The sequence below is a fragment of the Panicum virgatum genome, chromosome 1N, assembly GCF_016808335.1.
Source record: "Panicum virgatum strain AP13 chromosome 1N, P.virgatum_v5, whole genome shotgun sequence".
Lineage (NCBI taxonomy): Eukaryota > Viridiplantae > Streptophyta > Magnoliopsida > Poales > Poaceae > Panicum > Panicum virgatum.
The window spans coordinates 30,396,569-30,540,747 of record NC_053145.1 but is presented as its reverse complement, the minus strand read 5'-3'; the positions used below and the strand labels follow the sequence as shown (position 1 = coordinate 30,540,747).

The following is a 144,179-nucleotide window of genomic DNA, read 5'->3' as shown; positions in this document are numbered from 1 at the left end:
TCAGCTGAACAACACATCAGCACACAACAATTCAACAAAGCAGCAAACTTCAAAAGAAGACAACCCAGCCATGCATCTAATCAAGCAATGCTTCATTCAATAGAAATTCTTGTTCTCCATCAGGTGGTCCTCCGGAATCTTCACCATCCTCCATTGTATATTCTGAATCTGATACACCATGCTGGTCACCTGGTGCATCTACCTCCATCATCTCCTGATCACTGTCATTCAGTTCAGCAATATCCTGAGTAGCATTTGCCCTCCTTGGACGCTTCTTCCTAGCATAAGTGTGGCTAACAGCAGCAGCAGAACGAGCAGCAGCCGCCCTTTTCAGGCCACGGCCCTGGAGACCTTCAGTTGCACCAATAGCTTCATCCATCTGCCCCCAAGTCAGCACGTTGCCATCCCCATCTGCTGCTGCTCCTGTGTGAACTGGATCAGAATTTACATCAACCCATTCACTCTCCCAATTAAATTCTTCAAGAATCAGAGGGTTGGATTTCTTTGCTTTGGAGCCAAGTTCTCTAATTTTTTGAAATCTATTTGACATCTTCCGATTGTAGCTAACATACACCAGCTTGCTCAACCTTTTGTGCTCTAATCTGTTCCTCTTTTTGGTATGGACCTGAACAAATAGACAATGCAAAATCAGATTAGTGTCCAAGGAATATAGCCACCAAACTCCAATTGGTTTGTACTAGTACAGTGGTAGTTACATGAGAAAATGTGCTCCAATTACGTTCACATCCAGAAGCAGAACAACAAAGGCTCACAATTCTTTTTGCTAAACTTTGGAGCTCATATGCTAGGCCACCATATGATCCCCACCACAAAACTGCAAGGCAAATACAATTTAAGGTAAGGAGCTACAAAGCAGATCAAGAGGCAGGGATTGAAGGGAAGGAACTTACTAGGATTCTTGTTATCTCTCTCTCTTATTGCCATTGGCTTTGAGAAGCAATCACCTTCAGACCTCTCATAATCATCAGCTTGCTTACTAATCTTGCACTGTTCATCATCATCCGACACCATCTTCCAAAAAACATCATTGAACATGAACCTTAGCCTTGTAGCTTGCCTCCTGTCCTTATCCCTTATGGCAAAGAACTTGCCTGGATTCAAGAATAGGGCTGCACCATACAACTTTTGCTCCATTTGGTTTTCCCACCTCCTGTCATAGCAGTCCATTACTTGTTTAAGTAAAGTGTTATTGGCTTCCAAGTCCTCCTTGATTGTGCTCTTTGCCACTTCCATTGCTGCCATAATCTCAGGGGCTGCTGGTGTCTCATCTCCATCTGCTATCCTTAGAGCAATGAGAAGGGGCTGTGAAGCTTTTAGGCAATTTTGCACTTTTGTCCAAAATGGTGCTGAAAGGACAATTCTCTCACATTGCTGTCCTTCAGCAGATTTGGACCAGGCGCTGCTACTCTATTGGGGACTAACAAACAAAGCCTTCAAACCTTTTCTCTTTTGAAACATACTTGCCAAAGTGAGATATGATGTAGCAAAGCGAGTCACAGCAGGTCTGACAAGATCTCCATCTATTTTCTTTCTCATAAACTCAAGAAGCCTTCCATGCTTGTACAGAAATCTAGACAATTTCTTTGCCATATTGATAGTTGTGTTGAATTCCTTTATCTGCCCAATGTCATGCATCATCAAATTCAAGCAATGTGCTGCACAAGGTGTCCAAAACAAATGAGGGATCCTCTCCATTAGAATCCTTCCCGCTGCCTTGAAATTGGCTCCATTGTCTGTGACTATCTGCACAACATATTCCTTTCCAACCTTATCAATTTGCTTTTCCAATAAATCTGCTAACATTTGTGCATCGGCTACTTCACTTGAAGCGTCCACTGAGCCTAGGAAGAAGGTCCCTGCTGGGCTGTTGGCAAGAAAGTTGATGAGATGACGCCGGCTTGTGTCAGTCCAACCATCGGACATGATCGTGCAACCATATTCCTTCCAAGCCTCCTCATGCTTCTTCCTCAATTCCATTGTTCGCTGCACAGCCCTTTCAAGCAGCTCCTCCCTAATTTCACGAAATGTTGGTGCACGATACCCAGGACCATATTGCCCAATGGACTCAACCATAATCTCAAAGCTTCTTGAATTGATGACATTGAAAGCTATGGCATTCTCATAAAAGAAATCAGCGACATGATCATCAACAATTTCTTTGGCCTCCTTAGATTTCTTTGTGCAGTGCTCAAGAGTAGGTTGTGAAGTACCATATTTATGCCTTTTTGCTACTACTTCCTCTGGTGTATCGCAAAGCATTGAACTTATTGACTTGGAGTACTTTTGTGTTTGTGGTTTTACTAGACCAGAAACCATAAAAGAAGTGATTGCAGCTTGAGAAACTTTCAGCTTTGCTGCCTTTGCTTGCTTAAGCCTTGTCCCAGAACTTGGTACTGCTACTTGGTCAACAGCTTCACCCTCCTCTGCACCTTGTTCTTGTTCTTGTTCACCTTCACCTTCACCTTCACCTTCATCCACTTGCACAATCACACTTCTTGCATTCTTTTTCAGGTAAATGCTCATCTCTTTGGAGATCAACTCTGGTGCTTTTGGACATTTTATTGTATCACCATAGCCCCCAGCAAGGTGCTGCTTGAACCTTTTGATTCCAGCAGGAACAACCTTCTTGCAGAATATGCATTGCACCATCTCCTTCAGAGGATCTGGCCAGAACCCATATTTCCATCCAGGGTCTCTAGATTTTGCTTTCCTCTTAGGATCTTTAGCCATCTCCGCAAGATTTGGTGGCAGTTCAGCTATGGCCTTCTCTACTATGGATTGACCATCTGGAGCAGCTGAGGAGGCAGTTTCAGCAGCGGAGGAACCTGTGGCACCTGCTTCATTGGCCACGGCTTCATTCTGTGGCGGCGGCGGCGGCATTATCACTTGCACCTGCCTTTGCCGCTGTGCATCAAAATCTGCAGAGCAATGAGCCAAGCAGAGCAAGAGCAATGAGCCAAGAGCATAGCACGAGCAATGAGCCAAGAGCAGAGCAAGAGCAAAGCAGAGCCAAGAGCAAAGCAAGAGCAAGAGCAACGAGCCAAGAGCCAAGAGCAGAGCAAGAGCAAGAGCAACTTACCATCGGAGGAGGAGCTCATCTTCAGACGCCGGCGTGCGGCGGCCAGGCGACGTGACGCAGGCGGTCAGGTGGCCTCCTTGTCGTGGGCGAGCTGGGTGTCAACGGCCTCGCACTCGACGTCCCAGATGGTGCAGGTGGTGTCAATGGAGGAGGTGCCGATGCGGCGCAGGTCGGCGTCGTTCCAGTCGAAGGAGGTGAGCGGGCCGCAGTAGTCGCTGTTGCGGTTGCCGTTGAGCTCGCAGCGGAGCCCGATGCCCGGCTGCGGGGCGCCGTTGCAGCGGACGGAGCCGGAGTTGTTGGCGGAGGTGGCGTCGCCGTCAGCGTCGTCGGCGGAGGGGATGCGCCAGATGCGGAGGTGGTCGAGCTGGCGGTCGCGTGACCCGGGCGGCGTGAAATAGGTGGTCGGGCAGCGGCGTGATGCGAGCGGCGGCGGCGGCACGACGCAGGCGACCGCGGCGGCGTGACGCAGGCGGCGGTGGCGGCTCGACTGGAGCGCTCGAGCGGAGGATTATGTGGTGCTTGCGTGGTGCAAGTTATATAGTTAACCTAACCCTAATGGCTAATGGGCCTAATTGAGCCCAGTACAGGCGGCGGGCTGGAGTGCTGGTCTGCTGGACATCTTTTGGTTTTGGCCTGATCGTCCAAGTAGCTAGTCGGACGACTAATCGCGATTAGGCGACGATTAGTCGGACGATCAGACATCTGATTGACAAAAGCTAGTCGTTTCACTTATCGAAGCCAGCTGAGCGATAAGGTCGACTAATCGCGACTAATCGCGATTAGCCGGACGACTGTATAACATGGTTCCTTGGCGACACTTTTCAGCATCCTACGTCATGCAAGGTGCATTCGTGGCATTCACAATTATCGGCACATTGTAGAAGAAATAAGAAATTGCTAACGAAGAACTTGAGACAGAAACAAGAATCTGTTCCAGCTGGCAAGCAAAGCAATGGACATAGGAAGCATATGGATATTCATCCCGTATCTGTCTCTGCACGTTATTAAACTCTCCTCTCATGTTTGATTGTCCATGATAGCCCTGCCCTCGTATCCTGGAAATGGATAAACCATGCCGAGCAAGAAAACCAACCAAATTCCCCTTGATTGTGGTTGGTGTAGTATCTTTGACCCTCTCAAGACCGAGAAATCTTTCTATGACCTTCCCTCGCATATCCACAAATCCGGATGACAGAAATTATACTGAGTTCAAATAGCACATAGCAACAGAATAGCATATAGAAAAAGCTATAAATGTAAAGGTAAAAGCAGCAACTAACCTCAAAATTATGCCCATATGCTCTTTGCTTGTAATGTCATGAGTATCATCGATAAGTAAGGAGAAACGACTATCTCCAATGTCTTCCAGAATCACCTGGATGACCTCTTCTGCACAGGCTTTTACAAGGTCCTTCTGAAACCCTCGAGAAGCCAATTCACTGCGACGATCAGGATCCATCTCATCAAACGCACGCCTCACCTTCTCATCGAAGCCTTTGTACCAATCTACCATCTCCAGAAAATGACCCTTGTCCCATGTGTAAGATGGATCGAGGTGATAAAAGGGTATACCTTGCCTTAAGAGATATCTTGCACAGTCCAAAGAAGTACGCAAACAGACTCCAAAAGGGTTTCCACTCTCCGAACAATCAGAAGCGAGTGCAGGCGACACACTTCGCCTTTGACTGTTAAAACCTTTGTGGTGATGCCTTGCCCTATTGATGGCGCCCGTTGTTGCACCAACTTCGTCCCCAATTCCTGGGGTAAACTTTATCCGAGGTTCTGGAATAATGCCCCCAACACTTTCACGATTCCTTTTGGGCACAGGCTGGTAGTACCGCTTCATTTCCGAAAACTAATCTGGGAGCATTAATAATTCAGAATCCGCCTAAGATTCAATCATAAGACAGTAAAACTACGCCACAAAACATATACTAGTTTTAATCTAAAAAATGACAATTCCCAGTGGTGAAGAGTAGAGAACTCACAGGCAATGTGCTGGCAACGGAGCCGGATTCCCGGTGCTGCCAACACGCCGCTGCTCGCCGCAGCGATTACCGGAGCCCGGAACCGCGCCTTCCGGAGCTGGATCGACCGATGCTCTGCGCCACGGTATGGGGTGGCCGCCGCGACGGCTGATCGGCTGGAATAGCCTAGCCGGAGGCCGGAGCAATCCCCGCCCCGCCCCCGCCAGCGCCCGGTCGGTCGCGGAAAATGCCGCTGCCGACTAGGGTTTTCCCGCTCAAAGTCGCGAAACCAGAGTGGCCGCGCCCAAAGTGGAGTGGAGACGACAATCTTATTCACGGCCACCACTCACCAGATGAGCCTGCTAAACAGAATTCGGGCCTCTTGTGCTAGTATATAGATTTGTATTTTTTTTCTTATGGGACTTGCTGATTGTTTGTCCTCAACGTTCAAGCCTCAAAACGATCGTTGAGTTCCTTAAAAAGGATTATAGACGGGTATAAATAAATTACTGGTAATCATGTCTCGAACTGAAGAACGCATGGTGAATCAAAAAATCTTGTGACTGAAGATGAGAATTTACCTTTGCAAAATGTGGCCATGAATTATTTTTGTCCACGTATTGTTAGAAACATTAAAAGAATATTGTAATTATGTAAAGTAACAGATGTCTTCCCATGATTATTTCTTACTAGCAATATGCCCGTGTGTTGCAACGGAGACGGCAAACATCCATGATGTTATATAACACGTTTGGCATAGCTAAAGATCCACACGTGTCCATAGCGGTGACTCAAAAGACAAACACATGACTACCGGCATTTTTACTCTAGGGTTGAGCATCTGAACTTTGATTTAGGAAAAAACATAACTCTAAGAGCTCGTGTTCATGTGGGTTTCTTCAATTTCATCCATCATCTATTACCATGCATTTCTTCAGTTTCATCTATCACCTATTATCATGCATTATTCAATCTCAGATTTTTGTTAGGACGTGCCAACATATATATAATTTGGTACATTGCAAACAGGTGACTAGCCAGATTGGTTAGCTAACCTCAGTATCACTCCTCAGGCCCTGGGTTCGACTCCTGGTGTGAGTGAATTTCAGGCTAAGGTTAAAAAAAGGGTTAGTTGGATCCATGCCACTACAATTTCTTGAAGTTGGATTTCATGTTGAAATTCATGCCATTGAGTGGCATGATTTTGAACATGAAACCCAAATTCACGGAGTTGTGGTGGCATGAATCGAATTTTCCCTTAAAAAAAGCCCCTCGTCCGCCTACACGCCAAAGCACATAGGTTACGGTAGTGTTTGGATGTTGGCATTAGTTGTTTGGATGCTCATAGATATCGACCCTTGGAATCGGACAACAAGGCCACGAGATATTTGTCCACGCTTGCCGGAGCCCGCCTACAATACCGAGCCCTCCCGCTCTGAATTTGGCTGAATCGAGTCTTTCCCCGACTCGAGCAAGTCGACGGCGTCGGACAACAATGCCACAGGATATTTGTCCACGCTTGCAGGAGCCCGCCTACAATACCGACCCTACCGCTCTGAATTTTGCTGAATCGAGTCTTTCCCCGACTGAAGCAAGCCGACGGCGGCCCGCGCTGTAGGTTCCTTCCTCCCCTCCCTCCTCGTCCTTTGGCATCTTCGGCCATCCTTCCTGTCCTCTCGCGGTGCTGCAGGTTCCCTCAATCTCCTCCCTCCTCCTCATCCTCTGCTGGAGGCGGTGCGTTCCCTCCCTACCCACCTGCTCCCCTCCCCAGATCTCGCCGCCCCTGGCTGCTCGACGCTGGCATAGGCCTTTTGATGGAGGCCTAGTAGGCGGCGTGGTGCTGCGATGTGCTGGCCACGGCACGGGGCCAGGGCAAGCAGGAGAGCAGACGGGGCGCCAGAGAGGGTATGGGGCGCGAGCTGCAAGGGAACAGCCATAGGATTTCAAGGATTTCTAGCGCAGCACACATAGAAAGCCTAATCCTATGCTCTGTGTTGTTTTTTCAGGTTGCTTCTCTCGTTTTGGTTGCTTTTCAGGCCAATTGAAGGTATATGATCCCTACTAATTGATGTGTTTTCATTGAATCAAATGCTATGATTTTTTCTTGTATGCCATGGTATTTGTGTGCCTGTGTTAGAACTTTTTTCTTACAAATGATACATGTGAATTATAGTTATACCATGTCAGATCATAATTTGGTTTCTTCTATAATGGAAAAAAATAAAAGAAAAAAGAAGAGAAGGATTGTGTTGACAGAACTATATTTTGAGTCAGTTTGTCTTGGGTTGCATATCTTAGTGAGCAAGGGAGACCAAGGGAGCTAGGGTGCTTTAGTGATGATGAGATCAGGCACAATATTAGGAAGTATTTGCTCAAAGAAATGTATGATGGATCTGAAGTTACATGCTATGATAACTTGCGATTGACAAAAAGCAACTTTCATGACCTGTGCATCATATTGCGTGAGAAGTGTGGCATTCGTGGCAGTGTATATGTTAGTGTTGAAGAAAAGGTTGCTATGTTCTTGCTAGTAGTTGGACATGGTTTAAAAATGAGATTGTTGTGTGGCTCTTACAAGCGGTCTTTAGAGACTATTAGTAGGCATTTTAATGATGTTTGTGGTGTATGATATGCAGGGCAACAAGGCAGCAGCTTGTTACAAGACCAAAGTAGTGAAGAATTGGGATGCAATCTGCACCATTGTTGACATTTCTTAACGTCGCTACTAGGAGGGGTTAATTCCCAGCAACGCCACCAGAAATGCCGGTGGGCATTCCACAGTATCGTCACTATGAACGGGTTAGGTTCATAGCAACAACGCCATGAAACGTTGTGCGTTATGTCTTTAACGATTACAGAAGGATCCGCAAGTGCACGGATATACCGTTGTAGCATTTCACCCGGAAGTATTTAGGGTATCGTTATTTATATTTTCCAAGGGATGGAGAACTTGTGTAAAGATATTTACTAGTTACATAACCATAACATTATGAGATAAGATGCAGACTGCTGATCATATAGGGGTAAGTGATAAATAAGGATAATCAGGGGTAATGTGACACACAGAACAACCAACTCTCATGAATAAAGACTAAACGAATACAACCAAGGTTAGCGGGAGCATAGGTAACAGATCCTAGTATACTATTCATGTTAGCAGGTAAGTTATGTTACCACATGTTTAGAACTGCAGGTGCCGGGAAATTAGGGATATCGGGGAGAATGACCCGCACTAGAGAACATCCAGTCCCGTTTCAACTTTACATGAACTCCTACACGATACCCGAACGTCGGGGAGTACGCTAACCGAGAAGCAGCTTCCCGGCGGACCAACAGGGCTGTCACCAGGGTTTTTTTCCTGACCGGTAGAATGAAGCCGCAGCCGTCCGGTTCCGGTAAACCGGACCGATTTGACTCGTAACCGGAAAAAACCGGCCAAATTCAAATTCCAAACCAAAAACAACAGTTCAACCGGTTGCCACTGGTTAGCCGCCCAGTTAGGCCAGTAAACCGCTCCGGTTTGAGCGGTAAACGGGGATTTGAACAAAAAAACTGACGGTTTTAAAGTGGTTCCTGTGACACCCTAGGTGTCTGCATAGTAGAACTGTATTTATTTTATGCATCATGTGCTTAATTGCTTGAACAAGGGTCTTATTTAAAAAAATAATAAGGTTAATTGTGTAAATATGATTTGATGCAAGGACCTTCCTATAATTTAATTTGAATAAGATGGGTGAATATTGCTTTTGTGGAGGGTTTCTTTGTAAAATTCAGTGTAATCATTACATTGCAGGAAATTTTACTTTTCAGTCTGAAATTTAAGGTGAATTTGCTTTGGAAAAGATGAAAGTCCATTAAATTCAAAATCCTTTCTATGTTTTCAAAATAACCTTTCCACCTTTGGTCAAATCAAATTTTGCACAACATCAAAGTTGTAGATCTTGAAAAGTTGAACAATTTTCATGTTGGGCACTTTTTCATTTGAGCCCTAGTTTAGGTGTTATTTTTGTTTTATAGTAGGACCCCTAAACTTTTCTGAAATTACAAACAGGTCCAGCTGTCATCTTCCTCCTCTCTCCCTCTCTGCTTCCTCTGCCGCCGGCGCAGAGCGGCGCCGCCCGCCGCCGAGGGAGGGCCACAGGCCACCTCCTGTTGCTCACCGCCACACGCGGCACCCCCGCAACCCCCTGGACCCACTCCACCCGCGCTGGAGCCCCCTTTCCCTCGCCACGCTACCCCGGTCGTGCTCCGCGTCCGCCACCTCGCCGCTCCCCTTCTCTTTCGCGCTTCAGCACCAGGGGAACCCCCGCATTCCAATCCCCTTGCTCTCTCGCCAGTTCCCCGCCCCAAACCCCCAGAACGCCGCCACCGCCCACCCGAACGTCGACGAGCTCGAGCTCACCGTTGCCCCGCTTCTGCACGGCCGCTCCGCCCGCGCAGACCCCACCTTCAACTCCACCTCGCTCTCGCGCAGCTCCCCGGCCACTCCTCTTCCACCCTCGACCGCCGGATCATCCTCGCCGCCGATCCCCTACGCCGACCGCCACTGCTCGCCGTTGACGAGCCCCCTCCTGACCATCTCCCACCGAGCCAGGGCCCCAAAAGGTGCGGCTCCTCATCATTCTTCCTCACCTTTTCCTCAATGCCGGTGCCGAACTTCACCGGAATCCGAGCCGAAACGGCGGCTCTGTTCTTGTTTCCCGGCGAAGGACCTATTCATAATTTAGAAACTTGATTCCAGGGGTCCAAGTGTAAAAATGACATGAACTCTAGAATTCAAATCAGTGAACTTTGAAAATGCCTAGAAATTTGTAGAAAAATCAGAAAAATATAAATCTAAATGTTTTGGAATCCCTGTTACAAGACCTACAAGTTTTGTTACATATACATCTTCAGTTTTGGTCTGCATGTTAATCCAAGAAAAAAAATAGGCTTTAATTGTTCTAGGATTTGTACTCAGTAACTTCATGTGGTTTTTGGCTAGAATGTGTCTTGCAGTGTTACTAGTACCTGGTAAAAATTTGAATCCTTTTTTATATCTTTAACTAGGTCAAAGTTTCAAGATTCCTAGATCTACTAGTTTTGCTAATGTATTTATGCTGGTAGAAATATTAAAGTTCTATGTTTGAAACTTTTTTCCATGCATGCATGTCACTAAATCCTTGCTGTTGCGCAAGTTTGAGAAATTTTTGATCTGTTTAGCTATATATTTGATTTAATTCTTGTCAAGTAGGCTTTAATTATAATAAATAGTTTCCTTGCTTAGAAAAATCTGAGAATATTTGTGGAACTCTATTTTGGTCATATGTTCATGTCTGTAAAATTTAGGATCCAGAAACGTTATAGAACTTTCTGTACTAATTAGTTTTACCATATGTGGTTTAATTTTGTCAAAATTATTACGTCTGTTGTAAGCGTAGATAAATTCTAAAAATATTACAGTAGCTGTTTTAGCTCTGTATCGATATCCTGTTAAATTTATAGGCTCTGATTTGCTCTAGTTTAGTCTGTAGAAATTAATCTTGTTCTAGGTGCTGTCTGAGTAAGTATTTTATTATGAATAATTAGCTTCATGAAATGGTATGAAATTTTGAGGATAGATTGCTCTCTGTACTTCCTATATGAAGTAATTTTGCTGAATTTAAATACTAGTTGTGTACTGAGTTGCTTAATTCTTAGCAAACCATGATTTACATGCTATGGGAACCAACTAAAACTTTGTGAAGATAGTCAAGTTGTCTTGTGAGATTAATCATGTTATTTTATGTAGCAAGAAATGTTAAATAACTACTCTATAAATAATTACCCATATGCTAAGTTATGTTTACTAATTGTTAGACTGCAACTTTATCGCAAAGTATGTATGTTTGTAATACCGTTTCTTGTATCACATATAGATACGACTGTTCTAGCGGACGGGACGTACAAGCTGATCCCGGAGTTCGAAGGAGGTGATCAAGAAGCGCAGGTGAACGCCGCTACACTAATTGAAGACCCGGACCAAAGTCCGGAAGAGCCCAAGGCTAATCTAGCCAGTGACTACCGCGAAGACAAGCCCCGGACATAAACCCAGTATTTCAAATTATGCACTTTATATACTACTTACTTGTGCATTTACAGTTCTTAGGATTTGAATTGAAACCCTAGATGCATGATCCTAGGAACCTATGTACTGAACACTAGACTTGAGTTCGAGTAATTGCTATGCTTATAGGACCGGTAAAATTCGAGTGATTGCCTGTCACTCGCGAGCTTAATAGGAGTTGCTTGTTTTCTTTTATCTGCAATCACTATAAGGACGTCGGACGGGGTCATGTTCGATATCATGACCTTGGGTGAGACCCCGTCTGTGTTGATGAAATCTGCTAAGGTCGCGATGTGTGATAGCGGTGGTTAAGTGTTTGAACGTACTAGCCACATGCCGTAAATATGGTACGCGGTAAGCCTAGTAGCTGATCGGACCGGTGAGTGGATATACCTTTCACTCTCTCTTAGAGATAGGTTTTTATTTATGTTTATGTTGCGCAACACCACGGGTGCAGGGTGGAAGTTGGTGCCCTGTAGTCGGGGAGAGTGACCCTATCCACAAGCCGGAATGAAAGGTCAACAGTTGTTTGGGAACGACCCGACGGTGTTCCAAATGTGTGTGTTAGGTTTACCTTGCAAGGTTGGAAATCCGATTTGAATCGTCTGTCTCTTGCGGATATTGAGACTACTTGATCCCTTTGCCACACAGAGTAATAAAGAGTAATGTTATTATGATCAATCTTGATGTTTGACTAAAGTTCTACCATGGTTGATTAGAATTAGTTGCTTACATAGAATGGTTAATCAACTAGAATATTGAAAGGTAAAATGTGAAATTAAGGACCTACTCTTTGTTGCTTTTCAGCAAAAGGAAAACCAGAGCCTTACAGAACCCTACATAGTCTAGCTAAGTAGACTAAGTATATCCGTTGACGGTTAAGTCTTGCTGAGTATTAGTATACTCAGCCTTGCTGTTGAATCTTGTATCAGGTATGAGTTTTGAGGACCAGACCGCTAGTCTGACTTGGCCCTGCTCTTTGCCCTATGGCTGGTCCGTAGAGTGGGATCCGTCTCCGGCCGGCAATGACCCCGATGAGTGATACCTTGCTTGGGCTAGCTTGGTATCCTTTTGCAACGTGTTGTAGCCGTCGTGTTTTCTTTCCGCTGCTTAAACTCTGAACTTTAAACTTATGTCTTGTATAACATTTTACTGAGTTTGGACCTGTAATAATACTTTGAACTTGTTGTAATAACTACTATGCCTGTGTTGTAAGATATCTCTGGACTCGCCTTCGTGCGGGGTATGCTTGTTCGATCCGAGATCTGGTGGTTGTATCGGGACGTTACCCGACAGACCAAGAATTGTTCCGTTTGAAGTGTGTTTGAGTCGGTGTTGCCTTTATGGTGATGGCCAGTGCACTTGAGCCGGGATAATTCAGGTGGTTCTGGACTAATAAATAAAAATTTTGGCATGAGCTATGCACATATTAATGTAAAAGACCACACCAAAACAACAATTTATAATCATGCATACAAACACAATAGTAATAAGCGGTGAAATTTTGATATTTGGGACTACGTTCGCAGGCCTCACGCGATAAGGGTCTCAGTTCGCAATCCTTTCGAAATAAGGGATCGAGGCTGCGAAGTCTTTCAAAACTAGGGATTTTCGCTATTTTTTGAGTTTCTTGACATTTTGGCAATTCTTTTTCTTCTCCAGCCTTGGTGAAAAGACCCAACTACCCTTCTTATCCTCTTCCTCCCATGTCCCAAACCCACATTCTTCATCGTCTCCATCCGAGCCGGTGCCCGCTCAGCCCCTCCTCTCCGGCGACCGGCGCCGCCTGCCCAGCCCCGCGCCGCTCTAATCCCTCCCCGCCGCGCCCCTCGTGAAGCCCCTCCCTCCCCACTTCCAGCGCGGCGCCCCAACGAGCTCGAGAGCCGGGACTCCCGCGAGCTCGAGACCTGGCACCTACGGTGAGCTCGTGGGGTCGCAGGTGACCGGGCAGAGGGTCGAGGTGGAGCGCGGTGGAGAGGGATGACGGGGACGAGCAGTTGGGGTCGACGAGGTGGAGCGGCAAGAGGAGGACGTCGATGCAGACGCGGCGACCTTGAGCGGAGGCGAGGGGCAGGGAGGAGCGGGTGGCGCCGGTGGCCGGAGGCTGGGCGGCGGCACTTGGATAAGAAAGAGAGCAGAAGAATGAAGAAAGAGGATGAACAGAGAGAAGGAGCGCTCGCTTCCTTCTGATCCAGCCAGCGCTTGGATAAGGTAAGGGTATTTGGGTCTTTTCACCAAAGCTGGAGAAGAAAAAGAATTGCCAAAATGTCAAGAAACTCGAAAAATAGTGAAAATCCCTAGTTTTGAAAGACTTCGTAGCCTTGATCCCTTATTTCGAAAGGCTTGCGAACTGAGACCCTTATCGCGTGAGGCCTGCGAACTTAGTCCCAAATATCAAAATTTCTCTAATAAGTGTGCATACAAATACCATAGTCATATTCGTGCATACACTAATACACATCAATAAAAGTTCAACGTACGAATGGGAAGACCCCCATTTGAGACACGATTTGGTATTCGGCGGTGGACATCACATTCAAACCTCACACTCTAATCAGCTCAGCCTTGTAGTGTTGCCAAGTTTGGCCCATCCACACCGATGTTGTCTCCCATTCCTGAACAAACATAGTGTAAAAATCAGGGTCTTCCCATTCGTACACCTATCTCGTCGGTGGCTGCATGCTGATGTCAGGTATGGGATAGTGAAAAGACTGCGAGGTATCGCTGTAGGAGGAAGAAGAGTACTGTGGAGTGTCGTAGTCCGTCGGTCCAACCGTTCTCCTCTGCGATTGCGGTGCTCCATGGTCGGGGTACTGAGTAGCATGTGTGAATTGAGTCTCCCCTGCAATCAACCATATATCATAATTAGTAGTCAGTCAGAAACATGTGTGCATATGTAGGTGCAATGTATACCTGTGAAACGAACACCACCAGCACCACCACCACCACCACCACCACTATCTTCACCATCATCAGCCGAGCTGCTATCCTTAGTCTTCTGATATGGTGGACTACGCTCACCATCGCCATCATCAGTGTCGGTGTCGCTGCTCACTGGTTTTGCTGCTGCTTTGCCTTTTCCTTTTTGACGCTTCGGGTCACCCTTCGTAGGCCCCTTCTGGAACTTCCTCTTCCCTAGGTGAGTGTCACCCACATGTTTACATGCCCAATCGTTGATGCAATCATCCCCCGTAGCCTCACGTAGATCTGAGAGGTTTATTTGATCCCTGACAATATGGGACGGGAGAGGGACGTCTCCATCATCATCATCCTCGTCCAGAACTGGAGCCCGGTTAGATCTACCATATGAAAGCTCATAGGTGTCATTCCAATGAAAGAAAACTTACCCCACTTCTGTGTCTCCCTGACCGCGTTGACAAAGTATGGATTGTCAGCCTGTCTTCCAGGTACTCCCGCAATATGGAAAAACTTTGACCAAGCTTTACCAATAGCTTCATTTGCATTCCTACCCTTCTGCGTCTAGGAGCCTGTATCAATCCTTGGTTGCGTCATTCCTCTTCTCCCACCGGATGCCAAGTTATAGTCCTCCACCGCAGGACTCTCCCTCTGTGAAGTTGCCCTTCGAAACATCCTCTGCATAGGATTTCCCTCGTCGAACCACTACCCCCTCCATGCTCGTATGCACATCCTCTCTGTTCCACCCCCCGTCGGTACTCTGCTTCGGCTCTCGATAGGTCCATGGCATGCTGCAGCTGAGCCTCCTCATCTTCTTCTTCACCGGGATTATTTCCCTCCGCTGCAACCTTCTGCCGTCTCAACCTCTCTCGAGCCTGGTCAGCAGTTGCCTTCTTAGCCCTCTCAATGTCACGCTGAAAGTAGTCCCGCACATTCCTGCAATGGACCACCTCCGCCCCGCACCCAGCCAAATGTTGTTTCAATCTAGTCGCAGCACCTCCTCCTTTCTATGCACGACAATAGTTGCATCGCCATCCGGGATAAAGATTTTCACCATGTTCCCATGCAATATCTTTATCTCTGCCTGACATTGTCTATCTGCATAAATGGACAACAAAAACATATCAATCACATAAATAAAATCCTAAATACACCTAAGTCATACACCTAAATCTTACCTAAATCCTAAAACAAATCATCTAATATTCTAAATCAACTCATAGGGTAAAAAAAATCGAGTTCATACCTTGTAGCGGCTAACCGCCTCTCCAGGCCGGTAAACCGGCGGCGCGCGCGGTTTACCGGTGGGGGGAGGTAGATCCGCTGCCGGGCAGCCTTACCGGAGCTACCGCCCGGCTAGCCGCGGTTTCTGGGCGGCTAGCCGGCTGTGAGCGCCGGTCGCGGCGTGGGGGCAGTGGAGGGGTCGCGGCGTGGGGGCGGGCAGGGTTCTGGGGGGGCGGCGTGACGTTCTAGGGTCTTTATGAAGGTCGCCGGCGCATTCGGGCCAAACTGGGCCTTAATGGGCCGGCCCATTTTTTTCTTTTTCTTTTTTGGTTTAACTTCACATGCCCGCAAAGTATACTAAATTAACGAATATTGCAAAAAATTTGACACCATTAGATTCGTCACAACTTGAAGTATTTTTAGGAATTTTTTGGGATTTTTTCATTTTTTTAATTCAAATTCGAAGTTTTGAATTGGGCCGGTTTGAAACCGGCCGGTACCGGAACCGGTAACCCTGGCTGTCATCATCTGCGGTCTACCCCAGTCAAACCGTGGAGCACCGTCATATTCGAGGGATCCCGTATGCCGGGCACCATGCCCGCATATGAGGTCACTACCTTAGCAGCCCCGGGTCCCCCACCCTTCGGATGGACAGGTAAGATGCTAAGGCAAGCCCGAAAGCACAACGAACCGATATCCTTACCCAGATCATCTGGTCTAAGCAAGCAACTAGTATAACTTGACGAAGAAGAGAACATGACAAAGCTAGATAAGAACATAGCAAGATAACCATGAATGAACTCTGTATGAATAGCATAACGATAGTCAGAATGCAAAGCCATACCAGAGGCCGAGGATTGCCCGCCAACCCCGAGACGTCTGGATTCACTAAGGAATTGAAGAACTAGCCTAGCTCCACTACCCTAAGGAGTACTAGTCACAAGAGAGTGTGAGAGAGAGGCTTTCAAGTGGTGTGAGTGAGAGAGAGTGTGTAGGGTCAAGAACACCGACTAGAGGGGGGTGAATAGGCGGTTTAAAACTAAAAACACCAACCCTAGAGAAATTTAATTAGTAACAAAATAAAACCCTATGTCGTGCTACTACTATCTCTAGTTTGGGTTTGCAACCTAGGGTGACAAGATACAATTCAAGCTCTAGTAAAGTAAATAGCTCAAAGTAAAAGCAAGAATTGAAATAAGCAAGAGAAGTAACCGAGCTTGACACAAGATTTTATCCCGTGGTGTCGATGACTTGCCGGTCACCCCTAATCCACGTTGAGGTGGATTCCAAGAATCAACCGCTCCTCTATCAAGAACTCTCTTGATCTTGAGGCGGCTTGAATCAAGAAACCGCTCCACACCTCGATTCCACTAGAGTTGTTTTTCACCACTCCGGTGAGATGAGCATAAGACCTCTCACAACCGAAATCGGGGCACCTCAACAATCTCCTTGGAGGTGATCCACGAAATCCACTTCTCCAAGTCGTCTAGGGAGCGGCAACTCCCAAGAGTAACAAGTCGATGACGCTTGCTTGAAGATTCCTAAGTGCCACAAAGCTCAAACACTTGATGCAAAGCACTAGGATGCTCTCACACTCTCAAAAATGCAATCTCTAAGAAAGTGTGTGTGAGAGAGGGATGGCTCAGCTCTAATGTATCAAGAAAGTGTTACAAATGGCCAAGAGAGCCTCCTAATGGTCGGGCATTGGGTATATATAGACATTCCCTCAAAAACTAGCCGTTACACTCTTTTCTGCGAAATCGCAGACCGTCCGCGGTTCAAAAACCGGACTGTCCGCCCTTATAAACCAGTGAGTCAGAGTGCATTGATTGTGTGTGTCAAAACTAGCTGTTGGAGCCCTGGCGGACCGTCCGCGCCCTAGGGGCCGACCGTCCGCGGTTATAAGTTCTTCACCACCAGAGACGAAAAATGCCTCTGGTACATTTTGAAAATGACCGGCGGACCGTCCGCACCCCAGGGGCGGACCGTCCGCCGTTCAACCTTGAGATCCACCAAAGACCAAAACATCTCTGGTACAAACTGTTAAATAGCCAGCGGACCGTCCGCGCCCCAGGGGCGGACCGTCCGCTGTTCAGACTATCATCCCAACTAGAGATGCAGCGTCTCTGGTACAATTTTGAGTTAGAGGGGCGGACCGTCTGCTCCCCAGGGGCGGACCGTCTGCCCTTCATTTTTCAGCCCCACCAGAGGCAAACAGCCTCTCTGGTACAAGTCTCGAATGTATGGCGGACCGTTTGCCCCTCTGGGCCGGACTGTCCGCCCTTAGGCAGTCATCACTCAAAACTTGTTCTCTTTTTCAAGTTTTTCAAAATGATGTTAGCCCTCATGCATGGATCTAGACATTTTGAGCAAAATGGCACTAAAGACCCGTCAAACACGAGTACACGACCCCTCTTGATAGTACGACTATCTATCCAACAAACCCGGTCACTTTTCATCCACTAATCGCCTCGTGACCAGTAAAATGCAAAAGCCCTATTTGATACCTTTGCCTTGAGCCTGAGCTTTGCACATCATCTCCAAAACTCCATACGATCACAATCAAATCCTTTTCAACCGTGGATCAACCTATGCTCATTATCTCAAATGAAATCGTTAATCCACAAACCGTTGTCATTAATTATCAAAACACGAATTAGAGGCCTAGATGCTTTCAATCTCCCCCTTTTTGGTAATTGATGACAACACTAATTTTGTAATGATAAAAAGAGTTCAAGTCAACTTTATACACAAGGCATAAGGTAGACTTGGAATTGACCTTTGGAAGAACTTACTCATTTTTCTTGAAAATTTCAGAATTGATATGAATAAATTCACCTAAGTTCGATGAGTAGAGAGAACACCCCCTTGATATGTGCATATAATTTTGAGATGAAATCCAAGAGCACATATATATGAAATTTGAAAATTTTGACGGAGTTACCCCTATAAGTGGAAATCGAGACAATACAACATACAAGATATATATGATATGAACTTTAACAAGATTAGCACAACCTCAACAAGCCACAAGATGAATATAAACCATAAGAGTATTACAAGCCAACATAGTTCATCACAGATTACAAACCAAACCAAAACCTCAAAACACAAAGTTCATGCGAGACAATAGATCATAAACATGCAATGCAATAGAGTTCAACACAAATAAAACGTGAGTAGCAAGCGGAAGCAAATCAAATAGAATATCCATGCGAAGTCCATGAGCTCCCCCTAGATCCATGCATCACTCCAAGGTCCATCTCCCCCTTTGGCATCAATTGCCAAGAAGGTCAATTCATCGGCGGCGGAGGAGGTGGGTAGAACGGCTGATGCGGGTAGAACTCCGGATGCGGCACTGGAGCCGGGAAGACCGAGTAGAAGTGGTCTGAGAAACCTGTGAAAACTGTTCTGAAGGTGTCAAACCTCTGCTCAAGCTGCTGCTGCCTCTGCTCAAGCTACTGGAACTGCTCAGACGATGGTATATCCTCAAAGCGGGAATCCAGAGCTGCTATATCTGAGTGGAGACTCTCCTGAACCCCCTGCATCTGAGCCATCATTGGGTGGAACATGGTTTCATTGAACTGTAGAGTCATCTGCACCTGCATGTTCTGAAAGCCCAAGTTTATCTGATTTTGCATCTGAGTCGCCAAGCTCTCTATCTGACTAGACATGCCCTGCTGCATGGATGCAAAGTATGGGTCGAAGTACCCAGCTGGAGGAGCCCACTGTGGCTGCACTGGAGGTTGTGGAGGTGGCATAGCATGCTGTGCTGCAGCTGCTCCCATGTTAGCATCATCATCACTATCATCATCACTATCCTGATCATGCTCATGTCCTCTCTCATCCATATCATCACCTGGGAAGGGAGTCAAGGGGCTCAAGAGAAAAATAGTGTCATTCTTGAATGGCCTGAATGGAGTGTGCTTGCACTCACAGATCCCTCTGAAACTTGTCTTGGCCTTGATAATAGACATGATGTATGGAGCAAAATACAAGTTCATCTCAAGGTTAAGTCTCAGATCTGCCAGCTGATCCATGATAAGAGTAATGATATTTATTCTATTTCCATTCATCACATGAGAGATCACATTCCAGTAAAGACCTCTAATCTTGTCCTTGTTGCCACTCTTAGGTATAAATGTGACTCTAGCAATCTTGTTAATCACTGCAGGATGATGCCTAAGACCCTGAGTACCTCCAAAGACTCTAGCAATCCCCATATTTGCAGGCTCATAGTATATAGGATAATCATTTTCATCTAGTGGGTTCTCCAACACAATGTTGATACTTTTCTCATTCGTAATAAAATCATAATCCAACTGATTTGCAGCAGCAAACTGAGCAAAGCTAGCATAGTATGTTGTCTTACCAGTTGTCCACCAAATTCTTTTATCTTCCATGCTAATCTCTAGAGTGGCATAAAACTGGCTAATGACAGTCTCATTCCAAACACATTTATGCTGAAGGAAATTTGCTAACCCCATAGCCTCAAATCTATCAACTAGTGCAGACATGACATGCTGTGATCTCATATATGCTAGGTCTATGGTCTGATGTTTGAATACAGTTTTCTTAACTAGATGACCAAAATAAGCATCTTGTTGTACCTCAGCTCTGAAGTAGAGAATGTTGATGTCTCGAGGTACGTTGAGCTAATTCACTGATCTTGCATTTGCATATGACTCAGCTGTCCGCTGTCTGCTAGGAAGATCTAGCCCTATCAGATCAGTGACATCATCCTCATCACCCTCAGCATTTTCCTCCTACGAGTCATCCCCAACGCCCCCAACGGACGATGCAGCAGCCAAGTCACTGGGGTTGGAGCATAATCCACATCATTTGAGTCATCACTGTCTCTTTGCCTTTTTTAGGACACTGCCTTTTGATCTTGGAAGCAGTGGCCTTCTGGATCTTCCGAGGTGGCCTGAAATCAAGAATTAATCCATAAGAACAATTATTCAGGCAATAGAATCAATCCACATTGAAACATGTCAATTAGCACCAAGTCTGACAAAACTAACACTAGTGGACAGTCCTCACTTCTGAACATGGACCGTCCGCGGTTCATGGAACAACAAGGGCGAACCGTCCGCGGTCAGCAGGCGGACCGTCCGCGACCCATCTGTTCTGCGCAGAACCACAAAAATCGCTCAAACTTTGATTCAACCACAATTTGAGTTCTAGATCAAATCTACCAACCAAATTTTAACCATAGTATCTCCTCATCACTAGGAACAAGATCCCTCAAATATTTTCATGAATCCATGGTCCAAAAACAGATCGGAGCACCCAAACCCTACTCTCTTTAATGATGAAATCCAAGAACATAAAGAGATGAATCATTGAAATACCGAGAGGACATGATGGAGAATCTTGAAAAGGGTCCGGGGATGCGCTCGGACCGTCCGGGAACCACGACAAATGTCCTCCCCCTTGAAGCTTCCTCCCACGTGCTTGAGAGAGAAAGGAGGGAGCTTTAGGGTGGATATGGTCGGTTTGGTGGGGAAGGAGAAAAGGACACTCCCTTATAAGTCAAGTCAGGACGACCCCATCTTTTTGCGCACGGGCGGACCGTCCATAGTCCATGGACGGACCGTCCGCTGGTGCACTCAGAAACTTGGGCAACTGTCCCCAAGCGGACTGTCCGCAGTTGTTCTGCTGACACTGCAGCTGACCGTCCGCGGACCAATGGCGGATAGTTCGCAATACATTTCTGCGGCTGGAGACCTTTCTGCAGAGCCTCTGGTGAACAATTTTTGTGAACGGAGGACCGTCCGCCTCTTACCCGCGGACCGTCCGCGCTTCCAAAATTCAGACTGACTAGAATTCTGCCAACTTTCACAAATCCAACTTTGAATTGGGATCATTGCTCATATAAAATTCAAAAAATATCAAAACTAGCATGAATACCTTCCAAAGACTCATATGAGTGAGTATCAATAAGAAATAAAAATAAATCGAGTAAAATTAAGAAAACTCATAAATGGCTCAAAAATACCCCAAAATTTAGAAAATTGAAACAAAGGATGCATAGAAGAACCATATGCCACATGTGCTAGTTTTCAAGCCACATTTGAGAAGTCAATGATGTTTAGTTCATTTCTCAACTTGCAAAACCGAGATTCATCCAATGGCTTGGTGAATATATCTGCTAATTGATCATCCATGCCAATTCCATCAATCTTGATATCACCCTTGTTCACATGATCTCCAAGAAAATGATGACGGATATCAATATGCTTGGTTCTTGAATGTTGCACCGGATTAGTTGCAATTTTCACGGCGCTTTCATTACAACATAATAAGAGAATCTCATCAAACTTCACACCAAAATCAAGAAGAGTTTGCTTCATCCATAATAGTTGTGCACAACAACTTTCGGCCGAAATATATTCCGCTTCGGCAGTTGAAAGAGCCACGGAATTTTGCTTCTTTGAAGACCAAGAAACAAGAGATCTTCCAAGAAATTGACAACCACCGGAAGTGCTTTTCCTATCAACCTTGCACCCGGCATAATCCGAATCCGAAAATCCAACCAAGTTAAAATGAGCACCCTTGGGATACCATAAACCAATATTTGGAGTGAATTTCAAGTATCTCAAGATTCTTTTAACGGCGGTCAAATGACATTCTCTAGGTGCGGCTTGAAATGGTGCTCACATGTAAACACTAAACATGATGTCGGGCATAGATGCGGTCAAATAAAGCAAACTACCAATCATAGAATGATAAAGCTTTTCGTCAACCGGGTTACCTCCCTCATCTAGGTCGAGATGCTCATTGGTGGCCATAGGAGTCTTGATTGGTTTTGCATCTTCCATACTAAATTTTTTCAAGATATCCTTCACATATTTAGATTGACACACAAAGATACCTTCCTTAAGTTGCTTGATTTGAAGTCCAAGAAAGAAACTCAATTCACCAATCATGGACATCTCAAACTCCCTAGACATCATTTCACCAAATTCCTCACAAAAACTTGAGTTAGTTGAACCAAAGATAATATCATCAATATAAATTTGACAAACAAACAAATCCTTACCAATAGCTTCAGTGAACAAAGTAGTGTCAACCTTACCAATTTGGAAGCCCTTAGAAATAAGAAAATACATCAATCTTTCATACCAAGCCCTTGGAGCTTGCTTAAGGCCATAAAGAGTTTTTGAGAGCTTATATACATGATTTGGTTTCTTGGGATCTTCAAAACCAGGAGGTTGTTCAACAAATACAAGTTCACTAATATTGCCATTCAAGAAAGCACTTTTTAAATCCATTTGATAAAGTTTTATGTTGTGAGAGCAAGCATATGCTAATAAAATTCTAATAGCTTCTAATCTAGCAAAAGTTTCACCCAAATCCAAACCTTCGACTTGAATGAAGCCTTGAGCCACCAATCTTGCCTTGTTTCTCACAACCATTTCATCTTCATTTTGCTTGTTTCTAAAGACCTATTTAGTGCCAATGACATTATAATTCTTGGGGCTCTCAACTAGATCCCAAACTTGATTCCGGGTGAAATTATTTAATTCTTCATGCATAGCATTCACCCAATCCGGATCCCTCAAAGCTTCATTACACGGTTAGGTTCAAGAAAAGATACAAAATAATAATGTTCACAAAATAAAGCAATGCGAGATCGAGTTTGGACACCCTTACTAATATCACCCATGATTTGATCCACGGGATGATCCTTTGCAAGACAATGATGAATCCTTTGAGGAACAATGGGCTCTTGAGTTGATGTGGAAGGTGAAGTAGTAGAACCCACTTGATCTTGTACTTGAGAATCATCATTGCTTGAATCTTGTATCAATTGGTTGTGCTTGATTATTTGAGATAGAAGTGGAAGGATTTACTCTAATAGAGATAGAAGGACCATCTTCATCTTCATCTTCTTCTCTTGGTCTAACATCACCAATTGACATAGTTTTCATTGTATTTCTCAAGCCACCACTTCTCACATCATCAAGATTTTGTTGTTCATAATGAGACACATTGGTTTCATCAAACTCCACATCATATGCATCTTCAACAATGCCATGAGTTTTGTTGTAGACCCGATAACCCTTGCTACAAGATGAATACCCAAGAAGAAAACCATCATCACATTTGCTTTGGAACTTTGATAACCGAGTTCCCTTCTTGAGAATATAGCACTTGCACCCGAACACTCTAAAATATGAGATATTTGGTTTCCTTCCAATAAGCAATTCATATGGGGTCTTGTTATGAAATCTATGGCAATATAATCAATTTGAAGCATAACAAGTCGTGTTGATTGCTTCGGCCCAAAAACTATCCGAAACATTGTACTCGGAGAGCATTGATCTCGCCATATCAATCAAAGTTCTATTTTTCCTCTCAACAAGACTATTTTGTTCCGGAGTGTACTTGGTTGAGAATTCATGCTTGATTCCTTTCTCATCACACCATTCCTTAACTCTTGTGTTTCTAAATTTACTTTCATTGTCACTCCTCACTTTCTTCACTTTGAGCTCAAATTCATTCTCGGGCCTTGTTATGAATTTCTTGAATATGTCATATGTATCGGCCTTGTCATGAAGAAAGAAAACTCATGTATATCTTGAATAATCATCTACTATCGCAAGACAATAACAATTCCCTCCAATGCTTGTATATGTAGTAGGTCCAAATAAATCCATATGCAACAATTCCAATAGTCTCTCGGTTGACATAACACTTTTGGTGGGATGAGCATTTGCAACTTGCTTTCCGGCTTGACATGCACTACACAACTTATCTTTTTCAAATTTCACATTTTTCAAGCCAACTACTAAATCATGCATCAAGAGTCAGTTGAGTTGTTTCATGCCTACATGACCAAGTCTTCTATGCCATAACCAACCCAAAGATGATTGAAAGAACAAGCAAGTAGACAAATTTGCCTCTCTAGTAGCAAAATCCACAAGATATACATCCTCATGTCTAAACCCCATGAAGATATGATCATTTCCATCCAAACTAGTCACTACAACGTCATCTTTAGTGAAGCTAATCTTATAACCAAAATCACAAAGTTGAATGACCGACAAGAGATTGAACTTTAGAGAATCAACTAGCAAAACTTTTGAGAGAGAATGATCACTTGAGATAGGAATTGTACCAACTCCTTTGACCTTGCCTCGGCTATTGTCACCAAAGATGATGTCACTATAGCCAACCACATTATTATCAAGAGAGGAAAACATCATTTGATCTCCAGTCATGTGTTGAGTGCAACCACTATCAAGCACCCAATGTCTTCCTCCGGCCTTGTAATTCACCTATAAAAGCGAAGTAACTCTTTTAGGTACCCAAATTTTCTTGGGTCCTTGGATGTTAGTGACCAAGTTTTAGGCACCCAAATGGCATTCTTTTTAGCACCATATATAGGTAACCCAACATATTTTGCACTGACACAACCCTTAGAATCTTTCATGAGAACATAGCTAGAATCAAAGGATACGGCTTTGTTGTTGGTGCAATTCTTCTCATTATGGCCCATCTTTTTGCACTTTTCACAATATGGCCGTCCATCTTTCTTCACAAATACGGTCTTGATTTCATAAAAGGCCTTCTTTCCTTTCTTTGGAATATATCCAAGACCTTGCCTATTCAAGGTAAACTTTTGGCTTGACCAACAATAATTGAATTTTGCTCTACTATCATAGCACTTGCTCAAGTCATTTGTCAAACAAATCACCTCCTTCTTCAATTTCTCATTCTCCAAGATAAGTGACTCATCACAAGAAGATTTATCACTTGTGCTACATGAGGGGTTAGTGGAACTAGATATACAACAAGATTTGCAAGTTTCACTACTAGCTCCCATGCTCAACTTAGCCTTGTCCTTGTGATCAAGCAAGGTGTTGTGAGCTTCCTTAAGCTTCTCATGAGTTTCCTTAAGATTCTCATGAGAGATCTTTAGCTCCTCATAGGAAGCTTGGAGTGAACCATATTTCAACTCCAAGTCCTTCAACTTTGTCATTTCCTTGATCACAAGTTCACCGGCATCGTTGAGCATGTCTACAAGATCATCATATGAAAATTCTTCAAGATCATCATCTTGTAATACCTTTGCACCACCCTTTGCCATAAGACAATGTGACGTGGATAAGAGTGATGGCGCCTCCTTGATGGCGATCCCAGCAACTCCCTTGGATGGTTTGTCATCATCATCATCATCATCGGAGCTTGCATCGGAATCCCACTCAACAAAATAGGCTTGACCATTTTTCTTCTTCTTGATGAACTTCTTCTTTTTCTTCTCATCATTTTTCTTGTCTTTCTTGTTCTTGTTTGGACAATTTATGATGATACGACCCACTCTACCATATTAGAAGTAAGTCTTGTCAACAAAAGGATTTTTCGTTGATGATTGTCCTCTCTTGCCAAAGTTCTTATTGCTCGTCATTCTATTGAACCTCTTGACAAAGGGAGTCATCTCCTCATCCGATTCTTCTTCTTGACAACCACTTTCTTCTTCATTGTTGCTATCTTGAGCCTTGAAAGCCACACTTTTCTTTTTCTCATCAATTTCTCCACCATGAACTTCATCTTGAGATTTCTTGAACATGCCATGGGTAAGCACTTCTCTCAAAATTTGTGTGAGAGTAGCGGTCTTCACATTTGACCTCACAAGCAAGGTCACAATGGTGTCATATCTTTCCGGAAGACTTCTAAGAAACTTATGATTAAAATCCGCATCCGGTACCTCAAATCCAAGCCCCTTAAGCTCATTTACAATATCATTTAGCCGATTGAACATCTCGGCTACACTCTCATTCTTCTTCATGGCAAATTCACTAAACTTTCCCTTGAGCACATATAATTTGGCCTCATTTAAACTTGATGTGCCCTCATGAATTTCCATAAGCTTCTTCCATATCTCATTTGCATTTGTGAGACTTTTGACTCTGTTAAATTCACTCACATCAAGAGCACTAAAGAGCACATTTACCCCTTGATCATTTAGCACCTCATTTTCCTCATCTAGGGGGGTCAAATTCTTTGTGTCTAGGATGACATATCCATCATTCATAACTCTTCATAACTTTCTACTCATAGCCTTAAGATTAGCCGACATCCTAGTCTTTCAATAATCATAATTATTTTCATCAAAGAAAGGTGGCTTCCCAACATAAATACCATTATCACTAGTCATTGTTCTACTCCAAGATGGTTAAATCCGCAATTTAAGGAGTACTTAGCTCTGGTACCACTTGTAGAATCAAGAACACCGACTAGAGGGGGGTGAATATGCGGTTTAAAACTAAAAACACCAACACTAGAGAAATTTAATTAGTAACAAAAGAAAACCCTATGTCGTGCTACTACTATCTCTAGTTTGGGTTTGCAACCTAGGGTGACAAGATACAATTCAAGCTCTAGTAAAGTAAATAGCTCAAAGTAAAAGCAAGAATTGAAATGAGCAAGAGAAGTAACCAAGCTTGACACAAGATTTTATCCCGTGGTGTCGATGACTTGCCGGTCACCCCTAATCCACGTTGAGCTGGATTCCAAGAATCAACCGCTCCTCTATCAAGAACTCTCTTGATCTTGAGCCGGCTTGACTCAAGGAACCGCTCCACACCTCGATTCCACTAGAGTTGCTCTTCACCACTCCAGTGAGGAGAGCACAAGACCTCTCACAATTGAAATCGGGGCACCTCAACAATCTCCTTGGAGGTGATCCACGAAATCCACTTCTCCAAGCCGTCTAGGGAGCGGCAACTCCCAAGAGTAACAAGTCGATGACGCTTGCTTGAAGATTCCTAAGTGCCACAAAGCTCAAACACTTGATGCAAAGCACTAGGATGTTCTCACACTCTCAAAAATGCAATCTCTAAGAAAATGTGTGTGAGAGAGGGATGGCTCAGCTCTAATGTATCAAGAAAGTGTTCCAAATGGCCAAGAGAGCCTCCCAATGGCCGGGCATTGGGTATATATAAACATCCCCTCAAAAACTAGTCGTTACACTCTTTTCTGCAAAATCGCGAACCGTCCGCGGTTCAAAAACTGGACTGTCCGCCCTTATAAACCAGTGAGTCATAGTGCAATGATTGTGTGTGTCAGAACTAGCCGTTGGAGCCCTGGCGGACGGTCCGCGCCCTAGGGGCGGACCGTCCGCGGTTATAAGTTCTTCACCACCAGAGACGAAAAACATCTCTGGTACATTTTGAAAATGACCGGCGGACCGTCCGCACCCCAGGGGCGGACCGTCCACCGTTCAACCTTAAGATCCACCAGAGACCAAAACGTCTCTGGTACAAACTGTTAAATAGACGGCGGACCATCCGCGCCCCAGGTGCGGACTGTCCACCGTTCAGACTATCATCCCAACTAGAGATGCAACATCTCTAGTACAATTTTGAGTTAGAGGGGCAGACCGTCCGCTCCCCAAGGGCAGACCTTCCGCCCTTCATTTTTCAGCTCCACCAGAGGCAAACAACCTCTCTGGTACAAGTCTCGAATGTATGGCGGACCGTCCGCCCCTCTGGGCCGGACTGTCCGCCCTTAGGCAGTCAGCACTCAAAACTTGTTCTCTTTTTCAAGTTTTTCAAAACGACGTTATCCCTCATGCATGCATCTAGACATTTTGAGAAAATGGCACTAAAGACCCGTCAAGCACGAGTACACGACCCCTCTTGATAGTACGGCTGTCTATCCAACAAACCCGATCACTTTTCATCCACTAATCGCCTTGTGACCGGTAAAATGCAAAAACCCAATTTGATACCTTTGCCTTGAGCCCGAGCTTTGGACATCATCACCAAAACTCCATACGATCACAATCAAATCCTTTTCAACCGTGGATCAACCTATGCTCATTATCTCAAATGAAATTGTTAATACACAAGCAGTTGTCATTAGTTACCAAAACACGAATTAGAGGCCTAGATGCTTTCAGAGTGGTGGGAGGCCTCTTATATAGTGCTTGAGGTTGGTTCCTGCCAATTCTTTACATGGAAACATTCCTAACCGACCAAAATGCACCTGGCCGGCCCCACCTTGGCGCCCCTGGCCACCACCTTTCTTCGTGTGACTGCTTGGTGGACCCTCGTGTCAGGTTGTCGGTGCCGGGGTCTAGTTGGTCATTTTTGTCTGTCAGGTGGGCCTCTTTTGCTTATGTTACACAGGACGCGATCTTCTGTGACTTCGTCTGCGTTTTTTTCGTGTTTTCTTATTATTCCGGACTTGTGCTCCTGAAAACATAAATCTTCGAAAACAACTATGGAGTTAGGTTAGTGATACAAATATGTGAGTAAGAGGTATGATTTTTTTTCTTTTAAGTATAGTTGACGGTCATATTTTGCACTTAACGACCGTCAACAACCATTTACTCAACTGATCATTCCAATGGTCAAGGTGCCAGGACAGGTGTTGAGGATGCTCAAGATTCACCTGAACAAGATAGTGATGCATCCCCAGGTTTGCCCCCAAAGAGGCAGCAAACTGGTGATGCAATTTTTTGCATGCTTGGGGATATGAAAACCTCGTTCAATGATGCTTTGAAGCAGTGGCGGAGCCACCAGTATGGCGTGCCATGGCAGTCGCCATACCTGGGCGGCGACCAACCCTAGATGAACCTGCACTGCTGCGCCATGGAGGAAGCCTGTCGTCCGTTCGTTAGACTGAGGAAGAAGAAGGCAACGATTCATTTTTGGGCCTTTAACCAGTTGGGCTGGCTTCAGCCCAACACAATGCCTGAAGACCAATCATCACATTGCAGAGTGCAGACTCAGGTTCAGTACTGCTCAAGTTTGATGGACAAACCATCGGAGGCGACGGCCGACGGCGAGCCCTCGATATTCTTTTCTGCCTCCGTTCATCGGCTCCTCACCAGTCTAGTCGCTTGTTTCCTCTCCTCTCCTCGCCCAAACACTCGGATAGCAGAGCCGAGCAGGGCTAGCAGCCAGCGCCGCAGCGCGTGGTGGAGCCGGATGGGGAGCCAGCTAATCCTCCTCAAGACCCTAATTCTGATGATGCTGCAGTTGATGGTAACCGTCGGCGACGCCCAATTTCGAATAGCAGCAGGATTGGGAAAAGGTTAAAAGGTGAGAGTTGGATTATGGGATTGGACAATCCATTAATTAAATCCTACTTGCATATGTTGCTATACCATATTTGCAAATTTTGATAAATACTTCATTCAATGTTTTCAGTTGTAAGCATGAAGAGATTTTTCAGCGCGGTTTCTGGGCAAGAACGGACCAATGCTACGGTAGAAGGGGGAGATGGCAATGAAATTGAAGAGCCTATAGAAGAAGCTCAAACTGAGAATGCACCGCAAGCACAAGGTATACAAATAGAAGAAGGTGATGATTTAATTAAAGAGTTCAACCAAGATCATATTATTTCTGATCCAGGGCTACGTATTCCAATTCAAAGATTCCTTCCCAACATTAGAGATCAGGTGAAGCGAGCTTATTTGTTGACTAGGTTCATGCCCGTACATTGCTACGGGGCTAATATTATAATTAGATAAAATAACACCAATTTAATATGAAAAGATATAAAGTGAACCTACATGACACACTTATATTTGTTAGGAGACCACTCTGAACAATTGTTACAGCAAAAATATAGAAAAAAAACTATCACTTATCAGTAACAAACCTGATATCAGAGAATTATTATAAGCATCATTCCACAACTCACCATGACTCCCAATAGATTGACTACCACAAGCATCTACGCGGGGTTCAGTTGAACACCTATAGAAATCTTGTAATTCTCTAGAAGCATCTCAAAGCATGGTGGCAAGCTTTCAATCTAAAAACACATAATGCTCTAGGCATCCCGGCATCAGTTTCTTTATGGAGTCCTACATGCATGGTTGAGAATATGGTTACTACCAGCCTGTTATACCCATAGGCTCTTCAACCATATCAACTTTTTTGCATATTGTCTATAAGTAACATGAAGCAAAAAGCAGATATATAATGCAAAGGGCAACCTCTTTTCTATAAGCCAAAAGAATACATGAAGCAATCGTATAACACATAAGTTCAGATGGAGTCAAATACATAGGAGTATCAGTTACAGGCTTACAGCAGGATAAAAGGACAGTATGCATTTGAGATGATGTGCAACAGCGGCATGCTAATGTGACATGATACAAAAAAAACTACTCTCTACATGCATCGTTTGAGGCCCAATCAATCAATATATTGCAATCCATATCTGAGTTGTCTCATATTTCATACAGTAACAGCAAACTTCATAATAAAGAGGCAAGAAAGAAACACACACATGGTAGTAGGAACATCGAACCAAACATTCAGTTGCTAAGGAGAGTAGACCTGCATTGGCACGCCCCCACAATCCTCCCTGCACCATCACAGTTGCAGGTGCCTGGGCAAGTGCCGGCTATTTCTCACCTTCTCAATCCACTCCTTTCAACAAAACAAACTGAACAAGGACAAAAGAAGGGATGGCAGAAAAGTATAATTCTTACATCTATTTGTGTGTGCCTTGTTCATAGAAATTTCACAAGCATGCAAGATTTGAAACATTGTTTGATTTTATAAAATTCTTAGGACCTTGAAGTAGGTAGTGAACTGAAACTAATATGTGATCGACTTAGGCATAAATAAAGTAAATAAACAAAAAAATTTAAAGGTAGCACAACTGACATGAAGGGATAGTTTACCAACTTAAGTTTCTGGGTTTGCTGCTTCCAAGAGTACTACATTATTCAGAGTACTTTAAAGGACGACAACATTATCAGATTGTAATGTATGGAGAAAAATCCCCTATTGTATTCTGCCTGGTGTACTTCAAAGGATGACATTAACCAGTTGACATGAATAAGTGGGAATAATTGACTACGAACCACAGATTTGTTTACTAATGAAAAAGTAAAAGTGCATAGTTTAGCCGAGGCTCTTCTGTGCATCAAAAAATCATAATTAAGGTGTTTTCTGTTATGGTCTGTTAGGAGCAGTGGAGGAAACATCATGATTTGAAAAAGAAAGGAAAGACCATAACCATTATGCATATGTTACCGGAAGATTCGTTAGAAATTACAGAACCTGATGTTTACATAGAAAATTATATAAACCGGGAGTTTGCATCAGATTTTATGCAGAGCAGACGAGGTGTCTAACAACCAAACTGAAACGAGACATTCCTTCTGAAAGTGTGCTGAGGCTTCTTGAAATTTCATCCAACATCATACATTCATGTTGATGTAGTTCAATTGCATTTAGCTAATGAAAAGATAGGCTTAATTGTTATGGGAACCTACCTGTTAGGTATTGCAAGAATGTCCTCGGGGTTGACCAAGATGCATCTGTGTTGTCGATGTTGACGTAGGGTTGCAGGGAGTTCACGAACTTACAGGCAGAGAAGTGGAAGCGCCCTGATGGATGGATGGATGGATGGATGGATGGATGGATCATGGATGGGGGCGATGGGCGCGTTGCCGATTTGTTACCAGAGATGGGTCCACGTGGATCCCGTTCGAGCGGGGGAGGGCCGGAGGGGGTAACACCGACCTATTGCTGGCTGGAGTTGGTTCGCGTGGATCCTTGTTCCTGCAGTTCACATGCCACCGAAGGTCTGCCGACCAGACCGAGGCTATTGGGGTGGAGCACCCACAGCTCGATCGCCGGCTCCGGGCGCGCACCCTCCTCCCAGCCACCTACTTCAGCTCGTCCGTTGGCAGCAGGGTCGTGAGTGGTGGAGGTAGAAGGAGGCAGAGGCATTTGAAGCTGCGGTGGGAGGCGCGTTGGAACGCCTAGGGAAGGTGGCGGCGGGCGCGATAAGACCGCGGCGGCTTGGGGGAGGCGTGAACAACGGTGGACTTGGCGCATGTGGATGGCGGCGCGCAGCAGACCGGCCTCCTCGCGCGGGCGGATGGGGACCCTTTTTGCGGCGGCGAATAGGGGCATCCATTGCGGTGGAGGACGGCTGTGGACGGGTGGGTAGACGGCAACAGGGAATCCGTGCTCGGGCTGGAGGCATGCCCGTCCTCCTGCTCGCCATTGTCGCCACCAGGGACCCGCCTCCACTCGCGGCGGCAGGACAACGGCGTGACGGGGACGGCACAAAGGCGCCGGCGCAAATCTGCTCGTGGGATGCGGCAACGCGAGGGGGAGGTTGTCACTTGAGAGAGAGAGGCGGGCAATGGGAGGGTTGGAGGCTCGCATCGCACGCGCGATGATCGGACGGTGCAGATGATCGCACGGCAGAGCCACACCAAAAAATTTTCTCCCAATCGTTCTTTTTAGTAGTAGATAGAAAAGAGATAGAGATACAGAAGAGAAGAGTCCAACACAGCTTAAAAGCCATACTTTTTCTCGTAGACTTTGTGGATCGAATGAACTATAGATCTTTTCAAGAATCATGGTTTGCCAAGTATGATTGGTTAGAATAAAGTGTGGCGAAAGATGCTGCTTATTGCTTTTTTTTTCTCGAATACGCAGGAGAGCTGCGTATCTTTATATTAAGAAGAAGAAAAAGGTCCAAATACAAAAGGAACCACTCCCCCCTTGGACCAGAGAGGGAAGTAGGAGTTACATCACTTCTAAGACTATTACAAGCAAAATAAGGGGCAGGACCTGACCACACATAGTAACACAACTAACACTGTTAATAGGATGCTCTCCCTAATCCCAGGGCAGCAAGGCCCTTAGCACCACAAGCAATCCAGGAATGCGAATAATCTTTGAAGGCTTGTAGAGCAACTTGAACACTTGGAGCCGATCCATCAAAAATGCAAGAATTTCTATGCTTCCATAGAGTCCAGGCTCCAAGAATAACCAGGGAATTGAAACCTTTTCTATTCTGTTTTGGTACCTTTCTCCAAGATTTTCTCCACCACTCAGCAAAGGATTTGGCTTGTCGAGTGGGCACCAAGGAGGATAGGTCCATAGGTTGGAGAATGCCTAACCAGAATTGCCGGGCGAACACGCAGGAGGTGAGGATGTGCTGTGCTGTTTCATCCTCCTGATCACAGAGAGGGCAGCGGACTGGATAGGGGAGCCCCCGTTTTTGGAGCCAATCAGCTGTCCAACAGCGATTGCGAATAGCCAACCAAACGAAGATCTTGCATTTGTTGGGAGCCCATGATTTCCACAAATATTTCCATGGTTCAAACTGAATGGAACCAATGAAGAAAGCTCTATATGCAGATTGCGAGGAGAAAGTACCTGAGGTTTCAAACTTCCAGTGATGCTGGTCTACAGAATTGTTTAACTGAAAATCAGTTAGGGCATCCCACAGTTCCAAATACTCCACAAGTCCACGCAAGCTTAGCGCCCCCCCCTGATATCAGATATCCAAGAATGATCAACCAAAGCCTCGGCCACTGTTCTTGCTTTTCTTACCCGTGCTGGAATAGCCTGAAAAACAGATGGTGCAAGGTCCTCAAGTCTGGTTCCCTGCAGCCAACGATCAGTCCAAAAAAGAGTGTTTTCTCCATTGCCCACAATAGTTACTACTGATATAGCAAACAGTGCAGTAGTATTAGGATGGACTGGTATTTCAAGGCCAGCCCAAGGGCGATTTGGGTTGGTCTTTTCAAACCAAATCCAACGCATTTGGAGTGCCCACCCCATGACTTCAAGATTGAGAATGCCCAGTCCACCCAGGTCGAGTGGTCTCATAACTTTCTCCCAAGAAACTAGACAGCAACCTCCATTTGTCTCCTTCCGTCCTTTCCAAAGAAAGCCTCTTCTTATCTTATCTATTGCCCGGATAAACCATTTAGGGACCTTGAGAGCAATCAGCAAGTAGACTGGGATGGCAGTGAGAACAAATCGGACAAGTACCGCTCGACCAGCAAGGTTTATGAGGGGGGCCTTCCATCTAGGGAGTTTATTTGCTATTTTTTCAATCCAGGCTAAGAGATCACCTCTTCTTAGTTTCTTGTTGGAGATAGGTAAACCGAGATAGGTTGTTGGAAAGGAAGAAGTTGTGCAATGTAAAGACTGGCTGACCAATTCCACAATATCACCATCACACTGAATAGGGATGACACAGCTCTTTTGGAGGTTGGTCTGCAGTCCAGATGCCTCACCAAAAATCTGTAACAAGTCTTTTGTTAGTTGCAAATCTTCTGCTTCGGGGAGAATGAATAATGCCACATCATCAGCATACAAGAGATAGGCGCTGCCCAGAAGAATGAAGGGGGCATAGTAGACCTTCTGATTCAGCCTTTGTAAACAAACTATTCAGCGCATCCATTACCAAAATGAAAAGCAAGGGAGAAAGGGGATCTCCCTGTCGAAGCCCTCATTGGTGAAAGATGAAATCCCCTGGTTCACTATTTAGCATCACTTGAGTTGAGGCTGAGCGGAGCAGGTTATAGAGAAGACTGCGCCAAGTCGCACCGAAGCCTAGGTGAGAGAGTATTTCAAGAAGAAAACTCCAAGATACTGAATCAAAGGCTTCAGAAATATCGAGTTTCAAGAATAGGCTGGATATCTTGCGACGGTGCAAAACTTTGATGGTTTGTTGTACTAGCATAAAATTGTCATGTATGCATCTTCCTTGTATGAATGCACTTTGATTAGTTGCAACCATGCTGTTCAGATGGGGGGCTAGGCGATTTGCCTTGAGTTTTGTTACCAGTTTTGCAAAACTGTGCACAAGATTGATAGGCCGATAGTCTTTGACTTCCAATGCATCTACCTTCTTGGGAATTAGAGTGATGAATGCAGAGTTGAGCAGTTCCAATTTCCTCGAATCTCCCTGCTGTAGACTCCATATGGCTGCCATAAAATCCATCTTGATTATAGGCCAGCAGGATTTGTAAAATTGTCCCGTGTAGCCATCTGGGTCTGGTGCTCTATCAGCTGGGAGGGATCTTATTGTTGCCCAAACCTCCTCCTCTGAAAAAGGTAGGTCAAGCTTTCTTTTTAAGGAACAACCCTTCCGATGGTCAATTTGGTCATGATGCTTTCACAAACTTAGGATTCAATACTTGGAAGAATGCATATAAGGCCCTCCCTTGTTGGTAGTGTTGATAGTCACCACAATGATGCAAGAAATGCATGTGCTGATTTTAAGAATCAAAGGGCAGGTGTAGATAGTAAGTTGCAGACTTATGGCAAAGACTCTGAAAAAAGATATAAAATTCGTCTGGCTACCGCTTTAGATTCTACAAAATATCTCATTAAGCAAGGTCTTTCTTTTCATGGACACGATGAATCTTCTTCATCATTAAATAAGGGCAATTATCTAGAGATGATTGATTCATATAAAGAGAAGAATGAAGATGTGAGGACTGCATTTGATGAGTTGTCTCCATAAAATGCTCAAATGCTTTCTCCAGATATCCAAAAGGACCTTGTGAAAGCTTGTGCACAGGAGGTTAGTAAAGTTATTATGGGAGAGATTGGGGATCGTCATTTCTCTGTCCTTATTGATGAATCACGTGAGATCTCAATCAGAGAGCAAATGGTTGTGGTTGTAAGGTAACTAGTTGATTTTTCTCCTTCTCAGAATATCATATTTTTTGTTGCATTAAATAATCACTATTATTTTTTATTTGTTATGCAGGCTTGTAAATAGTAAGGGAAATATTGTAGAGAGATTTTTGGGCCTAAAGCATGTTAAGGAAACATCGTCAGAGGCATTGAAGAAAGATTTTGTCGAGATGCTGGGTAGTCATAAGCTACCAATTGCTAGGATCCGAGGACAGGGATATGATGGAGCATCCAATATGAGAGGTGAATTTAATGGTTTGCATAAACTAATTCGTGATGACAATCCATATGCATTTTATATTCATTGCTTTTCACACCAGTTGCAATTGGTAGTGGTTGCTGTTAGTGAATGTTGCGCAGCCATTAAGGGTTTTTTTACTATGTCAATTTGATTGTAACAAATGTTGGTGCCTCCTACAAGAGAAAGGATTTATTAACAGAAAAGCATCATGATAATATTCTAGATAGATTGGACAGTGGAGAGATACTTTCAGGGAGAGGTCAGCATCAAATGACTAGCTTGGTTAGACCTGGAGACACTAGATGGGGCTCTCACTTTAATACATTACTTCGTATTGAGTCAACGTGGGATGCTATTCTACCAGTGTTGATTTTTGTTAATAAAGAAAAACGGTAGGCAAACAATGCTGGAGGTTTACACATCATGGAAAGTTTTAACTTTGTGTTCATTATGAAGATGATGCTCAAATTATTTCGCATTACAAATGAGTTGTCACAGTGCTTGCAAAGGAGAGATCAAAATATTGTTCAAGCCATGTCATTGCTTGTTGATGTGAAAGCACGATTGGTTGATTTGAGGAGTAACGGTTGGGAGGAATTATTTGCTGAAGTTCAAGCATTTTGTGATGCAAAGAAAATTGAAATACCATCTATGGATGCACCAAGACCAAGATGGGGCCGTTCAAGGCAAGAAAAAGAGATAATGGTCCTGAAGAGCATCATTATCGTGTGGACACCTTTTATGCTGTTGTAGATGCTATTAACACGGAGATGAATCATCGATTCAATGAAGTTTATTCTAATTTACTTTTATGCTTTACCTGTCTTGATCCAAGGGACTCTTTCTCTAAGTTCAATGTGGACAAGCTTGTCAAATTGGCAAGGATCTATGATGCTGACTTCTCCGGTGATGATGTTTCGAATATAAAGGATCAACTTCAAACCTTTATTGTTCATGTTAGAAGTGTTGATGACTTTACTGGTTGCCATGATTTTGGTGTTGGAAATATGCCCTAGAGGCAATCATATTTCCTTGTATTCATGGTTAATAAAGTGTACCTTGAATATTCATGGATGACAACTTATATTGATTAATGCTTATGTGAAGTATTTGTGAAACTCTATACTTGTATGAATATTCTAAAATGTTCCTAGTCGGAGTTCATGTGAGGACACACATGAATATTAGACTAGCACATGTATTAGTTGATTGACTACGTTTCACAAGTCATTGACATGGGGATGTCAAACTAATAATGTGGGCTCATGTGAGACATGAGACTGAACTGACCCAACACGAGATGATGACTTCTCATTACACAATATGTACGCTGTGTCCTAAGACCTGAGATCGTCGTATGTACTCAAGATGTGAACCGACTTACTTAGGAGCTATTAAACGTTGCACCGTAACAGGGTAGTCATAAAGGTGGCTTTCGGGTCTGTCAAGAAGCATGCCGTGAGATATAGTCGGTCAAGATGGGATTTGCCCCTCTCTACAAGAGAGAGATATCTCTGGGCCCCTCGAGTGATTCGGATCAGGAAATGCATGGCCATGCTGGGGTTAAGAGTTAACCAAGTATTCCGAATCACAGGATCGAGAAAGAGTGGTCGGCTTCAAGCAAGACCAAAAATCATGAGGCAAAGGGAACAGTATGTATAAAATTGTGACGGCTTGACAAATATGATTCGCGCGTGCTTAGGAGTTGACACGTCTTGCTAGAGACCGCTATCAACTATTGGCCAGTAGGAGTACTGGGCCATGTCTATTCACGCGTGAGCCCATAGAGTCACACACTTAAGGGCCAGAAGCCTAATGAGGATGAGATCCAAATTAGACTGGGCTTAGATGCACTAAGGTGGGGCCCATGGAAGCCCACCTAAGGGGCACCCAAAGGAGCTATAAATACAGAAGGGGGGCAATGTTCATGTGAACAGTACCACCACTGCTACAGTAACCCTAGCCGCCCCCTCCTCCCTACTACGCTTCCTCGTGCATCTAGCCCTAGTTCGTTCTCGCGGATCTAGCAATCCAGAGTGCGAAGCTTCTTCCCGTACGTGTGGACTTCGTGGAGGTGCTGCGCTTGCTGCACAAGGACGAGCCGTTCGTGAGGAGGTTCACACAACTGCACTGCCGGCTTCCATCTACACTACACCGACGCGCTACAGAAGTTCCGCAACCGCGCGTCTAGTGGTAATCCCGTGATCTATAACTGTCGTGATCTATAACTGCTGTAATCTTGGTTTATGTGGTAGAAATTTTTTGTTTTTGCTACCCCATATTCCTACATTGGTATCAGAGCCAGTGTTGTCTCATTATAGATTTGGATATGTGCATATGGAGCTATGCGTAGTTTCAGATCGATCTATGACCTAGTTTCGTAAACTAGCTGCGAAGGTTATGCAACGACATACTCCTACCGGTCGTTTTTCCGCCATCGAAGTTAAGTGATGCACATAAACCCGGTCGCTGCAGTTGGAGATCAATGTGATTGGTCGAATTGAAACTTAGGGCATAAGCCAGATGCATGAAATGCATAGGACAGTAGATTGGATCTACTGCGAATTCCGTTTTGTTGCAAAAGCGTGTTTTACAGTAAAATAGTCATAACTTTTGCATACGAACTCGGATTTAGGCAAATTTTATATCGATTTGTATCTACAGAAAAAAGTTAGACTTGGTTTAGAACACCATCGCTATTTTCGCGAAATTTAGATTTGTGAAATTCGGCCCAGAAGATAGAGTTTTCGGCATTTTAAGTTCGGACGTCAGAATCGCATAACAATGTTTTGCAGGTTTTGTGATCGGTATGGCCCCTATGTGTATGTGATGCATGTGTGTAATTGTTTCATGACCTGTGTGTCGTGATTATGACAATTCGGCCGGAGCCATATGAATTGTTGCATTTGATGTACTGGCCTGCGTGCCAACCTGTGATGATCCAAGTCATGAATGTAATTTTATTTACTAGCTATTAGGTGTAATAGCAAGTTTTAGTTCTTGGAGTTTTCATCACATGAAGGATGGTGCACATGTATAAGGAGATGGAGATCAACATGGTGAACAAGTTCCATGAAGATAGAGATCTACATGGCGAACAAGTTCTATGGAAATGGAGATCACCATAAGAACAAGGGCAATACTGATTCACAATTATGTGCTTGTTGTTCTTGATGTTTTACTACTATGTGCGTCATAGTAGAAGTAGAACGATCCCTCACAAATTTCGAGCTATCATGCCCTACCAACTAAACCTTGCACTGTCCCATGTCTTGTATGATTGGTGGTGGGTCTATGAAATTGGGGCACCACTGGTTTTCCTTGACTAGACAGGTTGTATCGGATACATGCACGCATAAAGGGTTGGTTAGCTTGACAATGTCATCTTAACGGTTAAGGACCTTGGGGCATAAAGGTTGGGAGCGAGACATGGAGATGTCACCCAACAACAAGAGTCATATGTGATATGATTAGCAAAGAGATGCTTACCGATCTATCTAGTCTTCTAGCGGTGATGCTAAAGCTCACTAGTCGACTTGATAGTTGTGGGTCTTGAATACGTTTGTCTTAGTATTTTGCATTATTATTTTGTTGTAGATCATGGTCCGCAATAACACCCAATCCTTTTCATTGCGTTCGGTCCTTGAGAAGGACAAACTGAATGGGACTAACTATGTGGATTGGATCCGCAACCTGAGAATTGTTCTCAGGGCAGAGAAAAAGAAAGATGTTCTAGATACCCCATTACCAGAAGAGCCTGCTGATGATTCACCTGCTGAGGAAAAGACTGCTTACAGAAAGGCTTGTGACAACAACCTTGAAATAAGCTGCCTTATGCTCGCTTGCATGGAACCTGACATACAGATGTAGTTCGAGACAAACCATGAGGCACACGATATGATCGTGACGCTTTAGGACATGTTTCAAACTCAGGCCAGGACTGAAAGGTTCAATGTGTCCAAGGCCTTTGTCGAGAGCAAGCTGGCAGAAGGCACTGCAGTGGGTCCGCATGTAATCAAAATGGTTGGTTACACACAGAGGTTGGAGAAGCTGGGCTTCCCACTTGGCCAAGAATTGGCCACTGATTTCATTCTCGCCTCTTTACCGCCAAGCTATGGGAACTTCATCTCAAACTACCATATGCATGGGGCTGAAAAGGGCCTGACTGAACTGTGTGGCATGCTCAAGACAGCAGAGAGTGACATCAAGAAGAGCACAAGCGGCAGCCATGTGATGACTATCCAGAACAAGCCTGCTTTCAAGAAGAAAGGTTCTTCTTGGAAGAAGAAGGGCAAGGCTAAGATTGCGAACCCTAAGCCAAATCCTGCACCCAAGGCTAAACCTGGACCAGCTGCAGATAATGAGTGCTTTCATTGTCATGAGAAGGGACACTGGAAGAGGAATTGCAAGCTGTACCTCGCCTCGTTGAAGAACCGTTCTTCCACCTCAGGTATGCTTGTTATTCATATTACAGAAATATTCCTCGCTGATTCTTATGTTAATTCTTGGGTATTTGATACAGGATCGGTTGTTCACATATGCAATTCGATGCAGGGACTAACAAAGAGTAGAAGCGTTGGAAGAGGAGAAGTTGACTTCCGCGACGGCAATAATGTAAGAGTTGCTGCTGTGGCCGTTGGGACGATGCAACTTCACCTACTGTCAGGATTTGTCTTGGAGCTTAGTAATTGTTATTTTGTTCCTAGTTTGAGTCGAAACATTCTGTCTCCTTCATATTTGATGAAGGATGGTTATTCTTTTGCGAGTGAAAATAATGGTTGTGCTATCTCTAAGAATAATATGTTTGTGGCTTTTGCGTCCATTGTGAATGGGCTATTTGTTTTAAATCTTGATGATTCACCTATCTGTAATATTAATGCTAAAAGGTGTCGGCTTGCTGATTTGAATCCTACCTACATGTGGCATTGTCGTCTCGGTCATATATGCGAGAAACGCATGAAGAAGCTCCATTCAGATGGACTTCTAACTTCGTTTGATTTTGAGTCATACAGACATGCGAAGCTTGTTTGCTAAGCAAGATGACCAGGACGCCATTCACATATTTTCCAGAGAGAGCATCAGACTTACAGGAACTCATACATACTGATGTATGTGGACCAATGAGCTCGATTGCTAGAGGTGGATTCCAATACTTCATAACTTTCACTGATGACTTGAGTAGATATGGCTATGTCTACTTGATGAAGCATAAGTCTGAAACTTTTGAAAAGTTCAAAGAATTTCGGAGTGAAGTTGAAAATCAGTGTGGCAAGAAAATTAAAGCTTTACGATCTGATCGTGGAGGTGAATATCTGAGCCATGAGTTTAGCAATCATCTAAAGAGTTGCGGAATTGTTCCACAACTTACGCCGCCTGGAACACCTCAGAGAAATAGTGTGTCTGAGTGACGTAATCGAACTCTGTTGGACATGGTTCGATCAATGATGAGCCAGTCGGATCTACCGTTATCGTTTTGGGGTTACGCTCTAGAAACAGCAGCTTTCACATTAAATAGGGTGCCATCAAAATCCATAGATAAAACACCATATGAGATATGAACTGGCAAGACCCCCAGTTTGTCTTTTCTAAAGATTTCGGGTTATGAAGCATTTGTCAAACGACTCCAGTCTGACAAGTTTGCACCCAAATCGGATAAGTGCATATTCGTGGGATACCCAAAGGAGACCTTAGGGTATTACTTCTACAATCTATCTGTGGGCAAAGTGTTTGTCACTCAGAACGGAGTTTTCCTAGAGAAAGAGTTTCTCAAAGGAGAGAAAAGTGGAAGAATGGTGCAACTCGAAGAAGTTCGAGATGAGCCAATAGGACAAGACTCTACAAGTGATGCTAATGTAGCTGAACAAGTTGAGATGCCTATGGCAACAGAAGCACCTCCGCAACCACGAAGGTCAGCAAGGCTCCGCGCAGTGCGGGAATTATTATTGTTAGACAATGATGAGCCTGCAACATATGCAGAGGCGATGGCAGACCGTGACTCTGAGAAATAGCAAGATGCCATGAAATCCGAAATAGAATCCATGAAGGAAAATCAAGTTTGGAACTTGATAGACCCGCCTGATGGTGTGAGAACCATCGAATGCAAATGGATCTATAAGAAGAAGAAAGATATAGATGGAAATGTTCACATCTATAAAGCTCGACTTGTCGCAAAAGGTTTTCGACAAGTTCAAGGAGTTGACTACGACGAGACTTTCTCGCCCGTGGCGATGCTTAAATCTGTTCGGATTATTATAGCTATTGCTGCATATTTCGATTATGAAATATGGCAGATGGATGTCAAAACAGCTTTCCTTAATGGAAATCTGACCGAGGACGTGTATATGATGCAGCCCGAGGGTTTTGTCGATCCGACCAATGCTGGAAAGATATGCAAGCTTCAAAAAATCCATTTATGGATTAAAGCAAGCATCTCGGAGTTGGAATATTTATTTTGATGAAGTAGTCAAAGGGTTTGGCTTCATTTAAAATGAAGAAGAAGCTTGTGTTTATAAGAAGGAAAGTGGGAGCTATGTTACATTTCTAATCTTGTATGTAGATGACATACTGCTGATTGGAAATAATATTCCTATGCTTGAGTCCATAAAGACTTCATTGAAAAATAGTTTTTCGATGAAGGATTTAGGAGAAGCAACATACATACTGGGCATCAAGATCTATAGAGATAGATCAAGGAGGCTTATAGGATTAAGCCAGGATACTTATATTGACAAAGTGTTGAAACGATTCAGCATGGAAGAGGCGAAGAAAGGGTTCTTGCCTATGTCACATGGCATACATCTTAGCAAGAGTCAGTGTCCTACGACAACTGATGAGTGGGATCGCATGAGCAAAGTTCCATATGCTTCGGCAATTGGATCTATTATGTATGCAATGATAAGTACCCGTCCAGATGTTTCTTATGCTCTAAGCGTTACAAGCAGATACCAGTCTGATCCAGGTGAGAGTCACTGGACAGCTGTGAAGAACATTCTTAAGTACTTAAGAAGAACAAAGAATGTGTTTTTGGTCTATGGAGGTGAGGAAGAGCTCGTTGTAACGGGTTACACCGACGCTAGCTTCCAAACTGACAAAGATGATTCAAAGTCCCAATCAGGTTACGTGTTCACAATAAATGATGGTGCTGTTAGCTGTAAGAGTTCCAAGCAGGAGACGGTGGCCGATTCTACGACAGAGGCCGAGTACATCGCATCTTCGGAAGCTGCGAAGGAAGGTGTTTGGATAAGGAAGTTCCTTATTAAGCTTGGTGTGTTCCCTAATGCCTCTAGCCCGCTGGATCTCTACTGTGACAACAGTGGAGCCATTGCACAAGCCAAGGAGCCAAGGAATCACTAGAAGAGCAAACACATTATGCGGCGATTTCATCTCATTCGAGAGTTCATCGATCGGGGTGAGATCAAGATATGCAAAATACACACGGACCTAAACATTTCAGATCCGTTGACAAAACCCCTTCCACAGCCCAAGCATGAGAGGCACACAAGAGCAATGGGTATTAGATACATTCTGGATTGACTCTAGTGCAAGTAGAAGACTGTTGGAAATATGCCCTAGAGGCAATCATATTTCCTTATATTCATGGTTAATAAAGTGTACCTTGAATATTCATGGATGACAACTTATATTGATTAATGCTTATGTGAAGTATTTGTGAAACTCTATACTTGTATGAATATTCTAAAATGTTCCTAGTCAGAGTTCATGTGAGGACACACATGAATATTAGACTAGCACATGTATTAGTTGATTGACTACGTTTCACAAGTCATTGACATGGGGATGTCAAACTAATAATGTGGGCTCATGTGAGACATGAGACTGAACTGACCCAACACGAGATGATGACTTCTCATTACACAATATGTACGTTGTGTCCTAAGACCTGAGATCATCGTATGTACTCAAGATGTGAACCGACTTACTTAGGAGCCATCAACCGCTGCACCATAACAGGGTAGTCATAAAGGTGGCTTTCGGGTCTGTCAAGAAGCATGCCGTGAGACATAGTCGGTCAAGATGGGATTTGCCCCTCTCTACAAGAGAGAGATATCTCTGGGCCCCTCGAGTGATTCGGATCAGGAAATGCATGGCCATGCTGGGGTTAAGAGTTAACCAAGTATTCCGAATCACAGCATCGAGAAAGAGTGGTCGGCTTCAAGCAAGACCAAATATCGTGAGGCAAAGGGAACATCATGTATAAAATTGTGACGACTCGACAAATATGATTCGCGCGTGCTTAGGAGTTGACATGTCTTGCTAGAGACCGATATCAACTATTGGCCAGTAGGAGTACTGGGCCATGCCTAATGAGGATGAGATCCAAATTGGACTGGGCTTAGATGCACTAATGGGCTTCAATTGGCCCATTAGGGGATGCCTAAGGTGGGGCCCGTGGAAGCCCATCTAAGGGGCGCCCAAAGGAGCTATAAATACAGAAGGGGGCAATGTTCATGTGAACAGTACCACCACCGCTACAGTAACCCTAGCCGCCCCCTCCTCCCTGCTACGCTTCCTCGTGCATCTAGCCCTAGTTCGTTCTCGCGGATCTAGCAATCCAGAGTGTGAAGCTTCTTCCCGTACGTGTGGACTTCGTGGAGATGCTGCGCTTGCTGCACAAGGACGAGCCGTTCGTGAGGAGGTTCACGCAACTGCACTGCCAGCTTCCATTTGCACTACACCGACGCGCTATAGAAGTTCCACAACCGCGCGTCTAGTGGTAATCCCATGATCTATAACTGCAGTAATCCTGGTTTATGTGGTAGAAAATTTTTGTTTTTGCTACCCCATATTCCTACATTTGGGAGTCTGGCAGTGAAGATGGTTGAAACTGAAAGACATATGATGTTTCCATTGGTCTATCATCTAATTGAGCTAGCACTGCTCCTTCCAGTTGCAACAGCATCCGTGGAAAGAGTCGTTTCGGTTATGAAAATTATAAAAACTGAACGACACAATAAGATGGATGATGACTGGCTCAATGATTTAATGATATGGTACAACGAGACGGAGATATTTAAAGGACTTGATGATGAAACAATCATGAGGCACTTTTCAAGCCTTGAAAAATCGAAGGATGAATCTTTCTCGGACAGCTCGCCGCACTTAGTGCTTATACAATATGTTCATCTAATCGTCTACTTACCAATGCCTAATATTTTCATACAATTGTGACTCATGAGCTAATATATAGTAAATTTATGCAAGTTTGATGGTTATGTTTTTTCTATACAAATGAGTAGAGCTAGGTTCGCCAGAGGTAGTTTTTAATCCTGGCTCCGCCACTGCTTTGAAATCCAGTGAGCCATTACCACTGCCCCAAGTAACTCCTCCTGGTGATATTCTTGCTGCACTTCAAATGATACCAGATTTGGATAGATGTGCCATGCTGAAATCTTATGGAAAGCCGATCCTTAATGAGCACTTGTTCCAAGCGCTTATGGAACTCCCCATGGACATGAGGAAGGAATGGATCTTGATGTTGAATGAGAAAAATTCCAACCGAGCGCAGTCCTGCATGGTTGTTATGTAATGCCTAGAATTGCTATCCTAATTAGGTGCTTCCTCTTATGTAATGTCTTTTGTGAGTGTAGCACTTTTTAATATGTTGTAATCCGTTGTTGGTGCTAGTAACAGACTTGGAAGCTATTGATGTCGTGTTATTGCCTATATATTGATGCTGTGATATTGTTGCATCTACTATTTTTTACAATTTTTTTACCACATTTTTCATGGTATTCATACTGTTTTCATAATTATCCAGAATATTATTCCTTTTTTCTATTTATTTTGAAAACTATATTTTCAAACATGTACAACATGGTATAATGTTCAAACTCTTCAAAAGTAACAATTCATAAGTTTGCACATCCAAACAGGAATTGGAATTGGCTACTACCATTTGATTCCAACTAGCAATTACATAGATATCCAAACAGCAGCTTTGGCATTGAAGGCTATTTCCATTTCCACTTAGCTTTGGCATTCCTCCACCAATGCAATTCCCTCCCCTCAATACCAATATCCAAACGAAGCCTTAGATTGTATTGAAGAGCTAGGTTGTTGATGATTAAACACCTTCCTTCGATCATTACTATGTGCATGTGCAGGACCCTGTCCAGAGTCTTGAAAATTAAAATGCAAACATCTCTATTGTTTCAGAGACCTGAAAGTTAAAATGCAAACATCTCTACTTTTCCAAGTTTATTGGATCATGCCATTGCCATTATAAATTCATAACTTTTGATATACCCTATTACAATTTGTATACTCTGACCGTGTCATTCCATCAATCTGCCTAACATGCAGGTTCCATGCGTCATCTTCTTTCTCTTTCTTTCTTCCCCAACCAACCTTGCGGCCGTGGGTCCTGTTGCTTCTCCTCGAGGTCTACCACCCCAAGAACCGCAACCTGCTCCACCTCTCCGTAGACCATCTGCGGAGCTCGTCAAGGCCGTCATGCGCATGGCCACCGCCTGTGACACCCCAGGTGTTTAATTAGCTAAATCAGGGTCATTAGCACCAAATCATGCATCCTTAACCAAGAAACGTTGAAATAGATGTGTGTATATGTGTATATGTGCATAGGACAGAAACCTTAAATAATTTTTAACCCAATGCAAGTATGCATATGAAATTGAATAGGCATCTCACTAACGTCAGGACAAACCAAAGTTTAGTTGAAGTCAAAAGGAGAAAATGAATTTTTGCACATGAAATGACGAGTCTTTCAAACACAGTTTTCAAACATTTAAACTGTCCTTCAAACTTTAAACAAATATGCTTTAAAAATAATTTATAAAATATAGCTCAAATGAATTTTTGCCTAAAACCAAAATTGTAGGGTTTTAAATGATGAACGACTTTCGTATTCAAAGTTTTTCAAGTTGCTATACAATCATTGAAGAAAATTTTGAATTCAAACTTGAATAGGGCAATAATATACATTCCTCAAGAATTTAAATTTAACTCTTTAACTAGGCTTCAAATGAGTTTGTGCCTGAAATGAAAGTTGTAGGATTTTGAATTTTGAACAACTTTCATATTCAAACTTTTTCGAGCTTCCATTGAAAATTTTGAGAAAAATTCAGTCAAACTCGTTGACTCTTTCTCCCTCCTCTCTGTTCCCTTCCATGGTTCCTAAACAGAGCCGAGCAGGGCATCATTACCCCTGCCGCCCCGCCTGCCGCAGCTCGCTACGCCGTCGCTGCGGCCACTGCCTGGCCATGAGTACCCGCCCCTGCTAACCTTCCCTCCCATCCTGTCACCGCTGCATCACGTCTCCCTCCTCGCTGCGCCCCTGACCCGGCTTCAATGCCGCTCCGCGACGCCGCCGTAGCGACAAGCGAGCCCGGCCGCGCGCCCTCCCGAGCCCCTGTCTGCTGCCAGCCTTCAACGCCGAGTGCACGCCACCGTCCCCGAGCTGTCCCATCACCTTTGCCACGTCTTCGCCATGCTTGAGCATCCCCGGCGCACCGCGCGCAGCTCGGTCGGCCACCGAGGCAAGCGCCGCGCCCTCACCCCAAGCCCCTCGCCCTGCAGCGCCTCCCCTCAACCATTTACTCGCGCAGCAGCTGCGTACTCCTCCCCTCTCCACTCTCCTTCCCTCCCAAACCCAGCTGGCCCTGCACGCGCGCGCCTAGAGCCGCCGCCGCCAGTCATTGCCGACACCGAGCACCACCCCATCGCGGAGCCCCCTTCCCCGCCTTACTCGCCTCCAATGGACCCTCTAGCTAGCTTCACCTCGCCTCCATGAAGCTCCCCGACCCCTCCACAGCCCCCCAAGCCACTGGACCGCCGCTGCCGCCGCTCCCTGTGCGCCGCCGGTGCGCCTGCTCCGGCCACCCCGAGCCCAACCGAGAGCGTCCCAAGGTTCCTCTCGCCCTCCTCGTGCTGTTCCCCCTCCCCTCCCTCGCCGCCGGCGACAAGAATCACCGAATTCTGGCCGGCCAAGCCGCCTCCCCTGCTCAACTCAGGCCAGGGGCCATTCTGAAATTTATTTTAATCTTCCAGGGGCACAACTGCAAAGTTTCATTTTCTTTTTCTTTTGTTTTCAAAAATAGCAAACTTGTAAAATTGATATAAATTCGTAGAAAAATCATAAAAATGCAATCTCAATTGATCTGAATTCCTTGTTACTAGATCTACAACTTTTATTACATGCACTTTTTCATTTGTTCACTGGTTTTTGTTCTATATTAAATACAAATGTATTAGTCCTTTATTTAGATCTCAAGTTCTAGCCATGATCTGTAGGTTATTTTTGGATAGATTGTTGTAGACTGTAAGTGTAGGACTCTGTAAAATTTTGAGGTCCATTTGACACTCCAAACTATAGGTTTATTTAAATTTTGCTTTATGTCTTGATTAAATAGTTTTGTTTGTACTAGCTGGTTAACTTTGTTTCATGAGCTGAAACTTTTACAATACCTTTAAATTGATGTTTATTTACTGTACAAAAATTTTGAGAATTTTTAGATAAGTGGAACCACTCTAACTAATTAATAGCATGGATATTTACACTAAATCAAGTAAAATAGTTCCTATGCATGTAAAAATCTAATATTTTTACTAGAGCTATTATTTGAGTACTGTATCATTCTGGAAATATTTGAACCTCTAGAACTCAGTAGAACTAGCTGTGAAAATTAATTTTGTTCCATGTAGCTCTATTTTATTACATTTTTCATGCCTAGTGTACTACTCCTTTAAATATGAAAAATTTACAGTAGGCTAATAATAGGATTATAAACACTTAGTTAAATTTTCAGTACTAGTAATTATCTGGTTTGATCTATACAAATGAATCTTGTTTCTAGCCGTGGCTGTGTAAAATAATTATCATGTTTTTTTTCTGCTACATGAAACTTGCTAAAATTCTTACAGTAGGATGTTAATTAAGTTTCTTACCATGTGTGGAAATTTCATGACCAGAGGATGTAATTAACTACACTTTCACTTTATACCTAGCTTGAACATGTTATATGACTAGGAATGAATTAGTAGCGTTTTGGAAAATTACCCTAGTTTTTTTATGAACTAAATCACGATAATTAATACTCTATAAATGATTGCCCAATATTTGGTAGATGAGTTTCTTTACAACTTAACTTAGGTTACTTAGGTTATAATCCTACAGTGGATTAATATAAGTTTTGTTACCATCACAACAACTCATGCATATGCATTCATGTAGATTCGACTACTCTTGCTGACGGTACGTACGAGCTAGTGCCGGAGTCCGAGAATGAGCAGCGTGAAACTCAAGTGAATCTAACTGAAGCCACTGAACACCCGAACCAAGTTTCGGAAGAGCCCAAGGCTAGCTACGCTCAGGAAGGCAAGCCCCGAGCGTGACCTATTACTTTCAACTCTATGCAACTTATTGTTTCTATATACTTGTGCATTTAAGTTTACAGGAGTTGATTGAAACCTTAGTTGCATGATCTTAGGTACCTATGTTTGAACACTAGTTGGTTTAGGTCGCTAGTTAGCTATGCTAATGATTCGGGAGAAGTCGAGTGATTTCCTGTCACTCGCGAGCTCATAGGAGTTGAATGTCTACTACATGCCGCAATCATAAGGTCCATGGGCGGGGCTATGGTACTTATTGATGCCCCGTCTGTTTAGTGAAAAATATTAAGGCCGCAGTGTGTGGTAGTGGTGGTTAAGCATTTGAACGTACTAACCAAATGCCGAGAAATATGGTAATCGGTAAGTTTAAGTACCTGATCGGCCCGGGGAGTGGACTTTTCTCTCACCCTCTTTGAATGTTGTTTCTCAGGCGGCCACATGCGGGTGCAAGCGTGGTCACGACCCGGCGTCGACCGTGGCGTGGGGCTCTTGTAGTCGAAGGGGGTGACCCTGATCCACGAGCCGGAAAGAAAGGGGAAATGTTGTGTGGGGACTCAGTTCCCATGCGTGTGTTTAGGTCTGCCTGGCCAGGTTAACAAATTCGATTCGAATCGTCTGCCTCTCACGGATATTGGGACTGCTTAACCCTTTTGCCACATAGAGTAAGAAGTGGAACAATGAGGATGATGAATATGGTTGAATGATGAAAAATAATTGTTTTTCACCATGTATGCTATTGGATAGATGCTCACTTAGAATGGTCAATTGAACTAGAATTTTGAAGCTAAAATTTGAAATTAAGGAATTACGCTTAGTTGCTTTTCGGCGAAACAAACCTCTCCAGCCAAAAACCTTACATGTCTAGGTAGTGGGCTAAGTATACCCATAGTCGGGTAAGCCTTGCTGGGTATTAGTATACTCAGCCTTGCTTGTGGCTCAACTTTGTTTTCAGGTGGTACGTTTGAAGATCAGATAGCTAGCTTGACTTGGCCATGTACTTTACCTCCTGGTTGGTCGGTGGAGTGGGATACGACTCCGGCCAACGATGACAATACCGAGTGATGTCATGTACGGGCTTCATCAAGACATCTTGTATCGTCGTTTAGAACTCGCTTTATTTCTGCTGCAGTTAAACTCTGAACTACTTTCAGTTTGAATTTCAAGTATTTTCTGAGATTTCAAGCTTGGTTTGTAATAATTATGTTAAGACTCTGTAATGTAAGAATTTATAAAATGTTGTACTCTCTGGACTCACCTTCGTGTGAGTTTCATGTAAGCTTTGGGTTTCGATCGAAGCATAAGTGGATTCTTCGGGATTTTACCCGACAGCACTGCCGGATTACTCCGTTTGAAATGCGTGTTAGCCGGAATTACCTTTAAGGTGATGGTTAGCGCACTTGAGCCGGATTAATTCGGGCGGTTCTGCCACACCGCCGTCCATGTGTTCGGGAAGTCGCTACCTTGCAGCATCGTCGCCGCCAGCAGGATCACACTACCGTTGGGGGACGTGATCTTCTTGCAGGAGGAGCAAGAGTCGGCCGCTGGTAGTCCTTGTAGTCTGATGCGCCCTATACCTCGTGCCACAAATGGGAGGGAGATTGGATGGTGAGTAGGGCTGCGGAGGGGCGAACCCGAGCAGAACAGAGATCTGTTTGCGTTTCAGAGCAGAGGGCCCACGTGTAAGTGTCTACCGACGTACCAAAAAGTCAAATACCGTAGAATGGGTCTGCGTTTTAGAAATATGTAGAGATGTTCGAGTTATTTGGTTCGGTCTTGCATACGAGTTATTTGGTTATATTACCGTACAATTTGACACGATGAATCTTGTGGAGCACGACACGCTAAGCCATGTGAGCTTTGCTTATCTCCGGTGCAGATCCTACTCTTTATGTTTGGGGCGTGCCAGTCAATTTGACATGCAATTGACAAGGTAGAGAAATTTAATTAGTAATTAACAGGATTGGGTTGGTTTTTCAAATAGTTCTATAAAATTGATATCAGACATGTACTGCGATACACAGCAGGATTATCGGCTATAGAGCCGATATAACAGCTAGAATTAAGAGTAAGCTCAATCATAAAGAAATGCATCTAGGTTATCAAACTCAATTTACCATCACCATTAGTCCGATCGGACCTAATCGAGACAACGCTGACAGCCAGGGCGATAAACTTATTCTTATTTTATAATTGTGATCGTCCAAGGTAGCCGACTGACAAGTCAAGCCATGACAGGTCTTCAATAAATTCTCAGCCGAACGGGCCACCGACCTTTCTAAAAGTTTCCCATCGGCAGATCGGCTCAATTCTCCTCGCCAGAGTTATAATTACAAAATTTTAGCATCAACATGTTCTAAAGTATAATATGTTTTAGTTTTATCGTTACTCAAACTTCTCTAACTTAACCAAGTTTATAGAAAATTTACCTTTAAATTCTAGTCAATACAAGCACTATCAAAACATATTTTATGATGAATTTAATAAAATTATTTTGAGTTGTAGATGTTGATGTATTTTTTCTATAAATTTAGTCAGAGATAGAAAATTTTGACTTAAGCAAAAAAAATAATACATCTTCTACTTCAAAATAGAAGGAATACTAATTTCCATAATTTTTTTGTGATCACCTAAATTAGGAGTTCTAATAGTACTTCTTTAATCTTTTCAAATTCTTAAACAACTGGACTTCTTAGAAAAATTGCAGTCTCTAAAGCAAGTCATTTTAGCTGCGTACGGTTATACAAACATCTCAAGCACGTGCATACTTACATTTTTTTTGTACAAAACACAATACACACATGCACACTCACCTCTATGAATAACCGCACGCAACACTACCCTTATAAGCATTTCCGAAAGATTGAACCGTCAAATCCTCGAGATTGACCAAATCAATACACATACATGCTCACACCTATATGAACATCAACTATGGTAGGCTAGATACATACTCCCTCCATCCGGAAATGATCTACACATGAGTGTTTTAGAGTAGTCCTAAATTGATCTTCACATGAGTAGTAGTCATGCATGTATTGGGTGTCTCTTCAAATCCCATAGCATCCATTGGCCTATTCATGTATTAACTGCTGCCCCTTGGTATTTGCGAAGACCTTCATGTGTAGATCATTTCTGGACGGAGGGAATAGTTATTAAGATTGACACAAATTCACCCTAGATGTCTTAATTGTCATTAGTCTTAATTGTCATTAGTCATATCGTGTGATGTCCTCTTGATTTCACCGTACGTTGTTGCATTGCATACCTTCGTAGAACCAGAAATTTGCAGTGCAAGTAGGCTAGAGAGCAAATAAATATGAAAAAATTATAGGTGTTAAACCATACGATGTACATGGATATTCAAATTCCCACTTAAGTTGTTTCTCAATTCTTTTTTAATATGCAGTTGATGTGGAATTGCTTGGAAGTTCAAGGGTTCAAAATACTGATGTAACTCTAAAATTGTTCATGCAATGCAAGTCTCCTGCATAAGGATATATAATATATATGATAGGGCATCATGGTTCAAAATAGCTGGCTATAGCCTCGGTTATCTTCCACTATAGCTGTTTGAGAAGGGTGCTGCTATTTGCTTTCATGCATCATTTAGCCGTCATAGCTCCATTTAGCCAACTATTAGCAGCATAAATGGCTCATCCCGCTATTTTCTACGATGGCAGGCATAAATATTTGGGCAGAGGCAAAGGGGTGGCCAGTGAATTATGCAGATCTTATGCTTGATAGTTAAAAAGAAAACTAGACGGCAGGAGGGAGACACCTCCTCAGCTTTCCACTAAGAAGAAGCCGAACACTTCTGATCTAGAAAACCCTCAAACCTCATACCACGGACAATGCTTCATACAGTGGCTTCCACTTTTGTACCAGCAGCATCCAAGTCTACATGAGGTAGTAAAGGTTTTTTTTTAAAAAAAAAACAGCTCCATGAATCCGTTCCTATGGAGAGTCAAACCCGAGCCTGGTAGGTGCTAGTCAGATGCTCTAAAGTCTAAAGTGTCTAATCTCTAGGCTAGAGATCCTTCGCTCTATTGTCTATGCGGATGAGGTAAGTATTGCGCACTATTGTCTATGTGGATGAGGTAAGTATTGCACGTCTCAAAGTTGTTGGCCGAATGCACATGCATTTTTTTTTTGAACGAATGCACATGCATTAGAATCTTTTAGTACTATTTCTATTCATCTTTCAAAATATTAGTTTGTTGGGAGATTGAAAAGCTGGGCAATGAAGAACAAAATTCCTGCTGCTCTCAAAAAACTAGAATTAAAAAGGACAACTATTAATCATTTACCTAGATACAAAGGTCGATGGTGAAAAATGTCTGCTACTAATGTTCTTTAAAACTGCCAGCCCTCCTTTTTGGTTCACGGAATTAACTAAAATATTAAATTGAACCTTGTTTAGATATAAAATTCAAAATTTCAAAACTAACTTGCGGCACATGCATGAAGTATTAAATCTAGACAAAATAAAAACTAATTGCATAGTTTGCTTGTAAATTACGAGTCGAATTTAATGAGCCTAATTAGATCATAATTAGACAATAAATTGCTACAGCAAAATTACAATAAATATATACTAATAACAGATTAATTAGTCTTAATAAATTCATTTTGTAGTTTACAGACGAGTTCTGTAATTAGTTTTATGATTAGTCTAAGTTTAATAATTCAAATGTGCAAATATTCCATTTCAAAAACTTTACACGGGACAAGATCTTGGTGGCTATATCCAACCTTGTGTGACAGATTTTAGTTTAGAGAAATCATTATTTGTATAATTCGTTACCAAGCATAAAATCAAATTGAGTTATTCTATTTTATCACAGAACATGCATTTTTATGTCTCAATATGCGATTGGTTTGCTAGGTTGCCACGACACAATTGATTTCTCCCCGTTCTTAAATATATGACACCATTGATTTTTTTTCATTTGACTATTCGTCTTTTTTACAAATATTTATGTAAATAGTCAAATCTTCAAGTTAGATTCAAGAGACTCTTGATAATAGACGTAAAGATACTCATTTCACTTCATTTAACTAACTGATTAATTAAATAATGTTGGTCAAAGTTGAAAAAAATCAACGGTGTCATATAAAAAAGAACGGAGGGAGTACAGTTGTGGTATGGTAGTATTTACACGAGGTACTCATGGGTGTGGAACGGTTTGAACTTGACAAATATGGCGCTGACTTCAATTTTGTTTCAAAACGCGTTTTAGAAAAAAAAATGCCTGAAAGCTGAAAACTATTGTTCTTGCTGGACTTCAAAAGTCAAACCTCCTCCATTGCCACTGGGATCTGGAATCCTCTCCCCCGTAACCAAACGGGAGTCCTTCCGAAACAGCCGACCACCCTCACAGACGCCAGCCACAGTTCCCACCCAACCCGAATCGATTCGAATCACCGCGGACCAAACCCTAGCTCTCTACCACCCCACCCCAGCCATGGCGCCGCCGGCGGCGGCGGGGCCCGGCGACGACGGTCTCCGAAAGCTGGAGTACCTCTCCCTCGTCTCGAAGGTATGCTCCGAGCTCGAGACCCACATCGGCGTCGGCGACAAGGTCCTGGCCGAGTTCATCACGGAACTCGGCCGCGACTCCGCCACCGTCACCGAGTTCGACGCCCGGCTCAAGGAGAAGGGCGCCGACTTCCCCGACTACTTCGTCCGCACGCTCCTCACCATCATCCAAGCCATTCTCCCGCCTTCCTCCTCCAACCCTAGCTCCGCCGCCGTCGCCGCGGGCCCCGCCGGCGCAGAGGCGTCCAAGTTCCCCGGGCTCGCCCGCCCCGACGACCCCGACCACGCTCGCAACCTCCGCCTCGAGCTCGAGCGGGACGCCGATGCGGCCGCCCCTGCCCCCACCAGGGACGACCGTGACCGCCGCCGCGATGGGAGAGGCCGTGACCGGGACTACGACCGCGGCGGCCGTGGCCGGGACTATGACCGCGGCGGCCGTGACCATGACCGTGACCGCGGTGGCCGGGACCACCGTGACCAGGACCGTGATCGCAGCGGCAGGGACAGGGATCGAGGCCGTGACCATGAGTATGCCCGTGACAGGGACCGGGACCGTGGCCGAGACCGTGATGGGGATCGGTATCGGGACCGAGACAGCGGAAGGGACAGAGACATGGAGAGGGATAGAGAGAGAGATCGTGGGAGGAGCAGGAGGTATGAAGAAGAGGAGGAAGAGGACAGAGGTGTTGGGGGAAGGGGGAGGGAGGTTGCTGCTTCGAATCCCAGTGGCGAGCCAGAGCTCTACCAGGTTTACCGAGGGAGGGTGACCCGGGTAATGGACACCGGGTGCTTTGTCAGGCTTGAGGATGTGCGCAGTGGCCGCGAGGGACTTGTGCATGTCTCACAGATGGCGAGCAGGCGGGTGGCAAATGCGAAGGAGTTAGTGAAGCGTGACCAGGAGGTGTATGTCAAGGTAGTATCAGTGAAGGGGCAGAAGTTGAGTTTGTCGATGCGGGATGTGGATCAGGATACAGGGAAGGACCTCCTGCCAATGCAGCGTGGTGCTGATGATGCGCCAAGGGCGAACCCATCTGGTGGCGTTGGTGGTGCCATGGGTTCTGGCAAGAGGTTGGGTCTGTCGGGCATTGTGATCACGGAGGAGGATGAGGCCGCGCCAACATCACGGCGGCCGCTCAAGCGTATGAGCTCTCCGGAGAGATGGGAGGCAAAGCAGCTGATTGCTTCTGGTGTTCTGGATGTGAGGGATTACCCAATGTTTGATGAGGATGGGGATGGCATGATGTACCAGGAGGAAGGTGCAGAGGAAGAGCTTGAGATCGAGCTTAATGAGGATGAACCAGCATTCTTGCAGGGACAGAGCAGATTTTCAATTGATATGTCGCCTGTAAAGATATTCAAGAATCCTGAGGGTTCACTGAGCCGAGCAGCGGCCCTGCAGACTGCCCTCATAAAGGAGCGTCGTGAGGTCCGAGAGCAGGAGCAGAGAGCCATGTTGGATTCGATCCCCAAGGATCTGAATCGACCATGGGAGGACCCTATGCCTGATACAGGTGAGCGGCACCTTGCACAGGAGCTGAGAGGTGTTGGCCTTTCAGCTTATGACATGCCAGAGTGGAAAAAGGAGGCATATGGAAAGGCTTTAACTTTTGGGCAAAGGTCAAAGCTTTCATTACAAGAGCAGAGGCAGTCTCTTCCTATCTACAAGTTGAAGAAGGAGCTTATTCAAGCTGTACATGACAATCAAGTTCTGGTTGTTATTGGAGAGACAGGTTCTGGGAAGACAACTCAGGTGACACAATATTTGGCTGAGGCAGGTTATACCACCAGGGGTAAAATTGGGTGCACTCAGCCTCGGAGGGTTGCTGCAATGTCTGTTGCAAAGAGAGTGGCAGAGGAATTTGGGTGCCGGTTGGGAGAGGAAGTTGGCTATGCCATCCGTTTTGAGGACTGTACTGGGCCAGACACAGTGATAAAATACATGACTGATGGTATGCTTCTGCGTGAGATTCTTGTTGATGAGAACCTTTCCCAATATTCTGTTATCATGCTCGATGAAGCCCATGAGAGGACAATCCACACAGATGTGCTCTTTGGTTTGCTGAAACAACTTATTAAGCGCAGATCTGACATGAGGCTTATTGTTACCTCAGCCACCCTTGATGCTGAGAAGTTCTCAGGATATTTCTTTAATTGTAACATCTTCACAATTCCTGGAAGAACATTCCCAGTGGAGATACTCTACACAAAACAACCTGAGAGCGATTACTTGGATGCAGCATTGATTACTGTTCTGCAGATTCATTTGACAGAGCCAGAAGGAGACATCCTTCTTTTCTTGACAGGACAAGAGGAGATTGACCATGCCTGCCTATGTCTGTATGAGAGGATGAAGGGGTTAGGCAAGGATGTTCCAGAGCTCATAATTTTGCCTGTGTATAGTGCCCTTCCTAGTGAGATGCAATCAAAGATCTTTGACCCAGCTCCACCTGGCAAGAGGAAAGTTGTTGTGGCCACCAATATTGCTGAGGCTTCTTTGACAATCGATGGCATATACTATGTTGTGGATCCTGGTTTTGCCAAGATCAATGTGTACAATTCGAAACAGGGGCTTGACTCATTGGTTATCACTCCAATCTCGCAAGCATCTGCGAAACAGAGAGCTGGGCGCGCTGGGCGTACTGGACCTGGCAAGTGTTATCGTCTATACACTGAAAGTGCCTACCGTAATGAAATGCCCCCCACGACCATTCCAGAAATTCAGAGGATCAACTTGGGGTCTACAGTACTTAATATGAAGGCAATGGGTATAAATGACCTATTATCCTTTGATTTTATGGACCCCCCAGCACCTCAAGCACTGATTTCTGCCATGGAACAGTTGTATAGCCTTGGTGCTCTTGATGAAGAGGGCCTTCTAACCAAACTGGGGAGGAAAATGGCAGAATTCCCATTGGACCCACCACTTTCGAAGATGCTACTAGCCAGTGTTGACCTTGGGTGCAGTGATGAGATACTGACTATCATAGCAATGATTCAAACAGGGAACATATTCTACAGGCCACGAGAAAAACAGGCTCAAGCTGATCAAAAAAGGGCTAAATTTTTCCAGCCAGAGGGGGATCATCTTACTCTTCTTGCTGTATACGAGGCTTGGAAGGCAAAAAACTTTTCTGGTCCCTGGTGTTTTGAGAACTTTGTTCAATCAAGATCATTGAGGAGAGCACAGGATGTGAGGAAGCAACTTCTCACTATCATGGACAGGTAAATGCTAATTTTCAGTTGTTTTAACTAGATTAGAAGCTTGTAGCATCTGCATTAGCTAAAGCACATTCTTGCCTTTTTCCTTGTATCTGTTCCTTGAATGTTTCCTTCTGCTCTTGGATATATTCAACTTGTTTTTGCCTAGACTGATTTACGTCATACTTCCACAGCAAGCTTCGATTGACTAGACTATTTTCACAATTTGCCTGCTTAAATATGTCAACCTTTTCCTTTCCTGAATAAAATATTTTTTTAATCAGATATGGTTGGGCAGAGTGCCATACTGCGAGTAGTCATCAACCTTGCATTCAATATAATTTAGCTGTGTACAATACAAAATCCATCTAGTGTACTAATGCATATACAGAAACATTATGCAATAACTACTGATGATAGGGCAGTGGCAGGGGTCAACTAATTTGTACGAGTCTTGTTTCTGGAATATTAGACTAGATGCTCAAAATTAGACATGCAACTTTGTTGTAAAATATGAAAAGCTTGGCCAATGTATCGTGATAACTTATTAGATAGCATGTGTACATTGAGCCAGTGTCGTGGAATGCTATTTTGTTGTTTGGATCCTATGGTAGAAGCAATGGATCTTTCTGTACATCATATTCATCTCTCCGGATGCTTATAATTCTTGTTTGCACTGCAGTTGTTGTAGTTAGATCTATTTGTTGTTACCTTTTCTTTTACGAGATTGTATGCTAAACTACGTTGCTGTTGTCTGTGCAGATATAAACTTGATGTTGTCTCTGCTGGGAAAAACTTCACAAAGATAAGGAAAGCGATTACCGCTGGCTTCTTTTTCCATGCTGCAAGGAAGGATCCCCAGGAGGGATACAGAACCTTGGTTGAAAACCAGCCAGTGTACATCCACCCCAGCAGCGCTTTGTTCCAGAGGCAGCCAGACTGGGTCATCTATCACGAGCTCGTGATGACGACCAAGGAGTACATGAGGGAGGTGACTGTGATTGATCCTAAATGGCTGGTTGAGCTTGCGCCAAGGTTTTACAAGGGTGCAGACCCCACCAAGATGAGCAAAAGGAAAAGGCAGGAGAGAATTGAACCCCTGTACGATAGATACCACGAGCCCAACTCTTGGCGCCTTAGCAAGCGCAGAGCTTGATTGTAACTGTAACGGTGTACTGTATGTTCTTTATCGCTGGTGGATCAGATTCAAGCTGACAATTTTGTTAGAACTGTAAATATTTTTTTCCCGTGCGTCTTTGTAGGGCAAATGAATTGGCAGTAATGTAGCAGAAGTTAGTGGTGCTATCGTACTAACGGTCTACTGATGAAGTGGTTCAGTTTTGTTCTCTTGTCTACATAAAATGGACAAGCAAGCTTGTGTGTTTGTGGAGTGTGGTGTGGAACATATACGCCTCGCCGTTTCCAAGTTGGCCTTCCATAATTCAAGTTATTAGTAGTGTTTGGCTGAAGTGACTGCCACAAATCTCTACAAAACCTCTCTTCACCTCACCTCAGCAGACAGCTGACAACGAAGTGCATTTGTGAAAATTGCAGGCACGCGGCGATGTTGCGTGATCTTTCAGTAATTTGAATTCAAAACAACTAGACACCACAGAATTCACAAAAAAGTTTCATTGGGTCAGAGATTACAACCATTGTGTTAATTGGTCTCTAACTCCAAGGAGTCTTAAAGGGTCACAATTTCACAAACAGTTATGAACTTTAGTCAGAGTCTGGGTCTCCATCAACAATATCTGGCAATGAGTCATCTGACTCTGAATCAACGCCAGACTCCGAGCCAAACAATTCTGCAAAGCTGGTTGAACGGCCCCCTGGTGCTTGATGGAAGCCTGAAGCAGCAACTGGAACGTCTGAAACTTCATCTGAAGTTCCCAGCTTGCTAGATGGAGCATCGACAGCTGGGCTTTTGTTCTCAAGATGACTAACCTGATCAGTGCGCCTCTGCCCAGGAAATGAGGGTATGACATGCTTCTGTGAATCAGAATTTGTTGTGTACACTGGAGCCGAGACAGCATTGGAACTTGAAGAATTATCCACTGTGTTTGGCTTGACAATTTCGCCTGCCGCCGCATCAACCATATTGACATCACTCTTGCTGGAGGCTAGAACATCTTGTGCTGCAACCGTGATTCTGGGTGGGTTGATTTTTGGATCTTCTGCTATGGGATTCAGTTGATTTCCATCAGACAACATTGTACCAGCTTTACTTGTTCCTGCGGCACTATCATTCACTGGAGCCTCTGCTGGTTCATCGTCCTTGGTGGATGCCAACCAATCATCGTACATGTCTTCAACCTCCATAGCTTGAGGCTGATTTCTGTATGCTGAAATCTGGTATGTTCCACCGCCAAAAACTGTCTTTCCTTGTGCGCTGTAATTGAGCCCAGAGCCTACAGGAACTGCTTTTTCTAGAGAAAGGGCTCGAGGGTGCGTAAGGACATCCAAAGCCAGCAAAGCTCGTGAACAGAAGTCTGCAAGCTTAGTGCCTATCTCTAACTTCCCTGTAACAAACCAAAGATACGAATTATTACATATTTGGGGTGGATTTTTTTAAGGCCCAGATCCAAACCAATCACTGCCACTCGCACAAAATATGTAACTAAGAGTAAGGCAAATTAATCTCATGGTCCAACATAAATACCATTACTAATTGTTTTTGTATAAGTCATGCCGGCAAATTACTAGGTCGATTTTTTGTCAGCTAATACTTTTTCAGTGCCATACCCATTGCAGCCAAACCTTTGATTCAACTAACTAGATGTTAATTTTGAACTAACACCCCATCCAAAATCCACTAAATAACATGCTAAAAGACACTTCATCCGATCACAAATACAAGTGCATCTCGGTTTATCCCAAGTAAACTTTATAGATTTGACCACAAATATGTAAAAACTAGTGTAGATCGACTATATAAGGTCGACATTAATAGATTTAGATTCATTATCAAATAAGCTTTTCTATGTAAGATAATATACTTATGTGGATATTTGCAGTCAAATTGACAGACTGAAAATATTGTCTGAATGAACTCACATTTGTATTCATAGGAACTATTACCTTTCATGAAGAGTTTGATTCCTTTGGCTAAATAAGGAGGACGTGCATATGGAGAAGAAAGAAAAGATGCTAGCAGGGCCTTCAATGAAGCAAGTTGGAGGTCTAATATGCTTGCCCCCCCAAATGTGGATGGTTTTTGCTCATAACTCCCTCCTGTGTCACAAGCATTTATAGCCACATTAATTAGGAGCAAATCTACTTCTGGCCTCCAGCGATCCGTCTGCAATGAACCTCCCTGCTCCAGGTGATAAGTCACAATGTTATTGTTACATGTCACAAAAACATATAATCTGAATTTACACACTAACTAGTAACTAGGTATGGCAATTAAAATAACACAATACATGCAGGTTGCATAACCAATTCACATAACATGATTGTGTTTTTCTTCCTATTCACCATGAAAATCAAAGTTTCAATACTCCTTTCATTTTATAATTTGTCTCTAGATTTTATTCATAAAAAAATGGTTGTAGGTATTGTTTCAGTTATGGTCTGAAAAATAAGTATCTATGAGCACCATGAATGAAGTCTGTATGTCTAGGATATTAGATCATACAGTACAATGTGGTACCACTTCAAAAACAACTTCGACCATTTAATCATTAAACTTTGCAAAATATATTATCTGTAGTCCAATTTGGTTCATTGCTTGTGTTATGGTTGTAGGACCGGGATTAGAAGTCACAGGATAGAGGTTTGCTGTTCACGCGGTACTGCAGTGCATGCATAGTGTTTGGATTAGTTGTGTCGTGGTGTGCAAACCCACAGCCGGGTGGCGTAGTTAGGACTGGGCATTTTTTCACCGAAAACCGATCACCGAACCGGACCGAAACCGAACCGAACCGAAATGTCGGTTTTCGGTTTATTCGGTTCGGTGTCGGTTTTAATTTTTAGCAATTTCGGAGGTCGGCTTCGGCTTCGGTTTGGGACTTCCACCGAACCGAATCAGCCGAACTACCGAATAGCGCGCCCAGCAACGCAGCGGACGAGCACTGACGAGCGCGTGGCTGCGCGAGCGAGCAGCAGGCACGCTGGCGTGCGGCGGCTGGCCAGCAGCTGGCGGGCGAGCTGGGCGCGTGACGCGTGCGGGCCAGCGGCAAGCGCGCAGCAGGCACAAAGCACATGGGTAGTAGAGTAGCGGAGTAGGCAGTAGCCCAGCGTAGCAGCTAGCACTAGCAGGCTTGGTCCAAGCCAGTGGCAGGACTGCAGGAGTGTGGCAGGTGGGGCACCACGAGCAAGCAAGTGCACGTGCAATGAGGGCAACAAGCAAGTGCCTGTTTGAGTATTGTTCGGTGCTGTTCGGTGCCACCGAACACCGAACCGAAGAAACCATTAACTTCGGTGTCGGTTTTTAAGATTTTGAAGCACCGATCGGTTTTTAATTGCTGAGAACCGAATTTTTGCAAGACCGAGAAACCCGAACCGAACTGCACCGAAAAACCGAATGCCCACCCCTAGGCGTAGTGCACCCGCCTAAGCCCAGAAGGTGAATACTAAGGGGTTAGCTAGGATTACCCCAATCTCGGTGGAAGAACACGATGAACACAGAGGGTTTAGAGTGGTTCGGGCCACCGGAGCGTAATACCCTACGTCCACTGTGTGTTGTATTGCCTGTGCTCTCAAGAGGTTGAGAGCGGGATTGTTCGGAGTGAATCCGAGCTTGTGTTGTGTCTACCTTGGTGTTCGCTGAGTCTTTTCTTGGCCTTAGCTCAGTCTATGTGTATATCGTGTCTGTGTGAACCTGTGTTCTAGCGGGCGTGCTCTCCCTTTTATATGTCCAAGGGGAGCACGTACACTGAGCGGGGCCCCGACAGGTGGGCCCGGCGATGTATTATAAATTACACTCTGGCCTTCAATGCCTCAGATCCGGAGATCTTGTCGTCGGCTTTCGTGCGTAGCTTCTGACCAGGGATGGTCTTGAGCTGTCCTGTCGGAGTAGAGTCTAGCCTCTGCAGCCGCGCGTCGAGGTCATGATGAAGCGCCGAACTACTGACTCAGTCCACTGTAGCAGCGTGCACTGTTGCTCCGGTCAGTAGCTGGTCATCATGACTCGTCGCCCATGCTGAGTCTTTAATGCTTGCCTTGGTAACTGACGAGCCGCCTCGGTAACTGGCGATCCACAGTGTGGACTGACAAAAACTGCCCCATGCCCAGCGGCAGCAGAGCACGCCTCAACCACTCGCACTTAATGCGGGTGGGTGAGGGAGCTTTCAGCGGAAGGCTTGCGCCCGCGTCTGCGTGACACGTGGCGGCTCCGGACCCCTCCCGAGCAGCTAGTTGAGCCGAGAGCTCACGGGGGTCCGGATAGGCACGTGGAGGTCCCGGACCCATCTGCGGGAGTCCGGATGGCACGTGGAGGTCCCGGACCCACCTGCGGGGGTCCGGGTCCGCAGCCACAGGTACTGAGCATTTCCACTTCTGGGATATGTTGGTGACACCGGACCCGTCCCCGAGCGGGAAGCGGGTCCGGGACCGTTGGTCCGGTGAGATGGAGTCGGACTCCAGGGGTCCGGCTGCTCAGCTCCTTAGGGCGTAGTTACGGATAACTACGCGAGTCTTGGCACAGTAGGAGTGGGTACCCCAGCTGCAGGGTACCGACAGAGGCCCCCAGGCCCGCCTCGGGAGAGGCAACGAACCCGTAGGTGGGGCCACTACTGTGAGCAACTTGGCTGCTTCTGGCGCCCAGCAGTGCGCGCCGCAAGGGTCTTGTCCTACGTCGTCCATCCTTTGGGTCACCTGCTGCATCATCACGTTTGGACCTGCACATGACTCAAGGTAGATGCTTAGTAGCGTGCCCACGGGTCCCAAATCCTGTTGGCTGTAATCCTTTGAGATAGACAGTTAGGTTCAGTAAACGGAGCTCAAGGGGCCGGCCTTTAGGTTAAGAGAAAGTCCGAACCTCCAAGTTCCCAGTCCTAGGTACTACGACACTCATTCAAGGAGGTGGTGCGTGCAGGCTTAGGGTACGGAACCAGGCTAAGCGGCTACACGGCTCCGGACCTCTCCGGAGAATGAGTGCGCTTCCCTAAACCTGCAGGTTCCCAGAGGTCCGAACCCCTCTCTTCCATAAGGGGTCTCGAGCTAAGTCACTAACAAGCCAACTCAATTCGGACCACAATCACCGCACAAGAGTAAGAAGCCACGTGGGGGTTAGCGCAAACAGAATGCGTAAATTGAAATTGGAATGTAACATCCTTAGAGGCGAACTGAGAATAAACTTTTCTTTTATAACTAGATGTACATGAGATGTGCGATGTAAGCCAGAACACGGGTTTATGAGGCCGGAGCTGTCCGGACATCCGGGCCCCCAGTCTTAGGTACTACAGTACTCGCCCTAGGGAGGTAGAGCATGCAGGCTTAGGGTACGGAACCAGGCTAAGCGGCTACACGGCTCCGGACCTCCCCGGAGGGTGAGTATGCTTCCCTGAACCTGGTTTGCAGAGGTCCGGACCCCTCCACGGGGGAGGCTCACCGGACTGGACCACACGGAAGTACTACCTAGTTACAAAGGAAAAGGTTTATTCCCTGCTGGGCCTCTAAGGGTAGGACTTACAGAGATGTAGAGTCGGGGGTGCGACCGGAGTCGGCTTAACGTTGGAGAGAGCCACCAGAGTCGGCTTAGTGCGACCGGAGTGGGCTTTCCGCCGGAGCGGACTTGGTGCGACCGGAGTCGGCTTTCCGCCGGAGCGGGCTTGGTGCGACCGGAGTCGGCTTTCGAAGTTGAAGTTGGAGTTACCAAAGTTTGTGGAGTCGGTTTCGATTGACGTGTTTGGTAAAGGGAATGACCCTAGATACTCAGTATTTGAAATGTGTGTCCCGGCTCCAACACTATTCTAGAAATGAAAAAAACTATAATAATAGATGAATTAGAAAACTCAACTGTTCTTTGTGATTCGGTACCGCAATAATTCTCGCTAAGAAGAATGCCCATGTTGGTAAAAGAACAATCTTCTCCTTTAATCATAAATGGAAAGTCGATTAATCTTCCAATATGCTAGTTTCAACAACTCTCGTTCTTTACACTTCTTCTTGGCTGCTTGGCCTGTAGTAGGGATCTGGTTCACTGCTTTAGGTATTAGTACTATGCCACTCAGCCATCTCTCCCCGTTCCAAATCGAAAGGTCCCCCGACTCCCCCCCCCCCCCTCCCCCCCCCCCCGGATCAGAATCACTTTCTTCCCTCCTACGCTTCCTTGACTCGGGCGCTTATCCCCTATTACCAATTGCAGCAGACTTGGACTAAAGGAATTGCTTGAAGTGAAGACCAGTGAACAAAAGGCTTTACACAAAAGAATGTTCAGGAAAGGAATGCCCTCAGGGAAGAAAGAGGAAAGTAGCATAGCAGAGAAAAGAATATCTGTTCTCAGTCTAAGTAAGCCCGTCCTAGCAATAGTGGCTCAAGCTGGTCTCGATCTCGAACTCAAACTGATGCCTAGCTGCCTCCATCTCCGCTTCCTGAACCTTCTCCAACAATGCCGAGGGCTTGAGACCTTCTACCCTTTCAATTCCAACAGAGTCTATTTCCAAACTGTTGATCAGGATCAGCATTTGTCAATAGTATATTGTAGTGTTTTGGAAGCAGTTCTGACTCCACTAATGTAACCGTTTTCGTACCATGTTTTTCACCTAGGGCCTACGCTTTTTGAGTCAAGTTATGAGAAAGAATGGATTTGAATGAAATTTTTCATTAAAAAAATAAACGAATGAAGAATATTGATCCCTCTTATCTGATAAGCACTCAAAGCATTTGAACTGCTCAATGAACAATAAATAAAGAGCTAAGGTAAAAAAGTATATGTGTTACTAATAGTATAGTATAGTATAGTAAACCAATTTCTTTTTTAGTTTGCTTTCAGCTGAACATGATGAACATTTCCGCCGGAGCGGGCTTCCTCACAAGAGTGAGGTTTGCTGCGAGCTTGGATTTGTTGATCCGCCGCTCGCAGCTTGTGAGGGGGCCCCTGACGGGCGCCCTGACTCTCGCCGACGTGCAGCGCGCGCCGCCACCGATGGTGGCTGCTCCACGGGCACGGTTGCCCATGGCGCAGGAAGGCGAGAGGCGCGTGGCGCGGATGACGCCACACCCTCCGTCATCTCCACGTCGTCGTCGTGGTGGGAGTGCTCAACCATCCGAACCATGGAGATGAGCTAAAACTAGCGAAAGCCTCACCTACCTGGCGCGCCAAATGTCGTGGTGATATATTTGATATTGTACACAGCGGAGCCTTAAATGCTACAGATCCGAAGATCTTCGTCGTCGGCTTCCGTGTGTAGCTTCTGACCAGGGATAGTCTTGAGCTGTCTTGTCGGAGTAGAGTCTAGCCTCTGGAGCCGCGCGTTGAGGTCATGATGAAGCGCCGAACTACTGACTCAGTCCGCTGTAGCAGCGTGCACTATTGCTCCAGTTAGTAGCTGATCATCATGACTCGTCGCCCACGTGCGCGGCGCTAAGACACTGCTGCATGCCTCGGTAACAAACGAGCCGCCTCGGTAACTGGCGATCCACAGTGTGGACTAACAAAAGCTGCCCCGTGCCCAGCGGCAGCAGAGCACGCCTCAACCACTCGCACTTAATGCGGGTGGGTGAGGGAGTTTCCAGCGGAAGGCTTGCGCCCGCGCCCGCGTCTGCGTGACACGTGGTGGCTCCGGACCCCTCCCGAGCAGCTAGCTGAGCCGAGAGCTCACGGGGGTCTGGATAGGCACGTGGACATCCCGGACCCATCTGCGGGGGTCCGGATGGCACGTGGAGGTCCCGGACCCACCTGCGGGGGCCGGGTCCGCGGCCACAGGTGCTGAGCATTTCCACCTCTGGGACACGGGGTGACACCGGACCTGTCCCCGAGCGGGTCCGGGACCGTTGGTCCGGTGATATGGAGTCGGACCCCAGGGGTCCGGCTGCTCAGCTCCTTAGGGCGTAGTTACAAATGTTGTGGTTTGTGGAGACCCACAGCCGGGTGGCGTAGTGCACGCGCCTAATCCCAGAGGGCGAACACTCGGGGAGGCGCTAAGCGATTCGGCAGGTCTACCTAGGGAGCAAGAACACAAGAACACTCGAGGATTTAGAGTGGTTCGGGCCGCCGGAGCGTAATACCCTACATCCACTGTGAATTGTATCGCTCTTACATATGAATGAATCTATCATCTGCCCAGACTGGGTACTGGCCTCTGCCGGGACTCCTTCAGCCCCCCCCCCCCAATCTCTAACGGCGTCTCCCTTTTATAGCTCAAGGGGACGCGTACACAGGCGTTGAGACCCCGACAGGTGGGCCCAACGCGGATGTATAGTATACTGCGCAGAAGGCATTAATGGTGCTACAGTGGTTGAGAATCTCTCCCCAGATACACTTCATCGCCCTGTGGACTCTCTGACTGAGTGGATTCTCCTGTCCCGTCGGCGAGGCGTCCGTTGAGGTAGTGTAGGTTGCGGCGTAGACTGTTGGGTCTACCGCGTAGGCGTCATGATGGGCGAAGGCGAGCCGTCGGGTCCAACTGGCGTAGCAGACTGACATGCGTGGGCAGCGCCAACGGCTGCACTGTGTGCCTTGGTAACACGCGATCAACAGTGCAGCCTGGCAAAAGTCGTCTTGGGCTCTGCTGTGGCAGAGCACACTTACGTCTCCCGTATTGAATGCGGTAGGTGGGCGAGTCTTCCCGAGGAAGCTTCGCGGCCGCGCGCGTGCCTGCGCCTGCGGACATGTGACGGCTCCGGACCTGCCCCAGGCGGGGTGTCTGTTCCCTCCCCGCTGAGGGGTCCGGATAGTATATGGGGGTCCGGGACCCCATGGGAGGTCCGAAGCCCCCGACTGTTTTGGCTGAGCGCTCCCTTCTCCGGGACACGCGGCGTCACCGGACCCTTCCCTAGCAAGGAATGGGTCTGGGGCCGCTGACCGGGTGAGAAGAGCTTCGGACCGCGGGGGTCCGGCTGCTCAGGCCGTCAGCGCGTAGTCAAGGATAACTACGAGGCTCTCGCTTAGACACAGCAAGAGGGGGTACCCTAGTCCAGAGGTACCTACAATGGCCCCTGGGCCCACCTCGGGGGAGGTACGAATCCGCAGGTGGGGCAATTATCGTGACATGTTCCGACGCAACCTGGTTGCGTTGGCGTGCTCATGTCGAGAGCGGGTGCTCCGGACCCACTGGAGGCCAGAGCACCTGTTGCTAGGTTCAGGTACTAGAGCACTCTCCACAGCGCGGTGAAGGTGTAGGCTTAGGGTACGGAACCAAGTTAAGCGGCTACATGGACCTCGGATCGCCCAGGGAGCGAGCACCACTTCCCCGGACCCGGCTCCTGGCGGACCGTAGCGACCGGAGTGGACTTGAGCTGTCGCCACTGATCCAACGAGATTCGTCACTGGACCTTGTGGTAGGGCATAGGAAACCACGCCTTATACTAGAAAGGAGTCCGGACCTCTAGGCATGGCAGCCTCGGATGCTAGGGGGCTCGTAACAGGGCAGTGAAGTGCGTAGGCTTAGGGTACATTACCAGGCTAAGCGGCTACGCAGAATTTCTCCACCCCAGGATACAAGCACTTCTTCCCCGGAGCAGGTCCCTAGGAGTTCGGGCCGCCTTCCAGCTAGAAGGGGTATCCCAGCCTGACCACAAGCCAGCAAATCAATGTGGATCGTTAGCAACCAAGGAAAGACTCCGTATGGGAGAAGGAAACAGTCAAGCCGAAACGGATGAGTGCAATTAAGCTAATGTAAAGATAAGACTGAGAAAGCAAATCTCATTTATTACTTGATTCATATGGTTAGCGTGGTGTACATCAGAGGTCGGGATTACGAGGGCGGACCTCTACCGCTCTGGACCACACGCTGGTGTCGCCTGTTTGCGCGACGAAGCCAGAGGTCGGGTTTACAAGGGCGGACCTTTACCGCTCTGGACCGCACGTAGGCACCACGTCATTACAAAGGAGGAGCTCTTAATCTTTTCTAGGGGCAACCTACAGCCGCCGTCCCGTAAGGCATGTACGATCCTAGCCGGAGTGGAATCGCCACCTTGGGGGTTCCTCTTAGTCGTCGGAGGCAAAGGCGACCTGGGCGTGCCTGTACAGCATCATCCAGCATCACCTCGGGAGCTTGCAGGGCTCTTCCCAGCACAAGAACTGTCCCATGCTCAGATAGCATGGGAACAAATTCTTTGGCTTTGAATGGGAGTGGCCCAGCTGTCGCCGGCTGCCGTCGGAAGCCAGCCCAGTGGCTGCTCACAGTGAGTTGGAGCCGGCTTCACACTCTGGCGCAGCGGAAGGACGGGTGCTCGTTTGGACGAGCACGGAGCGTGGAGAAGGGCGGTCGTTCGCCGGCTTCCCCCCGGCGCTGACATAGGGCCCCCGCACCTCGTGGCAGTGGTCGAGGCCTGTCTGCAGCAGCACCGAGAGAGGCTTGAGCCAGGCGAGGGAGAAAGCGACCGTCATCTTTGCCGAGTCACAGCCATCGGCTTCAGGCTCCATCTTGAGAGGAAACCTTGAGCCGACGCCGTGCCGCCGCAGGGAAACCCCGGTGGTTGCTTGAGAGAAAACCTTGAGCCGACGCTGGGGTGTCGTAGGGTGACGCACGGCAGGCGTCGCCGCTGCGCGCCACCGCGCCTGCTCTGAGGTGTCGTAGTGGCGATGCACAGCAGGCGCCGCTGCCGTGCGCCGCCGCACCGAGGGCACTGCCGCCTCGGTGCCAGGGCATGCGGCGTAGGTGACGCCATGCCTTTCTTCATCTTCTCATCGTCGTTGCAGAGGATGAGCTCAACCTCAGAAGCCTAGAGGTGAGCGGAGATCTGGCCTACGCCTGTGCGCTCCCCACGGACGGCGCCAAATGTTGTGGTTTGTGGAGACCCACAGCCGGGTGGCGTAGTGCACCCGCCTAATCCCAGAGGGTGAGCACTCGGGGAGGCGGTAAGCGATTCGGCAGGTCTACCTAGGGAGCAATAACACAAGAACACTCGAGGATTTAGAGTGGTTCGGGCCGCCGGAGCATAATACCCTACATCCACTGTGAGTTGTATCGCTCTTGCATATAAATGAATCTATCCTCTGCCCAGACTGGGTACTGGCCTCTGCCGGGACTCCTTCGGCCCCCCAATCTCTAACGAGCGTCTCCCTTTTATAGCTCAAGGGGATGCGTACACAGACGTTGAGACCCCGACAGGTGGGCCCAACACGGATGTATAGTATATTGCGCAGAAGGCATTAATGGTGCTACAGTGGTTGAGAATCTCTCCCCGGATACGCTTCATCGCCCTGTGGACTCTCTGACTGAGGAGTGGATTCTCTTGTCCCGTCGGCGAGACGTCCGTTGAGATAGTGTAGGTTGCGGCGTAGACTGTTGGGTCTACTGCGTAGGCGTCATGATGGGCGAAGGTGAGCCGTCGGGTCCAACTGGCGTAGCAGACTGACATGTGTGGGCGGCGCCAACGGCTGCACTGTGTGCCTTGGTAACGCGCGATCAACAGTGCAGCCTGGCAAAAGTTGCCTTGGGCTCTGCTGTGGCAGAGCGCACTTACGTCTCCCGTATTGAATGCGGTAGGCGGGCGAGTCTTCCCGAGGAAGCTTCGCGGCCGCGCGCGTGACTGCGCCTGCGGACACGTGGCGGCTCCGGACCTGCCCCAGGCGGGGTGTCTGTTCCCTCCCCGCTGAGGGGTCCGGATAGTATATGGGGTCCGGGACCTCGTGGGAGGTCCGGGGCCCCCGGCTGTTTTGGCTGAGCGCTCCCTTCTCCGGGACACGCGGTGTCACCGGACCCTTCCCTTGCAAGGAATGGGTCTGGGGCCGCTGACCGGGTGAGAAGGGCTTCGGACCGCGGGGGTCCGGCTGCTCAGGCCGTCGGCGCGTAGTCAAGGATAACTACGAGGCTCTCGCTTAGACACAGCAAGAGAGGGTACCCTAGTCCAGAGGTACCGACAAGTTGGTTTGTTAGGATAGAGATAAGTTAGATTTATATAGTTAGGACATTTGCTTAGGGGTCAAGTTAGGCGTCTCTATAAAAGAGAGACCCGTGACCCGTGTATCAGTTCAGGTCAAGCAAGAATATAAACACTAAATAGTTCAGAGCCTCCAAGGGAGGGCGAACTGGTTATCTTGCCCTAGTTCTATCTTCCATATCAGCTTGAAATTTTCAATAAGGTGTATAAATGGTTTGAACTTTCTTTAAAAAAAAAGTATTTGCAATGACCTTGGCCAAGTCATTTCTTGCAATAATATGAGAACAAGGATTCAAACAACGACAAATATCTGGTAACAGGAAAATTAAGGCATGAAGCAATAATTGGATGACGAAATAGAGGTTAGATTTAAGCATACCACATTCAGAAGAATTTCCAATGTTTCTAGTGCAGCTATTTTGACTGAAAGTGGGGTTGATATTCTAACATCTCCTGTAGTTTCATGGGTCATTGCCTTCGATGCAATTGGTACAGAAGAACCTTTTCTTTTCCTTGGGCTGATTGCTGCCTTCTCTGAACCTGAGACAAATGAGTTTTGTACTTGTGGTTCTTGCTTCCTCTTCTTCGAATAAATTTTTGATGATGATTCATTTGTCACTTTTGATGGATTTGTGTTGATTATAGTCATGTCACTTCCACCATCATCATTCAGATCAGCAATTGCATTGCTGACTGTTACCTCAAGCAGGTGCAGCAATGTCCCTGATGAAAAAAAGATCATTTGTATAAGATCAGTTGCAACAGGAAATTCACAAGAAAAAAAAACAAAACCAAAGATGTGTAGCAAACAAATGGTATCTCAATCATTCCCAAAAGAAAAGCATAGTGTATGTGCCCTGATGGAGTGTCAATGTAAAGTTAAGTATTTAAAGTTCAGGAGTTACAAGAAAGGTTAAACACTATCAAACAATTGGGACCTATATACAAGATATACACTGTCCACCCTAAACAATGCTTAAAGAAAAACGCTCTTGAGCATGCTACATACATCATATTCAATGCATTATAGACATTCCAACATAACAAGTAGAAGTCATTACAGATTTTTTGTTAAAACAACGTGCTGAAGATATTCCAAGATTATTCATCTCCAATATACAAAAATCTTTAAGGAATTTTTTTTGTTATTAATGTTGCTAATTTTTTTAAAAAGGCATTCAAGTAGAATTGTAGCCTGAGATGCTATAATAGTATTATTATGACAAAAGCTAAATTAACTGAACAAATTATAATAAATTGTACTATGTTCAAATCTAAAATCATATAACTGTAATGGAATAAGCAAGAAATAAAGAATGACGTACCAACGCCCATGGAGGTCAGTAACAGCTGCAAAATACTGTAAGCTTTTGTCCTCAAACTAGGTAACTTTGCTATTTTGAAGTACTCTGTTACAAGCCGTATGATACTAGCACCATGTGGTAAAAGTTGGCTGCAGGATGATAGTCTAAATTAGTCCTTCTATATCTTAGCTTAGAATTGAACAAAAATTGAAAAGAGAAATTCTAGATGTCTCAATTTTGTTCCAGAATTAGTCACAATTAAATAGTCTATAATGCTTCCCATATGATATTTCTTTCAGTACCTCGCTAGACCAAGTTAAGAAATGTAGATGGTCTATGCTTTTCAAGAGACAATGCCAAGTTACCTTCGCATTCCTTTAATAGTTGCACTGAGCAAATCCAAGAAAGTCGAATGCAATGATGGAAGCTCAAAACAAATAAGCTCTTGATGCAATGAAGTTGTTGAAGGGAGCAGCTTTTTATGCAGTGATCCATCAACTAACAGCACTCTTCGAATCAAAGCCACCAAAGCACGCGTTGGAACATTGACCTTTTTGCCAATAAAAAGAGATGAATTTAGAATAAAATTGCGTCTCTCACCAGCAGGTTATGAGCAACATTAGGTAATATACTGAAATGTGCTGATTTTGACCAACCTGAACTGGATAATAACTAGTCAGCATCACACTGCAGCAATGCATAAGAGCTGAAATGGTAGGAACAGTACAGACATGAAATTTCTTCGTGATGTGTACATTGGCTCCAGATCTTACTTGATCTCCCAATGTTGGTGGAGGATCAGCTCCAGGTGGAACTAGTAGCAACATAATATCATGGCCATTCTTTTCTGTAGCAGTAAAATGGTTATACATTACCTGAAATGGTAGGACTGAAGCATGATTAGCAGCAAGCTGTTATGTCTTACCTTCTTCAAGCCCTACCAATGCTTCATTCAAAAGATTGTTTACCACAATCAATATCCTCCGAATCATCAGTGACCAACTGTCCTCAGATACTCGGATAGAAGGTAACAATGCTAAGGTTCTTGCAAATTTCTGGGGGATTGGAACTATGGGTCAGGGCTGGGTATTCTATAACACGAAACAAGAAAACAAAAGGATAAATTAAGTAAAGCTCAAGGCTCCTCTCACATCAGATGGTTTTATATTGACTTCTGTACTCATAACCGTTGCTACAATGGCAGATTCAACCTGAAATTTGCAAATGTAAGTAAACTGTAAGAATAGAACAGTTAGGGTGATAGAAATAGTATTATAAACATACAACATCATGTGTATTCTATACACCCTAGCAATTAGTGAACTTTAGAAAAATCTGCATCATACATTAGTCTCCTTACAAATATTCTATAACTAGAACTCAGCAGCTATCACTAATGGAAAACTTGTGCGGAACTGCTGTGTTTTATATCTGTAACTACAATATTAGTTAAATAGCAACTAGCTTAAGGAAATATCTAGAGCTCCAATAGCAGTTCAATTCTGCAATCCATAGACTCGGAAGATCATCAACAGACTTGCATCAAATTCCAACTTCTATAATCCTACAGTCCTATCAAGGAGCAAAATCAAAATGTTATGAACAGCTAAACTTTTTTCTTTTTAAGCAACTCTGGAAGAACAATCCTTTTTTCCCTGGGCACCAAGATATATTTACCCATAATAGGAAATTAGAACATAAAAATAAGACATACTTTATTGTAGTGCCGATTTACAGATGATGGGTACAATTTAATAACTGCCCTCAGCAAATCAGTTGCTTCGTCCTGCAAAAATAGATATAATTAAAGATATTCCCCTTGAGGTTCAAGGCAAATATATAAGCATAAGAATGAAAATAGTAGAACTTACAGCTACTAGACCATTTTCATTTAAAAGCCGCAGCACCGGTTCAACAACTCTTCCAGCAAAGGCTGATGCCTCTTTCTTTAAGTTCAAAAACTTCGCCAATCTAATCAGAATCATGTTGCTTTCAGTGTAAACAAACAAAACATACAGAACAAAATGCAAAGAATAAAATAACATTTTTTAGCATTCCTTAATAAAACCTGTAATACTGAAGCGGCCAAGCTACAAAGCCAATATAAATTAGAATTCAGATAGATTGGAATTGCAGAGTCTATTGCAAACATAGAACTTGAAGTTGGGAACTGTACTTAAGATACAAGCCATGTAAAATTTGCCTTACTGCAGAATAGTCACAGGAGCCACTTTCTAATTCAAGTCAGTTAGCTACGTCAGAACTAATTATATGGCGTATTAGAAAACTACTAAACAAAGCAATAGAAGGCAAATTTAAATTGTTCCGAATCATATAAAATGAAGCGGAAAATCCACCTGAATGCATTATGTCTGAGTAATAAAGAAACAGAAAAGGTAAAGAAGTTCCATTTAGACATCAGAGCCACTTACAAATACCCTGTGAACACATCGTAACTTTAACAAGTGGTGGTTAGTTTGATAAATTCATAACTTAATCCATTTAATCATGTAATGTTTAAACATAGACAATCCAAAATTACACTTGGCAGCTTAAAGGACATTAATCTTCCATAACTTACCTGACAAATAAATCAGACATGGAAGTACAAGAAATAACAGTTACAAGTTGCAAGTTAGATGGTTCCTGCTACAAGGAAAAGAGAATCAGTATAAAAATAATGTGTGCAAGACTGAAGATTCACATATATAAGATGTTTAACGAGAACGACGACGAGATTAAATCCTGGGATGTGTAACACCAAAATTTTCCTACTTTTCATATGTTGGCCACTTAGCTGGCCTAATCAGCGATTATGCACAAGAAGCTGCCCTAAAACCATCTTTAGAACAAATAAAGGTGGCTGGTACTATATAAAGTTACAGCTGAAATACAAAATGGTAAAAAAGGTAAAATCAAGAGAATATTGCTGTAAATTTTACTGTTTGATTAAAACTATTCATTCTAGATACTAAATGAGATGGATGGAATTACATGATGAAGATGAATTTTAGTTCAAAAACTGATTTTGCTGTGTTTGTGGACATTAAAATAGTGGTATTTTAACATAAATTAGCATTCCAATAGATCATCAATTTACAAAGAAGGGTGTAGTAAATACATGGAGTTTAAATGGATTGATCCTTCATCAAAAGATACTAGACAGACCATGATTAGACAGTTGTGAACTTATAGTAGAAAGAAAATGTTTAACTGGCATGTTTTGGTGTAGATTTTTCTTTTGTCGGTGCTTTGTCTTATTCTCAACTTCAAAAACATAATATGTATTCGAAAATAAGCAAAGACATAAGAAATTAGCAACATGTACATATCAAAATTCAAAAGTGTTCTGAAAAATAAAAGGCAAGACTCTACAAAAGACAAATTAGTTAGGCCTAAGCTATAGTAAATTCAGTATGAGCATTATTTGCAAGAAGTGCTACAAGAGAGAAACATGAGCTTTTTCATAGCTACAGTCAATCTCAAGATTCTATGGTTAATAGTTTTATTCCTGAAGCACTTGAATAACCAAGTACAACATCAATAAACTCCTGCCAAGGTAAACTATGTTTGGAATTTACTAATTCAGACTGAATGAAGGACATCAAAGAGAAAGTTTTCATACTCCATAGCACAATGTGTAGTTCAGCAAAATATAACTGAAAAATTGCCGTTCACTTTCGATAACTGCCAAAGACACTAGTATCAATTTCATGGCTATACTCCAACTAAAATTTAAGAAAGCATTTGTGAGATGCTAAATACATCTTCAACTAAATAGTGGCATTACCCAGAATCTGAAACAGAAAGGAATGTTAAAAAAAAACAAGCATACAAACTTCTGGCTTCTGGGGACACAAGTCATAAATGTGCGCATACGTTCTACATAAATTGCACCAAAATACATGCATTACCTGCAAGTTACTCAGAATCTTTTCGTACCAATTGGAGTACGATTCTGCAAAGCGCTCATTGCTGCACTCTTGGAAAGTCATGCCAAGAAAGCAAGTACCCAACCAGCAACTGTATGCCTAAAGAATTTTCAAAAACAAAGGTAAGCATATTCGCAAAAGTTCTCTGATTCATTTTTCTTTTACAATAAAGCATAGGCATCAAGGGCATGACTATGGATCAACTGTTTTTCAGACTCAAGAAATAAATAGTAAAATAGCTTTTGCAAACTATGTACATATAGTTCTTTCACAATTGACCATGTGGTAGGCACAGGGAGGGTGATGACATGTTACAGGTTGATGGCCACAACGTTGAGGACTAGCAGATGACATGGATGAAGGAGATGATAGATGCACACAATGTGAGAGTGCACAACTGTGGTTTAGCATGATCAAAATAGCAGAGGGCTAAGATGAAATGTCTCACATAGATGCATTACCCGTTGTGGGATAGAGAAATTAGAAACTGGTACTCTTGTACTGAGTATAGATAGATAAACTAAACATAATAGCACTTTTAAAGGATGTAGAAAAAATTTCAGCAAATCACTTGTTCAATAATTTAACAGACAAAGTGACCAACACAGTGAGGTACTGATGATCCATAAGATGATGCCGAAGCAGAATTTTTTGTTCTAAAAATATCACATTTCAATTAAAATACACTGATTCGGAACTACTTCAGTAAACTGCAGCCGGAGTCATTCTCATTGGTGTCCTTCAATCTTAAATGGAAGAGCAGAGGGACCCTTGAATTTGCTTCGCATACAAAGTTATTCAAACTTAATTCCACCTGAATCTGCAATAATCTATGTCATCGAAATTTAAACTACTCCCCTCACATGGTCACACCTTCCAAATGAACTGTTCTATATTACATAAAAAAAAGTTACCACACAGTACGCTGGATCCTTGGAAAAAGGGGAAGATTTCGCCCCAAAATGTACAAATTTCTCAACACAGAGGTCAGATGGAACATAAAGACCATACCGAGTCGCTCTCCACCAGCGCTACGGCACGCTCGACCCAGGAATCCACGGCGGCACGCCACGCCACGGCGAGCTTGGGGTCCTCCGGGGCGCAGTCCGGGAGGCTCTCCGTGAGCAGACCGTGCGTGCGCACCGCGCCGAGGACGGAGGCGAGCTCCACCGGCGGGAGCTCGGTGCCGCCCGGCTGCGGCAGCCGCTCGGCAACCAGCGCGCGGAGCAGCCGCGGCTTCAGCCATGGGTCGTTGACACCGGCCAGGAAGCCGCCACTCGCGCCGGCCATCGGGGGGCCTGGTATGGTGGATTTGGGCCGGCGGCCGGAGCGGAGGGAGAACGGCGGCCGCTTACCGGTCCGCGATGTCGAGTGTGGGGAAAGAGGGGTTTAGGGTTTAAGGGCATCCGTTCTCTTTTCCTTTTTTAAAAAAAAATATCTATTTTTCCTCCCTCAACTATAGCAAAATTTTGATTTTCATCCTAAACTAAAAAACCAGGTATAGAGTTCCTCCTAACTATCAAAATTATTTGTTTTATCTCTCTTAGCGGTTTTACATTATTTTTTCTTAGATTTTTCTCCCTTCTTTCCTTTTTCACTCACTTAAGGTAGCAAATGTGATTAAAAAATTATGACAATTGGCATAGTAGTAGAGGAGAGTACAAAGAACCTAATTTTGCAATAAATTTTAAAACTAAAGAATTTGAAGTTTAAAATTTAAAGATAGAAAGAATTCAAACTTCATTGAATTTTTAAGACATCAAGATGAGCTCCAACTTTGACAAATTTGATATTTGTGACACATTTTAGAGGTAAAGTAGTAGAGAATTTTTGTGAGTATATATAGAAAAATTTGAAGTTTATTACAAAGGGTCAAATTTGAACCAAATTTTATCTATTTAATTTATTTTCACACAATTTAAAATCTACTCAAGAATTTGCATATCTATAAATCAAAAACGCAACTGCTTGAGTAGATTTTATATTTTGTCAAAATAAAATTTGACCTTTCCTAAGACACTTAAAATTTTGCTATAGAACCTATGCACACAAAAATTCTCTAACGATGCACTTCTAATATGTATCAAATAGTTCAAATTTTATCAAAGATGGAGCTCGTCTTGAATTTTCATAATTTTAAATTTCATTTTTCAGTTTCAACTTCAAAAACTTGTGAAATTGGGTTCCTTATACCCTCATCTATTCTATGCCAATTTTATGATTTTATCCACGTTTGTTTTTCCTGCCTCAATTGAGTAGAAAAAGAGATAAGAACAAAAACTCTATGAAAAAAATGTAAGAATCACTTGTAAAACTGTCAAGGGAGGTAAACAAACGGTTTTGATAATTGTGGGAGACTAGATACCTAGTTTTGTAGTTGGCATGGCGCGGGGTAGCCGGGCAGGGCTATCGAGTTTTTTTTCAAATAAAGTGCACAAGGGGTCTATAAACTTGTTAGAGGGTATCATTTAGATCTACAAACTCTGAAAGTGCATTGTTGTGTTCGTCAACTTGTAAGTTGTGTCACTTAGTAGATACACAAACTTCGAAAATCACTATACCACAGCCCAGAAATCCCGTTAGACGTGTGTCGGCAAAAGTAGAAGAATAGCGATGAACTATCAGTTGGTAAAGCTTTGTAACGGTCCATCAGTCGGTAATAGCATGTATTCATCGAACCGTCTATCGGCATATATGCAGTGAGTCAAATGGGCCAAATACACTCCCACAGGCCCAACCGTCCGTTGGCATATATGCATATGCATATATCTGAATGGTTGTTATTTGCATATAGTGATTTTTCTGGGCCTTCAATATGCATATATCTGAATGGTTGTTATTTGCCCTTTTATGCTTGATAACATGTGCAAACAGGCTGAATCCCATAATGTGGGATGCATATATGGTCGATGAAGCTTTTATGACAAGTTGGGGAAGAAAAATTAATTATTTCTATTGTGTTCCCTCCTAATGGATCTTTTTTTTTCTCAGGCACAGGTTGAACAGTTCCTTTTCATCTCAATGTATTTTATTAACCATGTAGGAAGTATCTGCTGGTATTCCTTTCTTTTTGTCATTTTATCGAAATGTATAGATGAGGTTAAAGACTATAGCTGAACAGAGATATCCTACATGCTACTGTAAGTTTAAAAGGGTCATCTTATTATCCTGTTAGCCTACTAAAATTGAATTCTCAGCCTTCTTGAAAGTTTGTACATACTACAACAAAGGCGTTTTGTTCTGTTTATTTGAGGTGCAATCAAGTGTGCTTGCTTTGTGCACTTCTGAGGCTTCAAGAAAATTTAGGAGAGCAAATACACTTAATTTACACCATATAGATGATATCTATCCTACCTGGGGTTTCTTTCATTTTATTCTTGCGATCAGTTTGCATAATTTTCACATAGATGACAGAATTATTTCTCATGACTTATTCATATAATGTGTGTTGTGCATACCTTTGGATCTTAACTAAAAATCGGCATGCTTGTGCTGGATTTCAGGCAGTGTCGGGAGATGCTAGATAACTTGCTTGATGATGTCAACGTCAAGCCGCTCAAAGTACTCATGGAAGTTGTGTTTTGTTCTGACCTTCCTAGAGATAAAAGAATGATCTAGAAGATCATGTGTTAAAAGGATGAAGTGCTCAGCTTTGTTACTGGTATTTAGATTTTTGGGTTGTGTCTATAGGCTTGGTCTTCTCTGCAGTCAAGTCTTTTGGGGTTCTTGAGCTGTGGTAAGCACCATAGCTGATATGGTTGTCTACTTCTCGTACCTCCTAGCTAGTATGGAACCCTTGTTATATGCAGTTCTGGAAAAATATTGGACAACTAATATTTGTATGGATGATCAATGTCAATGTTTATATGCTTCTATTGAATCTATATCCATATTCTTATGTTCGATGTATCTCAAGATGAAAGTTCATGCACATTTTTTTAATCCATATAAACTATCTCGTCAAGCCATTGGTCGCTAAAAACTCCACGTAGCGTCAAATGATCAGTCGGTAAAGAGATGTCAGTCGATATAAGTTATACTAATGCCACTTACAACGATAGATACATGGTGTCGGCATACATCTATACAGACTGATGGTCCGTCGGTACAACAGCTTTTACCGACCAACCATCAGTCGATGTATCAGGGCTGTGGTATAGTGAATCTAGGTCCACAAATCCGAAAGTGCACTTTTGAGTCAATTGTCACTTAAGTCCACAAACTATGAAAGTAAATTTTTAGATCCATAAACTTGTAATTTATGTCACCTAGGTCCGTACTCTATCGCTTGTACGCATAGCACTAACATGATATGTTAACTAGGTACATCCCTTTCATCTCTCTCCCTCCCTCAGTCTTGTATTTTAGGTACATCCCTTTCATCTCTCTCCCTCCCTCAATCTTGTATTTTATCGAGAATGTTGTGGACGAGGTAGGAGTATGTCTCCATTTTGTTCGTAAGAATGTCCACTAGAGGAGTTGTTGTTGATGCTATCCTAACGAAACGTGTCATCGCTGCTATGATGACTCTTCTCAGCAGTAATCTCGAAGGCCATCTTCCCAGCCATACTAGGCTCATTGTGGTCATCAAGCAACTCCATGTGTTCCTTCATTGCTTCATCCATGAGCAATCGTGTGGCCATGGATGCACCAACAAACATTGACCCGATGTCATCACAGCTCCTCTCCACTTATGTTACGGACGGTTCTAAAAAAATCTCTCCTCTTATATTATGGGCAGTTCTAAAACAATGTTATAGGTTTTAATCATACGGAGACCTCAGTCTCAGAACTATCCAATGGTCGTCTGCGACCCCTTGATCCCCAATCTATGTCCATAACCTCCAAAATAAGTCATCCATCCTCTCCTCTGCCTCCCTATAACCTTGGATTCGAAATTATGGCTCGAATTTCACCCTTCTTGCAAAACTCCAGAGACCCACTGCACCATGCTGATTCTTATTAGTGCCACATCAGTGCATGAAGGCTAGGTGAAGGTGTATGAACATATGTGATACAAATTACAAATTTATAGACATAGGAATGTACTTTCAAAGTTTTGAACATAAGTGACATAAATTACATGTTTATGCACTCACACTTTAAGAGTTTATGGACCTAACTGACACCCGACCTCTAGTGTAATTTTATTTTTATTTTTTACAAGGGATGACAACGAGTTTAGCCCGAGCCAGCCTAGGTGCCGAGCCCAATCTGTTGTGCGAGACGAGCTCGAACAATAAAGCGAGGCTGATTTGTTACACAAGGCGGGAGTGTGGGCAGTGACCGGTGACTGGTTGGATGGTCAATCCTTATCCATGCTTGTGGAATATAGTCTTGTTTTGTCTGGATATCTGTTAAGCTCATCTCGCCCCCTCTAGATGCAAAAGGAGCACTCAAGCCTGGCTAGCTCAAAACTAAACTGAGATTCTTTTCCAAACTATGCAGGTTGCACAAGCCATCAGTGACTCGAATAATGATGGCTCGGCTCACCTCCCACCGCCTTCACCCTCCGCATCCCATGTCTCGAGCTCTATGCAGCACCTAATCGTATGTTGCGGTGGGGCCGCAGAGGTCACTGGTGTTGGCATTGTTCCTCTTGAATTGATCAGAGCGGAACTATAAAGGCGAGTGCCTTTGACCAAGGTGTGCACATTCAATTGGCTGCTCGCCGGCGATGCGCTCATTCAATTCGAAGATGTGCATTGTCGATTGGCTGCTCGGCGAAGGTGTGTTCATTCCATTTGTAGTACATTGGAAGTTCAACTGCATGGTCCGCCAACTTCTTCAACACAACAGATGGGAAGGAGCAATAGCAGAGAGTGGCGTAGAGGACATAAGCGACAGAAATAGAGGTTGCCAACACGAATAACGAGGGCACGTAGGCGAGCTGCTGTGTATCTCGATGGCATCCCCGCGACAGATGGTCGGCGAAGTTTGGCTGTCTCATACAAGGACTTCACATCGATGTTCTTGTTTTGGTGCTATGGCCATGATTTCATTTAATTGATGGGTGGAATGAAAGCTAGATGGAATCCATGGTTTATTCTGATCCAAATTGCTGATTCAATTTTGAGTGATTTGAGCAATGACTATGGAATCAATGGTTGGTTCTATTTTTTTTTCTTCACTGACGATAAAAAGGAACATTTTTTTCTAGAGATCAATGGTTGGTGAAAGATAGTTGGTTTTCTTTCTTGATGATGTATTTTTACTTTATTTGGTTTATTAAGGCTATATAGAAGTGGTACTGTGTACTGTGATTGAGATAGTCTCACCATGGTGATTGTTAGGGTTGAAGTTTTTCAAAAAAAAAACAATTGTTAGGTTGAAGATGGTCGGGATATATCCCGTTCTGTTCCGCCCCAATTTCTACATTTATTTGCTGGTTTTCATATTTTCGGTTAAATTTGAGGGCTCATTCTTACACCTCTTAATTTTCCCTTCCATTCTCTTTATCATTAACCCAAGATTATTAGAGTTAATCTATCCTTCCAAAATATAAGGTGTTATATATAGCTGGTGCTCTTTGCGAGCGGTGGCGCTGAAGAGCGAGCCCCTAGAGCAAGAGAGCGTGAAGAGAGAGGGTGTGAATAAGAGTGGTGCACTGCTGGTGGCTGCTGGGGCTGGTGTGGATCTGAGCTTCCTTTGTCGCAGTTCTCTTGTGCTCCACGCCGTCCAAAAGCTTGAGCAGGTGAGGAAGACCGTCCGGCTCCTTGCTGACGATAGTGGTTGTTGGGTAGTTCAGAGCTAGAAGGGGAAGAACAATGTATAGAAATAATATTTTAAAGCATCATGTGGTATCTTAAGCTTGTGGTCGGTCTCAAGTTTTTTTTGCTTGAGATAGACCTTAAGATCGATTTGTAATCTATAAGATTGATCATAACTGGTCTGAGACCTCCTTAGTTCACACACTAGTGAAGACGGTAGTGCTACAGATATGGAAAGTGTGTTACTGTTAACAAAAGTTAGATTATTGATCAACGTTATTGGCTCGCATCAGATGGTGGAAAGTTCAAGAGTCGAGTGCATGTGTAGGCGTGTGAAAAGATGTTAACGAAAGTTAGATTGATCAACGTTATTGGCTCACATCGGATGGTGGAAAGCTCGAGAGTCGAGTGCATGTGTGTGAAAAAATCCACACTCCTAAATGAACCGTGCATGAAACACATTCCTAAAAAATAGAAGAAAGTGGGAGTAGTAGAGGGTGTTATTGACTCATAATTTTTAGTCTGGCCCTGAATTTATTAGTTGAGTAAATTGGTTTCTTGGCCTAAAAAAGTTGGGTTTAGTTCCTTGGCCCTTTTCCGTTTGAACTTTGCTGGCCTCCAATCGAAAGTTCTTTTTGTTTTTGGCCCTTCCGTTAGTTTGGCAAGGTAACGGTGTTAAAAGCAACGTCCCCTATGGCTAAATGGAGCACCGCTGCAGCGTACGATAAATTAAAAAAACATTTTAGGGTATGTATATATATTTTGAAGCATGACAAAATTATAATTTTATTTTAAAGGATGAAACATCACACTGATTGCTACTGTCACTAGTTATTTGACCGTGCGGTAATTTAGGGTTTTCACCCCCATCTTTTCACTGCTTTCTTGCTTCCTCCATCATCACAAAATCAGATCTGCTCGAGGTTCTCACTATTTCCACTCAGATTCATTCCCCAAACCTCCCTTTTTTGCCAAGATCTGAGTCCTTGCGAGCACTACTAGTACCCCCCCCCCTCCCCGAACCCATGCGCGTGAAGCAACTAGTGAAATTTTGAATGGCGTCCAAGAAAGGAACTAGCAAGGGAAAGGGGAAGGAAGTCATGATCATAGAAGCCACACTAGGGGATGGTTGGAAATCAAGTAAGTGTTCGGGAATCCAACATCCTCTCTCTTGTCAAGGAGTGCATTCTTCAGCCCTGCGAAATTGTTCAGTGGCAGTCCGCTTTAGATCACCATATGAGTCGATCAGCGAATTATCCCGTTTATCAAATGTGGATTTGGAATTCCTTCTTGCGATTTCTTTCATGGTCTTCTCTTTCATTGGGGGATTCAAGCGCATCACTTGACCCTAAACTCCATCCTCCACATTTCTATCTTCGTTCATCTTTGCGAAGTTTTCCTGGGTATCGAGCCCTATTTCTACTTGTTTCAACATCTCTTCCATCTCAAACCCCATCCCAGCGCCAATGAGATTGCTGAAGTTCAAGGAACCGGGCTTCATTTAAGCCAAGGAGTGGAAAAAAGTATTTGTCGTATACTTTATCCAAGAAAGTAATCGACTAGAAGGCCAGTTGATTTTATATTGGAAACCATGCCCCAGCGCTACCAGATAGGACCCTAGGGCCTCCAAAGATCTGTCCCGAGTGGAACTCAACTGGTCAAAATATAGATCAAATAAATGATATGCTCAGGAAGATTAAGGACTTGAGAAGGGCATTCTGACTGGAGCATCAGCCGTTCTCTCTTGGACTTCTCAGTGCATTTAGCCGCTCCCGAAGCACAGCAACTTCGGGTTTATGTATAGGGGACCCAAGGATCCTTCCCATTTTACAGCTGAGAAAATTACCGAAGCAGAAGTGCATCGAGTATGTGGAGTACTCAAAGAAGTTTATGGAGTTCCAGAGCTGCAAGAAACACTCAACATCAAGAATCCACCCTCAGAGGTAGGGTTGAGTAGTCGATTGGTATAAATTGAGTACTTTCCTTTATTTGTTGAAGCCTGTTTTGTATAATGTTGTTCTATTTCTGCAAATTGACGTGAATGTATATAGGAGTAGTCCAACTATGCCTGATGTTACCCGGCCAGCGCATCTGCTTCCAAGTGAGCATAAAAAACCATACATATATTGGCCAGCCAAAGATGAAGTGTGTTTTCTTTTTTTGCTAGAAGGTTTTTTTTTTGCTTCTAGTACCCATGGAGGGGCTGCCAGGTGGCACTAATGAAGTGCTAACATCCTTAGCACATTGCCCTTTCTTCTTCTTTGTAACCGTCTTGTACTTTCCTGTCAAGACCATCAACAGTAGTAGCACTAGCCAATTGCCCCTTGAGCTTTCATGTCAAGAATGTGCCATCTATTGCAATGTATGGTCTGCAACCATTCAGGAACCCATCTACACAAGGCTTTAATGAAAAAAATAATCTTCTAAATCTGATCTTGCCATTAATGGTGTGATGGTCAATAATAACTAAGATATTGGGCAACAACTTTCAATTTGTTCTTTGAACCTATAAAGGTTATCAAAATTGTTTTCTCAATCTCCATAGTGGTGTTTCAATGCTAACTCCTTACCATTGTAAACTCTGTTGTAGGGGATGTGAACCTTATGGTGTTCTTTTAGTTTCTCCGCAATTCCTTTGCACCCAAAGTTGTATCAGTTATGAGGAAGTCCTTCACTTTTTCACAAACCCAATGCTTGGTTGCATTCGTCACCTTCTTTTTCCTTCTTGAACTAGAACAGCTGTGAGCATAAGGATTTTTTTCTAACTTGCTTAAGTGCAAAAAAAATTATTAGTAGCCAAAAACAACACAAGGGACAAAAAAATAATTAGTTAGGTCGAGCAATTACCGTCACAGTGGTGGTGCCGACACCTTTACTGGTAGCTGCTTACAACCACCATGGACATGTGTACCTGAACAATATGCCCTGTACCTTCGAGGTCCACTTTTAGCAATATTGAACTTAAACTAATTTTTTATTGCATGTTGAGAAATAGCCAATCTAAAAGCATCCATGTTATGATAAGTGGAGCCTACTACTATTGGAGGATCTTCTGTGTCGCACTATACATTTGCAGCATTATTTTCATCAGTACATGGCTCCTCATCTTCCTCATGTACTTCATCATTATCTTCTTCTGCTTGCTCACCCTCACTACATTCTATCTGAATCCACAATCATGTCAAAGCTAAAACATTTAACCTCCTTTCTGCAATTTCTACTGTTGCCCAATAATTTGATTTCCAAAAAGACACTAGAATTGAACTATTAGTATAAGGAATTTAACATGTTCATTGCTGCAAATTTGTAGGTGATGGAATGAAAATGATGATGCTACACTCACCCTTCCACCATGTCATTGTGGTCATGAAAGGATCTTGATCACACGATGTCGTATCCTAGAGGGGGGTAAATAGGCGTTTCTTCAAAATTTGGCACTTAACCCTGCTGACTGTGCCTGGACCGGTCTGACCGGTCCACCAGACTGGTCAGACCAGTCTGAGTAGGCAGACAGTCACCAGCAAGGAAAATCCCCCTTCTCGAGCTAGAACCTATATGAAACTTGGAATGTATATTTTGCAGAGTATTTCTATCAATGTAAATAGATCCCTACACACAAGTAGAGCACACCCAAGTAGATCGAGCGGAAGCACAATTCAAACTCAAAAACTATAATGCAAGGTAAGTAAATCAAACCAAAATGAAGATGATGCAAAGGAGACACGGTGGTTTGTTTTACCGAAGTTCGGATTCACCCCGTGCACCCACGTATGAATCCTACTCTCCATTGAGGAAGCTTATGGTGACCCCAAGGTCAAGCTATCTCCTCTCTCCACTATATGACCATGCGCCCTCTTGGCACACGATCGCTGCTGCAACAAACTTGCCGCTGCTCACCACAACCTTGGGAGCTAGCTGGCGACGCCTAGCCGTCTAGGAGCCGATGCTCCAAGAGGAACAAATGCTTCAATCGAGTTGGCCGACGCAACCTCAAGTGCTCAATAGTTAGGGCTCAATCTCTCTTGCTCAAATGTCTCTCAAGGATTTGATTCACACAACCCAACTCAAGGATTCAACTTGAATCAAGCAACTCTCACAAAGAGAGGTTGAGTAGGACTCTCCAAGTGCTCACAAGGCTCTTACAAGTGTTCTGAATGTAATGGCATCAGCACCCATGAATGGGTGAAGTCATGGGGTATAAATACTCCTCTCTCAAAAACTAGCCTTTGCCCTGTCAGTGTTAGACCGGTCAGACCGGTCCCCTAGACCGGTCAGACCGGTCGGTTTGAAATTATAGCCGTTGGAGGCTCTGCCCTGCCTAGACCGGTTAGACCAGTCCCTCTATGACTTTTGCAATATTAGCTCTCTTAGGTTATTCTCTCTAGGGACTTGCTATGAGCACTTTTGGTATTGTCTAAACCTACTGATATTGCATCCCTCTTGATAGTACGGCATATCTATACTCAAGTGCATAAATGAAATATACAATTACCACAATCACCACTTGAGCTTCGCATTATGGTCATGCCGTCCTTTCTTCGATCAATACCGTGAGGGCATCAACATCTTCATTCTTTGAGCATGCCCGCTTTGAGCTAGTGACTTTGAATCTTCAATTTGCATAGGAATAAAATCCATCTTGATTCACAAGTCACTTCCTTTACTTGAATAATGACACTCTTCAACATAGAGCTCTCCATGACTCTAGGATCTCCGGTCTTTGACCCATATCGGTTTTTTTCTCCCCCCAAGCCGTCGCTTGCGTAGCCTCTTAAAACACGCCTCTCGGTCCTCTACCTTTATCCTAGCCGTCCATCTTGAACTCATGTTGATTTGTGTCATGTATGAAATCTTCGTTATCAATTCGAATTCTCAATACAATCACATATGCAAGCTTTTCATTTTGAGACGTTATCTTTGCATAAACTCATGTCTCATTCACTTTTGCCTTGCTTGCTTCTTTTGTTAACAACCATTTATCGCAAGTGACAAGTTCTTCCATATTTGAGACTATGCATAAGCATATCACATCTCATTCACAAAACATTTACTTGTCATTTTGAATCCCATTATAAATCGAACAAACTTTCGCAAATATTAGAGCATTTATATCAACCATGAATACCTTGCTCTATCCGCCGCCTTTATATCGCGTGAAAGAGCTGGATCCGCCGCCATGCTTCTCGTGCCTACGGCGGAGAACCGAGCTGCAACGGTGGGAAGGAGATCCTACGGTAGGGAACCGAGCAGATGAGCAACGCTCGGTGCTCCGGTTTGCTCGTGAAGAGATAAGGTGGGGGTATTTTAGTCTTTTTGCACAAGCTAAGTATAAAGGGTAAGGACTGATGTGGATGGAAGGGCCAGAAATCAAATGAAAGGGCCAAGAACCAAAAATGACTTTCAATTTGAGGCCAAATAGCAATGTTCAAACGAAAATGACCAAGAACTAAGCCCAACTTTTTTTTAAGGACCGAATCAATTTACTCTAATTAGTTTTCTCTAGAAAGTCTATGGAGACGTGACATAAGTGATAAGCCCGGCCAAAGTCTCAATGTATTGTTCACTACAAGATTATTAAATCGGGATTGGGCAGCCAATTTAGCTTGAAAGAAACTAAACTTTTCTTTAGAGGAAAGCTGAGAGCTTATTGATTCCATGCCCAGCAGTTTTAAGCCAATGAATAATACTGCAAGTAGTAGGCAGTCGGCTTACGAAATTTGATAAATAACTGAGGACGACTACAATAAAACAAGCGGCGGATGACTGGAAGTCTGGAACAACATACTGCCATAAAATCCCGAGCTAGTTTTTTATTGGTTTGAAAATCAATGATTTTCTTTGTTGAAGCTGTGTCGTTTACCATGCTTTGCTGTAGCTTTCGATCTTTTTGCAAGGAAAGGTTGAAGTCCTTTGCTTTTTTTTTAAAAAAAGACTTTTTTTGAAGGATTTTTTAAAAAAAGACTTGGGCACATAAGCAGCAGGCTAGGTACGATAGGATAATTTTCTTTGAGAAAAGAGAGACAGAGCACCACGAGAAAAGATGGAAGGGCGGCCGTGGAGCATCTGCCGGCAGTTCGCGGGCGCGCCGCTGGCAACCGCGGGGAGCATGAGCATACGCGCGGTGCTCGACCGCGTCTTCTCCGCCGTCGACGCCTCCGGCCCGCGCCCCGTCCTGGCGATCGGCAACGGCGACCCCACCGCCTCCGCCTGCTTCAGGCCTCCGCTCGAGGCCGAGGAGGCCGTGGTGGAGGCGCTCCGCTCCAGGAAGCACAATGGTTACTCCCGAAGCGTTGGCGTCCTGCCGGCACGCCGGTTAGCAGCCATGCTCCCTCCGCCTCACCCTCACGTCACCTTCATTATTACTACTAGCAAAAAGAATAAATCATTGTCACCAAAGATTTGTCTATTAAAGTCAAGGAGGAAGCATTCCTGAAGTGCGCGGTTTGCTGTCTCTGCAAGTCTTTTCTTCTGTGCCCGATGCCCCACCAAATCACCATGCATCATATGAATCTGCATGTTTTAAGCTTTCTTGCCTGTAACGTTTAGTTTCTTATGCCACTGTTCTATATAACGTCACCTTTTTCTTCCCCTAAAATTTCGGTTTCTGAATTCATGACCATATCTCATATACTTTTTCCTTGAATCGGCAGTGCTGTTGCAGAGTACCTATCACGGGATCTTCCTTATCAGCTTTCACCAGATGATATTTACCTCACCGCTGGATGCTGCCAAGCTATTGACGTCATGATCTCCATCCTCGCCCAGCCTGGCTCCAACATCTTGCTTCCCAAACCTGGGTTTCCATTATATGAGTCGCGGACCATGTTCAGTAATCTAGAGGCCCGGCATTTCAACCTTATTCCTGACCGAGGCTGGGAGGCTGACCTTGAGTCCGTGGAGGCTCTTGCTGATGAGAACACGGTTGCGATGGTCATTGTAAATCCCAGTAACCCTTGTGGGAGTGTGTACTCACATGATCATTTGGCCAAGGTGGGTATTTATATTCTCAGACAAATATTTCCTAGGTTGTGTTCCCTATTTGTTACGTGATGATAAATTCTCGTACTTTTTTGAACCGGATAAATTCTCGTACTGGAAATGAACAGATTGCAGAGATTGCAAGGAAACTTGGAATAATAATCATTGCTGACGAGGTATAGGACCATTTGGCTTTTGGGAATAAGCCTTTTATACCAATGGGTATCTTTGCGGATACAGTTCCAGTGATCACCGTGGGATCTATATCAAAAAGATGGCTTGTGCCTGGTTGGCGACTTGGTTGGATAGCAATGTGCGACCTGAATGGCATCTTAAAAGAAGCCAAGGTAAAACATTGAACTGTCTTTGTGTGCGTTTCTTTAGGCTGTCAACTAATACTGTCTGTACATCACTATGTGCCTGTTCGAGATGTATACCATGCGCTTCGGGCAGGGGTTAATGGGACCCATTCTAAATAACATGCGACTCCATCCTCTATAGAAAGTATAATTAGCATAATTGTAACATCTGGTCAGTTGCTTCTGAATATTTTCTGGCTGGGAATTTTCTGTTAACAAATAGTTGATGGATTCATGGATTCAGTGTCTCTTCCTTGTTATCTTGATAATGTTTGGAAAATAAAGAAATACTAGGGTGTATAGGTGTTTCACAGGTGCAGATAAAATTAAGATGCCAAGAGGACGTCTCTCCAAATGGTTGAGTCCTTTTTAGATAAAACTAAGCACTAATCTATCATGACATAGGTGCTGAAGCAGTGAAGTACTTCTCTTGGTTCCCTTTTAGCATCCAGGGAATTTGTTGATCAATAACTGTTTGGCTGGAAAAAAAAGCTGGCTGATTTCAACTGATTCAATAGTTGACTGCTTGACTGTAACTTTTGGACTACAATATCCTTTACACAAATTGTCATACAGGGTAATGGAAATTGGAAACTATAAAATATGAAACATTGTTCTGGATAGGATTATGTCATCAATCAAACCTCTGAAACAAGGAAAAACTATTGAGGTTAATTTTGCCATCTACAACTCTACGATGTTGGGCCAAATAATCACATATGCTGTGTCATAGTAGTTTATCTGTCCTATTAATTATTCTAACGTTAAATTAACTGTTGGAACATGGAATTACGAATGATATAATATGAGTTTAAATGATATAATATACTGGATAATTTTTGAGCCACTCCAGATTTGCCAGGTCATGTTAATCAAACTCATTTTTTAGGCTCTTATTCTATTTACTGGGTTTAATTGTTACCATTGGTTTCTCTTACAGATTGATAAATCGATTGAAAGCTATATTAATATCACAAGTGATCCTGCAACATTTATCCAGGTGTTCACAATTTAATGAAGAATATTTGTTAAAACAGCAGTTTATGTTTCAGCTGATGTCAAACATTCTACTAATTATGTCATACAGGGTGCAGTCCCTCAAATAATAGCCAACACCAAGGAAGATTACTTCGCGAAAATACTTAATCTTTTGCGGAGTTCAGCAGATTTATGTTACGGTAAAATAAAGGAGACTAGGGGCATTACATGCCCTCACAAGCCAGAGGGATCAATGTTTGTCATGGTAAAGAAATTCAATAACAAATAAGCTTCAGATAAAATGCTCACTGTATCCTAACTTCAAATTTTCAATCATAATACAATTTACGATCTCTGTTGTACAGGCAAAGTTGGATCTCTCTTGCTTGGATGGCATCAGGGATGATTTGGACTTCTGCTGCATGTTGGCAAAAGAGGAGTCTGTAATAGTGTTACCAGGTACATTTAACTTCCGTCCACGTGGTACTTTGGATGCTTCTGGTTTCTGTCATGACCCAATGAGGATGCTATAATCCAAGAGAAGCCCAAGACTATCAAGCCCATTTGTGGAGTCACAGCCCAAGTAAAGTCAAAGACCAAGACTACATAACAGAGCTGCTAGCACATCCGTAGAGATCGAACAAGAAATTCAGAAACAAAAATAGAAGAGGAAAAGGAAGAGCGTCTTCCTCCTCAGGCTACCGAGATCTTCTCATACTTTCTCTTGTGACTGCTCACGCCCCGGAGTTGATCTCGCCGGTGGCTACGGATTGTTACAGTGGTATCAGCTTCAGTCGATCTCCGGCGCGCCTCCGCCTCTTTGCTCGCGGCGCCGCTTGTATCCTTGGTCAAGTTCATCACAGCGACGAATTGGACCCGCTCTGCCGCGAATCAGCCCGATTCCGGCGCCCACGCCAACCGCCGGTTAGCCGTTCCGGCGCCGTCGTCCACTCACACTCTAAGCCGCTTAGGGTTATAGTTGGGATCGAGGAGATCGAGTCGCTCACACCCTACTTTTCAAAGTGGATTTGTCACCCATCTCTGCTCCTTCCGAGATCTAGCACGACCAGTCACCACGGCGCCTCCCAAGCCTTCAGCGCAGACTCAGTTATCCTCGGCCTTGGGTGGCAACAGCGCTAGTGGCAGCGGCGGCGGCGGCGCAGGGGGCGGTAGACTGGTGTTCTGCGACACGGGATCTTCTTGCTCGGTGATTTCTTCGGTGGTGAGTCCAATTACCCCGTCGACCTTGAGCTAGCAAACGGATTGGGTCTGGTTCTATCGATTGGAGTGACACCTTGTTTCTTGATTGAACCCTGTAATTCCTGTCTCCGCTGGTTCAGTTTCCGGTGGATTCATCACGGCTCCTCTCAAGCCTTCCGTGCAGTTGCAGTTCCTTCTCGAGGCGATCAACGCCTTCAGTAATCATCAGGAGGAGCGTTGGGATCGGCTTTCGGAGAGTATTGACCTATGTTGGCAAAAGAGGAGTATGTAATAGTGTTACCAGGTACATTTAACTTTCGTCCACGTGGTACTTTGGATGCTTCTGGTTTCCAACCCCTCTTTCAATTCCTGATGTCAACTTAGTATAAGGTGAAGCGGTATAATTCAAACATCAAATTATGTCCACGATATATGTTGGTGTGTATGGTTTAGGCCCATCTAGAGGTCCATGTACAGGTTACTATATTACCCACACTCTAGGGTTTGGAGGAATATAAGGAAATTAATTCCAAAAACATGGTATCTAGCCTTCTCTTCCCTCTCCCTCCCTCCCTCTAGCCGCCGCCGCCGCAGGCCCCACCCGCCGTCGTCGCCGCCGCCACCGCCTCCCCTCTCCTCCTTCCCTCCCTTCTCCTCTTCTCCTGCTGCTGTGGCCGCTGCCGGCGCGCGCCGTCCCTGGGGGCCTACCGCCGCCCTTGTGGCTGCCGCCGCCACGGGGGGCAAGCTCCTCCCGGCGGGCGGAGGCGCCGTCGTCGCGGGCGCACACCGCCCATGGCCGCCGCTGGCGCGGATCTGCTGCCCCCGCCACCGCCGCCGGCCCCTGCGGGCACGGATTCGGCAGCGCCGCCGCCGGTGGGCGCGGGCCCACCGCCCCGCCGCCTCCGGCCGCCCCCGCCGCTCCTCCTCTCGATCTGGGCGCGGGGGGCGCGGGTGCTGCCGCCGCCGCCGCCGCCGCAGCCACTGTGGGTACTGGCGCGGGGGCGCGACCGCCTCTGCCTTCCGCGGACCGGTGCCCCTCGTCGCCGGGTCTGCTCCGGCCGACGCTGCTCTCGCCGCGGCCCTCCTCGCCGCCAAGTCCGAGGCTGTGGCGGCTCCAGAGCGGGGCCGCGCGGCTGCCATCACCTGGGAGCGCGAGCGCTCCGCGGCCGACGCTCTTGCTCGCCGGGTTGCCGAGGCGGAGCACTATATTCTCCTCTCCTCTGGCCAGCAGCTTGTCGTCCCCTTCGCCGAGCACGCCACCTCTTCCTCCCACCAGGCTCCGCCCTCGGGTTCTGGATCCCGGCTCGACCCGACCGATCCCATGGTCCCCCAGCTCCACCTTCAGGCCGCCGGCGTCCAGAAACTCAAGGCACTGGTCTTCGTCCTCCTCGACCCTACGTCCTCCTCCTACGGACGCTGGCAGGACTAGGTCCTCCTCGCCCTCCGCCGCTACGCCCTCGACGACCACGTCCTCCTTGACACACCGGTGCATCCGCTGTTGTGATCGAAGCCTAATTCCGTGCATCCATCACCTTCCTTTTAGCTCATTTATGCTGCCTTACAATATAATTGTTCTCCGTGTAATATGTCTGATGAATTATGTTCCTCATATGGCGTGCTGTAAAATAGTTACCACACAAACTTACGCACGCTTACATGACCGGACGCGCGCATCGCGCGCCCTACACTAGTAAACTTATAAAACCAAACATAACCTTATGTGACGGCACCACCAACAGAATTGGCCCTGTTTGGTTCGTGCTTTTGTGCTAGTCTGTGTTAGGAATATTAACATTTTGACCGCTAATTATGGTGTCAAACAAAGCCAGTTTACAAAATTAATTTCAGAACCCCTGCGCTAGGAACCCTGAAGAATCTGAGGTCTTTGACCGCTTGACTAGAAGATGGTTACTGTAGCATCACTTTAACCAATCATCAATCAATTATCATCATTAGATTCGTCACGAAAAATTACGCACATCCCTGAAAAGATTTTACAAATAGACTTCATTTTGGATTTCATGCATAGAAGATTCTTTTTTCAGTTTGCGTGCGCTAAGGAAGAGTGGGTTGAACCAAACAAGGCCATTGTAAAAGGAACCCTGTTTAGTTCATAAAAATTTTTGCACAGTATCCGTTACATCGAATCTTCGGACACATGCATTAAGCATTAAATGCAGTTGAAAAAATAACTAATTACACAGTGTGATGGCACCACCAACAAAAATCAAATTTTAACCCGCTGACACCCCGGCCCCGCAGCACTGCCTCACTGGCACAAGTTATATGCCGCCACCACGAAATCGAAAAGCCCTCACCGTCTCGCGCCCAACGGCTATATTCCGAACGCGCACCCACTGGCGCGTGGGCCCTCGAAATCGGCACCCGCCCCACTCGCGCTTTCCCATCTCCGAAACATTGAAAACAAAAGCGGCCCTTAAAAAACATTGAGAATAAAGCGAAGCATCCCGCACGGGAGGCGGACCCAAACCCACCCCGCCCACCAAATCCGAGTGAAGCAAATCGTCGAACACATGGAGGTCATGGCGGCGGACCCTTCCTCGCCGGCGCCTCTGGCTGCGGCGACTGCGCTCCCTGAGCCCCCTTACCACCACCCTCCTGCTGATCTCCCCGCGACGCCGCCGCCCAAGCCGGCGGCGTCGGGTGCGGGGCTGAGGACCCCCTCGCCGTCGCCGTCGGTGCAGGTGTCCGGGTACTCGCTGCACGAGCTGCTGCTGCTGTCCCCGCCGCCGCCGAGCTCGCGCCGGCACCGGTCGAGGACGCGCTGGGCCGCCGGCGGGACGGGCGTCGACGAGAGCGTGGAGGTGGTCGTGGTGGCGGGGACGCCGACGCCGCCCAGACGGAGGCGGCGCGGGGCGGCGGAGCAGTGTGCCGCGCCCGCGCTGGCGTCCCCGCGGAACGCGCGCCGGCCGAGGCGGAGGCTCGAGAAGGACGTCGAGGCGGAGGAGGACGCCGCCAGGAGGGCCCGCAGGAGGAAGTCCACCAGGGCGGCGCCGGCGCCGAAAGCTGCCGCGGCCGCGGACAAGGCAGCGGCGGCTGGGGTGAATGAGGAGGATACGAGCTTGGCTCTTGTCCTGGCTTGTCCCGATGCTACCAGCGGTGAGCGAAACTAGCTCTCAACCCCTTAGCTTCTCATACAAGATTGTTGCTCTAGGCGAAATCATTGCTCTGAACTTTCGTTTGTGTTTACTGTTCTCCTGCTTGATGGTTATAGGGGATTCTATTTCAAATTTGCTGAGCATTCCGCAGTAACTGTTCATCTTTTGACATACAGGAACTGTCTTCGTGGAGCAATCTGAGTGGGAAGGTCTGTGGGAAAGGACTGTTGACTTGGTGATGTGGAGGAACGTGGCTAAATCGTCGCTATGGTTCGGGTTTGGATCCATGTGCTTCTTCTCATGCTCATTTTCAAAAGAGATCACCTTCAGGCATGTCGAATTTGATACTCTTTTAACTGACATTCTGTATGTTTCATCCCTACAATCTTGTAATGAGCTTTGGGTGATGATTTGCAGCCCAATCTCGGCTCTCTGTCACTTCGGTGTTATGATCTTGGGCTTAGCGTTCTTCAAAGATTCTGTTCCTCAGAGGTATATGATTGATCAGTGATTTGATTTTTCTTTAGTCCATATCGATAATTGGACAGAGAGTTATATTAGTTTGCAATTGGGTAACAGGCCGCAGGTGGAGAGGGGAAGAAGCTTCCAGTTGACTGAAGAAGATCTGCTTCGTGCTTCCCGAGCTGTACTTCCGATTGCAAACTCCATGATATCTACGGCACAAGTGATCTTCTCCGGTGAACCCTCAATGACTCTCAGAGTAAGCCGCAGATTTGGTTCATGATCCCATGTACTGCAAAAGACATCGTTCTCCCTGATTAATTTAGGACTCTGTTTGCTGGAACGTTAGGTACTGCCTGTACTTCTGTTTGGTGCTAAATATGGAAGTTTGGTTACAGTGTGGAGGCTTCTAGCTGCAGGTACAATCGGATGCACAAAGAACAGGCAGCAGCCAGTTCGGTATGATTGACTTGTAATGTAATGTTGTTGTGTTTGATAAAAACTGCAGGATTTTTCACCAGTTTTACAGTCCCAAAGCTATATAGCTGCTATTCAAGTCAAATTCATAAAAGAGGTGCGATTCAGCTGCCCCTGGTGATATTATCATATTTTTTTGTCCGTAATTATTCTTCAGGGCGTAAGGCTGAGTTCTACTTGTTGTTGACTTCAGTTGAGATTTTGGGAGACCGGGCTCTAGAAGCATGGAAGTCTTGCCCGCGCAAGAAACTTGTTGCAGCCACAGCAGTGACAATGTTCTGGAACATGTTTAGTGTGAAGACACGTGTCATGGCAGGTATCTATTACTGACATGGCTGGGGCAACTGAAATAACCTCTTCAGTCAATCTCATTTACTGAAAGGCAGTTTTATTCAAACATAAGGTTTATTTATTAGCTTGTGAAGAAATATTTAGCCATACAGTAATTGAGTTTGCATCATGGAAAAAAAAGATTCAAAGTTTCCAACTGCATCCTGAACAAGTTTATGCTTAATTCAGGCTAAAATGTGGATTCAAAATGTTGATGGATGAGAGTTAAAATTCCGACAATTTGCTCATTTCAAAATGCAGACATGCAGTTCACCTGCTCTTTAGTGATTGATTGATGTTGATTATCTCTTTGTATTAATGGTTCATTACAGCAATACAAACACAGTACATGGTGTAAATAGGGAACATAGTACCATATTGGTATTTAGGAAACATGGTACTGAAAGGTCATACAAACCAATTGTGATGGAAAATGAAAATTGTTTTCCAAGATAATAACCAAACAGTAGATACTTTCCGCTTCATTAGGAGAGCCCATTACATAATAAGGAAATCTGCCAAATTATTGATTCCAAAATCTATGACTGAAAAGTTATTGGCGGTTTTACTCTTCAGCAAATAAACACTGTGACATAGTACCATAGATTATTAAACTAATTGTGATGGTACTGAAAGGTCACACACACACCAATTGTGTTGGAAAATGAAGATACATTTCCGTTAAATTAGGCCCAGCTTATTATATGCACTTTGATGCAGATAGGGCAATCTGTCATATTATTGGTTCCAAAATTTGTGATGAAAATGTTATTAGTGGTTTTACTGTTCAGCAAATAAAGACTATGACATAGCACACCAAAGATTATTGAACTAACATGGTTCGTAGTAAAAATCTTTTTTAAATTCCTAATATGAGGTCTCCCTTTTAATGAAAAACGTGCTCAGGCACGGTCGCGAAAAAAAAATCCTAATATGAGGTAGGATTTGTCTTTTGTGTGAAGTGCAGGAATAGTTTGGGCACTGTTTTCTTGCATTTCACACACATTGGGGGGAAATCACTACGAGAGCCTTCAAAATTCAATTTGAAGTTTGGAACTAATTCATACTTTTATTTTTCAGTGGTAATAATTTAATACATAAATGTATACTTCTCTCGTTGCAGCCTTCGTTTCACTTGTCATACTGCGTTATAATCAGAAGTATCGCAAGGCGGACATCAACCCAGGAGTTCAAAGTTGCCAAGACGATGAAGGCCATACAATGGAGCTGGACGAGTAGATTTGCAGCACTGTTACAGCCACAGCTCATGGCTCGTACCACTGTTCTTTTGAGCTGTGTTCTTTTGCAGTTACAGTATCGCAAGGGAAGCCAGCAGTGCTCTTCTGACCTGCTACGATATACTACTGTTACTGTACAATAATATCCAGTTCCACGTCTAGTGGTTCTATTAGCTGCGCGATGTATTTCTGAACATTGCATCAGAGGAGCTTCTACTGTGCCGAAACTATAAGCCCCTCGTAGAGTGCCTGTTGCATGCTGATAAATAAAATGGAAAAGCATTTCGTGTGTGTTATCGATAGATTTTGCAGATCCCTCTGTTTAGTGTTTCTGGTTAGCATTTAAATACCTCTGATAGTTTAAACGTGGCTCGCTCAGTGTTCGTACACCAATTAAAACTTGTGTGACCTTTTATGTAAGTCTATGGTTAGGTTGAAGCCAGCATGCGAAACCGTGCTTGTCCATGTTTGGAAGGAAATACACTCTGATATTTGCAAGGTCCAAATGTCTTATACATTCTTCTTCTAGCTGCAGGTACTATCGAAATCGAATACAAAAGGAATCGGAGTCCGGATCCAGTGTGGAATGCAGCAGCGACAGTTTTTTTAAAAAATAATATTATGTTAATAGTTAGTCACAAAAATAAATGCCAAAATGAAAAAATCGCAAAAATAGGTGCATGCCGATAGAGGACCTGTCGGCTCCTAAATAGCCGATAGGGGCCTCTCGGCAATTGAAGAGCCGACTGGATTGGTCCACGTCAGCTCGGCCCGCTGAGCGAGCTGCCAGCGTGGCCTGTTGGTGCAATAGGGGCTTGTCGGCCGTCCAAGGGCCGACAACACCTATCGGTCCGATAAGGTGACTTATTGGCCGTCGGACGGCCGACAGGCCTATCAGCCATTTACTTCATCCACCGCCCTTTCACCGCCCGCCGCCGTAGCTTTTACCGCCGCCTCCACTCACGCGCCGCCGCCTTCTCCGCCTCCGCTCGCGCTTCGCCACCGCCTCTGGTCGCGCGCCTCCGCTCTGCTCGTGGCGCCGCGTCTCCGCCGCCTCCGACGCCGCACTTCCACCGTCTCCGACGCCGCCCGGAGCCGCGTGCTGCCGCGGGTCCTCGCCGGCGCTCGGCTCGGCGGAGCTCGGTGGTTGGAGGGGGCCGGCGGCGGTCAGTGTCGCACCGGCCGCCCGGCGGCTCGGTAAGTTTTTTTCTCTATCATATATAGTTAATTTTTTTATTATAGTTTAGTTTTACTAATAGTTTAGGTTTAATTAATGTTTTTGTAATTATAGTTAATTTTTTTTAATTATAGTTTAGATTTAATTATTAATGCAGTTAGATTTATAACTAAGGTTTATTTAAATAATGTTTGATTAACAATAGTTTGTTTTACTAATAGTCATTTATAATTAACTTTGGCATTTATACAACTGTTAAATTTGTAGTTTAGTAGTTTAATGTGTGAATATTGTTATTTTGTATTACATGATATTTTTTCTGTATCAAGTATTAAGTAAATCATGATTATGTAGGGAATTGTATTGAATACTTAATACATATTCGAATGAAATATAGTGTAGGTGCTTATAGATTGTCAGAATACATAAATTACAAATATTTCAATGTGTCGTATAACGTCAGATTCTGTAATGCATTAGCAGGATGAATTCGGAACTAGTAAATATCAGAGTTCATCGTGGCAATGGGTTCATCAATTATTGTGACTCGGGGGTAGATATAAGTCAGTTTCAGTATGTAGATACAACTGTGAGCAATCCATTACACATGAGACATGGGGATATGTTAGGTTGAGTGCATAATTTTTTGCAAGTTGACCCAAGTCACTGGAGGATCAAAGTTTCTGGTGTAGTTCCAAGGCAGCATGAGCATGGTTGGCGCTGGGAATTGTACGAGATGAGGAACTCGAAATGTTGGCGTGGATTTGTCCATATGGGTATGAACACAATGAAATTCCCTCTTGTTGGGCTTGTTCAGCAAGAACTGGCTAACGTAACTCCAGATGAGAGTAGCATGAGCTATGCCGTTGCTGCAACAGAGGAGGTGGCTGAAACCGATTGGCCGCATGAAAATGCTACTGCAGAGGAGCCTGTGGTCCAACAACAAGTTGAGTATGAAATTGAAGGAATTGGCGGTGACATTACTGCTGATCAGGGCGAGTTGGATGAGGCGATTGTTGATGAAATGGAGGTAGATGACAAAGAGTACAGAACCTTTGTTGCAGGTCGAGATACTTGACTATTTGACAATGATGATACCGTTCCCGAGGATTGGGGCAACTTTGACATGGATGGGCTCACGGTTAATTATGGTCATGACAGTAACTGGGTGTACAATCAAATTGAGATCCAAAGTGGACAATTGTTTCACGATAAGAAGCACCTGCAACATGCAGTTAAGAAATGGTCTTTCATGGAAAAGAAACCATTTAAGGTGGTTATTTCCAATCCAACCACATATGATGTCAAGTGCCTATCCCCTGGATGTCCACGGCGGGTTCATGGTTACCTGCCGAAGGGGGAGAACAACTTTGTGGCTTCGATCGTCGTTGGGCACTCGTGCAAGTTTTTTAGAAACTATTGTGAAGCATAGAAATATGATAGCTGAGTTTGTAGCCACTGTGATGTACGAAGAAATTGTGAAGAAGACTTGCATATCTCCATTTCAGATCATGCTTGTAATTTCCAATAGATTCTCCTATGAAATATCATATGACATGGCATGGCGAGTAAAGCAGAAGGCGCTTGAGTGGAGGTTTGGCTCGTACAAGTGATGAGGGCATCGCTGCATCGGATACGTACACGTTGAAGTCCGACTCGTCTTCAACTTTGACTTCGTTTCCTTCTCGGATTCCAGAAACAGTCTGCACCAAAATCGACGCCACGAATACATATGGAGTCCGTTTGAGGAGATCTTTATAGGTTGGAAAGATAATTTCATAACCTTTCCAACGCCACCAGATTCAGGTCCATAGCAGTTCGGAGTCAACAGCAATTCGCAAAACAAGTCGACGTCCAGAATCTGGAAAGGTGATGCGCCACCTCTTTTGGGCCAATGGCCCGTGTATCGTGTTGGGCCTTCAGCCCATGTTGTGGGCGCCCCCTCCCTGGTCGCCCCCAACCCTAGGTCGCCTGGTTCTTCCATAAACTCAGTAGCCGCCGCCGCTTAGTCTTGGGTTTTGTTTAGTTCTTGTGTTTTCCTTCGAGAAACAGAGATTGCATCGTTGTATCTGTGTCGATTAGTCCTTTGGAATCAAGTTCTTGAACCCCTCTTATGATTCGCTTAATCCATATCTGCATTTATCAGATTGTGTGTTTATATCTTCTTGCTTGTGTCCTTCGATTCGCTTGCAGGAAAAGCTTTCTCGGTGAGGTCAATTAAGTTGTGCTTGGTTGATAACCAGCGCAGCGGTGGTGTAACGGTTGCAGGCTTCAAATTCGTGTTTGATTAGAAGTTGGATCCCAACGTCACGTACTCCATCAATCGAATTTACCCTACCTCTCGGAAGATCGGGCCGCGTCTACATCAACAAGGATTCGTACCACCACCTACCACATCTACTGGCACTACTACAGAGTATGAATCCAGGAACTATAATCGATATTGATGACTGTCAGGATGCAAATGGTGACAGGGTGCTTAGGCGTGCCTTCTGGTCCTTTGGGTGCATGATTGAAGCTTTCAAACACTGCAGACCAGTTCTCTGTGTGGATGCAACATTTCTGACCGGAATGTATAAAGGGCAGCTGCTCACCTGCATTGGGGTCGACGCAAACGACAAGGTTGTCCTGATTGCCTTTCTTTTGTGGAATCTGAGAACGCTGAAAGCTGGTTGTGGTTTCTTTCACTCATCAAGCGGGCCGTGGTATGTGAGAGGCCTAACGTGTGTGTCCTCCATGATCGGCACAAAGGTATATTGTCAACTGTCAAGAAACTGCAGGAAGGGTGCAACATTGATGTTTCGTGGCCAGACCTGCATAGTTGATGGTGCATCAGGCATATGGGTGTGAATTTTTACTCCCAGTTTAGAAGCAAGCGGCTGGAGGATCTGTTCAAGAAAATGTGTAAACAAAATCAGCGATGCAAATTTGACGAAATATGGGCCCTTCTTGATAAGCTTACTATGAGTCATATGGAGGAGGTTCGTAAGAAACCTGTTGTGGCACGGGAAGAGGAGCCGTGTGGTTTAGATCCTATCGAGGGTGAGCCTGCATGCGTGACAATGAGGCGTAAAGAGGGAAGATCAGTGAAATGCTTCTCTGAGTGGATAAAAAATGAGCCCCCTTGAGAAATGGGCGTTGATTGCGGATACTGATGGATCGAAGTATGGAATTATGATAACAAATCTGGCTGAGGTGTATAACTAGGTAATTAAGGCATGCCGCTCCCTTCCCTTGACCACCATTGTCGAGTGCATTCTTCGAGGAACAGTGGCATATCTTCGAGAACAATTTTAGCAAGCCGCACTTGTTGTGCGAGATCCTCAAATGTTGTACTGCAGTAAAATGACAGAGATAATAGATAAAATAAGTGCCAAGGGAGCTCTGCATCGAGTGCATTTCATGGGCAACCAAGATTATTTCTTCGAGGTGTCGATGCATGACAAGGGGGACGTTGGAATGGGCAGTTCTACGGTAACAATGGAATGCCAGCTTTGGCCAGAAACGAACACGTGCGTGTGCTTTTGCAACAAACCGAAACTGCTACATTTGCCTTGTTCATATGTCTACGCTACTCATGGCGAGGCAAGAATTGCAGGGACCTACGTGTCCCCGTATTATCTGAAGGAGGCAGTAATAGCTACTTGGAGTGGCGAACTCCGTGGCTAGAGGGCGCTAGCTGATTTTACGAAACCTCTGCCCAATGGGGCAAATTGGATTCCTGATCCGGAAACTAAGATCATTCACCGGGGTCGCTAGAAGAGTCATCGTATTAGAAACGATATGGACGCAAAGAAGGCTACAGGTGGTGAGAAATATTTCTTAGCATGCGGTGGAGGACACCTTCAAAAGGATTGTGAAAGCTATCCAATCCATAGGAATGTAGACGGCACAACAGAAAGACCTATTCCACAACGCAAATCTAAGAAGAATTAGGTAGAAGGGATATGGTTGTCTAGGTGTAATATTTATTTGTTTTTCCTGTAGTGTAATGATAATCCTCTGAACTATGTATTGTAATAATTTTTTAAGTAAGTGTTGTACTGTTGGGCAGAAATGTGTCTGCGTGTAATGGTAATCCTCTGAACTATGTGTTGTACTATTTTATTGTAATATTGTTTTATGTAATATTGTTTTACGTAAGTTTTTGATGTGTAATGTAATTCTATTTTCATATTAGTCTTTGGTGAGCTCACTTATTTCATTTACATATGTAATTTTTTTACATTCAATGTGCATTTTGTAGATATGGCTAACTTTCAGCTGATCGATCCAGTGATTGATGCGAAGCACCGTTCACATTTGGTGGATGGACAGATTCCAGCCTCTTTGAGGTTATGGACGCACGACGAGTGTTGGCGGCTTGACGCCCGTTGGATCCCTAGGTACGCTATATAAGTTGTGCAGCTAATTTTGTAAGTTTTTTCTTGATTCATGTGGTTAACTATTATATTTTCGTGTCACAGGTTGCGTGCGTCTGGTTTGCTCCCACTGTGTCGTTTGGTGGAGCCGACACGGGGGCCTTCGGTTTCTTGTGTACCGTGCTCTGTTGTCTGCCTTGGTGGATCGTTGGCGTCCAGAGACTCATACGTTCCACCTTCTAGTTGGAGAGATGACGGTCACCCTCTGGGACGTCTCCTTCCTTCTTGGTTTGCCACTCGTTGACCGAGCCGTGGCTGCCTGGGCTGTTGACCCGGACTGGAGGCAGGTGATCTTGCAGCGGTTTGATGGAGTTATCCCACCAGTTGAGGACCAGCCGCCTCAGGTCAACTTTACTGACAACCATGGACCGACAAAGGCTTGGCTGCTGCAGTTCACGGCGGATCACCTTGGTGAGGACGCGTAGGACTAGAGGGTTAGGAGGCACCTGGAGGCGTACCTGTTGTGGCTGTTTGGATGGGTGTTGTTTACGAGCTCGCACCCCGATAGTGTCGACAAACACTTGATCTGGTATGCTCAGCAGATTGCCGACGCTCCTTTGGATGACGTTCCTCAATTCAGTTGGGGGTCCGCCGTGCTCGCTTGTACTGAGAGGGCCTTGTGCGACACGTGCACGAGGAGGAGCTCGACCGGCACGTTGGTCGGCTGTTAGTTGTTGCTTATGCTGTGGTCGTTTGAGTGGTTCGACATCGGACGGCCACGGCTTTGTAGCTACGACCTGTACGAGGAGGCCATGTACCACCTGGACGATGACGGACACTTCGACGCGATCGATAGGCCCACCATGGGATCGATCTGGACGAAACGAAATGTGAGTTTATTTCAATTTCAAAAATTTAATTATTAAAGTATTATTAATTTGCAGCATTACTTGACTGCAGCCTACGTGGACGACGGGTACCGGATGTTTGACATATCCTGCCTTTGTCGCCGCGTTCGACCAGCTGAAACCGAACCGGGTTCGGTGGAACCCGTACACTGCAGCACTGACGGCGGCACGTGCTCCACGAGTTCTGTCTGTGCTTTGCTACCGTGACCAGCTCCACTGGTTCATGAAGAAGAGTTTGGTTTTCTATATCTTTGTCGAGCCGTACTATGTGCACCGAGTCTTTCGCCAGCTTGGGGTGTGCCAGGAGTTCCCACTGCCACGACAACCTCTCGATCGTTCTTCACACTTGTAAGTTCTTTTGTAAAATGCACTTCATTTGGTTTACGAGATGAATACAATATGCTCATTTGTTTTACATGTGCAGACTAACAAGAAAAGGGCAGGGTGTTGCCTATTAGGCAACTTGGGCTACAAAGATACAGTCATGGGCGGAGCAGTGGCTGCAAGCTGCCGACGATGTCCACCCGACGCAGCTTCCATACGACGAGGCCATGCACCCGAGCTACTTGCGTTGGTACCACAGCGCTACACGTTGGAGGTGCTTCCCCGTGGCAGAGGACCCCGAGCCCCATGAAGCGGAGATTACAGACACGTTTGCCACCGAGCCTCCCACTGCCTTCAACGTTATTGTAAGTTATTTTTCTTTACGTTACGGGATGCAAGGGTTATGTTGTGTAATCGAATGAATTGTTCATACCATCATACGCTCAATTTTGCAGACCGATACTTGCACCGATGTCGGCGCAGAGTTGCTGTCGTTTGCGGAGCGTCTTGAGGCAAACCCACTGCGTGTGGCCAGGATGGAGTTAGCGAGTGGCCTACGACGCCTCGTACAGCGCTGCATTGACGGAGTTAGGCGTGCAACGTGCCGAGCGATGCCAGAGGTGGCGGTTCCGAGCACAGGTCAACTCCAGTGCGCGGCACCCGCACGACTTCACCGGCACGTGCTCCTGGTCCGTCGACCGCTAGTGCGCCGTCCACCGCAGTAGGACCTTCAGCAGTCCACTCCACGGGGGCCGCCATGCCTACCGGGTTAGCAGGTAAGGAGTAACCTAGGTCGTATAGTAAGTTCTATTTAATTCATATGTATGTTATTTATAATTATTGTATTCGCAGCGGTCGAGGCAGTTTCAGGCAGCATGGACAGTTTCTACGTGCCGGATCGAGACATCTGGCCGCAGGAGGACCTACTCGAGGCCTGGCAGATGCCTGGAGCCCCCACGCCGACACAGCCGACCCAGGACGGCTCTGTCCAGTCCACTCCACTCCACCCCCTGGAGCCACGTACTCACAAGGCAGCGGACCATTTCACGGTTCCGTCTGATCAGCTTGTCAGGAAGAAACCGAAGAAGTAGGTTTAGGACATTGCAGTTGCACTCCATATTATGTTGTAGTTGTCTTGTTTTTCTTCTCGACAGTTGTGTATGATGATTGTGTATCCCACGCCGTGACGCTCTTGGATGCCATGTCAGGTTGCATAGGATTCTTCTGCACCCCATTCGTTCACTGTGTGTGCATGTGCTCGTACGTCAATTGATTGTTGTGCGCTTTTCAGATTGCTTGAACCATGCCTATAGACCATCTACCTCTATCTATAAATAGGCACATCACCCCATCACATAGGAAACCACTCCACATCCCTGAATTACCACCATGTCTTCCTCTGGTTCCACCTATGTTCTGTGGAACAAGATTAGAGAACCTGTACCTCAAGGAGTGCAGGTTCCAATGTGCTTCTGCGCTTCGTTGTGCAAGCTGATGGAGTCCAAAGTTTTTGACGACGACTACGGCATGAGGTTCTTCATGTGTGACAACTACGAGCACGACCCGCCAAAGCGCTACTGCAAGGACAAATCGAAGGTACCACCTTGAACTATCTGGTTTGCGTGTTCAGAGTAAAGTAAGTTAAATCTAGCTCGGTTTGGAAATAGAGCCCACCACCTCTTTGTGATTTCATACAGTGGCTGGACACGGAGCAATCCTCGGAAGCTAAGCAACACATTGAGCACGAAGCAAGGTGGGCTGCAGAAAGGTGACAGCGAATGCTGCACGAGGAAATAATGGAGGAGAAGCGCAAGAAAAATCAAGAAGAGATTGAGAAGAGGTTTGCAGATGTGGAACGTCGGCAAGTGGAGGAGCGTGAAGATGATAGGGAGAGGAAGTGAGAGAGGGCCCGCCGTGCGAAGGAGGCGGGGCCCGAGGCTATTAGGAAGGAGAAGTATCCTCGGTGCACTCAGTAGATCAGTATCGTTTAATCTCCGCATTTCAGATTCCCTAAGGCATATTAGGTGTAGTTCGAACATGAAGTTAGCGTGTTCCATGCACATGCCAGTACAATTTGTTTTGTAATTTCAATGTCTAATTAATCAGCATGCGTACAGTCTGTGAGTTGTCCGCTAGCTGAAAGTTTTTAATGACCTCTGACGTACTTATAGACTTTTCAGAACTGGCGACCTACAAGTAGCCTTTTCAGAACATGTGAGCTACAACTAGACTTTTCAGAACTATTGGTCTACAAGTAAACTTTTTCAGACCGACGTGACGATCTTGGATACTGTAGCGAACGCAGCTTTGCTGCGGGATATGACAACTCTATGAGTCATATGTCGGCTAGAACGTCTAGTACAACCCAGTACAACCCGTACACAATTTATTTGTTCATTACATTATTCTTCTCAATTTTTCAAAACAAAATCAAACGAAAGCCACACTTCACACATTCAACATAAACAAAGTAGTGCTTTACATAATTCAACGCGCACAACACATGAAATGGCATGTGAGGACCTGTTGAAAACAACTGTAATGAGGTCCTGAACTAAACCTAACATGCCTTAGGAAATTTTAACAAACAACAATACATAGGCAGCCAGAAGAGGCTTCCAAAAACAAACACACGACATATTGGTCGGGAAGTAAGATAACTTATTCTGGTAGCACGATTCATCCGAATGAAACAGAGCAGTACAACATCCATCATTCACGGCCAGTACCCTTATCACGTCCCGCCCATTCTGCTTTTTCACGCTCGCACTTGCGTACATCATCATCCACCTTCTTCAACCACGCCATATATTGCTGATGACAACGAGTGATACATGTGTCAATCCACTAATGGAAATGACAATAATGAGTATATGTCTCATCACCAGCGTACTTTCATAAACAAGAAACGAAACAAATTTATTATAAAAAAAACGAAAAACACCTAGACAAACATATTTAAAAAATATATGTATACCTGTGATATTGCACCTGCTTTTTGGACTTCCTCGATATTCTAACAAGACCAATACCTCTGGCCAAAAGTCTCGTAATCACGAGATATGTTCGGAACACAACGCATCTGGCAATAGCAATAGGGTGGCTCTACACCTTTCGGTCATACCTTGCAATCTTTAATACATCTATTTGGATCGTTAGGAGGGCCTCCTAAATGAGCCTCTATTTCCCGACGCAAAGCTGCCCTAGATGAGGAGCTTATAATGGTTTGTTTGGGCTAACTTGAAATATGTAGAAGGTAAATTGCTTGTGCTCTCGGCAACCACATCCTTGCCTTTTATACACGCAGGGCTACCTGCATCGTCCTTTCAAACAGCGAGGAAGTCACGGAGTCTATCATTTAGCATTCTCAGTGACGTTTCATGTCAACAGTTTAAGCACTTTAAGTACAGACATGACCTCTCACTGCTCCACACTGCTCCATACTTATGCACTCGCACGCTCCACACTGCTGCCCTCGCACTTTAAACACGGACATGACCTCTCACTGCTCCACACTTCTGCACTCGCATGCCAGGAAAAGCGATCTCCGTTCGCTGCGCCAAACTTCTGCACTCGCACGCCAGGACAGACGATCCCCACTAGCCATTACTACTCCAGCAAAATTTTTGTTGCCACTGGCCTGAATCGAGGTGTATATATAGGCAAAATCGGCGCTGGTGGGACCTACCGGGACTTATCGGCCCTTGGGTGGCCGACAAGGGCTTGTCGGCCCTTGGAGAGCCGATAAAAGCTTGTCGGCCATTTGTGGGCCGATAAGACTCAGTTGGCGCCGAAATCCTTATTAGGCCGACAGCCCAATCGGCCCGACTAGAGCCTGTTGGCCCTTGGATAGCCAACAAGGCCTTTTGGCGCCGACAGGCCGCGTCCGCGAGGGTCGCGTGCGCCACATCAGACGCCACGTCGGCAATCGGCTTTTGAGCAGTCGATAACAAGCCTGTCGGCTGAGCCGACAGGCACCTATTTTTATATTTTTTTCATTTTAGCATTTATTTTTGCGATTAACTATTAAAATAATATTATTTAAAAAATCAGCAGTGACTTTGAGATGCGACGCGTGAAGCCTTTGCTTGACTTGGTCTGAGCCTAACTTATTGGACAGGATTAGACTATTAGAGCTGCCTTGCCTGTTCGGCTGTACATGGTCCAGTTTGTCATCTTTCGCCGGCTCCAGGGTCGTGCGTGGTGTGCGGGCTGCCTCCTTGTACCACATGCCAAGATGCGACACATCTCGTGTCATTTGGATCAGGAGCCATTAATTCCGTTTCTGTATCTGCATGTGGATCGTCCTGGTCAGCGACTTCGTGCTTGACCTTGCTGGCAGGGCCAATTGGTCAGGTATGGCGACCTGAACCGCCGTGCTAATACGGGCCGACCCTTGGAGCTTGGACTTTGTTCTTCACAGGCACCTGCCATTCTCGCTAACAGAGCACAGCCATACCCATCTAGGGTCTATATATATATATATATGGTGCTCCCCATATCTCATCTTCCACCACAAAATCCCAACTCATTTTGCAGACACCAGTTCAACAAAATCAAACACCCGGGAAACTATAGTGGCATATATAGTCCAATGGCATTAGAAATTGAGAGCCACCGTGCCGGCGCAGAGGTCGTCAATGGAGACGGCGTCTGCAGGAAGAGGTCCGTCGAGCTCCTGGAGGAGCTTGGCCTCCCAAAGGGCCTGCTGCCCCTGGAGGACATCGAGGAATTCGGCTACAACCGTCAGGATGGGTTCATGTGGCTGGTGCAGAGGAAGAAGAAGGTGGAGCACACCTTCAAGAAGATCAAACAGACCGTGTCGTACGCCAGCGAGGTCACGGCTTTCGCTGAGAAGGGGAAGCTGAAGAACATCGCCGGCGTCAAGACCAAAGAGCTGTTCCTATGGCTCAGCGTGGTGGAGGTGTACGTTCCCGTGTCCTCGCCGGAGAAGGTCACCTTCAAGACCGGCACTGGACTCTCTGATAGCTTTGATGCCACTGCCTTCGCGCTTGGAGAATGATGGCCACATCTGTATCTTTATTTTGCATTACGAACCTGTAGCTGTCTTTCCTGGATTATGTTCTGTTCATCATATTTGCTAGCATAAGTTCAGTTCATAAGAAGCTGTAATAATGGAATACTCGCCGACAAGATGCCATGCAGAAATTTACAGGTATCGTGCTTTATGATTGGAAAAAAGATGCAAATGTATTATTGTCCTCGTTTCCAATTCTAAATGTGAGTTTGCCTCTCTTTTTTAAACTGGAACATTGAGTTTGCCCATATTCTCTAGTTGTAGTAATACAAGTACGCTCATGTGAATTTGTCCCTACTTTCTAAAAAAAATTGTGATTTTACTACTATTCAATATCAAACATTTTGACAGAGGAAGAGAAAGTCAATAAATAGTAAAAGGATGTGCCAAGGCACATGGCATATTAGGCCCACTTGTAATATGGTATTGAGGAGGCCTTGACTAACCTCCTAGTCACTCTACTTTTCTAGCTTCCCTAAATCCAAGAGCAGCACAATAAAAAAAAACACTGACATCCCTTCTGCTGATCCACAACCAGATTCATCCTTGTTATCTCAATTAGCTCTTTCTATTTCATCTCTCAAAATAGCTTCGAGAGGCATGGGTACCAAACTAATTTTCTTTCCTTTAGATATTATAGGTTGTACTGATAAATTCTATCACGATGCAAGGTATCTCTATCATATTGCTAGAAAAGAGCACACTTGCATGGGTACCCCCATCGCAATCAGCATAATCACGATATGAACCAAGTGAACAGTGTATCCACACGATACAAGTTAACTTCTGGTTACCATAACTGTTGAACAGTTGAATATGGTAGGGCCTGGGATGTTTTCTTGAGTCAAACAAGCTTCTCAACCATGTCCATGCTTGCTAAGTTGTTATAGATTCCCGGCCCCCATCAATGATCACCAGGCATGATCGGTTGTTGATGACATTAGTTTCGAAAATATGGTGGTCTTCACTTTGTTTCTATCATACTACCATGGTCTACCTAATGATAACAAAGAGCAATAATCTTGCATGGGTACCATATCGGAATCAGCATAATCATGATATCAACTCAGTGAAAAGTGACAACTGTTGAACCATTGAATATGGTAGGGCCTGGGATTTGTTTTTCGAGTTAAACCAAGGTTCTCAACCATATCATGTCCAAGTTGTTATAGATTACCCCATCAATGATCACCTGGATGATCGGTTGTTGATGACAATTTTAGTTTGAAAAATATGTTGGTGTTGACTTTATTTCTATCATATGGCCATGATCTACCTAATAACAAAGAACATGCCTGTGTGGGTATCACTTCACGCCAAATACTGGTCTCGTGTGTCTTGGCGCCCCCGCGGCCAGTGGCGAAGCCAGCTCAGAAAATGATCTAGAGCAGAATTCTACAATAAAATTTTTGTATGGCCAGAGCGACGCGCCGAGGCTTGCTGGCCGGCTGCAGGCGCCCGCAGCGGGTGCATGGGATCCACTGGCACGGCTGGCGGGTGCCGAAGCGGGGCTGCAGCACAAATGGGCGCGGAGCGCCGTCGCATAACAGCAGCGACGTGCTAGCGTGAGCGCTTGAGCGAGACTGCCGAAGTCACCAGCGGCGTCTTGTGGCAAGAAGACGCAGCGCTGGGCTGGGTAGCAAGGCTGAACCGCTTAAGCGGCCGCAACCCACTCGACCAGATGGTCCACGAGACCACGAAATCCTCTCGCCCAATGCTCCAATGGCCCAATATGAGTCTCGCGACTCTCGACGATAGAGGACTGTCATCCTCACGTTCGGAGGGCGCCGCCGCACAGTCATGAGCCCCTGCCAGAGTTGATAACGGAGGATATTGTCAGCACCCACGAACCAGAGGAATCATCTATTACTATGGGCCGCTGCACCAGGAAGCCTAGTGTTCGTTTTGACAGCAGCGAATGGATTCGCTAGGTGTGCTTGCGCGTACGTATCAGGCCCAACCCATGTAAATGCAAGAGAGTCACTGGTTAAATACTTAGTGTGTGCGATAAAGAAGGGTATCGAATAATTTGTATGAACTATTACTCCTTTCTCAAGAGTAATTTGTTGTCCGAAAGGCAATTCTATGTTCTCCTCGGTTCTTTTTATGTTCCTTCTCTGCTGTTAACATATATGCTACAGATATGCTCTGAACGTCTCCTAGAGGGACTAAGGGCGGCCGCCATGGCTCGCCCTAGCGGTGGCTCCGCCCTTGCCCTTGCCCTTGCCCGCGGCCCCACCCCCTCTCCTTCCTCTCGCCGCTCCCGCCCCCTCTCGCCGCTCCCGCCCACTCACTCCGGCACCGCCCCCTCGCGCTGCTCCCGCCCCCTTATGTCGGTGCCGCTCATGTCGCAATGTACAGGCCGCCACGCCCTGCCACAGTTGCGCCACTCCCTCCCCCTTGCACCAGCGCCTGTCTCGCTGGTGATGCTCGTCTCAACGCTTCCTGAAAAAACCAACTTTCCTTTTCCACTATTTCCTTTTCTCAGATCGCGCCAGGTAGGGGGGATCCGGAGGCACATCGCCAGGAGGGAGAGTTCATTGAATCCGGTGTTGGATTGATGCGCCGTTAGGTGGTTCCTCTGACGACCTTTGATGGCTGAATGCCTGAGGATCACCTCAATACTAAGCAATTCAATGTGGAGGATGGATGCAATGGTGAGATACTTGCACCATTGAATTGTTGAATGCCTATCTGATTTATTTATAGACAGACAGATAGATAGACAGACAGAGATAGATAAATAGATGAGTAAAATACATGGCCGGTCCTTGAACTTGTCTCAAAGTGTCATCTAGGTCCCTAAACTCTCAAAATGCATTTTTACATCTCTAAACTTGTCCGGAGGTGTCATTCGAGTCCCTAAACTCTCTAGATGCATCTTTAGGTCCCTAAACTTGTCTTAATATATCATTTCGGTCCCTAAACTCTCAAGGTGAATTTTCAAATCCCTAAAAATTAGCATTAATTAATTGTATTCAAAATGAATTATTTATTAAACTATTTTTTCAGCCAATTCATTTATAAATCTTACCACCAAGACCATTTTAATTCTGAATTAGCTGCCTGTTAATCATACATCGTAGGTTAATCTAGATCAATTGATATCAACGTGTACATTATAGTTTTCCTGTTTAACATGGAGAAATCAATGCTGATTCTAAATATTTTCTGCTAACTATTTTATATTTTGCATGCACTTTGTATAAGTTTATTAAGATAATTTGCTCTCATTCTCAATAAAAATTAAAAAAGATTTTTTTATTAAATTTAAAGTAGCAAAAGAACTTTTCATGAACTCAAAGTAGAAAAACAACATTTATATTAAATTAAAAATAGCATCTTGAGAGTTTAGGGACCTGCATGACACCACGAGACAAGTTTATAGACCTAAAAATGCATTTTCAAATATTAGGGACCTATGTGACACCTTGGAACAAGTTTAGGGATCTGAAAATGCATTTTGAGAGTTTAGGGACCTAAATAACACCTTAAGACAATTTCGAGGACCGCCCATGTATTTTACTCTAAATAGATAGAGACGGACAGACAAACAGAGAGACAAATAGATAGACAAATAGATAAACAGACAGACATATAGATAGATAGATGGATAGATAGATATATGCTACTGGGTGCCGTCGCCGCCGCCTCCGACCCATGGCCCCTTTGTTGACACAGAATCGCACCAACACACTCGAATGTGCTAGAATGCACAGAAGATCGTCAAAACGATATGAACCAGTAGAACCCTAGCAGACTGGTCTGACCGGTTCCACAGACTGGTCTGACCGGTGTGAGCAGAGAACCGCGACGAACCTAGAAACATGAGCCCGGGAGGGACCCCGTCGGAGCTTGCGCAGCTAGGGTTGCTCTGAGATCAGCCGGCCACTCAGAACGCCTTCAAATGCCGTCGAGACGCAGGAAGAACAACAATTAGGGTTTGGAAAAGCTAGGGTTTGAGAGGAACAAAAAGTAGACGTAAATTGATTTGATTCGATTGGAAATACCTCAACGGCCTTAGCCTTTATATTTATAGGCCGGGGAAGTCGTACCCCTTTCCAAGTCAGGTTATACAAGAATTTACAAAATAAAATGAAGCCTACTCGGATTACAAATGGACAGACCGGTCGGCCTCTGATCTGCCAGAATTGGCTGTCAACATATGCTCACCTGCTTTTTGGTGAGTTTCACAAGCCAAAAAGTAAAATCTAATCTGATGTACATATTTTACGCAGAGCATGCAACATAAAAATAAAACTAAGGGCGATACTCACTATCGGCCGTCTTCATCTTCATGCACTTTGCCATACACTTGGGTAATATTTCTTCAAGTACCTCCCATCATATACGAATTCCCAAAGATAACCTTGATGATCTTGTATGGACCTTCCAACTTGGCGACCACTTGCCAAACTTGTTGCTTTTCATTCTAAGAGGCAAAATTGTCTTCCAAACTAGATCTCCAACCTGAAAAGATTTAATTATTACCTTCTTGTTGTAGGTTCTCACTACTCGAAGTTTGTCCTTCTCAATCTCCTTTAAAGCTTTCAAACATTTGTTGGTCACCTCATCAATATTATCCATCATCAAGTCATGGTAATCAATAGCAGAGAGATTATTTTGTTTTGCTAATCTATAAGCGTCCAGATTTATCTCAACGGGTAAAATGACCTCTTGACCATATACAAGCTCAAAAGGAGTAACCTTTGTAGCACCATGTCGAGATATGCGATGAGCCCACAATGCTTCTGATAACACTTCATGCTACCTCCTAGGATTTTCTTCTATCTTCTTGACAAGTTTGATCAAAATCTTATTACTAGACTTGGCCTGTCCATTGGCCTGAGCATAGTATGGAGATGAGGTGAGCAACTTAATCTTGTAAGATTCGGCAAAGACACGCACCTCCTTTCATATAAATGAAGAACCTTGATCTGTTGTCAAAGTTTGTGGAATGCCGAATCTATAAACAATATGCTCAGTAATAAACTCAATTACCTCCTTATGGGTCATATTCTTCAAAGGAACTACTTTGGTCCACTTAGTAAAGTAATCTGTAGCAACCAACATGAAGCGATGCCCCTTTGAAGATGGAGGATTAATTTGTCCAATGAAATCTAATCTCCAACCTCGGAACGGTCATGGTTTAATAATAGGATGCATCAACGCAGTAGGCACCAATTGCAAATCACCAAACTGCTGACATTCTTCACACCCTTTATAATACTTGAAACAATCGGACATCATGGTAGGCCAATAGAAACCGGCTCTTCTAAGTAACCACTTCATCTTGGGAGCCGATTGATGAGTACCACAAATGCCTTCATGAACCTCACCCATAGCAACTTTGGCCTGATCCGAGTCCAAACACGTGAGAAGCAAATATTCGGCAGCTCGATGATATAATTCATCATCAATTAAAACATACTTGAAAGCCAAACGTCGAATATTTCTTTCCGAACCACGACCAGGATCTCTCAAATATGATATAAGAGGGACCCTCCAATCCTGGGCTTCGGCCGCACTGATCGAATCATTTTTCTTGGCCGAATTGGAATCAGCAGCAACATCACCGGTCAGACCGGTCTCTGGACCGGTCAGACCGATCTGGGCGGTCAGACCGGTCTCACTGACCGGTCGGACCGGTGCGTCCAGAACCAGAAACTCGGCTTTCGTTTGCATCGGCTTGCGAATATTGAAATATTTTTTCGTAACATTATATCTAGATGCTTGCTGAGTCAGAGTATTTGCCTTTCCATTCTCTTCCCTCGGAATATGTTTTATAATAAATTCATCAAAGGAAGAAATAATATCAAGGCATTTATTAAGAAATGCATTTAGAGAACTACTATAGCATTGGCATACCTTGGATACTTGTTGCACCACCAGAAGATAATCTCCAAAGGCTTCAACATGCTTCATGCTCATGGATTGCAAGAATTCCAAGCCAAATAGAAGTGCTTCATATTCAACTTGGTTATTTGAGCATTCTTCTTCCAATCGGTTCGAAAACTCAAAAACAGCACCATTCGGAGAAATAAGAACAGCACCAATCCCTTGACCATTATCACAAACCGATCCATCAAAGTACAATCTCTATGGTGTGCAAGTAATATAGCCGACTTCTAGATCATGCTTGTCATTAATCCGATGTTCAACAATAAAATCCGCTACAATTTGGCCTCTCATATATTTCAAAGGTTCACAAGCCAAATCATATTCAAACAAAGCATAAGCCCACTTGTCGATTCGACCACTCAAAATCGGCTTTTGTAACATATGTTTGATCACATCGTTTTGACATACCACTATGCAAGTACTAGATAGTAGATAGTGCCTCAATTTTATACAAGCATAATAGAGAGATAAACATAACTTTTCAATGAATGTATACCTTGTCTCTGCATCAATAAGTCGTCGGCTTAAGTATGTAATGATGTACTCCTTCCCTTCGGTCTCTTGAGTCAAAACAGCACCAATAACCTTGTCTTCAGCGACCACATAAAGTCTGAAAGGTACTCCTCTCCTAGGCGCCTTGAGCACAGGTGGTGAAGACAAATAAATCTTGATCTTCTCAAACGCTTCTTACTGTTTTGCCCCCCAAGTAAATTCGGTTTCATCCTTTAACCGAAGAATAGGAGTAAAAGCATCGATCTTCCCAGATAAGTTAGATATAAATCTTCTCAAGAAATTTACCTTGCCCAAGAATTTCTGCAAGTCCTTCTTGCATGTAGGAGCTTCAACTTTCTTCATGGCTTCAATTCTCTTAGGATCAATCTCAATACCTTTCTCATGAATAATGAAGCCAAGAAACTTCCCAGCCGATACTCCAAAAGCACATTTGAGTGGATTCATCTTCAAACCATACCGGCGCATCCTCTCAAGAGCAAGCCTCAAATCAACCAAATGATGATCCAAACCAGCCGATTTAATGACAATATCATCAATGTACACTTCCAAGATAACACCAAGAAAATCATGGAAGATTAAATTCATAGCTCTTTGATAGGTTGCACCCACATTCTTCAAACCAAAAGCCATAACAACCCACTCAAACAAGCTGACAAATCCCGGACACCTAAAGGCCGTTTTAGACGTATTTTCTTCGGCCATAAACATTTGATTGTAACCGGCATTATCATCAAGAAAGCTAATAACACGATGTCCGGAAGCCTCATTAATCAACATATCGGCTATAGGCATAGGATATTCATCTTTGAGAGTAGCTTTATTAAGATCCCTAAAATCTATGCACACTCTAATCTTTCCCGAATCCTTTTTCTCAACGGGCACAATATTAGAGATCCAATCAGCATAGCGACAAGACCGAATAAATCTAGCATCAAGTAAACAATTAATTTCAGCTTTAATTCGGTCATACATAATGGGATTGAAACGCCTAGCCGGTTGCTTATAAGGTCTAAAACCGGCTTTGATCTGTAAACGATGCTCAACAAGATCACGACTTAAACCAGGCATTTCATGATACTCCCAAGCAAAGTAATGAACATATTCTTTCAATAAATTAATTAAATTGGCTTTATATCCAGCTGATAAATTTTTGTTTACAAATATCGGCCTAGGAATAGTTCCATCACCAATATCTACCTTTTCTAAAGGATCGGCCGACGTAAACCCTTGGCTCAGCTTGTCCAGATCATCAAAATCTTCAATGTCTACACACATGGTACTCGACCAACAACAGGCTTCTGCTCCTCCTTCTTCTCTTTGACGTGGTACTCGAACCTCGGAATGGGGACTTGGCCCGGCCTCTGATGAGACCGGTCTGACCGGTCGGTGGCAACCGGTCTGACCGGTGCAGCCTGCTGCGCTGGACCAGATTGGCGTGGTCCCAATTGGTCTAGAACTTTCCCCCTGATAATGTGGAGGATAAAGCATTGGGAAACACTACATCCATATCCCTTCATGCTCCCATGCTAGATTTGTTACATTTGACGCTAGCAGTACCCACGGCATAGTGGCATACATCTTCTGGGGAGAATACAATGTGACAACATCACCTCTGCGCCTGCTGGATTCCCTCCTCGGGGATACTGGATGATCTTGGCGTGGTGGTGATCGTGGTCTCTTTTTTAGTGGCCGATCTTTCTGAACGGCCTTTGTGTATTTGTTCAACAACTAGTCGAAGGTAGACTTATGATTAGCAGCTCTTCCCTGCACCTTCACCTCGTTGGTCTTCCAAGTACCCACTTCCGGATGCTTTGGCTTGAAAGTCCGAGGACGGTCGCCAGACCGGTCTGACCGGTTGGAGGAACCGGTCTGACCGGTCTGACCAGTCGGAGACACCGGTCTGACCTGTCGTGCCTGAGCAGCAGACTGATTTTCTGGTGGAGAGCTTCCTTGCCCCCCGAGTCTTGGATTTCTGATGATGATCTTCATAGTGTCTTTGCCATCATCAGTTTTCTCCTTGATAACCACTCTGGCCAGAATCTTGTCACTTGTATTCATCGGCCTTGGATCACCAATGACAACATTCATCCCCTTAGCTCCTTCGGCTTGTTCTGGCCGAATGAGCACCTTTGGATTGTTCAATTCTAGCATATGAACAAGGAAATGAGCCTTGTCAATTTGTATCTCAGAAAGTACCAATTGTCTTTCATTAATGGCCGATTGTACCTGTCGATGGAAAATATTACAATCATTAGTAGCATGAGATGTAGAGTTATGCCACTTACAATATGCATGTCATTTAAGCTCCTCGGGAGATGGTATAGCATGTGACAATCCAATGTTACCATTTTTAAGTAATTCATCAAAAATCTGATCACACTTAGAAACATCAAAGTAAATTTCAGCTCCTCTTGCCGATTCTTTTGAATCGGCTTGAGAGACGGAACTGAACCGGATTTGGCCTTTGATGGCCAAACAAATTCAGCGGCATACACTTCCTTATTCTCATCGTCCGAACTATCTGAATTATGATCAAGAATATGTGTGTTGGACCGATGAGGCTTGAAAGTATCTTTGGCATTTTTAAGCTTAAACTCTAAACCCATGACTTTGACTTGCAAGAAATTCACTGTATAATATTCAAAGCCCTCGAGTTTTTCTTTCAAATAAGAACGTAAACCATTAAACGCCAAATCCATCAAATCTTTTCAAAAATTGTCAGACTAAAACACCGATTCTTAATTTCTTTAAATCTTTTGAAATAATCTGAAGCAGGCTCATCACGGCCTTGCATAATCGATGTTAAATCCAATAATTTCGCTTTGGTTTCCCCACTAAAGAAGTGATCATGAATCTTATGCTCCAATTGAGCCCAATTACGAATAGAATTTGGAGCAAGAGATTAAAACCAAGAGAAAGCCGTTCCAGTCAAAGATAAAGAAAATAACCGCACACGCAAAGCATCATTGAAACTAGCTTCCCCCAACTGCAAGACATATTGACTCACGTGTTCCCAAGTTGTACGAGAATCATCACCATTAAATTTAGTGAATTCGGGAATATGCCAACCAGCAGGAAAAGAAACAAAATCAAACTCAGCGGGATAATGTTTTTATACAAACGCGTAGTACCCATATCCACCCTAAGCTTACTCTTAATCGTATTAGCCAGATCTTCTTTGAACTTATGGAGATCGGCTTGGCAGTGCTGGCTAGTATAAATTTCAGAAAATTGACGATGTGCATTAGGATTTCCATGGGTCATCATCTGTGAAGAAGTTGGGATCGGTCCTTGGTTAGGTCCAGATCCTCGTGACCCTCCTACTACAACTGTAGTGCGAGGTGGTGTATACAGCGACAATTCATTAGTTCGGCCAGGGGCAGCCGAACCTGGAATTGTCTCGAGGGGTGTCGGTGACGGCACTGAGTAACCGGTCTGACCGATTGGGTAACCGGTGTTACTGGTCGGACCGGTCTGACCGGTCGGTGAGACCGGTCCGGTCGGTGCTGTGTACATTGTCGACGGTGGCGGGGTTTGCCCTGGGAACGAGTTCGGCGGCATACCATATAGTGGTTCAGATGTGAACTCTGGGGTAGCTGAATGCGTCAATATCACTACTCATCTTAATTAAAACGTCATCCGCAGTGGCTTGTGCAGCAACAATCTTTTGATCCATCATGGATGACATTTTATCAAACATATCAGAGGGAGAGAGGCTTACATTGGGTATCTCTTCAATCTTATCCTTGTTAAGCTTGAGAGACGGCAGTACGAACTCCTCCACCCTCTTGACGAGGCCACCGCGATCCTTCTTGATGCCCTTCAAGAATTGAGTCCTGACGTGCTCCTCAACAATAAGGTAGGCCTTACGCTCGTCCTCGGTGAGCTCCTCCAGTGTAGCCGTGATGATGTTGTCCTTGTTGATCTCTAAAGAACCCATCTTCTTCGAGGATTAGATTAGATCGGTTCCAAAACCAGATTAATCTGTCCCCAGCAGAGTTGCCAAAAAGTATATTGACACAGAATCGCGCCAACACACTAGAATGCGCCGGAGATCGTCAAAACAATCTAAACCAGCAGAATCCTGGCGGACCGGTCTAACCAGTTCCACAGACCGCTCTGACCGTGTGGAGCAGAGAACCGCGACGAACCTAGAAACGCGAACTCGAGAGGGACCCCGTCGAAGTTTGCGCAGCTAGGGTTGCTCTGAGGTCGGCAGGCCACTCAGAACGCCTTCAAACACTGTCGAGACGCAGGAAGAATAGAAATTAGGGTTTGGAAAAGCTAGGGTTTGAGAGGAACAAAAAGTAGATGTAAATTGATTTGACTCGATTGGGAATACCTCAATCGGTCTTAGCCTTTATATTTATAGGCCGGGGAAGTCGTACCACTTTCCAAGTTAGTTTATACAAGAATTTACAAAATAAAACGAAGCCTACTCGGATTACAACTGGACAGACCGGTCAGACCGGTCGTCCTCTGATCTGCCAGAATTGGCGGTCAACACCCATCACGGCAGCCCTGGCCCCTTGAGCGGTGACCCGAGGTCCCTAAACCCCGTTGCAGAGACCCCGGCCCCTGCCCCCGTTGCAGCGACCGTAGCCCCTGAGCTCCGGTGGGCGAGCTGCGGCAACTGTCGGTGGGCGGGGGGAGCTCGATCTAATCCACTGCCATTTTGTATATCTATGCATGTTTCATATAGGATCTATGAAATGCAAGGCCAGAGATCTATGCAGCATTGTGAGAAATTTGATGTTTTTTTTGGAATTCATGTGTTTTAGGATTTAAAATTTAAAATTCTCAGCAGAGATTCTATACCTGCACAAAGCGGCTTCTATGCCTGCACGCAGAGTTTTCTATTGTCTGCATATAGTGGGATCTATGAACGCACGCAGCAGCTTCCATATCTACATGTGCAGGAGTTTTCTATGACTTCACAAAAAAGTTTCTATGTTGTTATATTCAAAACTAAACAGGGTAGTAAGGTGTTAGTCATAAAAGATGGCATTGCTAATCATAGATAGCGTTCCTATGCATGAGGAACTATGATGTTGAGTATGTAATCATGTAGATGCAAGTATAGAAACGAGTCTATTGCGAAAACATTTGAATTTTCAATCTAACCTGTATAGAAATCAACATACTTAGCTGGCATAGAAACTTTATAATGTTAACAAAACGAGAAAGCAAGCACTACTACAGAATAGGCCTTTGTTCCAGGCCATTTGTCCCGGCAGCCTTTGGGCCCGGCACAATAGGTGGCTTTTGTCCCGGGTCCAACGGCTAGCCGGGCCAGCGGGGAGGCGGGGACAGGGGCCTTTTGTCCCGGTTGGAGGCACCAACCGGGACAAAAGGCCACCCTTTTGTCCCGGTTGGAGGCACCAACCGGGACAAAACTTCTTGGCCCCCTTATCCCCTTCCCTCCCCCCCCCCCCCCCGCCCGAGCCATTCAGCTCACTTCTTGGCTCGGGAGAAAGGAGTTCTTGCTCATTTCTTCACCACATTTGTGAAGATCTTTGATTCCCCGTCCATCCATCGGCGCTAAAGGTTTGGGGCTTGTTTTTATCTTCTTCATTGGCTTGTATAGCTCATTTCATGCTTTAGAAATAGAGAAAATGTGTAGCTAGCTCATTTCTTGGACATTTAGATTGCATATGTAGGTGTGATTTTCTTTTAGATTTAGATGAGTATGTGGATAGTAGAAATTTTTAGAATGAGTGTAGACACTTCATGTGATGTACTTGTATATATGATCATATTGTGGATAGTTGATTTTTGTATTCATTAATGAATTAATGAAATGAGTATATTAGAATTTTTTGTATTATGAATGGATTATTTTGACACTCTAGTGATGTATTTATTTAGGCTCACATTGAAACCATCTAGAAGCTAAAAAATCTTTATTTCGAAACAAGTATACGTCGTTAATCTCCATCCAACGGTGATGGCACTACCTTTCGGGGATACACGATGCACTACAAGGACGTCGCGAATCGGCTTGTCGCATCACCAGCACTTCCGATTGATAAGAAGATAGCATTTGACGCAGTCAGCATGGCCGTTGTTGTACTGAGAGCATATCAACGAGCACGCTGCCTGTGCCAAGTGCTGTGCCTATTAATCGTAAATGTTGGTGCTGCGGCTGGCCGATTGGGTACATCCTTGTACCGCACCGTGTCCCTCCGAAAGGCAGTGTCATCACCGCAGGGTTGAGGTTACTGACATATACATTTTCAGAAATAAAGGTTTTTTTCTTCTAGAGGATTTCTGGATATTGAAAAGAGTGTACTCCTGGAACTGAAGGGTGTCAAAATAATTAGAAGTTATAGAGATTCCTTTCAATTAATTAGAGATTTCTTTCAATTAATGATACATTTCGTCTTTTTTATATGATTTTATTGTTATTTGCAAGAGTTATTAATCTGATCATTGTAATTGCAATAGTAAATAATATTTGCATTGTAATGGTAAGAATTTATAATTTTGTGGAAAATAAAGGTATTTTTAGTAAAATATGGCTTCAGCAGCTGGAGGGAGTGGCGCCGGTGGGGGTGATCGTTGTCCTTCTGGAGAGAAGGGCACAACTCGAGTAGGTCGTCGGTCCAAAAAACCTAGTGCTTTTCATAGGGCAGCACTCCGTTATTTGGAAAAAGGATATAGAGAATGCATGGCAAGGGGCGAGGAATCTCCGTTTGATCTTGAGGATTTATTGCGGCGTTACGGTTCATCACCACCAAACTCGGAGGTTTCAGCTCCGCCATCTTCTTCTGCGCCAGCAAGAAATCCGTTAGAGCATTCTGCGTTCCAATGCAAGGACGGTTGAAAACCTATGTGTTGTTGTCCGAATTTTTAAGTTTCATGTATAGTACTCCTTTGTTAAGTTCTGTAATGGATTAAGTACTCCTTTTAATTAATCAAAATGTATGATGGATATTGCGGATCTTTTAATTATTCATGTTATGTTACATTTAGTTTAATTTAGGTTTGATATATTTTATTTATTCGATACGTGTAAAGAATTCAAATCGATTTATTTAAAATGCAGATGGACCGGCAATGGATGTACAATGCTGATCGACGTTCGAAAGAATTCATTGATGGCCTGCATTATTTTTTGTCTGTGGCTAAGGCAAACAAGCAGAATGGTTTTATGTGCTGCCCGTGTGTTCATTGCAACAATAACAAGGATTACTCATCTTCAAGAATCCTACACAGCCACATTTTCGCAAATGGTTTCATGGAAAAGTATGTTTGTTGGACGAGCACAGAGAACAGGGGTTACCATGGAAGACAATGAAGAAGAAGATTTTGACGACCACTTTCCCGGGAATGCTGGAATCGGAGCATTCGATGACGATATTCCCATGGAAGAGCCCGAAGTAGATGTAGCAGAAAATTATCCCAGCGACGATCTGGGGCAGGCATTGCACAATGTGCAGGCAGACTGTGAGAGTGAAACAGAGAGGTTGAAGTTCCAGAAGTTGTTAGAGGACCACCGTAAGTTGTTGTACCCAGATTGTCAAAATGGATTGAAGAAACTTGGCACCACCTTGGAGTTGCTGCAATGGAAGGCGACAAATGGTGTATCCGACAAGGGATTTGGTGAATTACTCAAACTTGTTAAAAAAATGTTTCCTAAGGACAACTAATTTCCTACCACAATGTATGAAGCCAAACAACTTGTTTGCCCTTTAGGATTGGAAGTGCAAAAGATACATGCATGCCCCAACGACTGCATCCTCTACCGAGGCGAGTACGAGAATTTGGATGCATGTCCCGTATGCAGTGCATTGCGTTACAAGATTAGAAAAGATAATCCTGGAGATGTCGAGGGGCAGCCTCCCCGGAAGAGAGTTCCTGCGAAGGTCATGTGGTATTCGCCTATAATACCACGTTTGAAGGGTCTGTTTAGAAATAAAGATAATGCTAAGTTGATGCGATGGCACAAAGAGGAACGCAAGAAAGACTCGATGTTGAGACACCCCGCTGATGGGTCGCAGTGGAGAAAAATAGATAGAATGTACCCTGAATTTGATTTGGATGCGAGAAACATAAGGTTCAGTTTGAGTACGGATGGCACAAATCCTTTTGGTGAGATGAGCAGTGGTCATAGCACTTGGCCTGTGACTCTTTGTATGTACAATCTTCCACCATGGCTCTGCATGAAACGAAAGTTCATCATGATGCCAGTGCTTATCCCGGGTCCAAAGCAGCCCGGAAATGACATTGATGTGTACCTAAGACCATTGGTCGAAGAACTCTTATTGCTCTGGGGCGATGAAGGTGTACGGATGTGGGATGAATACAAACAGGAAAACTTCAACCAACGAGCATTGCTGTTCGTAACGATTAATGACTGGCCTGCTCTTAGTAACTTGTCAGGACATTCGAACAAGGGATACAAAGCATGCACACACTGTTTAGATGATACCGATAATATATGGTTGACTCACTGTAAGAAGGTTGTATACATGGGTCATCGTCGGTTTCTTCCCATCAGGCATGCGGTACGAAAGAAGGGCAAGCATTTCAAAGGCCAAGCGGACCACTGAACAAAACCGATGCACCGTAGTGGTAAAGACGTCTTCAACATGGTAAAATATCTAGAAGTTATTTTTGGAAAGGGATCTGGTAGCCAACCTGTTCCGAACGAAAACGGAATGGCGCCCATGTGAAGAAGAAATCTATATTTTGGGAGTTACCATATTGGGAAGTCTTAGATGTTCGTCGTGCAATCGATGTGATGCACCTCACGAAGAATTTTGCATTAACCTGATAGCATTCTTGGGAGTGTACGGAAAGACAAAAGATATAGTAGAAGCACGTCAAGAATTGCAACGTATGGAAGAACGAGATGCCTTACATCCACAACAGTGAGATAATGGACGACAATACTTAAGTCCTGCCAGCTATACTCTTAGCAAGGAAGAGAAAGAAACTGTGTTTGACTGCTTGAGCAGTATAAAGGTTCCATCTGGATACTCATCCAATATAAAAGGAATCTTAAATTTGACAGAGAAGAAATTTACAAATCTCATGTCCCATGACTGCCATGTGCTTATGACCGAACTTCTTCCGGTTGTGCTGCGGGGGATTCTGCCTGATAACGTCCGGTTAACCATCGTGAAGCTATGTGCCTTCCTCAACGCAGTTTCTCAGAAGATAATTGACCCGGAGAATTTGATAAAGCTGCAAAACGATGTGGTGCAATGTCTTGTTGGCTTTGAGCTGATATTTCCACCATCTTTCTTCAACATCATGACACATCTTCTAGTGCACCTTGTGAAAGAGATTGATATCCTCGGACCAGTATTTCTACACAACATATTCCCATTCGAAAGGTTCATGGGGGTACTCAAGAAATGTGTTCGTAATCGAGCTCGTCCAGAAGGAAGCATCGCTAGTGCCTATAGAACTGAGGAGGTCATTGACTTTTGTGTTGACTTTATTGATGACCTTAAATTGATTGGAGTCCCTGAATCGCGATATGAGGGGAGACTAACTGGAAAGGGTACATTAGGAAAGAAATCTTATGTCTGCACAGATGATTTCTCATTCAAGAAAGCGCATTATATGGTTCTTGAACAATCATCCTTGGTTGACCCATATATCGAGGAACACAAGAAAATTCTGCTCTCCAATTTCCCGGAAAAGTCTGAGGCATGGATTACACGTGAGCACATGAACACTTTCTACAGCTGATTGCGGAAGCATCTAATGCATAACATGGATATAAATGAACAACTGTTCTTATTGGCTAGGGGACCATCTTGGAATATCTTAACATACTAAGGGTACAAGATAAATGGAAACACACTTTATACGATAGCCCAAGATAAAAAGAGTACCAACCAAAACAGCGGTATTCGTATGGATGCCACGGACAATAATGGCAAAAAGGACACATATTACGGCTACATTGAAGAGATATGGGAGCTGGATTACGGTCCCAATTTCAAGGTGACTCTATTTCGTTGCCAATGGGTTAAGCTATCTGGAGGAGGAGTAACAAAAGATGAGTATGGGATGACAATAGTTGATCTCAACAATCTTAAGTATAGAGACGTGCCATTTGTCCTAGCCCAGGATGTCGCTCAGATTTTCTACATTAAGGACATGTCCAACAAGCCAAAGAAGGGGATAAACAAGCAAAAGGATGAGCCTAAGCGACACATAGTTCTACCAGGAAAGAGAAACATCGTTGGAGTGGAGGACAAGACAGACTTGTCAAAAAAATATAATAATTTTGTTGCCATTCCACCTTTTGAAGTAAATGCTGATCCATGCATCCTGCTAGCCAATGATGATGCTCCATACTTGCGCCGTGATCATAATCAAAGGACATTTGTGAAGAGAAAATCTGTTTCTGCTAATCCTTCATGTACTTGAATCATTTTATATTATTGTATAAAAACGTAATCGCAATTCGAATACTTTTATTATATATGTACTGTACATTTGTACTTTATGTGTTATATATATATATATATATCATTTTTTATATTTTTCACTTAATTACCAGACTCAATTATAATTATCATTCAATAATGGATTACTCAACTAATTTTATTTATTTCATGAAATTACATTCACATTAACGCACTATACTCTCTCACTAACACACACAATCTCACTAACACACACTATCTCTCAAACTCACACGCTACTCATTAATATCATGAAATTGCTTAATTTTATGTAAAATTCACTTTTCAAATGTTAATATCGTGATAGAATCCACTTTCTGTCGAAAAGCAACAGTTTGAAAAAATTTGTTCACCTAATATATTTTTGCATGGTCAAAAAAACAAATATGATTTCAAAAAAGTTAGATATTTCGTTGACCGAATCACTTGAATGAAAATTAATTATTTTTGTTGTGTGTATCAAGTTTATATAGAGATAAGAAATTTTGTTCCATAATTTTTGGAATCAAAATCTATTAACTGAATTAACAAATGAAAACCAATTTTAAAAGAGAAGTAAAAACAAACAAAAACAAACATAAGATTTGGCGGGAATGAGGAAAAACGGGCCCCTTTTGTCCCGGGTGGCAGATCCACCCGGGACTAAAGGTGGGCCGCGGGCTGGGAATTTTCCCGGCCCGCCCAAAAACACCTTTTGTCCCGGGTGAAGCCACGACCCGGGACAAAAGACCCTTTTGTCCCGGGTCGTGGCTTCACCCGGGACAAAAGACCCCCCCAATATATATCCCTTCTTCCTCCGCCTTCCCCCAACACTGTCAGTTCTTGATCTGCGCCCTTTGCCGCCACCATCCCCTGCTCCCACCGCCTCCTGCTCGCCGCAGTCGTCGTCCTCGAGCGCCGCCTACCTCCGCCGCAAGAGGACGCGCCGCCCAAGCTCCGCCGCCCCACCGCGCGGCGTCGTCCCCGAGCGCCATTGTCCCCGAGCGCCGTCATCCCCGTTCGAGCTCCTCCCCGCGAGCGCCGTCGTCTGCCATCGCCGGCCCCCGCCCGTGAGCCCCGTGCCCTCCCCGAGCGCGCCATCGTCCTCCTCCTCCCCGTCCCGACGCCGCACACCGCCACATCGTCGTCCTCCTCCCCGACCTCCGCCTCCGGCCGGGCTGCCTGGCCCGCGCCTCGGCCGTCGCCTGTGCGCCTCCGGGTCGCCCCGCCGTCGCCTGTGCACACTCTCGTTGTGCGTGCGCCACGCGCCGCCCTGGCCCTGCTGGCAGCCCGGCCGTGCGCTGCCGGCCGGCGCCGCCCCCTAACCCTAATGTCTATTTTTTAGTGAAATTTGAAAATATGGATTACATGAGCTCAAATTTGTTTACAAATTATGTTGTAACATATTGATTATTCGTTAATTTATTTAATTGTGATGACAATTAGAGTGAAATCATAATTATTGATGGCAACTAGAGTGAAATCATAATTGTTTAAAATATAGAAAAATCATACTTTTGAAATTATATTATTTAGAGTGACATCATAATTTGTTGTGTAAATTTGAAAACATATTGGTGTATGAATGTGAATATGAGTTCATGTTATTTATAATGAAATCAAAATTTGTATATTTAATTTTTAAATGTATGAATGTGTATGTATGTTTGTATGTGTGCGTAAAGTGTATTTAAATTTATGTAGGCACGGACGTCCGATCGATCATTACCAAGCACTAAACCATCCGCCCCCCTTCTCGACCTCGTTCATCGACCTTCAACCCTCGCCGACATCTAAATGTAACATATATTTGATAGAACATTACTTAGTGAAATTATTGATAGAATTTCAGGTATTTCCTGGACTGTGAAATTTTGTGTACATATATTTGAATTACTTATTGAAATGTCTATAATATTTCATGTATACTTTTTGAACATTGTTACTCATTGAATATTGTGACTTATACATTTCATATATATTACTTAGTGACTACAAAATATTTCATGTATATTTCTTGAATTACTTTGAGAATATTTCTCGACCTCGTCCATCTATAGGCAATTAGTGATTTTTCTTATATGTTTTAGTCAAGATGGACCCGCGAATTCCGATCAAATGCTCGTAAATATGTGGATTATTTAGAGAATTTTTTTAAGGGTTTTATTTGTATTCATATTTTAGTTACAATAGACCCGCGACATACAGACGCGGAAGACGAACAGTTCCTGTTGAATATGATTGCCGAAGATCAAGGAGATGTCCCTGGACAAGCTGATGATGGCAGCAATACCGACATATATTTGAATATGTCCGGTGATGGAATTGAGCCACCATCTATTCTGGATGACGCTGCTGGTGAACAAAGTGCTAATGTACATATCACAACTATACTTATTTGTAGTGAAAATCATATTTTCATCTGAATCTATATGAATACTATGAATGTTTTTTTATAGCCGTCTGGATCATCGTCGCAGCAGAAAAAGATGAAGCGAGGCCCGACAAAAAAACTGGAAGGGCGGTTCATTATAACGGAAGTTGGTCCAGATGGCGAACCGATCGCTCCAGAAGTTGCCACCAAAAAATTCATAAGACAATCCGGATGTATTGTCAGGGACCACATCCCGATCAGCTTCAGGCTCTGGAAAACTTCCAATCCAAGCGAGGAACGGGATGCGGTACCCGAATGAGAAAAAGAATGGTGCTGGCGGGAGCTTAAGAAAAACTTCACGGTTCCAGCTGAATCCGAATAGATATGCAAGCGATGGACCCTGAGTAAGATGGCCGAAAAGCTGCAATCATTCAAGAAAATTTTGACGAAGAAATATATCAAGACCGGGACCACACCCGTATTTACCGGCGAGCTCGAAAATCTCAGGGGTCACTGGAATGCATTTGTGGAATACAAGTCTACAGAGCTTGGGCTTCAGAAGGTGCAGAAGATCAAAGACAATGCCTCAAAGAAAGTGTACCATCACACTCTAGGCCAAGGAGGCTACAAGCTTGCAATACCCAAATGGGAAAAGATGGAGCAGGATCTACTTGACAGAGGCATCCAACCTGCGACCTTGAACTGGCCTGAAAGGTCAAGAACCTGGTTTTATGGTCACGGGGGAAGCTTGGACCCATTGACTGGGGACAGCATCTATGGGCCAAAGATCCAGCTAGCAGCCCAGAGACTACAGGAGGCCATACAAGCAGCGGCCGAGGGAACATTCCAGCCGGATAGAGAGAGGGACGAGCTGACTTACGCCTTTGGGAATCCAGAGCATCCAGGCCGCACAAGAGGCAAAGATGTGGTTCCGTGGAAGTATGGGTCCAGGGATTACATTGAATCATATAGAAGCTGGCAAAGAAGAAAGAATGATGAGCGGGAGCACTTGCGAAGGCTAGAGGAACGGCTCATGTCACACGATCAAAGACTGGAGGAAGAGGTTCAACGCCAAGTGGCCATAGCAATGAGCCAGCAACAGCAAGCGCAAACGGTGCCTCCAGAGCCTAATGTCGCAGCCGATCATATGTCTCAGCGGAAAAGCAGCTGCGCTTCCACAGACATCGTCGTCGAGCCAACGGGAATCAGGCCGCAGTTGAAGCGACGGCCCCACAGCGATTTCCAGTGGATGAGATCACCCAGCGGACACCTTGTGACCTACAGACTGCCATTAAGAACATAATGTTCACTGTTGCGTATGATACTGCCATGCCAACCCAACCAGGCGACGTGTACCACGGACAGCAAATTCCGGCAGGATATACAAGAGTTGGCGTGGAGCAGGTGTGCCAGGGTTGGGAGACGCTTGAGCTTGATATTCTTGGAGGCGATGGGGAGAGGACACTAGCAGAAGCCATTCATGGCTACATCCTATGGGATAAGCGCTACATTGTCCTAAAGTCAGATGATCGAACACCAAGACCGACATCTTAGCATGCCTCTCCAAGGCCATCATCTCCGCAAAACCCCCCAAGGGCAGCACTGTCTCAGCAAGGTTCACCGGCACATTCTCCATCACCATCATCTCATGCGCCGATGAACACTCAAGCGTCACTGTTGCCTCCTTGGTCACCCCCTCTGCCGCCGGCAAAGAAGCAGAAACAGCCGCCGCCAAAGAAGGTAGCTGCACCGGCTAAGAAGCCTCCAAAGAAGAAGGAAAAGAAGAAGAAAACCAAGGAGGCTCCTATTAAACCCTGGGACATGAGCCTTGAAGAATGCGATCGGATAACTCAAGAAAGAGTTAAAGAGCACTTCAAGCCGAAGCCGAAGCCGAAGCCGGAGCCCGAGAAAGTGATAAATCCCGTAGATTTGAAATTTTTTAAGGGAATGTGCGAAGCAAATAAGAGAAAATTCATGAAGAGAGATCCCCCTTCAGACTATGAACGCACAATTATCAAAACTACTGAGAAAAAGAAGAGACAATCAAAGTCGTCGTCGTCCGACGTTCCCCAGCTCGGAGCCCAAAAGAAACAATCAATAGAGCCTCTCGTAGTGGGACAGACGACGCAACAACAAGACTGTGTTACATTTTTGAAAGAATCAAATCTGACGGCGGCTCAGATTGCAGGGGGAGAAGATATTCCAAAGGCCGATGTGGTCGTCAAATGGACGTATGAGCTGGGCAAATCTCTTGTACCCCCCGAAGTAGTGTCCGTGCTTCCAACGCAAATGTATAAGCTGCACCAACACTACATGCGTGCGATGGCCGATTGCATCTTCATGCAGGGCGCAAAGATTAAAGATGACGATTTCTTACGGGGGGGCCATTATATGGATAAACTGGAAAGAAATTTACCAACTATTCCATCAAGAGGACCTCGACATCTCTATGGTCGGCTTGTGGGTTCTATAAGTATTTTACTCTCCTTACGTATTGTTTTGCATGATCTCAACATACTGATCCCTTGATTTATTCGGTATCATGTAGAATGGAGATACAAACTTGCAGGAGAAAGGGATACTCTCACCTCGGCTTCATCGACCCAATTACTTGTAATTGGAGGATTCTACGCGACACTTCCAATGAGCTATTCCAAAACTTGTTCAAGTACATAAGCGTTCAGCACAACAAGCAAATGATATTGTTTCCTTACAACTTTGCGTGAGTGATTCCTTCCGTCTAACTCTTTCTATTCTGTAATCGAATTGTTTAAACCTTAACTACCAAGAACTGCCTCTGTATAATCTTGCAGTGAACATTGGGTCCTAATTGTCATAATTCCCGAGAAGAGCCTACTCGTGGTTATGGACTCATTGAGGAGAAATCCAGAACAATACGAAAATCTTCTTAACATGATGAAAAAGTAATTCTACCACTACTCCGTCGATGACCGATAATTTGAATTACTATGTTACTTGACTATAATTGTTCTAATCATGCACAGGATTTGGAAACAATTTGTTAAAAATCATTCAGGCAAATTTGACAAGGAATTGAAGATCAAGACAGATTTTACGGTACGCACTTGGATGATTCGTTGCACGATTCATTAGTTTTATTATATATTCATGTAAATACCTGATAATTTCTTCTCTCTTAAAGTGTATGAGGCAGAAACAAGGCACTAATTTATGCGCATACTATGTATGCGAGAACATCCATGGTCTGGTAGGTCCTCCAAGGGCCTGGACAGATTGGGAGGAGGAAGTGAGTAAAAAACTTGTTAATATTTGAACTCGTATTTTAATTAGTCGAAATTAATTATCCCCTTTTTCCATAGGTCGAGGAGATGCGCGATAAACTCATAAAGGAGGAAAAGATTATGGCGATTCAAGACCAATTGTCCGGATTTATTGTTGAGCAAGTCCTCGATCCAAAAGGTGAATTCTACTATGATGGACTATCTAATATTGACAATCGCAGCAAATATGATAATATACGCGTATATATGTAATTAAGAATGAATATACCTATGTAAATATATATGTGTGTGTATGTATTAAATTTCTATTTATGAGTATGTATGTATTATATATATATAAGCACTCCAATATATATATATATGTGTGTGTGTGTGTGTGTGTGTGTGTGTATAATATTGGTCCTAGACATTTTCATATGTAAAGGAATTCACATGTATAGATATGTGTATACATATATAAGTGAATTAATTTATATATGAAAACTATCTAGGACAAATATTATATAAGTAACTATATATATATATTAGTGGAGATCATACACACTGAATTTCAATACATAAGTTTAATTGAAATGCAAAAGTATAATTGAAATAGAAAAAGAATTGAGAAAATGAAAACAGGAAAAAAAAGGACATTTTGTCCCGGTTGGTAACACCAACCGGGACAAAAGGGTGCGCCAGCCACGTGGCGCTGGCAACACCTTTTGTCCCGGTTGCTAGACCCGGGACAAAAGGACCCTCTTTTGTCCCGGCCTAGCGTTCCAGTTGGGAAACCGGGACAACAAGGGTTTCCCAACCGGGATAAATTAGCGTTTCTGTAGTAGTGAAGCAATGGGATTTGGTAGTATAGAAAACCACATCAGCCATCTGCAATCAAGGACTCTATGCATGTATGTAGAAAACCATTCATAATCACATCAGCCATCTGCAAGTATGTCTATGCATGTATGTAGAAAACCATTCACATCAGCTCCACCACCACGACGTTCCCATGGTGGACTGCCTGCAATCAAGGATTTTTGAATGTGTTGCATGGTCTGTATACTTAAATGCATCGGGTTGTATGCCCTTGTTAATCCAATGCACGTGATTCAAATTTCAGATTTCAGAGATCTTTTTATTGTGAAGTATATACAGGTCCTATGACATGCTACTGTGATTTCTATGAATCTAATTAGATTCGAAATTTGAATTTTCCTATCTACTTGTTGTTATGTTCGGTTCTATGTCTGGATGGTGCCATTTCTATGACTTGTATATATGTCCGTTTCTAAGCGTGCATGTGTACGGATTTCAATTTCCAGAGAGAAGCCTCTGCACACATGTTTGTATGATTGCACGCTTATGTTTCTATGTCCATATTTCGCGAGGACCTATGGGTATGGTTTCTATAATTCAAATTTCAAATTTCAGAGGGAATTTGTGCCTCTAAACATATGTTTCTATGATTGCACACATATGTTTCTATGTCCACGTTTCACAGGAATCTTCAGGTATGTTTTCTATAATTCAAATTTCAGATTTCATAGATATTTTGTGCCTCTATATATACATATGTTTTTATGCTTGCACGCATATGTTTCTATGCTTATATTTCTAGGACAGATGGCTCTATGACTATAATTTTGGGTTTCTATAATGTCTAGATTCAAATTTCAATTTTTCTAAAAAAATATTCAAAATGGATCTCATATGATGCAAAAAAACCGCCATTAATCTAGTGGTGAAAACCATTTGCGAACTAGATATCCTAGTAAAAAGTTATCATGAAAAAATCAGCGACAGACCGCTTTTTTGGCTCTCTCTCCTGATGGGTCACGAACTCATCCCTCTCCCACCTGGTTGGCCACGCGGGGGCAAAATGGATAGAACCCGCTGGGGTTTGTTCCCGATTTTTCGATGAGAGTGTGGGGATAACTCGATTTGAGGAGGATCGACGTTGTGCTGCCCGACTACAACACCACAAGGGCTGCGCTGCGTCTTAGCGACAGTTACACCGCCTTCGATTTGTGTTGTTCTTGCTGCACCAAGAACAACCTTGAACCTACAAGCAAATCGAAGAACTCGCAAGAACAAGTGAACAAGGACTGAAATTGCAAGGGAAATAACAAAAAATCAGTCTGGATTGAACGAAAGTGGGGTTTCGAATACAAGGAGACGGGCAGCTAGATCAGCACGCGCGCTCCAGGAGAAGTAGCAAGTGCTAGTTCATGAAAACAAAATCCAAGTGTTTTCTGGTGGCTGCTACTGGTTTATATAGGGGGGAGAGTAGCCAAGAGGGTGCTGAACACGAAACCCTAACTTAAAATGGGCCCCTAGTGGGCTGGATGAGATACAAAAGACTCAGCCCAAGTATGGACGTCCGAACATCATTTTGACCATAATTCTTAGCTCCAAACGAATCTGATGATGAGGTTGGATCCATCTGAAATTTGACTTCATAAGCTTTCCGTGAAGTACTTGAACGCCCCAAACGGAGTACGGATGAAGTCGTGGGCACTGTTACAAGTTGGTGTTGTCCTGCTGTCCGAAACCAGTCCACGCAAAGCCGCTCCCCTTCTTATCCTCTCCATCATTCCTAAGCAAAACAAGAGTACGTGTGTTTCCATTGTATAAATATAATGGACACGAGGTTAAGAATGAACTTACTTGATGATTGAGTTGACGGGCACGAGCACGAGTAATGGGTCCAAGTGGCGGCGATGCCGGTGTGGATGTATCGTTGGTGTTGATGTCCTCATCAAAAACCAGCGGGGGGCCTGGTGCAGTGGGGACCGGACGCCTAAGATGGGGGCGTGGAGCCTGGCTCGGGCTCCTGGGGAAACTCAGGGCTCCCTTTAGCGTGAGGTATCTATATAAGTTTTTTCTATACTCATGTGTAGCTACTCTCATCATCAATATATCATCATGCATATGTTCACATACTCATTTATCACTTTGAGTATGTTCATATCCTAATTCTAAGATACTTTAAGGAGATATATACAAAAAATATCAAAAGCATCTTAAATATATTATGATTATACATTACTATTATATATTAAAAATAAGTATGTCCATATACTCCATGCATGGTCACATACTCAATGTATATACCATTATATATTGTCTAGTATGATCACATACTTCGCATACGTACTCTTCGTTTGGGTAAGATACATTATACATCATGAGATATACACGTGGGAGTAACTACACACGAGTGTAGAAAGAATTTTTCTTATGGTAATTTACGGCCGGCCGTAGGTTAGCCATATATATTAGAATGGTCCCCGCTACTAGGCTCTCTCCACGCAGCCACATCAGCTGATATCCATATAGCGTATCCATCATTTCCAAAATCTACTGTTCTTAAACTTTTTTCCAAGAGATATGTTTATATATTAATATAGTATAATATAATACGAGGAAGATCTAGGGGGAAACGGCCATGAAGTGAGAATAATGCTGCACTGTTTCCTTTTATACTTATATATTTATAATTTATTTATTAGTGTTTTTCCAAAACCAAACTTATATATATAGAATCGATCGGGATAGGTGGTGATTGGTGAAACAGTATATAGTCTGCGATATAGAAAACTGTATATATGACAAGCTGCATATTGCACTGATTATTCCACATCAAAGAGGGACGACACAGATCCTCATTACATGACCACACAATGCAAGCATGTGAGGAAACGAAAATGGATGCATGCAGCAGCCCAGCAGCTAGCCTGATCGATCAGCCCCGGCCCTTGCTGCCGATCGGGCGCTTGGAGGGAATGTAGGGGGAGCAGAACGTGCACATACACGCTCCGTCCTCGCACTTGCCGTCGCTGCCCTTCAATTTGTCGCAGATAGCATGGCACGCGTCGTTGGGGGTACACCGCTGACCGCTCTGGCTGAGATTCGATCTCACACAATGACGACCTGGTTGGACCTGCGGTCTAGCTCCTGCGATTCCCAGCAAAAGAATATGTATATATAATGAGGAAGATCATGTCGATCTATTCACCTGTAGTCTTGACTCTGGAGAGATGCATGGACAACCATACCTGACACCAGGAGGGCGATGATTGTTAGGATTATCAGGGATTGTGAAGCACTCGCCATGGCTAGCTAGCTCGTCTCTTGTCGCCGACTGGATGAGGAGGGGCGCAACCAAATGGGGGGCCTTTATAGGCAGTATAGGATACGATGCTTGATTTCATTTTTTTTTTCATCCCACGTTACAGCATACTCAGAGCTGGCCCTCTGTGCAAAATAAGTAGTAATTGATCATTCACCAATCACTAGATATTCCTGCATTTAATTTTCCCAAAAAATGAGCATTAAGTACTGCTAATGGAATCGCCAGATGAGCCATTTGGACTTGGACTGCGGCGTTCCACATGTATGGCTGCATGCCAATCAGAAAGAGTATGCCGAGCCCTGCTAATGTTTGGAATCCAAACCAAAATCAAACCAAAACCAAACCAAACTATTTTATTATGAGAAATTTTACAATGCTTGAGGAGGCGTTAGGAGGCATCTCATGTGTCTATGATTTGTGGCCCATACGAGGGAGGCGTTGGGAGGTGTCAACGAGGGCATCAGGAGGCGTTAGTTGTGTCTATAATCGGTGGGCCCATAGGTGATGTAATGCATCCCAACGCCTCCCGATGCCTCCAAAATTAAGAGAAATTAGAAATTCATGACAATTCCTTTTTTGTAGTTATTTTTTTGAAAAAGTTTGAATTACATCCTCGAACTATTGAAGAAGTCCAATTTTAACCTTTAACTACAAAACCGGATAACATAGACCATCCAACTATCGAAACTGTGCAAATTTGAATCTTGGGGTGGTTTTCAAGGTAGTTTTGTATTTTTGAAAAAGGTTAAAAATTCTAATTAGATCTAAAAGATAAAATATAATTTATTTTAAATCAGAAAATATGAAACTAGTACCAAAAATTTTCTAAAAGGGTGACCTATCTATTATTGCTCTATTTGAAGCTTAATTATTCAAAAATAATAGGCTTAACTAAAAGCAAACAAATATTATGAAAATAAAAAAAATTTGATTTGGATTACTAAGATGTATCATGGTATTAGATAAGTTATATTTTTACAAAACTTTTGATACCCCTTTCATATTTTTTTACCTAAAATGAATTACTTATTAATATTTTAGTTTAAATTTGAATATTTTTAATTCTCATAAAATGTAAACCCACCTTGAAAACCACTCCAAGGTCCAAATTTGCACGGTTTTGACAGTTGAATGGCCTATGTTATTTGGTTTTGTAGTTAAATGTTGAAAATCAGACTTCTGCGATATGTGGGGGTGTAAACTGTACTTTTCCCTATTTTTTCAATCAAGGATATCATAGTAATTTTATTATTATAGAAATAATGTTTTGAATAGTATAGTTAGGGTTTATGAGTGAGATGAATATTTGTTTTAAAGAAAAAGAAAAGAGAAGATGGTCATATTCAGCATCTTTTTAGCCTTTTCCATTTGTACTTACTTTGGTTACCTGAATTAAACTAGCATTACCTTTGTTGTGGATGCTTTCATCAGATGGCAATCTGGTGTGCAGAATGCAGACGATAGCAGTGACATGGAGGTAATAACAAAATTAGTTTCAAGTTAATTGACTGATTCATATTTCTTTTTTGTATCATCCGCTACTCTAATCATGTATGCACATCAAGTGACATGAAACCAGCACAATTATTGTTCCAATTACTGAGCTAAGATTATTGTGCATTCATCATCTATGCTGGAGAAGTGCTGGATGCCGAAGCTATGAGACTTTCTTGCAAAATGCCACGTGGGCGTCAAGGAAGTAAGAAGGTGTAAGGGAACTGAGTTTGGCTAAAATTGTTGTCATTGTTATCTAAGCACACATATTCCTTCCCTCTCAATTGAAATATACGGAGCACTGTTTTCTATGGACTTATTCGGTGCAGACTCACTTCTTGGATTTGGGGATGAACTAAAGGAATCTATATATAAAAATCTTGGTGGTAGCAAATATTTGTCCGATCATTCATCTGAATCTGATGTTCTATTGGCGCATTTCTTAAAAGAATTGGTTTGAAGATGCTGCATACTCAACTAGGAGGTGGCGAGGAGTGGTAGACACGCTAATGCGGAGTTCTGTTATGCTCACACACCTCCAATATATCGTTTACATAGTGAGGATCATCTACACAGAGCATAGATATTGTTTAAAATAAAGTGTACATCTATCGAATGAAAATTGTTGCTCATACAAGAAATTTATTTTACCAGTTGCAATGCACGGGCATACTCTTAGTAAAAACTAGGTGATTCCCCGCTCGTTGCTGCGGGGCTTGAAACATAGAAGGAAAATTATTTTAACTGAATAAAAGATTAACGACAAAATAGCACTCGTAAAGTATGAGATAATTTTTTCTTTTTATTTCTTTATACTTTTTTCTCTCTCATTTTATTTTTTCTTGTTTATTTTCTCTACCTTTTTCTTTTCTTCTTTCTTTTCTTTTTCTTTTTCTCTCCTTTAATCCTATCCTTGTATTCTTATTATTATATTATTCTTTGCCCACCTCTTTTCCTCCCCATCAGAAACCATAAAAACGGAGATTGAAAACCAAACACCTTGAAGATGAGCGTAAACACCACCAAAAGACATTTCATCTTCTTTTTCCTAGATGCTGCTCTGGTTGGGGAGTGGACGGCGGACATGGAGGTTGCAGCCCTGTAGTACGGCGGCGGCGTTACCGAAGATAAAGTCGACGGTGCCCCTGGCTACAGCCGTGCCGAGTAGGGCAGGGCATGCCGAAGGTGGAGTGGAGTTATTTAAACTCGATTGCAGGGACGATCTTTGGGTTTCTTCGTATTGCAATGATGGCCTTTGGTTTTCTTCAATTCTTTTCAGGTGTGTTTATTGTGGTGGAGGAATTATTTGCGCTAGAATTGATGGCTTACAATAGTGACTTGCGGTTGTGCACAAAATCGGTAGAAGGCATAAATAGAAGGTCCTAGTGGATGATGACGTGGATAGCTTGCATGTTGAGAGAAATAGAATTAATGACTCTTAGTGGGGAACTAACTTTATAGGTATTATAGATGAAAGAAAAAAAAATAAAAAAGGAATATTCTAAGAAAAGGAAAGGAAAAGAAAATAAACAGCGCATGGGTCAAAACTGGGTTGTATGTCATCCTTGTTGAACAGTAGACCAAGAACAACAAGTCGGGCTGAATCGAACTCGTTATCGGGGGCTGAGAGCCATCCTAGCGGGATGAAAATCAAAGGATGGGCCAAATTAGAGTCTCACACATGCGACAAATGATGAAATCTGTCGTGCGCGATATATAGTCGTTGCCATAAATTTTAGCCCAAACCGAAGCCAACGGCCAGGCCCAAGGTTGATCTGGTAACCAATCACAGGTTGGAATTCCTCACAGGTTTTAGCAGCACCGCGGGCCGCTAGTTAAAGTTGTTTCCGCCTCCCTCAATTTTGGACCGAATTAGTTTTTCCTCCTTAGATCACAAAACCAGTTATTTAGACTCCTCGAACTTCCGAAACCGTTCGTGTGACCTCCTTTGAGCGGTTTCAGGGTGACGTGGCAGCGGTTTTCTCTTTTTCTATATTTATTTTAACTGAATGTTTAAAAAATCATATTAAATCACAAAAAAAATCATAAAATAGAAAATCTAATTTTGTTAGACTCTACATTAGTAGATCTTCGCAGAGAACATATTATATGGTATATTTTAGTATAAATTTTTTGTTGTAGTTTTATATATACTTTTTTGTAATTAATTGATAGATACAGTTTCCATTGTCTAATTATGGTAAAAAATTTATGGTGGGATAATCATTATATGGTGGAGCTATAGTAAAAATGTTATAATTATGGGATCATGTATGACTGAGATATAGATTTATCTATATAAACTTAGATAAATTTAGACGAATCTATAGATAAACTTAGATAAATCTATATCTCAGTCATACATGATCCTATAATCATAAATTTTTTACTACAACTGCACCATATAATGATTATCCCACCATAAAAATTTCACCATAATTAGACAACAGAAACTGTATCTATAAATTAATTACAGAAAAGTATACATATAAAATTACAGCAAAAAATTTATACTAAAATATACTATATAATATATTCACTGCATAGATCTACTCATGTGGAGTCCAACAAAATTGGATTTTCTATTTTATGATTTTTTTTATAATTTAATATGATTTTTCAAAGATTCAATCAAAATAAATATAAAAAACTGCTGCCACGTCACCTTGAAACTGCTCAAAGGAGGTCGCACGAACGGTTTCGAAAGTTCGAAGAGTCTAAATAACTGGTTTTGTGGTCTAGGGAAGAAAAACAGATTTGGTTCAAAGTTGAGGGAGGTGAAAAGAACTTTTTTTTTCCTTTTGAGAAAGACCTAGCCGCGATGGTTAGCCAGGTTAACCAAACACAACCTGGATTTACCCTTTCGGAAAAACCTCAGTCTGGCCCATGGTTAGTCAGGTTAACCAAACACAACCTGATCACACAGCAAGCCCACTGGGCGGCAAGTGTGTAGTTTGCGCCTTTTTTATTTTTGCATTTTTCAAAAAAAAATTTACAGAAATATATTTTTGGATTCAGGTTTTACAAATCTATATCCCTACCGCCCGGCAGGTGGGCGGTAGGGACCTATATGTAAATAAAAATAAATTTTTTTTGCGCAGAGGTCCTTGGAGGGAGCCTGCCGCCCCCCTGACGGGCGGCAGGCCCCCTGCCGCCAACTGGTGGGGCGGCAGGGGGCCTGCCGCCCGGCAAGGGGGCGGCAGGCTCCCTCCTCAAATATAAAACTCCAACCCTTCCCTCTGCGACCTTATTTTCTGCCCACGAGATCCAGAGAGGGGAGAGGGAGAGAGGAGGGGTGAGGGAGGTAAAAAACTGGCGAAGCCCTGCAGGATTTTTGATCCGAACCGCAGGTAACCAATATTTCTCAACTTTGTCATTCCAGAATTTTTTTATATTTAATTTTATGATTAGTATTTTTTATTGTTGTAAGCACTTAGGGTTCGGATTAGTGGTTATAATTGAAGGCATAGTATATTTGTAGATATTAGATTAATTAAAATAAAGTCTTTGCACTTCCAGATATGTCGAGCAAAGTGGCATTTCAAATTCATTACGGTGACTTCTAAAGAATTACTCATGATTCCTATGGAGTAAATCTATCAGCATTGGAAAGAAGACAGTGCAGTCTAGACAAACCCCTAGAGAGGAGTTTTGAGTCCATACGGAAATGTCTTCACAAGATGTTCAATGTGAATTCAAAGACCCATTTGCTTACGGTTCATACCTTGACTTCCTGGGAAGCTAATGGGGATTTCTGGGAGTTGACGCATATAAATAGTACGGAAGAATGGCAACATTACATGCACGCAGCTCTTGAAAGTGGGTGGCCTCTCGCAATGGTAATTCAGAATCACCAGAAGACCGGTGATTTAGGTGAAGGGTCAACACACACAACATCTGACTGCAATGAAGAGATGGAAGAGGATAAAGAAGAAGAGAACGTGCAAGCTCCAGAACCAGAACCAGAACCACAAGGTTTAGCAGATGAAGGCGAGCGGATACCTGGAATTGTGGAGGATATGGAGAAAGAAGACCAAGATGCACAAATAATAGAGCAATGTGGGGACTCATCGGACGATGAGGACGATGAGCGCTTCCCAGTGCTAGGTGAATGACGTAAAGAGGGTTTTGGTAATCCAGTGGTACAAGATATTAGATGTCCGGAGTTTGAATACAGAGTGAATGAGGTCATACAAGGGGCAAAGTATCGTACCATTGAGGATGTGAAGGATGCTGTGAAGCTCTGGGCTGTATCTCTGAGGAAGAAATTCAGAGTACTGAAGTCTAGCAGCAAAGAATACGAGGTGAGGTGTGCAGATAGAGACTGTACATGGCGAGTGCATGCATACAAGGGAAAGTTCAAGACACACTAGGAATGTTCAATTGTTACAACACATACTTGTAGAATGACAGGTGTAGTGGGACATCATCGTAATATCACATCAACTTTCGTGGCTAAGAAGATGTATGGGGTGATTCTTGACAAAATGGATTATGAGCCTGCATTGATAATTAGGGACATCGAACAGAATTTCCAGTATGTGATCAGCTATGCAAAGGCTTGGCGGGCTAAACAAAAAGTATTTGAGATGAGGTTTGGCACTTATGAAGCATCATATGACAACCTACCTCGTATGCTTGAAGCAATTGTGCAAAGAAATCCTGAAAGTGCTTTTGATACATACAGTTTACCGTGCTTGTCAGGGGGGCCAAGCATTCTGCTGCGAGCTTTCTTCTGCTTTGGAGCATGTGTGAGGGCATTCATTTACTGCCTTCCTGTTCTGTGTATTGACGGCACTTTCCTGACAGGGAAATATAAGGGAACAATATTGACGGCAATCGGAATTGATTGCAACAAGCAGATAGTTCCCATCGCCTTTGCCTTTGTTGAGAATGAGAACACAAAAAGCTGGTACTGGTTTCTTGAACGTCTGAAGATTCACGTTGTTGCTGGAAGGCCTAATGTTTGCCTTATCAGTGATAGGCATGCAGGTCTACTTGCAGCTATAAAGCAGCTCCAAGAAGGTAGTCAATTTTCACCTCCTATATGGCCAGATGTTGTCAATAGGTGGTGTGTGAGGCATATGGCTGCTAACTTTTATGAGCGGTTCAAGAATAAAGATCTGATGAATTTGTTCAAGCGATTGTGCACTCAGAATCAACAGAGGAAGTTTGATGCTTTGTGGGTTATAATTGATGACATGAGTGCTGAATTGCTTAAGAGCGAGGCCTCATCATCCAGCAGGAGACGTTCTACAGATTCATTAGTTGGTCATGCTAAGCCATTTTCACAGTGGATTGATGGTGCACCTAAAGAGAAGTGGTCACTTCTGTATGACACAGATGGGAGACGTTATGGGATCGAGACGACCAACCATGCTGAATGTTACAATATGGTAATGCGTCGTGTTCGTGGATTTCCTCTTGTTGGCATTATTGAGTTCATCATGTATAGATGCATAAGGTATTTTCGGGAGCGATACACATCAGCCGCTCCCTTACTTAATGATCCAGGAGTGCATTTTTGCAGAAGGGTCAATGAGTACATGGAGAAAAAAGTTGAAAAGGCTCGATTTCACTCAGTCATATCGATGGGCACAAAGGAGCAAAGATTTGAGGTATCATGCAGGGACAGGACCGGACAGGGTATCCGCAGACAAAGGGTAATTCAAGAAGTTTTGATAACCATTGACGGGAGGGTGTTCTGCCGATGTCAGAAGCCAAAGGTGTATCACTTACCATGCTCCCATGTCATCGCGGCTTGTTCTGTATCTGGGTTAGATGCTGCGTCATATGTTTCTCAATATTTCACAAAAAAAGCCGCAGCACAGACTTGGTGTCATGAGATATACGGCATTGGTAGTCTAGGCCCATTCACTCAAAAAAAATATGCATCCAATTCTCATCCCTGATGCAGCTACGAAGCGGGGCATAGGCCGAAGGCAGACATGTCGTATCCGGAACGGAATGGACGAGGCCGAGGCTGGAAAGAAGAAAAAACATTGCAACTTGTGTGGAGCGGACGGTCACACTTACAAGAAGTGCCCACAGCTATCAGTACCCAATGCTGCTGTCGAGGCTGGACCTTCCGGGAATCCGACGGATGGATCGGCTCCACCTACAAGAATTCGCCGCATCTAG

General features: G+C 44.3%; 5 protein-coding genes, 1 long non-coding RNA gene and 2 pseudogenes across 16 annotated transcripts in view; 5 read left to right on the top strand and 3 right to left on the bottom strand.

Annotated features, from left to right (window-relative positions):
• The window catches only part of LOC120655624, a 15,586-nt gene extending 10,165 nt beyond the window's left edge, over window positions 1-5,421 (bottom strand). For 4 of the 10 annotated variants that reach the window (XR_005667636.1, XR_005667634.1, XR_005667635.1 and 1 more), the window contains exons 1-3: window positions 5,089-5,419; window positions 4,381-4,960; window positions 3,101-4,284 (exon numbers count right to left, since the gene is read on the bottom strand). Coding sequence is in view for 2 of the 10 variants with exons in the window: in XM_039933535.1 (XP_039789469.1) it covers window positions 77-625; window positions 717-835; window positions 912-1,263 (1,020 nt within the window). In the remaining 8 variants the exon portion in view is untranslated. Of the gene's footprint in view, window positions 626-716; window positions 836-911; window positions 2,940-3,100; window positions 4,961-5,088 lie in introns of all 10 variants that reach the window. The other 6 variants (XR_005667632.1, XR_005667630.1, XR_005667631.1 and 3 more) reach the window with 6 other exon arrangements.
• A 24,395-nt stretch (window positions 5,422-29,816) lies between these two features.
• LOC120655623 lies at window positions 29,817-32,360 on the bottom strand. The gene is made up of 2 exons (XR_005667629.1): window positions 31,548-32,360; window positions 29,817-30,709 (listed from the first exon to the last, which is right to left on the bottom strand). It is a non-coding gene; the product is annotated as an uncharacterized LOC120655623 (long non-coding RNA).
• A 22,302-nt stretch (window positions 32,361-54,662) lies between these two features.
• Window positions 54,663-59,452, top strand: LOC120655621 (probable pre-mRNA-splicing factor ATP-dependent RNA helicase DEAH5). The gene is made up of 2 exons (XM_039933531.1): window positions 54,663-58,103; window positions 58,842-59,452. Exons 1-2 carry the CDS (start codon window positions 54,808-54,810, stop codon window positions 59,233-59,235), a joined length of 3,690 nt encoding a protein of 1,229 aa, XP_039789465.1. The 5' UTR covers window positions 54,663-54,807; the 3' UTR covers window positions 59,236-59,452.
• Window positions 59,453-59,649: 197 nt separating this feature from the next.
• LOC120655622 (proline-, glutamic acid- and leucine-rich protein 1-like) lies at window positions 59,650-77,701 on the bottom strand. Of its 2 annotated transcripts, none has more exons than XM_039933534.1 (13): window positions 77,320-77,701; window positions 76,291-76,407; window positions 74,958-75,022; window positions 74,248-74,347; window positions 74,091-74,162; window positions 73,528-73,587; window positions 73,302-73,431; window positions 73,033-73,223; window positions 72,742-72,926; window positions 72,398-72,525; window positions 71,452-71,795; window positions 61,161-61,395; window positions 59,650-60,601 (listed from the first exon to the last, which is right to left on the bottom strand). In XM_039933534.1, exons 1-13 carry the CDS (start codon window positions 77,596-77,598, stop codon window positions 59,802-59,804), a joined length of 2,706 nt encoding a protein of 901 aa, XP_039789468.1. In that variant the 5' UTR covers window positions 77,599-77,701; the 3' UTR covers window positions 59,650-59,801. The 2 variants fall into 2 exon arrangements, with proteins under 2 accessions (XP_039789468.1, XP_039789467.1); XM_039933533.1 differs by having other exon boundaries at window positions 74,958-75,025; window positions 77,320-77,677.
• Window positions 77,702-89,014: 11,313 nt separating this feature from the next.
• Window positions 89,015-92,966, top strand: LOC120655620 (annotated as a pseudogene).
• A 1,960-nt stretch (window positions 92,967-94,926) lies between these two features.
• On the top strand, window positions 94,927-98,461 carry LOC120655619 (reticulon-like protein B18). The gene is made up of 8 exons (XM_039933530.1): window positions 94,927-95,653; window positions 95,829-95,982; window positions 96,070-96,144; window positions 96,232-96,373; window positions 96,464-96,533; window positions 96,623-96,688; window positions 96,785-96,907; window positions 98,045-98,461. Exons 1-8 carry the CDS (start codon window positions 95,068-95,070, stop codon window positions 98,158-98,160), a joined length of 1,332 nt encoding a protein of 443 aa, XP_039789464.1. The 5' UTR covers window positions 94,927-95,067; the 3' UTR covers window positions 98,161-98,461.
• A 10,881-nt stretch (window positions 98,462-109,342) lies between these two features.
• Window positions 109,343-110,169, top strand: LOC120654044. The gene has a single exon (XM_039931646.1). It carries the CDS (start codon window positions 109,416-109,418, stop codon window positions 109,950-109,952), a length of 537 nt encoding a protein of 178 aa, XP_039787580.1. The 5' UTR covers window positions 109,343-109,415; the 3' UTR covers window positions 109,953-110,169.
• A 13,260-nt stretch (window positions 110,170-123,429) lies between these two features.
• On the top strand, window positions 123,430-125,249 carry LOC120654043 (annotated as a pseudogene).
• The last annotated feature ends 18,930 nt before the right edge of the window (window positions 125,250-144,179 follow it).

Excerpts from the sequence above, each read along its gene's own strand:
- LOC120655619 (XM_039933530.1), top strand. The coding sequence starts at position 95,068 with ATGGAGGTCATGGCGGCGGACCCTTCCTCGCCGGCGCCTCTGGCTGCG. Across the intron at positions 95,654-95,828 it reads TTGTCCCGATGCTACCAGCG|GAACTGTCTTCGTGGAGCAA; the intron begins GTGAGCGAAACT and ends TTTGACATACAG. Across the intron at positions 96,145-96,231 it reads AAAGATTCTGTTCCTCAGAG|GCCGCAGGTGGAGAGGGGAA; the intron begins GTATATGATTGA and ends ATTGGGTAACAG.
- LOC120654044 (XM_039931646.1), top strand. The coding sequence starts at position 109,416 with ATGGTGCTCCCCATATCTCATCTTCCACCACAAAATCCCAACTCATTT.
- LOC120655622 (XM_039933533.1), bottom strand. The coding sequence starts at position 77,598 with ATGGCCGGCGCGAGTGGCGGCTTCCTGGCCGGTGTCAACGACCCATGG. Across the intron at positions 73,588-74,090 it reads TAAATCGGCACTACAATAAA|GTTGAATCTGCCATTGTAGC; the intron begins GTATGTCTTATT and ends TGCAAATTTCAG. Across the intron at positions 72,526-72,741 it reads ACTATTAAAGGAATGCGAAG|CCAACTTTTACCACATGGTG; the intron begins GTAACTTGGCAT and ends ATCATCCTGCAG.
- LOC120655621 (XM_039933531.1), top strand. The coding sequence starts at position 54,808 with ATGGCGCCGCCGGCGGCGGCGGGGCCCGGCGACGACGGTCTCCGAAAG. Across the intron at positions 58,104-58,841 it reads CTTCTCACTATCATGGACAG|ATATAAACTTGATGTTGTCT; the intron begins GTAAATGCTAAT and ends TTGTCTGTGCAG.